The 144023-nt window shown below is 37.2% G+C and overlaps 11 protein-coding genes, 1 long non-coding RNA gene and 1 pseudogene across 18 annotated transcripts; 3 read left to right on the top strand and 10 right to left on the bottom strand.

Annotated features, from left to right (window-relative positions):
* Positions 1-14191: 14191 nt before the first annotated feature.
* On the bottom strand, positions 14192-29444 carry impg2a (interphotoreceptor matrix proteoglycan 2a). The gene is made up of 21 exons (XM_059500784.1): positions 29201-29444; positions 28901-29104; positions 26666-26832; positions 26501-26526; positions 26169-26254; positions 22823-22953; positions 22518-22682; positions 22336-22394; positions 21990-22010; positions 21215-21405; positions 21066-21124; positions 20611-20743; positions 20462-20562; positions 20059-20164; positions 18773-19809; positions 17717-17936; positions 17404-17614; positions 17045-17233; positions 16098-16299; positions 15871-15950; positions 14192-15788 (listed from the first exon to the last, which is right to left on the bottom strand). The coding sequence occupies exons 1-21, from the start codon at positions 29277-29279 to the stop codon at positions 15746-15748; spliced, it is 3510 nt and encodes a 1169-aa protein (XP_059356767.1). The 5' UTR covers positions 29280-29444; the 3' UTR covers positions 14192-15745.
* Positions 29445-31517: 2073 nt separating this feature from the next.
* Positions 31518-40900, bottom strand: senp7 (SUMO specific peptidase 7). 4 transcript variants are annotated; one of them, XM_059499859.1, is made up of 21 exons: positions 40744-40900; positions 40348-40444; positions 40142-40240; positions 39646-39719; positions 37958-38495; positions 37300-37582; positions 36942-37063; positions 36658-36732; positions 36098-36131; positions 35651-35848; positions 35278-35513; positions 34829-34965; positions 34464-34580; positions 33713-33832; positions 33496-33588; positions 33078-33248; positions 32925-32958; positions 32728-32771; positions 32275-32343; positions 31943-32093; positions 31518-31845 (listed from the first exon to the last, which is right to left on the bottom strand). In XM_059499859.1, exons 2-21 carry the CDS (start codon positions 40441-40443, stop codon positions 31666-31668), a joined length of 2871 nt encoding a protein of 956 aa, XP_059355842.1. In that variant the 5' UTR covers position 40444; positions 40744-40900; the 3' UTR covers positions 31518-31665. The 4 variants fall into 4 exon arrangements, with proteins under 4 accessions (XP_059355842.1, XP_059355841.1, XP_059355843.1 ...); XM_059499858.1 differs by having other exon boundaries at positions 32925-32965; positions 33085-33248; XM_059499860.1 differs by having other exon boundaries at positions 32925-32965; positions 33085-33248; positions 37393-37582.
* Positions 40901-42838: 1938 nt separating this feature from the next.
* LOC132094696 (uncharacterized) lies at positions 42839-44392 on the bottom strand. Its single transcript, XR_009422377.1, has 3 exons — positions 44276-44392; positions 43664-43756; positions 42839-43424 (listed from the first exon to the last, which is right to left on the bottom strand). It is a non-coding gene; the product is annotated as an uncharacterized LOC132094696 (long non-coding RNA).
* A 1265-nt stretch (positions 44393-45657) lies between these two features.
* si:dkey-100n23.5 lies at positions 45658-50186 on the bottom strand. Its single transcript, XM_059499353.1, has 13 exons — positions 49952-50186; positions 49400-49452; positions 49258-49312; positions 48987-49043; positions 48798-48858; positions 48411-48498; positions 48234-48323; positions 48103-48141; positions 47172-47250; positions 46702-46749; positions 46535-46617; positions 45938-46079; positions 45658-45845 (listed from the first exon to the last, which is right to left on the bottom strand). The coding sequence occupies exons 1-13, from the start codon at positions 50036-50038 to the stop codon at positions 45669-45671; spliced, it is 1059 nt and encodes a 352-aa protein (XP_059355336.1). The 5' UTR covers positions 50039-50186; the 3' UTR covers positions 45658-45668.
* Positions 50187-54854: 4668 nt separating this feature from the next.
* mid1ip1a (MID1 interacting protein 1a) lies at positions 54855-56075 on the bottom strand. Its single transcript, XM_059499352.1, has one exon. It carries the CDS (start codon positions 56025-56027, stop codon positions 55569-55571), a length of 459 nt encoding a protein of 152 aa, XP_059355335.1. The 5' UTR covers positions 56028-56075; the 3' UTR covers positions 54855-55568.
* Positions 56076-62054: 5979 nt separating this feature from the next.
* otc (ornithine transcarbamylase) lies at positions 62055-64060 on the bottom strand. Its single transcript, XM_059500783.1, is given in 9 exon segments — positions 62055-62154; positions 62156-62193; positions 62244-62393; positions 62634-62687; positions 62768-62890; positions 62963-63022; positions 63024-63117; positions 63208-63311; positions 64025-64060. Coding segments are annotated over 9 exon segments (759 nt in total).
* Positions 64061-64198: 138 nt separating this feature from the next.
* rpgra (retinitis pigmentosa GTPase regulator a) lies at positions 64199-73160 on the top strand. Its single transcript, XM_059499857.1, has 15 exons — positions 64199-64332; positions 64824-64949; positions 65038-65130; positions 65212-65274; positions 65512-65670; positions 65785-65934; positions 66034-66189; positions 66313-66468; positions 67015-67139; positions 67274-67528; positions 68184-68376; positions 68587-68657; positions 68782-71311; positions 71348-71414; positions 71475-73160. Exons 1-15 carry the CDS (start codon positions 64302-64304, stop codon positions 72766-72768), a joined length of 5469 nt encoding a protein of 1822 aa, XP_059355840.1. The 5' UTR covers positions 64199-64301; the 3' UTR covers positions 72769-73160.
* Positions 73161-73671: 511 nt separating this feature from the next.
* srpx (sushi-repeat containing protein X-linked) lies at positions 73672-83686 on the top strand. 2 transcript variants are annotated; one of them, XM_059499855.1, is made up of 10 exons: positions 73673-73888; positions 78273-78320; positions 78670-78861; positions 79867-80043; positions 80140-80266; positions 80485-80606; positions 81295-81474; positions 81770-81903; positions 82880-83001; positions 83231-83686. In XM_059499855.1, the coding sequence occupies exons 1-10, from the start codon at positions 73714-73716 to the stop codon at positions 83406-83408; spliced, it is 1455 nt and encodes a 484-aa protein (XP_059355838.1). In that variant the 5' UTR covers positions 73673-73713; the 3' UTR covers positions 83409-83686. The 2 variants fall into 2 exon arrangements, with proteins under 2 accessions (XP_059355839.1, XP_059355838.1); XM_059499856.1 differs by lacking the exon at positions 78273-78320 and having other exon boundaries at positions 73672-73888.
* A 6938-nt stretch (positions 83687-90624) lies between these two features.
* sytl5 (synaptotagmin-like 5) lies at positions 90625-118242 on the bottom strand. Of its 2 annotated transcripts, XM_059499853.1 has the most exons (17): positions 118044-118242; positions 110311-110673; positions 107933-108139; positions 107641-107756; positions 106753-106855; positions 106269-106371; positions 106041-106170; positions 105050-105150; positions 104756-104833; positions 100462-100527; positions 100116-100294; positions 98628-98730; positions 98394-98555; positions 98205-98313; positions 97541-97670; positions 97234-97442; positions 90625-91066 (listed from the first exon to the last, which is right to left on the bottom strand). In XM_059499853.1, the coding sequence occupies exons 2-17, from the start codon at positions 110427-110429 to the stop codon at positions 90924-90926; spliced, it is 2058 nt and encodes a 685-aa protein (XP_059355836.1). In that variant the 5' UTR covers positions 110430-110673; positions 118044-118242; the 3' UTR covers positions 90625-90923. The 2 variants fall into 2 exon arrangements, with proteins under 2 accessions (XP_059355836.1, XP_059355837.1); XM_059499854.1 differs by lacking the exon at positions 100462-100527.
* Positions 118243-124314: 6072 nt separating this feature from the next.
* On the bottom strand, positions 124315-127901 carry LOC132095093 (ankyrin repeat and SOCS box protein 11-like; annotated as a pseudogene).
* A 1381-nt stretch (positions 127902-129282) lies between these two features.
* Positions 129283-132744, bottom strand: piga (phosphatidylinositol glycan anchor biosynthesis, class A). Of its 2 annotated transcripts, XM_059499852.1 has the most exons (7): positions 132319-132744; positions 131886-132206; positions 131368-131800; positions 130895-131027; positions 130675-130807; positions 130225-130431; positions 129283-129859 (listed from the first exon to the last, which is right to left on the bottom strand). In XM_059499852.1, the coding sequence occupies exons 2-7, from the start codon at positions 132183-132185 to the stop codon at positions 129590-129592; spliced, it is 1476 nt and encodes a 491-aa protein (XP_059355835.1). In that variant the 5' UTR covers positions 132186-132206; positions 132319-132744; the 3' UTR covers positions 129283-129589. The 2 variants fall into 2 exon arrangements, with proteins under 2 accessions (XP_059355835.1, XP_059355834.1); XM_059499851.1 differs by having other exon boundaries at positions 131886-132744.
* Positions 132745-137093: 4349 nt separating this feature from the next.
* On the top strand, positions 137094-138109 carry zgc:113314 (uncharacterized protein LOC619272 homolog). Its single transcript, XM_059500782.1, has 5 exons — positions 137094-137188; positions 137346-137455; positions 137703-137750; positions 137860-137929; positions 138084-138109. The coding sequence occupies exons 1-5, from the start codon at positions 137140-137142 to the stop codon at positions 138107-138109; spliced, it is 303 nt and encodes a 100-aa protein (XP_059356765.1). The 5' UTR covers positions 137094-137139.
* A 2228-nt stretch (positions 138110-140337) lies between these two features.
* Positions 140338-143816, bottom strand: gja8a (gap junction protein alpha 8 paralog a). The gene is made up of 2 exons (XM_059499850.1): positions 143691-143816; positions 140338-143342 (listed from the first exon to the last, which is right to left on the bottom strand). Exon 2 carries the CDS (start codon positions 143327-143329, stop codon positions 141152-141154), a length of 2178 nt encoding a protein of 725 aa, XP_059355833.1. The 5' UTR covers positions 143330-143342; positions 143691-143816; the 3' UTR covers positions 140338-141151.
* Between the last annotated feature and the right edge of the window lie 207 nt (positions 143817-144023).

Here is a 144023-nt window from a genome sequence, read left to right as displayed (position 1 = left end):
ATCTTTGCAGTCAGATTGGAAATGAGCAATGAGATTTTGACACCAAATTATTTACCAAATGTAATAGTTTAAAGGGTTCATCAGATGTCCTTTTTCCACAAGTTGATATGATTCATTTGGGTCTTAATGAAAAGTCTGTATTAGAGTTTGGTTACATTTTTTTACTCTGTCAAAAACAGGTATTTTCAGAGCAAGCTGTTTGTAACATTTTCCTTTAAATGTTAATGAGCTCTGCTGACCTGCCTCTCTCTCCAATTTACTTTCGGCGCATTCATCATGAAACTTGCTAATTAGCACATTATTAGGAAAGGCGATTTGCAAAGATTAATTAAAAAACCTTACACTCACTTCTTCTGTAGGTGAAGCTGGATCACAAATGATTCTGACTTAGATAGATGCATTTAGGTAGATTGCGGGGCATTCCCTTAAAAAAAATGCAGCTCAGATGTAGGGAGTAAATGATGACTACTATGTTCATTATTACATCCAACAACAGAACACCTCGATCACTGAGGAGACATTCTTGTCTACATCTTCTCTGGCTGTGACTGATGACAGTCACTCAGGGCAGGTCTAAGGTAAGATGCCAATCCAGTCTGTGTTGAAACACTACTGTCAATCAAACTATCGTGGTAGGGGAAACAGGCATCTGAGATCGGTTCAATTTGAGAAACGGGTAAAGATTTTAGTAGATAAAAAAAACACTGTCAACAAGCATTTCAGTTCAAACCACTTATAAAAGTGTGTGTATAATCTGATGACCCCTTTAAGAATGGTCCATTGAAAAACTTATACTTACAACCCTAATAAAAGTTTAGGGTTGGTCATATTTTTAAATCCGATCAAAAACACAGTCAAACAGTAGTATTTCCAATTATTATTACATTTTAAGATAATTGCTTTGTATTTAAAAATACTTTAAAATGTAATTTAATACTGTTTTGGCTGAATGTTCAGCAGCCATTACTCCAGTCTTTAGTGTCACATCATCCTTCAGAAATCATTCTAACATGCTGATTTGTCTGTAAAGTGACACTTTTTGATTATTTAAACAATATGAAATGACTTGACAGAGAATTGTCATACTGCATATAGCACAGAAGTCTATAGGACTGCATGACAACATTTTACTATTTTACATAGTTACTACTATTTCTGTCTGTAGTGACCAAGAGTGTTTTTTTCTTCCCCATTCCTCACACTTGGAGGTGTTTCAGGATAAATAATTGAAAATTCAGCGCAGATGTTTCATTACAAAAATGCCAACTACATTACAAGCAGACACACAAATCACCAGCCTTCAGCATCAGAAGACCATGAATATGAATGATATATTTGTGAATTTTACTCTGTATATATACAGCAAAACCAGGCCAGGGACTTTCAGTCACTAAATCGTATGTGTGACAGGTCACCTGACGGATCTTTCCTCATTGTTTTCAGGACTGGCGTGTCTCTGCTGTTGGCAGTAGTCTCATGTTTAAGAGTAGTGTTTCTGAGATGTCAGGGAAACAGGGATCACCACTCTTCTTCTCTCTGTTTTCTATTTGCTCTATGTCGTTGTTTGTTTGACGTCCCTGTGTCTAAGGCAGATGTACAGCACTGCATCTTTCAGACTCTAATCGAAAGGAAGTTGCATAAAGTAAGCAGAAAGTATGGGCTCCCCTGGCAGCGGGACAAAATTCTCTGTTAATGAATCATACTGCTGATGGCAGTTTTTTTCTTGGGCACAGCGATAAAGCAGGTTTCCAAAGGTGTCTAAGAGATGGATTAATATTAGTCATCTATAAATTTCCGAGGTACTAGTTGGATCTCTGTACATGTCAAACTGCACTGCCAGTGTAAATCTGAGCTCCAGCAGGACAGGTATGACATAGTCTCAGTCTCAGATGTCACACCAACGGACCTTTGGCTAAACGTCTGATGCATATGGAACACAAAAGTGGAAACACTTCAGGGGTGTCGAAGTCGTCATCGGATTGGTTGAATTATACCGGATTTCCGGGAGACGTGTGTGTCGCATTCTTTATTGTTCCTCTTGGAAACAAGATGCTGTGGTGCCAAACCCCTCACGAAAGAAGAAAGCCGTCTTGTTTACAACTGTGACAACGAGTGCTAATCTGGATCAACTAAATGCTGGAGTTTCAAAAGTCTGTGAAATACTTAAAGTTCATGGCATAGAATCTTTAAAATACGTCCGAGAGTTTTACACACCAGTCTGTTATCGTGGAAACATTTCCACGCCTCGAAGCGTAATGCTGAACGAAACGAACTGTGATTGGTTGTTTCACATGTCGGTCAAACGGCCTCATGGGCAGGCCTTAGCCAATGAAAGCTGCCATGAATTCCAGACCTTCAGCCATCAATCTGAAGGTCTGGCTACACGAGACTAGGTATGACATTACCACATGAGACATAGATTTGGTGATTCCCTACCTGCAGATTTAGATTTTAAACTTGTCTTTGTAACCAGTCTTAATTTGTCATAAAAAAATGGTACAAATTATTATAGTGTAATCTGTTTGGTGATGCTTCATACTAGTGCTTCTATCCACTTCCATTGTCGGCCTCCTCCAGTTAGTGTAGTTGTATAAAAATAGTCTGTGATGCTATATGAAATTTCAAGTTGTTTTCCCCCCTGTACTATTTAGTGAACATGAAAGAGTTAACATGTTTTAATTATGTCATGTGATCATGGTGGAGGGTCACACGATTACGTGGGAATGGGGAAATCAGTCATCGGTTCAATGCCAGATGCTAGGGAGAGGTTGACTATATAAAGTCAATGAAATATTATTATTTAAATATGTTTAAATAATATTATAAATAAAGCTAAATGATATCTAGTATAATATGAAATATCAGGTACACATATTAGTTTAATCAATAAAGGGGTGCTTAAGTAACCTACAGTACTAATGGGGCACTGTAAAAAAATAAAAAATAAATGTTGACCTAACTCAAAAAATAAGGCACCCTATCAAACTCAACTTGTTAAGTTAACTCATAGCAACTGACAACTTAAAAACTTAAGCTCATCTAATGAATAAATGTCAGTCTACTGAGTGTTAAGAAATCTGTCAGAACAACCAAAGATTTTTCAGCATTTAGCAATGCTAATCTTTTTTGACAATCCTCTTTTTTAGAATTATGTTTTCCAAAGCTTTCTACATATCATGGGCAGTATTTGACTCTTAAAATGCAAAACATTTATGCTGATAAACAAATGTAATAAACAAGTTGCAATGAGATGCACATACCTAAGCACACGATCTATAAACCATGGTGAGGATCAACAAATTTTAAATCAATAAAAATATGAACTCTGATCCACATGACAGCTAACTGACAGTGACAACAGCAGCAGCATAAATTAAGCCAGTAAAAAGTAAAACAATGATAATATTTTATTAACAGAAAATGTTTTCAAGTTGCAATGCATGCTACAAACTTGTGCAATATTGTTCATTGTAAAATTTTTGTTCCGATGACTCAATTTGAAAAGTTGGGAGAACATTTGGATATTTTGTGAACAAATACTTGAGTATTTAAGTAAGGTAAACAAAACAACTTTTGCTAGTGACATGTTTAGTGTATTTTTGTTAGATTCACTCAAAAAAAATTTAACTGACTTCTCCTACTAGAAATTCTTTGTTCAGTCTTTTTTACATTGGTTAGTAAGACTTTTCAAAAGTTGAATTTTTTACAGTGTGGCGTGTGTAATGTTTTGGTACAGATGATTGTGTGTGCTTTGCTCCGCAGCTGTGATTGGCTCCAAGGGAGATTTGGTGTTGAACCAAATGAACTTCACGCACATGTTCCTGCAGAAGAAATTTTGGTCACAAATATAAACAGACACGCATATCAATTAACAAACAAGCAGAAAAAAGACAAAAATGTGGAAGAAATATGCTTGCATAAAACACTAAAGTAATGAGCGCTTGATGCCCTACACAAAGGACTAAATTGTCTTCAAAGTTCATTGGTGGCCCTTGACATCAGTGATCAGTGGTGTTAAATGTGCACATTTTTTATGTGTTTGTGTTTCTTCAGAGGAAGAAAAAGTGACTAAATGCAGCTGTTGGCAGGATATGTGTGTGGGGAACTGATGAATTCTACTCAGGAGGGTGATTCATTATAAACATCGCCAGAAAAGTCAAAGCACACAGAACCATTAGGATTGTATCACTGACAAATAATGTACAAATGTGCCCTGCAGCAGGACGTTTATCAGATTTATCACTTGATGCACACCAATAACAGTTAGAATCTCTTTCTGTGTCTGTGTCCAAAACTTATCTCAAACGCTTAGTATGTAAGAGTGTCTTAGATCAGGCATATTATACTTTCACATTCTGTCATGATTGTGTTTTATTTATGTTGCTTTTTTCCATTCAGATATAAAAATGCAACCAAAATAACCATTCGGAATGGGAGCTGCGCAGTGACATGATCAACAAGGGTTTCACGCCGTAACACACTATAGCCACGTTCTATGCCTGTTTTTCTCCACTACTGAACTGTCCGAAAATAAGTACATCAAAAATTAACAGTAAGCTAAGAGCACTTAAATGAACTACTTCCACTTGACTCTGAAGTATACCTTACTACTATAAGACCTCAGTCATCGGTAAATGTGACGGGGCTAACATCGTAGGTCAAAAGTCCATTTCAATATAGTGCTGTTGTCCTTTACATTTATATAAAACAATAAATACTTTACCGGTTATAAAAACAGACACCTAATCAGATAAAAAAAAAAAAAACATTAATGCCTTAAATTACATAAAATTAATTAAAGTGATGTGACACTACTTTTTCTGAAGCATGGAAAATCTTTAACTGAATCACTGGTTGTTTGAAACTTAAGTGAATGAAAATTCCCCACATCACGTGATTTCAGAAAATGAGGCTATCCACCTTATTTTTCCATAAAAGTGGACAAGGGCGTTTGTGAATTTAATGTGTCTGGCTTTCAGCGTCATCAATTACCAGTTCTTTTTAGTTGTACAAAACAGCTTGTTTTGCAGCTTGATATTTTAAACTGGTGTGTCTTTACATATTATTTTAATGTAGTATCTTAATTATGAACATACAGGGTTTTTTATTGCAAACCGTACCGTTTATTACCGTTTATGTTATTTTTCTTATTATTTCCCTACAGTGGCTAATGAACAGGAGGTCTCACACATTTATAGAAAACAGTTCATTTCCGCGTTGTAAAAAAGGTGGATTATGCCAGACTGATTAGAAAATTGGTTTTCAAACCTTTTAACATTTGGTTAAATGGGCCATTCTATAGAATTGGTTCAAACGGCTGACCCACAACCAAAGATGTGCGATAGCTAAGATGTTTTGATAGTTTTTGGTTCAATGTATATTCAAACTAATGAATCCTTAACTTTTAAATCAGTATGATCAACCTTTTGCCTTTTACAAAGAATGATTTGATTAAAAATACAACAAATCTCACAAATTACACTGTAAAGATTTTCCTCCGAAAAAAATCATAACAATAGCAAAAACAGTCAAATCTAGATAAGCAAAATCTAGTCAATAACCCTTCTAATTAAATTATTACTGTTTCAGTAGTGACAAATTTGGGGAGAGGACAAATATTCCCAAACTTTCTGAAAATACAATATGAGAATTAACTGTAGAATTACTAGAAATGTGAACCTTGGATAATATACAATTTGCATACATCAATTATTTGATAACAATTCTATAGAATAGCCCATATAGTTAATGTAGCACTTGATATTCAGTAAAACAAAGTGAACCACTGAACCAATATTTTTTACTTATCGGATCTCGGTTCAGTTTTGATTCATTTTAATACAAGGAAATAATATACTAGAAAGAAAAATAGTCGTTAATTGGCCTAGTTTGAAAAGTCCTTACTAAGAACACAAAAGTGCAACGGAAATAAAAAAAAAACGGATTGCATACATTACATATTAAATGGCATTATTGTAGGGTGACCAAACGTGCCATTTTTCCAAGACACATCCTGGCCAGGATTTCTATATTGCCTAAAATATTCAGGTTTTGGCTTTGGTTTCCTGTTTTCATACTTAATGAAGATAATGATCGTTTGCCAAGGTTTCTTTGACAGTTGCCTTCAGCTCATCTGTATTTTTTGGTCTCTTGTTTCTCATTTTCCTCTTGACAATACCCCATAGATTCTCTATGGGTTTCAGGTCTGGTGAGTTTGATGGCCAGTCAAGCACACCAACACCATGGTAATTAAACCAACTTTTGGTGCTTTTGGCAGTGTGGGCAGGTGCCAAATCCTGCTGGAAAATTAAATCAGTATCTTCATAAAGCTGGTCAGCAGAAGGAAGAATGAAGTGCTCCAAAATTTCTTGGAAAACGGGTGCAGACACACTGGTTTTGAAAAAAAAAACACAATAGACCAACACCAGCAGATCACATTGCACCCCAAATCATCACAGACTGTGGAAACTTAAAGGATGATGTGATGCAATTTCAAATTTTTCTTTCTCTTTGGAGTGTTACAAGCTCTTGGTGAATAAAGAAGATCTGTGAAGTTGCAAAGACTAAAGACTCAAATCCAAAGAGATATTCTTTATAAAAGTTATCACTCGTGCCTGGAGCTGATCCGTGCTGGTCGCTGAGGAAATATATCAACTTTGCACTCTGGATCGTGAATCGGCTTTCACCGTGGACGAAGCAGAATCCAGCCCGGGGTCGTCACATGTGGTTGCTGCAAGCACAAGGTACACTCCTTCGTAGAATCCGCCTGCCACGCCGTTCTCAAGTCTGCCCACCTCTGCTCACTCAAGCCAGCCGCGGCTCAATCTAGGCCTCCACTCACTCAAGGCCGCGGTGTGTGACGTTGTGACATTGAGAAAGCGAAACTACTTTGTTTTTGTCTTCCAAAAGAAAACACGACTAGAAATCATGTTTACATCATGTTGATAATGGGTTTTATGTTTTTGTCTTGTTGCTTCAGGCGGACAAGGCTTTGCAATATGTTAAGAGGCATAACATTTCCATCTCGCACTTGAGGCATTTGGCCAATCACAATGCGCTGGATAGCTGGTCAATCACAGCACACCTCACTTTTCAGAGAGAGAAGCCTTGTGAAAATCGACGCGTATCAGAAGGCAGGGCATAGAGGAGAAACAATAATGTACAATTATATACACATATTATATATATGTGTATATAATAGAGCTTACCGTTCCCTAGGGGGCTGCTGTGGAGGAGGCATTTGAGCGCAAGAGCCTTAAGTACACAGAGTTGGCAGCTGATGCTGAGCAACGCGGATGGAAATCCAAGGTCTGCCCAGTGGAAGTCGGCTGCAGAGGCTTCGTGGGCAAGTCAACCATCAGGCTGCTTAAGGAATTGGGAGTGCAAGGTCAAATCCTACGCCGAACCATCAAAGCCCTCTCAGGTGCAGCAGAAGAAGCAATTCGATGGCTTTGGGTGAAAAGGGGAGACTCCAACTGGGCCCCTAATATTACCTGAGGCATTGAGGGGTTGAAAGCAGAGGGGGGCACACCTGGGACGCCAGGTGCTGCCGATGAGCCCTCTGGAGGTGTCGTGGGCCTATCATTGAAACACCAGAGAAGGAGGGTGCCCACCTGATGACCCCGATGAAGCAAAAACCCCCATTCTCATCCCACTCAACCACCATCACAGTGAGGAAATTACACCGATGGATGCATCGTCACCACTCATACCTCAGGTATTAAAAATGGGATTGCTTCACCTAGTCCTAAAACATAACTGATCATCTGGATCCACCCAGTGACTGCTGTGAAGAGAGCAGCTGGCAACTAGGGAAAGACCTAGCGACAGCCTGGAAAGTCAGCTGACAGGCGGGAAAGACCCCACCGGGCCTGCCTTAGGTTAGCTCCCTGTGGTAGGAGGGACTTGGCACTATTAGTGTACAGGTCCCACCCATCTCTGGCTACAAAAAGTTCAATGAAGAAAACACCGCCAGAGTCAGCGAGAGCGGGGGAGGATGATGACTCACTGACAGATTACATGGTTATTGACCCAGGAACGAAACAGACAACGAGAATGATGATCATTAAGATACCTGAGATGACAACACCTACACCTACTCCAGGAATTGAGCTACAGAGTTGTAGATGTGGTTGGACCAAGGAAACAACCTATGCAGGCTTGAGAAGACACCAAGGCCTCAAAAAGTGCTTGCTCTCAGAGCAACAGGGAACTAGCATTGACCGGTACTTCTTACGGAGCAGGTCGAATAAGTCAAGTGAAGTTCAGCAGCAGGACCAAAACCAAAGTCTGCAGAACATCAATCCCCCTGTTCGAGAGGAAGATGAGGAGCCAAGCATAGCGGTGCCCATCCTGCCGCAGCCTGCAGCTGAGAACAAGATTCAGGGGCGAAAACCACAAGTCAAGTGGCCAAAATCCTGTGAAAGGAAAGAGTGAGAGACGATTGACACAGACATCAGTAACCTCCTGGGACAATTGAGGGGAACTGTAGTCCGGAAGTTGGAGCGTATGGGAGACCTGATTTACAACTATGGTGCAGAGCGCTTTGGGATTGTAGAAAAGAGAAAGAAAACATCACCCACCCAAACAAAGTCCAGGAGACAGCAGGAGATAGAACGGTTAGTCAAGGAGAGAAGGCAGCTGAAAAAACAATGGAGAAAAGCTCCCGAAGAGGAGAAGGAAGGAATCAACCTGCTACAGGCAGAAATTAAGAACGACTGGCAACCTTGAGGAGAGCTGAGAATCTGAGAAGGAGGCGTAAAAAGAAGGAGCAAGAAAGGTCAAACTTCTTTAAAGATCCCTATAAGTTTGCAAAAAACCTATTCACAAAGGAAAAAAATGGCAAACTTAAAACATCAAAGAAAGATCTAGAAACTTACCTCAAACAGAGTCTCACTGAAAGCCAGCATTGCGGACAGACAACTCTTCCACCCGAAATGCCACCGATACATTCCCCAGAACATCAGATGGACATCAGCCCCCCCAGGTTGAGCGAAGTGAAGAGAATTGTACAGCGGGCTAGGGCTGCATCCTCCCCTGGGCCCAATGGAGTCCCATACCGAGTTCATAAGAACACACCAGATGTATTACGCTTTCTATGGAGGCTGATGAAAGTAGTGTGGAAGAAACAAGCAATTCCAACTGCATGGAGGAGAGCAGGAGGCATCCTAATCCCGAAGGAAAAGGATTCTGTGGATATCAGCCAGTTCCGGCAAATCAGTCTCCTAAACGTCGAAGGCAAAATCTTCTTTAGTGTAGTGGCTCGCAGGCTGACAGCTTACCTGGAAAAGAACCACTTTATTGATACTATGGTGCAGAAAGCAGGGATTCCAGGCTTCTCTGGATGCTTAGAGCATTTAAACATGATATGGAATCAAATCCAAACCACCAAAAAGGATGGAAGAGATCTCCATGTTGTGTTCTTGGACCTTGCAAACGCCTTCGGATCAGTTCCTCATAATCTCCTGTGGACTGCATTCCACTATTTCAGCGTCCCGGAAGTAATCACCCGCCTTGTTAAATCTTATTTTCAAGACCTACAACTATGCCTGACAACTGATGAGTGTACCACAGCATGGCAACGAGTGGAAATAGGAATAATGGCGGGATGCACCATCTCACCTCTAGCATTCACGATGGCTATGGAGGTCATCATCCGCGCATCTCGGTGGGTAGTAGGAGGTCAGAAGCTCAAATCTGGTCTTCGTCTCCCTCCCATCAGAGCTTACATGGACGATATGACCATCCTCACCACAACCAAGGCTTGTGCTCGGCGGTTGCTGAACAAGCTACAGGAGAACATCCAGTGGGCCCGGATGGAAATAAAGCCAAGCAAGTCCAGGAGTATCTCAGTCATCAAGGGGAAGCTGTCAGAACAACGGTTCTATGTGGGCAAGGAGCCTATACCAACAGTGGCAGAGAAGCCAGTCAAGAGTCTCGGACGCTGGTACCATGCCACCCTCAAGGACACAGAGCAAGTTGACCAGCTTACGAAGGACACCATATGCGGCCTTGAGAGTATTAACCATACCAAGCTCCCTGGCAGGCTAAAGCTGTGGTGCCTTCAATTTGGGTTATTACCCAGGCTGATGTGGCCTCTTACCATCTACGAGGTCCCAATATCAATATAAGGTAGAAAAGCTGGAGAGGGTGATCAGCTCATTTGCCAAAAAGTGGCTGGGGCTCCCTAGATGCTTTACTAACATCGGACTGTATGGAAGAGGCATCTTGGAGATTCCTATTTCCAGCCTTGCAGAAGAATTCAAGTGCTCCAAAGTAAGGCTGGAAATGACACTAACAGAGTCCCGTGACCCATGTGTTTCCAGAACAGCTCCTACACTGGTGACTGGAAGGAAATGGAACCAAGCAGCTGCTACTCACCAGGCAAAGTCAGACCTCAGGCACAGAGACATCACTGGTAATGCGCAACAGGGGAGAGGAGGCCTTGGCCTGGGAGACAGTAGACCATCGTGGCAAAGGGCAGCTCCAGCTCAGCGCCGACGGCTGGTTGTTGAGGAGGTGCGTCGGCACGAGCAGGCAACAAGGTGTGTAAAGGCTATCTCACAAGCCAAGCAAGGACAATGGACAAGATGGGAGGGAGTTGAGAGGAGAAAGTTATCCTGGAGGGAGCTGATGGGCATGGAAGCATTTCACATCAGCTTCACCTTACGTGCAACGTACAACGTCCTGCCTTCTCCCTCAAACCTCAACCAATGGTATGGAGAAGACCCGACATGCCCCCTCTGTCCATCCCCTGCAAACCTTAAACACATTCTGGTTGGATGTAAGACAAGCTTGTCACAAGGCCGCTATACCTGGAGGCACAACCATGTCCTGAAATGTCTAGCAGCTACCTTGGAGTGCAGACGGTCACAGATCAATGCCCTGCCTCCTCCATCATCTCATCCCTCATATGCAAGAGAGTTCATCCGAGAAGGTACAAAGACAGCCAAAGTCCAAACAACATTGGATGTCGGCCAGCTTGGAAGGGCTCGAGACTGGAAGTTGGTGGTAGATTTGAACCAAAGACTTCACTTCCCTTCTGAGATCGCCACAACAAATCTCAGACCAGACCTTGTGCTCTGGTCCTCCTCACTTCACATTGTGTATATAATAGAGCTTACCGTTCCCTGGGAGGCTGCTGTGGAGGAGGCATTTGAGCGCAAGAGCTTTAAGTACACAGAGTTGGCAGCTGATGCTGAGCAACGCGGATGGAAATCCAAGGTCTGCCCAGTGGAAGTTGGCTGCAGAGGCTTCGTGGGCAAGTCAACCATCAGGCTGCTTAAGGAATTGGGAGTGCAAGGTCAAATCCTACGCCGAACCATCAAAGCCCTCTCAGGTACAGCAGAAGAAGCAAGTCGATGGCTTTGGGTGAAAAGGGGAGACTCCAACTGGGCCCCTAATATTACCTGAGGCATTGAGGGGTTGAAAGCAGAGGGGGGCACACCTGGGACGCCAGGTGCTGCCGATGAGCCCTCTGGAGGTGTCGTGGGCCTATCATTGAAACACCAGAGAAGGAGGGTGCCCATCTGATGACCCCAATGATGCAAAAACCCCCATTCTCATCCCACTCAACCACCATCACAGTGAGGAAATTACACCGATGGATGCATCGTCACCACTCATACCTCAGGTCTTAAAAATGGGATTGCTTCACCTAGTCCTAAAACATAACGGTATGTGGAAAATAATGTTTTTTTTAACCTTAAACAGCAAAAACACATTTCATTACACCAAATACACAAAATAATGTTATTTTTAGCAGCATCATATGAACCCTTTAACATTGGACTTCAAGCAACTTGGCCTATGAGCTTCTCCACCTTTCCTCCAGACTCTAGGACCTTGGTTTCCAAATGAAATACAAAACTTGCTCTCATCTGAAAAGAGAACTTTGGACCACTGGGCAACAGCCCAGTTCTTCTCCTTAGCTCAGGTAAGATGTCTCTGTCTCTGTGTAGCCTAGTGAACCAAACTGAAAGACCATTTTGAAGGCTCAGGAAACCTTTGCATGTGTTTTAAGTTGATTAGCTGATTGGCATGTCACCATATTCTAATTTGTTGAGATGTATTGGTGGGTTTTTGTTAAATGTGAGCCAAAATCATCACAATCAAAAGAACCAAAGACTTATTCTACTTCAGTCTGTGTGCATTGAATTTATTTAATAAACGAGTTTCACAGTTTGAGTTGAATTACTGAAATAAATAAACTTTTCCACAACATTCTAATTTATTGAGATGCACCTGTATGTGTTAGCCCAATGCAGAAATGTATTGATAAAGCACTGCAGTTTGTATACCAATGTATTGCTCTATTCTTTATCAGAACTCCAAGTAATAACAATGACAAACAGTCTCTATTCATTGATACATTTCAACACACACAACTAAATACGCATTTTGCATGCTACAGTAAGCCTCAGAGTGACAGCAACAGTTTTTAAAAGAATTACTCATCAGAATAAAAATGTCCTGATAATTTGCTCACCCTCATGTCATCCAAGATGTTCATGTCTCCCTTTCTTCAGTCACAAATAATTTTAGTAGCAACTTAAATAGCGAAACAATCGGTCATTTTCTTAAAAAAAAATAAATGTATAGACTTTTTAACCACAAATGCTAGTCTTTGAAAGGGTGTTTGGCCCCCTTGCACATTCATTTTGTAAACACTGGGTTAGTGCTTCTGCATTGATGCAGGATGATTTTGAAGTTGGAGGAGAAAATGAGTTGGGAGTTTTTCAACATGCCTTAAATGCACCCCTAACAGATTTACCCTCGCAGTGAAGAGCACAGCGTCTTCTCCACAGGAATCCGCCAAGGTGTTTGAGGGAGGAAAGGTTCAAGTTTTCCCGGGTTTGCGCACGCAACAATTGGTGTGGGCATAAATATGCTAATGTTTCATTTTGATCTCACCTTGAAACAGCTAAAGATTCGTTTTAAAAACTACTAGTTTTCATTACTCGGAGTCGATTCTTTCTTTTGAAAGACAATAACTCTATATACGTTGCACTTTTACATTTAAAACTTTGCAGGATATTTTCATTTACTTGGAGCTACGTTAAAAATCCATAATAGGGGCACTTTAAAAAACGAAATAATTTTGAGATGCAACGGTTTCGAAAAAGCTTAGTTTCTCATATCACTACTTACAAGAACTGTAGCATCGAGTGCAAACACTGCCTCATAGTCATAGCCAATGCAGCACCTAAAATAGAGCAGCATGAAGCAGATCTGTGATAACATTGCTGTCATATTTTTCTACTTATCTAAAATATGTCTTTTTGATTTTGGTCGATCTTCAAGTATTTAGAAGCTGTACTTATATAACTATTACCTACATAGAAAATAGCTGCCCGGATGCTTCCAAGATGGCCACCAAGTGAGCTTAAAGGTCTGTGATTTAAGTAACTTTTAAGTCTAATGAATCAGGGATCTTTTACTTTGAACACCAAAGATTGATGTAGGAGCACTTAAAAAAAAAAACAACGGAATCATTTCGAGATGCAGCTGCTTCGAAAAGCTTAATTTATCCTATATCACTACTTACAGGAACTGTAGCATATGGAGTGCAAACACTGCCTTGTAGTCATAGCCAATGCAGCACCTAAAATTAGAACAGCATGGGGATTTTACACCAGTCGTTTTATCATCTGTTTTTTGTGATGCATTGATCTGAGATATTAAAAACACACACACCGCTCTCTAGAGGTTAAACTGTGAAGTGTAACTGCAACAGGTTATTCAGTTTTACTTGAAATGTCGACAAAATCATTGGACCATCAGTTCTTTCACTACTGACATTGAAGAGAGAAAAACACCCCTTTCTTTGTGGCTCAGGCACTTAGCCTGGTTCTGATTGTAGTCGTTTTTCATGCTCTCTCTACTTAAAACACTAGCAAACAAATAACGGATAATTGTTTCTTTCATATGTTACACATTACCACATTCGTTTCTCATAATATCAACAAAAGGAAGTATGTGACTCTGGAGATCTTTCCATTATCATTAAATGATCAATACAACCAAACTTGAAATTCTATCATAGATCAAACACGCTCATGTCATTCCAAACCCACATGCACATATGGAGTCTGTCCTAGATTTAGGGATCTCACCATGTTGTACAACACATATTAAAGCCTTTTACATTTTTATGCTATAACTGGAAGACACAGTAGCATATCACACTTTCAGCACAGGCTGTAGTAGGTAATGCTCTGTAATCTCTGCTTTGACTAATTGAGCTCTCTATTCTCTTAAATTAGCTCTGATACATGGAAGGCCATCAGCCCAAAACACATTGTATTGCTTAGACACCTCACATTGCAATAACACACATCGGCAAACATGCAATACAAACCATACTTAACTGTCAACAATTCCTTAGTGCATGTAATAAAACTTGTAAACAAAATTCTCCTGTATAACAAAGTTTTATTTCTCACAAAAAAGCTCAAAGGCATCATTTACACAAACAATTCTGCCAAATCATTTCCTCACTTAATGACACACATTACATTTACATTTTGTCATTTAGCAGACGCTTTTATCCAAAGCAACTTACAAATGAGGACAATGGAAGCAATCAAACACAACAAAAGAGCAATGATACACAAGTGACAATGACGTAGGTAAATGATGACAGTATTTTCCGTTTTTACTGTAAGTAAACTATACCCTTTAACTGATACAATTGTAAATACAGTAAAGATGTAAAAAAAATACACACAAATGTCCATTATTGCAACAATCACTGTTGGAAGGATTTTACGTACACTCATTAAAAAGATAAATTGGAGAAATCGCAGTGCTCAATTTGGGAGCTGCAGGAATGGAAGCCCCTACTTTCAGTTAAAAGAGCCAATCACCTTTATGATAGAGGTATCGTTTTTATCCTGTGATTCAAGCTTATTTGTGACAACATTGCTGTCATATTTTTCCACTTATTTAAAATGTCTTTTTTGATTTTGGTCAATCTTCAAGTATCCAGAAGCTGTATTTGTATAACTATTACCTACTTAGAAAATAGCTGCCCGGATGCTTCCAAGATGGCCACCAAGTGAGCTTACTTGTCTTAAAAATAATTAAAATTAGCAGTCTGATTTATTTCAATACAGACGAGCATAAAATCTCTGACAAGGTAATGTACTAAGAGGGTAATACAAGATTAATGGTCTGTGATTTAAGTAACTTTCAGGATGAATACATCAGGGATATTTTTCTTTTAACATTTAAGATTGATTGTCTGAGAGACGGGCCACAGATTAGATTAGAAGGCACTAACAACACATTTCAAACAATGACAAGGATATTGTCTGTGACCAAGATCCCGTTCTATGACAGAAAATTGTCTTTAACCAAAAAAAGAAAGAAACAAAAATAGCCTTTTCTTTCTTGAATCATATTTTAAGAAGTGTCCAAATGTAGCCATTTTAATTTGTGATGGTAAAGTCTCAGAGAGGCTGAAGAAAAATTGCTCTGGAATCACTAAGATGCCATTTCCCGAAAGACAATCCAGCTTTCTGGAAGAGGAAAAAATGATGCAAATCAATACAAACACTGTATTTAGAATAATATATAATAATAATAATAAAAGTCTGAAAAGCCCTAAAGATCCGTTGATGTTTACACTAGATGCAACACTGGAGACACAAAGCATACTGTTACATTGTAACATGATGTTCTCATAACATTGTTTACTAACCTTCATTATTTTGCACTCAGCAGGCTATTGGACATTGGGCAGCTATTGACTACTGGAGGAACTTTCTCTTTGAATATCCATTGTTCTGTTAAAATAAAATAAAATTACATGAGGGGTGAAAATAAACAAAGCTATAGGTAAGGCATCTTGAAAAGACAAAAACTCACATTTGATGCTGCTTCAGAAAATCTGCAAACTGACGATCTCTTGCGTAGAGTTCAAGGATGCGGATGCGATCTTGAATATCCTATGGAATGGACAGGAAGAGAAAATCCCAGAAACATGTATTACAAACTCGCTTACACACATTTTTCACACAGAATTTTACTTGCTCACCAAAAAGTGGTGTATACAAAATTATTTTTTGTAAACATACGCATGCGCAAACCCATACCTCCTTAGTGAGTTCACTGTTTTCATAAATATGGCGTATCTCTTCACTGCTGAACTCTGTGGATGCCTCGGCACTGGCACTGCTGTGGACTGGGGGCTCGGGGTACCGCTGGTAGTAATGGCTGTAGCTTGTAGTTAAATTACTCTCAAACATGGGGTTATACTTAGTGGCCATGTCTAGAAATGGTGGACTGTCCTCTCTTCTTCATACAAGCATGGATACACACAAAAAAAGGTTGCAACAGACATTAGCCAAGTTAAGAACTCATAACATAAAGAGTCAAGGGATCAAAGATCAGCATTGTTGATGAGTTAATGAAAATCTCATAATGGAGTTAATGGAGATGGACGTTTCTTCCTAGGTCTTGCACATGCAGTAATTAAAAAGATGCAAGTAATAAATGAGTATTTAATGAAAATGTAACTGACTCCTAAGTGACAGTTCTTATAAATATTTGTTTGAACAATTATTAACATGCCAGAGCTCCTTGGTCAAAATATTTATCTATAATGTAATAATACAATAGATTTGACCCTGTTTAGTGTGTGATGCAAAATGTTAACCTTATTTATTTTTATTTGTTTTACATATTTTTATTAAACAATTTGCATGTTCTCATTCATCACTGTTACAGTTTAATGGTTATATTCTTCTTTGATTAAATTAAAATGTTTACATTATAATTTTTATTGGTTTTAGTTATATAGCATCTTTCCAGAAGCTCAAGGCTGATTTACATCACTCAAGGTCAAACTCTAATCAAGGGTTTGTGTCAGGTGATTGGCTCTGAAGGCTCGGACCTCTGAGGTAAATCTTTCATGAACTGGAGCTCCCTTACATAAGACAAAGTCCATATTAGAAAGAATATTATAATGCACAGTAAAAGTATGCGAGTTGGGATGAAACCGTGATTTACCAGATTGACTGTCATACAGTATGTGTCTTACCGTACTGGGTCCTCCATCTCATCCTTGTCATATTGGTCTCTCAGAGTTCTTGCTAGGAAAAAGATTACTCCTGACGCCACCAGAAGGAACCCGGCAACAGATGCTATGGCAATGCCAACTACGAGTGGCTCAGAAACATATTCTTCACAATGTTCTCCTCTGTACCACCAGTTTTCCCCAACACGGCATCTACAGTGCAGACAAACATACAAACAGCTACTTATTTTAAAATGAACGAATATGCCTTTCTCTAGGTAGGACAGACTTCAATGTACAGGATTTGATCTGTACTTAATTTTTTTAAATGTGCACAAATGCATTAAAAATTTCTTGAATGTCATATAATCAAATAAACAAACCTGCAGATGGCTCCTTGGCCTGGAATGACATCACATTTCCCATCATTCAAGCAGAAGTCATGTTGAAGGTCACAGATGCTTTGGCAGGGTAGTCCATCCATGCTGAAGTAACCAGCATTACACACACATTCAGCTTCACCTGACCATTGGTTCACTGTACATTCTGCAAACCCATTACATGCTTGAAACTTGCACGGGTCTGCCTGTTCCCCTAAAACAAATATACATATACCCACATAGATTAGCCACAGCATTAAAGTGACGTGTGATGAGGTAGGACCAAACAGACTAAGGTTTTCTGATGTTGCCTGACCTGATTCAACATCCAGTGAATATTTGTCAATAGCGAGGTTCATGGTCTGGTAAGCTGTGTTGCAAAAATCCTCTAGAATGAGGTAAACAGCAGTACTGACTCCACGAGGAACAGGCTTTCCAAACTTCATACGGCTGTTCACCACAATACTTCCATTCCTGAAGTTCAAGATCTCCAGGTTCTCGAAGTGACTGAGGTTTGACTGCAGATATGGCACCAGCTGAGGGACATACAATAACAATAATGACCTAATGAACTCAGAAACTTAAATGGTATATACAGTAACAGAACTCTTCAATTCCAATCCTGGAGGGCCAGTGCACTGCAGACAATATCAACGATCCCAATCTAACCCACCAGTCTATAATTTGCAAGCTATTCTGATAAGATCAAACACCTTAATAAGGTTGTTTGTTTGTGCTTGCCACAACAGGATTCGAATTGACGTGGTTCCTAACCTTGATCCTGGAGTACCCCTAAAAATTTTTAATTCACTATTATCTTACACACAGTCATTTCAGGTCTCAGAGTCTCTACTAATTAGCTGTTGCATACATTTAGGCAAGTTTGATTAGGGAAACATACAAAATGTGCAGAGCTGGGAATTCTCCCTGACCCACTGACAAATAATATAAAACATTGTAGGGGTTCTCAACTCTGGTCCTCAAGGTCCACTCCCCTGAAGAGTTTAGCTACAGCCTTGATCAACCTGAAAAGTAGACCCCGAGTGCTGGAGCTGAACTGGTGAATAATTTAATCTGGATCAGGGATGTCCATTCCTGCTTCTGGAGGGTCACCTTCAAGCAGAGTTTAGCTTGAACACATCTGCCTGTAAGTTTCCAGTGATCCTGAAGACGTTGTTTAGCTAGTTCTGGTGTATTTGTGGCTTGAGCCAAACTCTGCAGGAAGGTGGCCCTCCACTAATAGGATTGGATACTCCTGATTTGGATTGATAAGGATTGACAGGATATGTGGTTGAAGAGAAATAACAAGTTATGGTAGGATAAGAGGAGGACAAACAATAGGAGCAAATGTACTTTAGAGGAGGTACACTACCAGTTCAAGAAACCGTTGCTCCAAGGCTTTGTACTCTGCAGAGCTCCTATTAAACAGATCCTCAGAGAATATCATGTTAGTTACCCGAAGACTGAAAAACACTATCAAAGACCGCCCGGGGTTAGTTGGCAAGGCTGTGCTGGAAACTTCATCACCCTGGATGACACCAGAGATGCCACTACCCTCTTCCTCTTTGTAATGAATCACATCTAGAGATGGAGTCATGACTTCTGAATTTAAGGTATGCACCAACTCCACCTCCGCTGGGGTAATAGTGGTGATGAAGGAGAGGGGTGATTCTTTCTCAGTTGAAAAGGGAGTTGGGTAGACTGGGCTTGCTGGTTCAATGGAGACCAATATGATCTCATCCTCTGTTAGAACTTTCTCTGAATACTGTATTGCTGAAGCATCTGTAAGTACATAATCATCTTCTTGTGTCATTGTGGTACTCTCAACAGATTCTTCCTGTTCCTCTTCTTCAACCTCCTCCGATTCTTCCTTTATAATCACAGCAACTTCAGTTTCCTCATCCTTTCTCATTTCTGTTAAAACTGTTTCTTCCTCGTTGACTTCCTCTGTCCTCTCTTCTCCTACAGGTACTAAAATGTCTTCCTCAGGTTTTAGGGTAGATTCTGCCTTAGCCCCTTTGACTGGCGGCATTGTGGGCACTTCTCTACCAACTTGTAAATTTCCGTTTTCTCCAGCTTTAACAGTAATCAGTTCAGGAGTTTCCTCAGGCAAGATCTGGTCCTCTTCAGTCACTGTTGTAATTGTGGAGAATTCATAGTCCTCGATCTGTGGCTTGTCTACATCAATAAAAACTTCTTCCTCACCTTCTGTTTCTCCAGCTGACTCTTGAGCCCTAGTAAGTACAGTTACCCAATCATCTTCTGCACCAGATCCAGAGGCAGGATTAAAATCATCAATTGTCAAGCCATTGTCTTGCTTGGCATCAATAATGGGACCCACAGCTTCAATATCCACAGCAAAAGTCTGGTTGGAAGGAAACTGTGACACCAAGTCCTTGTCTTGAAAGTCTAAAAGTAGGAATAAACAAGCATCTTGAGTCTTGTGTCTTTCACCACCATGTTGGTGTCCAATCCTGGTCCTGGAGGGCCACTGTCCTGCAGAATTTGGAAACATTCCAGTGTGTCTGAATGTTGGAAACAAAAATCTGCAGGATGTTAGCCCTCCAGGAGCAGGATTGTACAACACGTGGTCTATAAGGTTGTACGATTGTACAACACATGGTCTATAAGGTATGATGACATAATGCTCTCCCATACCTTCTTCTTCTGATATTGTAGAATCCAAAAGGTCGCCAATAGTAAAGACCTCCTTCATCACCTCTCCAGGCAGCTCAGATGGTTTTTCTACTGCTAAAATATCATCCTAGACAATGATCAAAATAAACCAGTTGATTCCCAGACTTTTTTTAAGTTATGGGTAATGCTGCAAAGTTAGTCATCAATTTTACTGTTCCTATACTTCCATTTTTAGAGTTAGGGTTTTGTTGAAATTGTTAAACATTAAACATTGTTACAAAACTCACCCACATTTCTTGTTCTCTGTGTCAAGCATACTATCTCAAATTGTGCACCTTGTTGAGTATATATGTAAATATCTACAGTAGTTTGTATACTGTAGTTGGTGACACTTTACTTCCACCATGAAAGAAATTTAATTCACCTTGTGGTAACGGTCTGGAGATTCTTCTGCACGATGGGTTTCCTCTGGAGAGGTTTCCACTGACAAGAGAACATTACACAATAAAAGACTGATGATGTACAGTTGATGTACAGTAGAGTACTAGTAGCTACAAGCAGATGAAGTAGTACCATGCATAGCCTTAGTGATGTTGGGGTGGATGTCAAAAATTGTGTACTGAACAGTGGACCCTTCTGAGTAACTAAAGGTGCCCTCTACCATGTTGGATTGAAGATTGATGAAGTCCATTGTCTCACTGCTGGTCTGGAGGGACACAACATATTCCACCAATACTGCCTGTTGATTCCCAGACTTTTTTAAGTTATTGGTAATGCTTGCAAAGTTAGTCATCAATTTTACGGTTCCTATCTTTCCATTTTTAGAGTTAGGGTTTTGTTGAAATTGTTAAACATTAAACTTTGGTACAAAACTCACCCACATTTTTTATTCTCTGTGTCAAGAATGCTATCTCAAATTGTGCACCTTGTTGAGTATATATGTAAATATCTACAGTAGTTGATCTACAGTAGTTGGTATACTGTAGTTGGTGACACTTTACTGCCACCATGAAAGAAATTTAATTCACCTTGTGGTAACGGTCTGGAGATTCTTCTGCAGGATGGGTTTCCTCTGGAGAGGTTTCCACTGACAAGAGAACATTACACAATAAAAGACTGATGATGTACAGTTGATGTATAGTAGAGTACTAGTAGCTACAAGCAGATGAAGTAGTACCATGCATAGCCTCAGTGATGTTGGGGTGGATGTCAATAATTGTGTACTGAACAGTGGACCCTTCTGAGTAACTAAAGGTGCCCTCTACCATGTTGGATTGAAGATTGATGAAGTCCACTGTTTCACTGCTGATCTCTTCACTGCTTGTCTGGAGGGACACAACATATTCCACCAATACTGCCTTATCACCACTGCAGAGAGAAGGCAACAACTGCACTTACAATGTATGTCCATGGGTTTGTATTGGAAATAACTTTGCACAGAACAAATTAACATGTGACGATCACAATAGTCTCACATGATCAGTTGTAATGTTAGAGTAAATTTTTTCAAAACACTGTATATTTTAAAGTGTTTATGTCAGAATTATTAAGTGAAGTGATATTCAGCCAAGTATGGTGACCCATACTCAGAATTCATGCTCTGCATTTATCCCATCCAAAGTGCACACACACAGCAGTGAACACACACAAACCATGAACACACACCCGGAGCAGTGGGCAGCCATTTATGCTGCGGCGCAAGGGGAGCAGTTTGGGGTTCAGTGCCTTGATCAAGGGCAGCTAAGTTCTGGTATGGCCGGCCCAAGACTCGAACCCACAACCCTAGGGTTAGGAGTCAAACTCTCTAACCCCTAGGCCACAACTTCCCCATTCCCCATTTCTTGCCCTATTGACTTCCATAGTAATTGCATGACTATAAACATGATTCTTGCTTGTTTATTCTAACTCAAAGAACTAACCTGCATTCATGCACACAATCAAGTCTAATTTACCTTGAGGGATCCATCTGTGGCCTACAGGAAAGATAAAATTCATATTTTTTGCACAATTACCACTGCAGCATGTCATAGGCTAATGCTCCATATAATTGTTAAATTATTAATGAACAATGGCATGTTCCAATTTGACAATCAGGAAGTGTTTCAATTCTTGTAGATTTTATATAGTGTATCTATTATTTTATTATTTAAAATCTAAATTCTTTCTATTTAAAAAAAATTATGCTTGACGTCATTTTTAAAATGCTACTTGGTTTCGTATGTGGTAATCAAATGCAGTGATATTCATTCATTATTTAAATGCAGCTATAATAACAAAATTAAACATGCACTAACACACCTAATGTTCAATACCGATACGCTCTTGAATTCTGTCAGTTTCTTCAAAGCAGCTGAAATCTGTATGAAATGACAAACAGGCAACACAAAACCGAAATTATACAGTAATTAAGGTTGGAAGAGAAAAAATATTATACATAACATTTGTGTAAAAATTAAAGTAAGTATGTGGGTGTGTTGTACCTTTTCTGTGATCTTGTGAGTGAGTCTGCTATGCACACTGCTGGTGGAGTTGAACAGCTCTTCACTATATGGTTCTCCAGTCAATAACATAGCAAGCTCCACCCTCTGCTCAACTAGAGGACGTGAAGGCGAAGCAGCTGCTTCCTGCTCAATCTCATTAGTGATCTGCCACAGACAACAGACATAAACTTTGTTTAGCAGGTGTTCAGCATTCATAATTCGGTTATATGTATATTTTTATGCATCTTAGTTCTTCAGATTAGAACCAGACTTGACTTTACATCAGTATGAAGTCAAACACCTACCTTAGTATCCATATCCACTGTCATGACAGCAGATGGTGCTTCGGCAGTAACTTCCTTCTTGCTCTCTGAGACAACCTCATGTGGAACTGCTGTGGTCACCACCACAGTGGTCTCTGCGGCAAGCTCATCACCTACCAAGTTTTAAAGATAATTATTTGTCTCTTGTTCACTTGTGCTACTTATGACTGGTTTTATGGTCCAGGGTCAAACTTTTTATTACCTTATAAGTCCAAAAACCAAACAAACTAAATGACTAATGGATTAAAGTAAGCTGCACTTAAAATAATGAGTATTTTTAATGTTTTTGAGTGGTCATGCGCAGTTCCACCAATAGCTGGAGTCTATCTGCAATGTAATTCTGATGGGAGAAGCACACGGAAAGTTGAGTCAGCTCATGTTAGTCATATTTTTTTTAATTGCTCAGTTATTATACATAAATCTACCATATAATAATAAGATTAAATATGGAAGCGATTCACAGCTACATTGGATGTGATGTTATTTTAATCCAATTGTAGGATTGTCTTGGATTGTGCTAATCAAAATCAACAGTCTGGCATCTCTGATCTTTGACGGCAAGTTTTCAATTAACATTTTTATGTTTTGTTTTATTTTATTTCTTTTTATTGGTACTCATTCATAAAATATGAGCAAAACTAATTTTTTGTTTAAACCATTTGTAAAGCTGTTCTGATCTAAATTTTCAGATTCATGGAAGTGTTCGTATTCGCTCCCTACCCCTTTTTTTTCATGAATAAGGGAGAATATGTTGTAATGTTATTTTGAATGTGTTTTTCAGGCACTGTTATAATCTATATATTTTAGCTTTTAGATTACTTAATATTAAATTTTTGAACACACAATGATTTGTAAATAAAAAGATGTATAGTAAGAGTAAAGTAAGAATTTTCTATGTTAATATTGTTTTCAGAGCTTATTGTGAAATGAGTCATGCAATGGAAATGTAAGTATTGGATTGTTTATTTATTTTGTGAAAAGAGAGTTCTGAGCAAGTTAAATGTGTGTTAAGCTTCAGTGCTTCTTTCTTAAACTAAACGGTTTTATTGTCATATATTAACTAATGTATTAACTACTTTGAGACAGCGCTGTCATTACATTTTTAAAATACATTTATTTGAAATTTCATTCTGTTTTAACTTTTCTTTCCAAAGCACAGCAGTTTTTCATTGCCTTCCTCTCAGAGAAGAAACTTCTGATGTTTTTCAAAACAATGATGGCAAGAACCTTTTACTGTTACATTCAAAAATCCCACACACCTCCATATAGGCTATCAATTACACTTCATTCAACTCTTATCTTGCACCAGATTAGCAACCTCTGAATTTATTTCATTCTTAACTTAAACCCTTGTACATTTTGTTATATGCATGTTTTGCCATAATTGTTCATTGTGTCTAATTTCTACATAATACTTAACGACCATTATTTGTCTCTGTTAGTTGTACATGGAGCATAAGATAATGGTCCAAATTCTTTTAAGTTACATGTTCATTTGTGAGTTAAATTATTTGAAATTTAACTTGAATTGTAATCTTGCTAGTGTTTTTTTAAGACTGTGAATGTGACGTACCCCAGATTTCCATCGGATTCTGACTGTGTTGGCTGAAGACAGCCAGGAATCTCCATTTTGGATGGTTTTTACAGCTCAAGTACAGCTTTGATTTTATTATTAAACTTTGAGTCTTTCTTTACATTGGGCACAAATCTCTGAAACCAAAACTACAGTTTCTAAAAATCTGCTGATGATGAGGCTATTTGAGATTTAGAAAACCCCAAAATGTTAATTCTGTCATTTTGCTCAGCCTCAAGTCATTCCAAGCCCATAAGACTTTGGTTTGGTTTGACCTTTTGGTCTTTTTCAACACAAATCAAATAATTTTTTATTAAATCTGTGAGGTTTCTGTACTTTTGTTGACAGTCCAGGTAACCAAAAACTTAAAATATATTAAAAAGGTCATTAAGGTGTATTTAAACAAATCATATCCACTCAATTACAATCTGAAGTAATTAAAATCTTTTGGTTACCTGTACTTTCAGTGAATGAACAGAAGTCTGTAAGGTTTTCTTAAAAGTAGTCTTTAAAAGACAAAGACTAATCTTGTGGGTTTGGAATGACACAAGGGAGAGTACATTTTCAGTTTTGAATTTTGAATTGTGGTAAAATGTTTTTTTCTTCTATTCTTAGAACAATGTAATATTGTGAACTTTTTTTTTTTTTTTTTTTGCTTTGTCAATAAAATTTTCCAATAAACTGATGTTGATTGTTAGATTCAGCTCAAAGATGGTCAAACAGTCAGGATCCTTGATATACAGTAGTTGATTTTATATAGTTGCACTTGCATTGCAAATTTTTTGGGGCTTTTTGCACTTAAAAAAAAACAGGATTCAGAATTTAGAGGTGCTTGATTGACATTGTTTGGTACCCTGTACTGCCTGCAGTCAATACATTTTTTTTTTACAACAGTTTGGTTGTTGCCTTTTGTTTTTACTAAATGTTATTAGTGTAGCTTACTTGATAATTTTAAGGCAGTCGGTTTCCTAATATTTTCCAAGTAATGTGAACACTAATAATAAGTTAATACAACTAATTATTTTAAGTCAACAGTACTTAAGTATACTTTATTAACAAGTTTTCTGTACAAACCTATTTAAGTTGTGCAAACTTATAATTAACACACTACTTTTTTTTTCATTTTACAGTGTAAAGAAAATTACTATAAAAAACATAGCATAGCATAAACTTAGCCACCGTGTTAAGACTGTGTTTTATGAACTAGCTTGACCAACTAGCAGTTGCCAAGGGATAATCAGTTTTACTTTTCCAATACGAACAAGACCAATACCTTTTTATAACTGAATTTTAAAAGTTATGACCAGTCTTGAAGAAAAAAAATTAGATAACTTTTTAGGATTAGTCTAAACCCCAACCCCATAGTTTGTACCTATGCATTCAAATTTCTATTCTGCCACAACAAATGTGCATCAGTGACTCATTATGCAGCAGCTAGCTGCTAAACATCTACACCTTTTACAAATTAATGTTTTAATATTAGATAGTATAATGATTAATAATGCAACATTTATTTATATAATATTAATGGTTGTGAAAATCTTGACACAATGTAGCAAAAAAACTAAAACAAACAACAACAACAACAACAAAAAAATATGCACACTTGGCAATTAAGCTCTTTCTGATTCTGAAAATCTAAAAAATGTGGATATGTTCTTCACAGTTTTCATGATATTTGACCAAGAAGATTTTGTAAGGGTTTTATACATTTATTTAAGAAACTGTCAGCAACAATAATCATGATAGACAGACCTGGTGGCACATGGTCTTGCTCTTGGGAAGACTCCTCAGGTCTGTATAAAAAAATAAAATGAAAAGGGCAATCATGATACAAAAACCTTCAAATGTATGAGTTAGTTCTCTAATGCATAGTACATTTAATGAAAAAATAAAGAACAGGTATGAAGGATGTAAACCTGCATACTGAGTATGTAGGTGTAATACTGAGAAGAAAGAGGAAGACGAAAACAGTCTCAGTAATACTATTACAATAAATAAATGGCTAAGTGGAAGGAGGTATTTTCTGAAAGGTTTGGGTTTGGGATTGGGTTAGGTGAAAACAGGTTTTTAAAATGTTATTGCACCTTTTCAGCCCCGTCTGCCTGAGACTCTGCAATGGACCATAAAGATTCAAAAGAAAGACATCAGATACGCACATGCACCAGTCACCAATGATATTCTATTTATACCAAAACTATCAGCTAAGATAATTAGTACAACGTTAATGATACAGTTCTTATGATACATACTCTGTGGATAAATGCTAAGTGTTCTTCTGATTGGCTAAAGGCAGCGCCAATCTCCTGTATAGAGAGTCTTTCTGTCTGGCACTGGCTCATCCAGCTCTTGTATTCCTCCTGATCGGGGAGGCGATCCAAGAAGATTTTGAAAGCCTCCCAAACGATTTCCTGACATGCTGATGTAAAAACAACAACAACATCGTATTAGTACAACAAAACACATCAGAACAGTAAGTAATACAATCAGTAACAGTAACGTTCTTACTGTCTGAATAAATGAACATGTCCTTCATCTCAAAAGTTAAAGGTCAGCTACCAGCGTTACAGTACAGACAAGATCGCTCACACCCTTGATCTCCGTCATGGATATAAAGGCTTTGACCTTATTGGCCCCAATCCAATGTGTTAGCTGACTTTTAACCCCACCGTACTGCCTTCTTATTTGTTAAGGCAGAAATCACGCGTGAACTGTGAAAGATTGTCTTGAGGTCCTTCAACACTAACCCAAGACCTCAGAGTGAATCTGACTGCCAAACACTAATGAGAGCTCATCGTTACACACTCAGCTGTCAGCTGCACAGAACAGCTTGCACTAGCTGATTATTATGTAATGGAAATCTTTGTAGATTCTTGATGTTGAGGTTTTAACAAATGTAGATTTGATTCGAATCTTGTTACTTGGGTCATGATTTGGTCTGGGTTTTGGGTTTTATATATATACAGACCAAAAGTTTGGACACACCTTCTCATTCAAAGAGTTTTCTTTATTTTCATGACTATGAAAATTGTAGAGTCACACTGAAGGCATCAAGGGGTATTTGACCAAGAAGGAGAGTGATGGGGTGCTGCGCCAGATGACCTGGCCTCCACAATCACCGGACCTGAACCCAATCGAGATGGTTTAGGGGTGAGCTGGACCGCAGACAGAAGGCAAAAGGGCCAACAAGTGCTAAGCATCTCTCGGGGAACTCCTTCAAGACTGTTGGAAGACCATTTCAGGTGACTACCTCTTGAAGCTCATCAAGATAATGCCAAGAGTGTGCAAAGCAGTAATCAAAGCAAAAGGTGGCTACTTTAAAGAACCTAGAATATGACATTTTCAGTTGTTTCACACTTTTTTGTTATGTATATAATTCCATATATAATTCCACATGTGTTAATTCATAGTTTTGATGCCTTCAGTGTGAATCTACAATTTTCATAGTCATGAAAATAAAGAAAACTCTGTGAAAGAGAAGGTGTGTCCAAACTTTTGGTCTGTACTGTATATATATATATATATATATATATATATATATATATATATATATATATATATATATATATATATATATATAATATTATATTTTGGGTCTATAATGTGATCTTTTTACTATGTGCTAATGGTGATGATTATTTTAACCACAAGTCGGCACAACAAGAGAATCTGCAAGAACTAGTTTTTAATATATCTAGCAATATATACGGTATATGGTAACTTTCTGCCAGCTGTCCTTGCTCTCACCTATTAATAAAATCCTAAAATTCTTCTTCACCCATCTCCTTGAGGCACTAGTTATTTCTTGGCCAGCTTACAGCAGTGAGCCTCGTCTCATTTCTTTTAGCTATCAGAACACATTTTAAGCCAGTACTTCATTAGCTAGAATCCAGATTCACATCTTGGCTTTGAATACTTGGGTAATTGCTGTTATGCAGTATTTTTTTTTAGTTCTGTAAATTTCGAAAATTAACATGCGTTGTTGTAATGTAAGATAGAATGTCTATAAAAGGGTATATCAGACTCTCAGAAATGTTATCTGGTTGAGCTCAAGCCTTTAAACTGTATTAATTAAAGCTTGAGACACAAATAGCATGAGATAAAACAACAATTCCAGAGCTAATGACGTCTCATGTTTGTGCTGTTGTTTTCCAACCAAAAAAATGATATAACTCCTTGTAGAATGAGGTCATTTGGGGTCTATCTTCTGTTAGTAAAAGGGCAGTGTTAGTAAAATTCAGTATCCACTTAATTGTGTTTGCAAAAATTGTGTGTTAATATTATGTAATCTTTAAGAGATACTAGGGCTTTTGATTTTAGAATGTTCCAAAAAGGAAGTATACAAAAAGCTACTTTCAGAATTCACTGAATTCTGTTTAAATATTTAGTAAATTAATGTATGTACGAGCAATACTATACACAGATTATATACAATGGTATTACTATTAATACTAAAAGTATAACTAGGATTAGTACTAGTGTCTCACCTCTGAGCTGATAGTATTTCAGGTGGTTACTGACAGCTTGCTGCACGGTTTCTTGACTGCAGAGGCGTAATCCACTGGACAGAAAAACATTACGCTTATGTCTTGGCAAGAGTCCATGGTCTGCAGGCTTTTCCACAAACCTTTGAAACAATCTTTGTGAGCGCTTATCTAGATTTCCAAACATAGGAATATGGTCAACTTCCCCTGGAAAAAGAAATACAAACAAATTACTTGGTGATAACCATTAACCATCACACTCCCACTTAATACATATATACATACATACACAAAGATACACACCTGCAGAAATCTCCAGCTGGCGTATTGCAAAAATGCAGCCTAACCAACACAGCACACAGGTCCATATGAGCTTCCACATAGTGACTTCCTGTGGCTTGAAAATTAAGCTGTTGTGCGATAGCTTTACTTCGGACGATGTGTCCAAATCTTCCCACACCTGTACATACCTGTTACACAGTATCCACTGATAGTTATGTTGTTAGTATGAAATGATAGTATATTGTTGTTATAAACTGCTATCCAGGTTGTCAAAATTGAGCACAGATAACTGTTGCGATCCTCTGGCATGTAGGCAAATGGAAGGGATTTTCCTTTTTTTCCCCTTCTAATCTTGTTTAGTAATCCTGTAGATCAGCTAATCAAGAAGTAACTGTAAGATCTTGAGTTAACCAAGCGTGCAAACCAAATATACATATGCTGTAAATGAGGGGTTAAGAGAAAATAAGGAAAATAGGATTTGCTAGATATCCATAAACAAAAATAATTTGAACCCAATATACAGTTCTCAATGGAGGCATACCAACTTGACTCTTACGTAATCACTGTTCAACTGAATACTTGACCAACTGTAAGGTTAAGGACAGGTATTAATGGTTTGACCCTTAAAGTCTCCAACAACTGTAAATGAACTGGAATCAAGATGCTTTATTAAGACTGAGAACAGATAACACTACTACTTTGTACTGAAATAATGTCAAATAAACAAATGCAATAGAGCAATGAAGTACAAGGTAATAAACTGGTAAATTACATGACCAAAAGTATGCAACAAAAGTTACAATAATATGGAAGTAGTGACAGATCAGTTCTTCCATATTGTGACATACACCCAAATTAAATAAAATAAAAAAATATTTTTTTTTACCACAAGCATAATGATATGTTATTGTTACCAATGTTAGCTAAAAAATATCTGATACCTCGAAAGGATGTCTCAATGTTCAGTGGATCAAGGCCCTTGCTAGTGCCCAAATTTGCATTTTCAACAGATTCACATCTGGGAATACAACCGTATCCACTAAATTAGACCTGCAAACATGCTCCTTCTTTCCAAAACACTGACCTCTGAAGACCTGACTGGATATCACAGAAATGGGTGTGATTTTTCAGATTCAGGGTTATTTTAGGAAATTATTCATTCTAAATGAGGTTGTTGGGTTTTTTTTTTTAGATGTGGCCGTGCGTAAGTTGCATGGCTAAGACTAAGACAGGATTTTGTACCCCCTGTTGTTGTACATACTGATTTGTCACAATACAATTACCGTACATGTGGCTTAGTTTCTGTGTCCTTAGAAATTAACCACCACAGGTACAGTAAAGAAACAAGGTTTGTAAAAAATACAGCCCAGTGTACTGTGAGGAATATGCCCTATTAAGGTTTTTTTTTATTATTACAAATTTAATTGTGTTGTTTGAAGATTGGAGGGAATGCCGAAAAATGTTACAGAAAACACACTGGTAATTTTCTGCCAGGACTTTATACAATTTTTTCCCCCAGATTTTTTATTTTTACAGTTTAGCATCCTTTCATACAATTTTTTATTGTACTACCGCTACTGTTTCTGTAGTATGTATACTTTGCACTTTCCATTTTTTGTAAAACATATCTTTACCTTAGTTAGTCTGATCAAACTGTTCAATACTTGAGATTTCCAAATCACTTATCACACTGGAAATGAAAGGTGCACTCGACTCGACAAATATAGCAGAAATAGTAATAGTATGGAAGCCTGCTTTTCAAAAAACAGGCTTGTCTCAAAGGCAGGAAATTCTACCATATAGATTCCACCAGGTTTTACAGAAGTCCTCTGTACATGTATTTAAAGATTAATAAATCACAGTTTACCAGCTAGTATACACTACATTGAATAAGCAAAGAAACAAGAGCTCATCATTATACACAGACTGGAATGCTGGGATTACTGGAAGAATGTGGGTGGTCTACAAATCAGTCTAATCTCTGTCTGATTAGTGTTAAACCTATACCATCCCTGCACGCACCTGGCCTTTTAATGCTCTACTTGACCACTATTAATGAATGAGCCAATCAGAACAAGGACTCATGCCACACCCAACAGCTTATCCAATCATGTGTCCAGGCATGTGTTTCCTACATTCATTCATCACAAACCGAAGCCACTGTTAAGAGAGAGCATATAAACAGTACATATAACCATTTAAACAGGGTCTTCTTATTTTTGGTTTGAAATATCAATAATTATTTTGCCATATGACCCCTTTAAAGATAGTTTGAGCAACTAACATCAATTAAAACACAGACATACAGAAAAATGTAAGATTAAAAAGAGCACACCGGTTTATCATCATTTTATCGACATTTATTTCCTTCTAAAGCTTTTCCAACAGTGTATACAAAAGCATCAAATTAATATAAAAGGTTCAAAAACAGCTAAAATATAAATATATCTAGCATCAAATAATCGTGTGAACCTACAAGCTTAACATCACTGAATGACATTTCCATGATCTCTCCTATCTTTTAAACATTCGTGTCCCAGAGAGCCTTGCTGAAATCTGTACAGGTGTAGGATGAGGTCCCGAATCTCCTCCCGTTTACCGCGCACCTGTTGTCGTGGAAACCAGCGCTCCAATCTCAATGGCAATTCAAAGTCTACCACAGGGTCCTTAAAGATATACAAATAGCACTGCGATCAAAAAAGACTCTTACACAGATTTGAAATTTAATTGAAAATTTGGAATAAAGAATGAGTGTAATTCTACCTGTAAAAAACTTTCTGCATATTGTAGCAGATAAAGGCCACAGTCACTGCTGTTGTCCTGTAGAGGGACTGCACAGTGGAACCCTACCATGCGTTCAGCACTGAAGTCACGATAACCACCTCTTTTTGTCTGCCACTCCACCTGAAGGTATCTAAAAAACCACATCAAAAATAAATCATGTCATGGAAAGAAATTTCATTATACATATATTAGTCATAAATAAAGACTGAAATTACAGGCAAAAATATCCTGTAATATAAGATAGCAACCACAACAGCATTTAACATAAATGTGAGATTAAGTTGGAGTGTATTAAGTTCGCAAACACTCACTCGCGCAAGAGTTTGAAGATGCGTTCGTGAACTGACAACTTCAGGGAATCCATGATGAGAATGCACGGTCTAAAAAAATAAAAGGGAAAAATTATTCTCAAAACTCGTGGTTAAAAAATGTTCGTTTAATAATGTTAGTTAGTTTTAGTTCAAAAATAGTTGTTTGTCATGCAATACATTAGAGTGAAATCCTTTTCCTGAAAGCCTGCATGACTGCATAATAAAAATAAATAAATAAATAAATATATATATGAATATAAAGTAACATAATTATAGAAAATGTAAACTTTTTATATAAAAAAAAACAGAAAATATCTCAAATCCATTATAAAGTATGTATGCAGCACAAATGTTTTTATTTATTGAAAAACCTAAACTATTATCTTTTCGCGCACTAAATTCTCTACATTATGACAAAAACAAATCCGTTCATTTAAAAACACACACACATACCTTTTACACACAACAGGTCTCTTGCAGGTATTTTCCGTACAGTTCTACAGAAGGAAAAGGTTCTGCTATAACTGTTCATGTGCAAACTCTCTGTGTCCACATGACATTTTATCCAATCAAATGCAATTCAAGAAATCAAATTTTCAAATAAAGATTTCTGACTAGCAAGACCTGTTATTAAAGTTGATCTGACTTACGGGAAGATGAAGAGTCGTGCTTGACTTTATACAACTGTCATCTAGATTAAGAACAAACGTTTATCTAGAATCATCAAATGATACTTTAAAGTAGTGAGCATACATAAATTAATAGTAAAGCATTAGAATTAAAATTTCAGTCAAAACTGACACATCTTGCCTTTGTCCTCCTCACTATTGGAGATATTCTCACCATGGATCTCACCCTCAGGCTCAACCAAACCTTCACCTCCATCACCCTGCACAGAGTCTCTGCCGTCCCTCTTCACATACTGTGGCTCCTCTAACCCAGGAAAACAGATCACCACGAGGTACCAGTGAGCTCTGAAACAAACATCAGACATGATATAAGACACTTATAAACATGATATGATACAAACTGGTATTTTCAAGGTACAATGAAAGCTCAACCTTTTATAATGTCCATAGAGAGCACAAATTAGTGAATGAAATGACAAGAAAAAAAATGTAAACATCTAAATAAAAAGCAAACAGCTCTAAAAATACTGGCCCTCAAAAGTAAGAATGGCTTAGGTTTCCAAACACTATTTATAGTATAGCTCATACTCACTCTTGATTGACAGGCACAAACAGGAAGTCTTTGTCAAAGATGTCTACATGACGCGTCCATGTCCTCACACGCTGATGCCTTCTGACCTGAGCTCTGATGGACAACCAAAGTTGCAAAAACAAAAACCCATTAGTAACAATAAGCATTTTCAGAGGAAATATCAGTATCTCAAAAGGAGTATGTATGAATATTTGTGTGCCTTCTAACAAATACTCACGGTGTGCTTGTACTGTCCTCATTAGCGTTGTCTCTGCGTGTGAGCTGTTTATAGAAAAAACTGCTGAAAACATGAGATCTGTCTACAGATGCTTGCGGGGCCCTTTGCACCAGAAGATACCTAAAAAACACACATACAAAATACATATATACACATAGAAAATACTGAAAGAGGACTGTTTGAGAGTCTTGGTAGCAAAGATATCTCTAGCGTTACATTTATGCACCTAAAAACATACACTACAGTTCATAAGTTTGGGGTCTGTAAGAATTTGTCATTTTTTTCATTCTTCTTTATGCACACCAAGGCTACAATTAGCCTATTTGTAAAAAAAAGAAAAAAGAAAAAAAAAAAAAAAAAAAAAAGGAAAAAGTACTATTGCTAAATATTATTGTAATTTAAAATCATTTTTTAATTGAATGTATTTTAAAATGCAATCTATTCCTGTGATAGCAAAGCTGAATTTTCAGCAGCCATTACTCCAGTCTAAATTGTCACATAATCCTTCAGAAATCATTCTAATATGTAAAATCATTGTAAGACTTATCGACCCCAAAGATTTGAATGGAAACATATTGTTAAGAACAGTAAATGTTTAGTTGTTTCTCACATCAGAGCTTCATATAGGCAGTTCTTGATCAGAACATGTTGCAAACTGGATCAAACTTCATGCTGCTAGTCAAAACTCCCAGTTCTTCATCCCACTCATTCCCAAATAACGGTGTCTAAAAGCAATCTTTAGTTGTCTTACTTGAGGTAGAAGTCGATTATGACATCATTAAGAAACTCGCCACTGTCTAAACACTCCAGGTCTTCTGTCGTCACGGTGATGGCTCCTTTCGTGGGCGGAGGAGGGAACTGAATCAATCTAAACAGTTTAATGAAAGTCAATTAGGACTGAATTAAATGGGTCAAAACTGACAGTGACATTTATAATGTTTCAAACTATTCTGCAAGAATATTAAGCAAAACAAAACGTTTACAGTATGATTTCTCTTGAGCACCAAATCAGCATATTAGAGTGATTTCTGAAGGAACATGCAACATTAAAGACTGGAGTAAATGCAGCTTTGGTGAGCAAGAGATTCGCATCAAAAACATTAAAAGTGGTTTTACCTGCGTGCCGGAGCACAGTGTTGGTACGGTGTCCATTCTGGCCCAAGTGTAGGAGCCAAAGTAACACTGTATGAGCCCTGAGCTCTACTGTGGCAAAGCGTGTAAACTGGCTTCAAATGAACATCAGAATCCTGAGACTGGAAACACACATTCAATCCATAAAGTTGCCAAAACAATTTGTTCTTTATCTCCTAGAATCGCTATTTCTCTACCTATTACACCAAGATCAAACTAATCTGGAAAAACAGATCATTCAAAAACCACCAGACTGACATACAGAGGGCCTGAAAAGTGAAAACGGTTCTGTATTTTATATTTAACAATATGATATAATTGATATAATAATTAAAAATCAGCCTAATATTTTTTTACTAAATTACTAACATTAAAATTGAACCACGGGAAAGAAATTAATTAGCAAACATGAAAAAAAAAAGAAGCAAAGATACATTCACAGCAGATACAGCAGTGTTGGTTTGAGGATCAGTGTCAGGCGTCAAAAGCTGCAGAAGGTGTGTTTCCTGGGAGCTCTGAAGCACTTCCAGGCTTTCGGACTGTGTGAGAGGGGAGAGGGGTTCAGAGGTGCTCTGATTCTGAACCATGTCCAGTAAAGAGGCCAAGAGCGCACTCTCAACACCAGTTACAGGTTCAGCCAAACACAGCAACACACACGTACTGGCTTCAGCTGTAAACACATTAATCATAAGGAGAGAGAATATAAAAAGTAATTTCATTGCTTTCAAAAATAAAAGCAATATTAACAAATATATAACAATACATAGCAGTATTATCAGTAATCAAGAAAGCAGACAGGTAGCTGACCTGGACATGTGTCTGGCAGGATGACGGACAGTTCATTGCGTAATCTGTGTGCCTGGTCATCAGACAGCCAAAAGAGGACCAGAGAAGGGGGTGGGACCTCGTTGTCCTTAGCCAGGCCACACACACTCAGTACAGGCTCATCCCATACACTGTATTTACACACATTAGGCGTCGATATAGAAATGTTCACTGAAGAACCTAAACAAACAAAAAGGAAAAGAGCTTTAAAAATGTATAATCATATAGGTTACACACAGATATTACCGATATCTAATTATAATATAAAATGTCATATTAAAACAAACACAAATTATAATATAAATAATTTCTGGAATAATACATGTTATAGATTTATTAAACAGTTAAATAATAAACTTTAACACAAATGTATAACATTCACTTCACCAGAATGTTTCTAATAATAATTTTTTTAAAAAACATGTTTACCTCTTAATGAAAAGGTGATCTTGTCTGTAGTGACCTGAAAATTTGTATTTAAAAAATCAGTGACACAAACAGTAAATAGAGAGACTGCTAGACTGATACACTTCTTGTTGTACTTTTTCCTTATGTAAACCTCAGCTTGAATCATGATTTGAATGATTCAGACATATGTGGCACCTGGACAACAAAACCAGATATAAAAGGTCAATTTTTTTTAAATTGAGATTTATACATAATCTGAAAGCTGATTAAATAAGCTTTCCATTTATGTATATTGGAATCTGAGGGATAAAAATAAAACAATCTAAACACTGAGAAAATCACCTTTAAAGTTGTCCAAATCAAGTCTTTAGCAATTCATATTACTAATCAAAATTTTAATTTGTATATATTTTCAATGGGTAATTTACAAAATATTTTCATGGAACATGATCTTTACTTAATATCCTAATGATTTATGGCATAAAAGAAAAATCTATATGCTCTTGCAACTTGCAAGGTTTTGTGCTCCAGGGTCACATATTTGATCCCTCCAACCCACCACATCGACATAGCACCCTCACCTTCATACTCTCACAACTGGCACTAACTCCACCCATGTGAAGGGAAGACAGCTGGAGCTCTACCACAACTGAACTCTGACAATGAAAACATACAGACACACATCAGCGCCAGTGTCAGGCTGGAACAGCCCCCGTTAAACTAGATGTTTTTTTTTTTACATCAAGATAAGCTATTATGAGACACCGTAAAATCAGCTATATATACTAAATATACTATTTAGTAATTATTTAGTAAATAAAATGAATTATTGTTGTTCAGTAGATGGATCACTAAAAACTCTTACAAACTGATCTTCTATATTCATGTCTTTTGCACCCTCCAGTGGCTGGATGTTCAGGGAAGAGGCTTCCATCTCTTTACTTTCCTCTTCTTCCTGTTCTTCTTCCTCTTCACTGGACAGAACAACTAAGCAAGGCAACGATGGAATTATTCAATTCAAATAACAATCATACAAAGTTAGAAAAAATGCCTTGGTATATCTGTGTGGCATGTAAAAATCAAATAATGTTATTTATTAGTGAAATTATATTTACCAATTACACTTCCGTTCAAAAGTTTTTAAAAATGTTTTTTAAAATGAAGTCTTTTATGCTCACTAGGGCTGTATTTATATGATCAAAAAATACTGAATAATCACTTACTAGGCTCAGATGGGGAGAGCTTAGAGGACTCTGTGTTGTAGCTCCGCCCCTCTGCTGTCCCAGAGGCGGGGTCTGAGTTGGGAACACGTTCACCTGAAATGCTGTCCATACGAAATCTTTTAATTTCCGCATCAAACCCGACTGAGAGGCATAACACACTTTCTCTCGTTCCATCCAATTCCTGCACCACCTCTCCATTCCTGAGCCAGTGATTTTCCATATCTTCTGAAGCATATTTTGGCCTTTCTTGTGTTTCTCTCCTTTCTTTCTTATTGGGAAGGTGCTATAGAATCAAATGTAGATTAAAAAATGATGATCTACAATAAAAACTAATAATATTTGAATCCTAAACAAATGTACCAAAGAGATGTTCCACATCATACTGTATAGTTTGCTTTGATATACCAATAAATGGTTTAATAATGCATTTAATTTGTTTTTAAAATGTATTTTATTCCTGTGATGGTAAAGGTGAATTCACAGTATCGTTACTCCACTCTACAGTGTGACATGAGCCTTCAGAAATCATTTTAACATACTGATTGGTGCTCAGTTATCAAAGTTGAAAACAGTTGTGCTGCTTAATATTTTTGTGGAAACCATCTGTGATACACTTTTTCAGGATTGTTAGATTTTTGCCAAGGTGTACAGATCTTACCTCGCTACCTGATGTTTCTTCCCTCAGATTACCCCGGCTTGCTAACGATGAAGAGGGGCTGTGTAAAGATTCACATCCAGAGGATGGTGCTTCCTCATGCTGCAGAGAACCTTCAAGAAGTAATACTTCGGTCTCTTCAAAAGTAGATGGTTTGGTCTGTTCAGGCAGCTGTGGCGAGTCACTTTCTCTGGTTGAACAGGAGTTACCTGATACTTCAGATGACTCTAATAGTTTCAGTGAGGAGTTCAGTTGTTTGGATTTCGGATTTTGGATTTCTTCGTGTGGACATGATTCATTTTCAGTGGATGACTCATTCTGATTATGGGATGGTGAAGTGGCTTTTGGTCCAGTTGAGTCAGTTTCTCCTCTTTCTGTTAGACTGGTACTCCTCTTGTCTTTGAGTGCAGCTGTCAAGGTCTGATCACTCTGCCTTTTGCTCTCTGATTGGTTTGTCTTTTGGCAAATCTGCCCACATCTCAGCAATCTCTGCCCGATCTCTGTCTGAAGGACATCTTCTAAAACCACCTTGACCTGGCGCCTATAGGAAATAAGTATATACACAAATAAAATATGTCACATAAAAATCAACTAGACTAATGCAAAGAATAACAAACACTGTAGCTCCTTAAACATACTTACTTTACTTGCGGATCCATAACTACTAGGCAGACAGTTTAAACACATTTAGGACATTCTGCGCAGCTGTTTATTGACTTATCTGGTTAACTAATGGCACAGCAACCATTTGAAGTACTAGCAGCGTGGGCATGGAATGAGACGGGTCAACATGCACAGATGGTGCATGAATGATAAGCAAAAGGGTTTAGAGAGGGAGTGTAGATGTGAGCTATATCATGCAAAACAGGATTCCCCTCTGCTATTTTGAAATAAAAGTCTGATATAAACTATACAAATATATATTCTAATGATTAGAAGGCAAACACTCTCCCTAGTTCACACAGGTTGTTTAATGAAACTAAGCAGGAAAAAGTCTGAAAATTACAAGCATAACACATCAAAACCTAATCAGTATTCAGCAACTTTATTACTTTAGCCAGCAACCTCTTTGCTAAAACTGACTTGACTTTAACTGTAAGTGAACATCAGGGAAAATAATACAAAAACTGCCTAAAGGAGCATACACAAATCATGTATGATTAATACTTGACTAAATAAAATCTCAAATACATTCAGATGATTATTTTTTAAATACATCAGTAAAACACATCTCTGAATAAAATCTATGTCTATTTATGTTAAAAAACAGTACATTCCAATAAAAAATGTTTAAGAGTCATTGTAGATTTCGTATGGTATCCTAAAAACTACTGTCTTGAAACACTGCAATCATGTTGAAGTATGTAATGTGCGCGATGCATCATTTCCTTTGTCAGGAAACAGGTGGTGGATTATCAAGAATGTAAAATAATTCAGTTAGAACCCTCTGAAATCTGCATTTTTTTCCAAATACGGTACATGCCATGTTGAGTGTCTTCACATAAAATATCACATATGCAAGTCTGCTGGCCGACATCTGCGTAATTCAAAACTACATATTTCATGTAATGCAAGGCACAGCAAACAATATTGTACGTGTTTATACAACCACTTAACCTAATGTTTCCTATAAGTGATGAAGAACAGGCTTCGCCTTCAGAATCTGATGGATAATGTAGTTAGCATGTTACCTTTTGATTTCCTGCCGTATGGTATGCTCTTGATCACTTGATGTACCATTTGAGGCCAGCTGTGTCCAGTGGATCTAACAGTACAGAAGAATACAAAGCCAATAAGAAACTATCAAAACATCAAGAGAGCACAGCTGTCAAACAGTTCACTAGATCATTAAAAAATAATAATAATAATCTAAAACCAGATAAACAAACATTCTATGTTAATATGCCAAATGAATTCAGTGCCTGGTGGTGACTGTATTGTTAGGCTAATAAACTATACAATTCGGTTAAAGAATGGTTTATTCTAATCACTATTATTAATTAATTAAACACTAGTGTATTTTATCATATTGATATATGCACTTTGTTTTATAAAAGCAATAAGGCACGTAAAAACTATAATTATAATTATAGTGGTTTAATTGAAAAGAAATGCAGTTCTTAACTAGAACGTAAAAATAATTTTTCAACAAATGCACAAACGATATGTTCATCATATCATAGACACCTTGGAGTGGCTCTTATTCCGATCTTTTGACATCTCTGTATCCACACGCATATCCTCAGCTGTGGATACTATCCTGGGGATCTTAAGAGGACTTTCGGCCTGGGACACATTAAAAGAGGTTATTTCACTCTTTTGGATTTAAGTAAAAACAGTGAAACACAGTAAACACTATATAATGTGTGATTACATGTCATGCATTGACATACCTGACAGCTGTCACGTTTGATCTCAGGTGAGAGGGTCAGAGCTCTCCTCCGGTCCAGGGAAAAATTACAGGACTTACGGGTTTTGTCATGTGGCATCCTGCAAACAGATGTTTGAAATCCCAAATAAAGCAATGAAAATAAACAAAGACAGGACAGGATCAAAACCGAAATATAGCAGTGTAACCAGTCCTAAAATAGCTAAATAAGATGCATTATATCATTAGATGATTTTCACTAATAGCCTGAATCAAAATATCAGGTATATTATCTGCCAATGCACTGAAACAATCAACATTAGCACACATGCACATTAAAAGTGCTCCTAACTGACCTGTGGCTAAATACAATGTCCTGTTATACCTTCATATGGTTTCAGTTTTTATATATTATACCGACTTTTTAAGTCCCGGAGTTAGTTTAAACCGTGGAACATGGCAAATGAAGATAATTCAGCTGAGGAACAGAAAACGAGCACATGAATATTGGGATTATATTCCTCGATTAAAAACTTCCGCCACTCGCAGGAAGTCGCACGCTCTTCTTCGATGTGAAAAAAAGCAAGATCTTGCAAGGTAGTGTGCGCCATCTAGCGTCATGAAGAATATGCTAAGTCTATGATATAAACTAGCGTAAAGTGGTGAGGTAATACAATGTATGTCCAAAACTAAGTGGACACCACATCAGTACCTGGTTTTTAAAACATTTATTAATAGCAGTATAGCAGTGGAGATTTGGTCCCATTCAGACATAAGATCATTAGTGAAGTCAGACACTGACAGTCAGAAATCCAATTCATTCCAAAAGCTTTAAACAGGTGTCAGGTCTGGCTTTTGTTCTGGTTTACATTTCCACAGTCAGTAGAGGGGCATAAGTCATGCTAACACTCAAACTGATGTATAATACATAACAATATAAACTATAAAATGCAATATCTTTTCGCTTGATTTCATTCCTGCTTTATGAATCTTATAAAGGTAGGGTGGACAGATCTAACAGCGTTACAAAAATAAAGCCAACTTTCAAACAACCTTTTTTGCAGGTCACAGCTCTTGGGGATATATATAAAAGTGAAGGTCTGTCTCAACAGGTAAGAGTAGACTACTTTCGATAAAAGGTCCAACATATTATTAGAAATAATTTTTAATTTAAGTTTAACTCACCTGTCGAAAGGAAACACCACAAGTTAAAACACATATATTTCATCAGATTTCTCCATCTTGTAAAAACACTACCAATGTTTACCCTTGTTTTACCTCTCTGTGTATTTTGCCAAGTCTTCAAATTTTGGCTTGCACGTCTGTAATGAGATCTAAACTTCTTTTTCCAAACCGTTGGCTAAAGATCCTCTAAACATCATTCATTTATTTCTTTCCTCTACTTTACTTTTTTTTACCCACTGTCACTATTGTTGTGAATTACTTTGTAGAGTGTGTTGTCAAACTGAGTGTGGGTTCTAAGGTTAGAAAACGAGTATGTTCGCTTTCCCCACTTACATTTCCTTCCAATACTGAGAACTGAACCCATGCCTTTTTGGTAAGTCTGTCTGTGTCTGTAACCATTACCCAAGACTGAGGAGGTGCCAAACCTCAGTGGCTCCTGGGCACTGAAGCAAATGGCTGCCCACTGCTGTGCCCTCACAGTGTGTGTGCTCACTTGTGTGTGTGTGTCTGTGTGTGTGCACTTGGATGGCATAAATGCAGAGCACAAATTCCTAATATGAGTCACCACACTTGGCCTACATGTCATGTTGTCACTTAAAAAAAATAATAATGTCACACAGTGCCAGAAACTGGTTAAGATTATGTTTAAGTTAAAACTCGCATGCTTATTTCACGCTTATTATTTGCAATCCTGTAAAGATATTTTGCATCACATGTGGACCCAGTAGATTATTATTATTATTTAATATATGTGTATATATATATATATATATTGCACGAATGTGCTTTCTTTATGCTAGGGCCTAAATTAAATCTTTCATTTGATGTTTTGATGCACCATATATAAAAAGTATAATGGTATATATAACATATAAAGCACTGCCACCAGAATTTAAAGAGACTTTCAACTTGTATAATAAAAAATGTTTCTGGAATAAATTGCCTTCCCTGCCTTTAATACTGAAAATTGGCAACAAAATAATTTGTAATGTTTCCTTTATCTGTGATGATCACTATGAGTATTAATGAGTATTACTGAGTATTAATTTAAATCCCACTTTAATTTCTGAATTAATTTATTGGGATGAAATACATGATAAAAAGATACATATATATATATACATTTTTTAAAGAAACATGTTAAGTAAATCATTTAGAGTTCATCTCTAACCTAGTGGAGGAATTATGTCATTGTGATTTTGTCATCATTAAAATACAGCTATGTGTTTATCTAATTAAAGAATATAGCTTCCTAGAATGGACAGTACAAATATACCAGAGATTACAAAACAAAGCTAATTTAATGAGTTTTTTAGAAAAAAAAACAAGAGAACAATGACTGGACCATTTTATTAGCTGTTTTTATCATTACAAAAATTACATAATCTTATAAAGAGCGGCAGATGTTATTGTTACTGACAGCGATATGTCTTCAATCAGTGTACAGTCAGTTATAAATACAAAAGCTGCAGGTAAACATCAGATCTGAACCGCCCCTGAGTCAGAGGTTGATGAACAGACCTTCACAAACTACAGCTCATGGGAAACAGAAAAAGAGACAAAGAGAGAGAGAGGAGCAGCAAGTGTTGGCACCTAAGAACAAAACGTCACTCAGAGCAAAACTGGACTGATGTCAGATCTTTATTACAATCTGCCTTCCCATTTTAAAACCTCTACTTAAAAGACCAGCTTAGCTGGCCTTGTTGAAACACTAGCATCCAAAACACAACACACGCTGGTGTCCAGCAATGCAGTTTTTTCAGCCTCCATTGTGCCCAGATTTGCTTCTGCGTGACCTTTAACCTCAGGAACCACATTTCTCCATAGATGTCTCTGTAGATGCAGATGACCCTGCAGCACCCTCAGGCTCTGGAGCGGCCATTAATGCTGCGTCTGATGCATAGCGCTCCTTTTTACCTAGAAACACAAACACGTCAGGCGACTTCAATATGACATTGATTTGACCACACCATTCACTCTAATGTACTTCTGTACTCTGCCTCACTCAAGACAGGCTACAGAGTAATAAAACACTTTCACCCTATGTTCTTTTCTGTATGTTTCTGTATGTTTCTGGGTTTTCTGTGTGTGTGTGTGTGTGTGTGTGTGTGTGCGTGTGTGTGAAAGAGAGAAAGAGATAAGCGAGTATACCTCACCTTTAGCCAGACTACATGGTGTGAGCACAGGTTGTTCTGCTTGCTCTCCCTCTTTGAGGGCAGCGCGGATCTTGCGCACCACGTAGACGCTGGCTGTAGGGAAATGTTACAAATTAAACATCATACAAATACACAAAACAAAATTCACTATGGTGATCCTATAAGGCACAGTTCTTTCAGAAAAATAAAATGCTTTAGAAAATTCTTAATTAAAACCTCATTATTTTTTTTTTACAAAATGCAGTGTGGTAATACCATAGTACAGTGCTCATATCAGATGTTTGGACTTTTAACTTAACCATGGTAATAATGAATTATCATTGTATTATCAAAAAAGGTCAAATCTTGTCGTTCATTTCAGTTCATTAAAAATACACAGTTGACATAGCCTACAGCTGAAATATAATATACATATGCATTACTACAATGTTTAACGAACATTATTTTGTACATAATGAATATACATTCATGTACACGAATTATAAACGAAACGAGCAGGGATAAGAGCGTAGTATTTTTATATTTAATATATTATAGGTGTTTCGTAAACAGAAACTGAAAGGTTCGAAGCTTTTGTTCTATTGTTAAAGGCTTTAAAGAACTGCGTCTTACCTTTTATCAGAAGTCACACCATCGTGTACAGTTTCTACTTTCCGTTTCGTAGAAATAAATTTGCCTTGAAACACAAGCGTCTTGTACAAGCTATGAACGTTATGTTGTTGTTCCGGTGTTCTGACAAATAATGCTACCTATCAGATTATGCTACCAACACTGTATTTATCATACTGTAAGGGTAGGTTTAGGGTTGGGGTAGGTGTACATGTTAATAAAGCCTCACACCTTATTAATATCATGCATGAAGCAAAATCTGATAGGTAACACTTTTCGCTATCGAATTATGCTACCATTGGTTTTAATGGGAGGTAGCATTTTTCGACAAGGCAGCACAAATCGACAGAACACCGGCAGCGCCCTGTCTCTTCCAGTAGTAGTTTCACCAGCTGCTGTTATGAAAATGTTACGTAAGGGTTACTGTAGCATTTCTCATCAGTTTTACAACGTACTTCTCATTGATTGGCTCCTTTGCCACTTTTGATGAGTTGTTCACCAATCGCTATGAACGCGCTCAGATGACGACATACAACACGGCCAATCAGAAAAACACAGCATAAAAATCAGATCTCCTTTTGTTTATAATAATTATCTCCTTTAATTTATATTAAACACTTTAAATAATATTTATTTCATTTCTTTCTTTTTTTTAACTACATAGAGCTATAGAGAGATGGAAAAATTATAAACTTCTGACAAGAATATACAGTGTATGTTCATTCACTGGCTTTCATAAGACTAAGTTACACAAACAGACACCAATTTAAAGTTTATATAACTGATTTATTCTGTTTAACGTTTTATAACCTTCATTAAGCGGTTCATGGGAAACATGCCAGGGCTTTCTCATGAATCATCCTGACTTAAGTGCTAAGAGACTCGATATCTAGACTAATTTAACTTAATTAACTGAAGTTAATAAGAGTGCCAGCTCTTTCTACTAGACAAAAGAAAAACAAACACAAAATACATCGTATTAGATTTGTATTTTAAATTTGCTGAATCTGCAAACGATACAAAAATATAATGTACATTTCCATAAATAAAATAGTAAAACATGCACAAATGTTTTCGAAGTATATGTCTGAAATAATCAGCTGAATGAAATAGAAAAGGCTGTCTTTAATTCCATTATATACAACAAACATTATTTTGAGGCGGTAAACAGCTTGATTGAAAGATTTTCCACATTAATACAGTAGAACAAATCTTGTGCTATCATTTATCATTAATGGCAAATGAAAACATACTATCAACCATTTTCTTTTTTGTTCTCCAACTATAATAATACATGCTATAATTAAACTGTCCACAGGAAAGCTGCAACACTGAAACACTGATAGAAATTCTTTAAAGGCAAAAAAATGTAAAAATGTGCACACACACACACTTCCTAAACATTCTCCCAGGGTCCCCTATCTTTTAAGATCATGTCCGGGCTGTAAAATAGGACATTGTTGTCCTCATCATCGGAATCGGAGTGTGTACTAAGGTCATGTGTGTATCTTACATTTGCAGCATGGTACTCTCCAATCATTGTGCTATCACACAGTCGAGACTGGATAGCCATCTGAAGAAAAATGTTACATGTACAAGAGCTTGAAATCAAACAGAATGCTAAGGTGATTAACCACAGCTGAGAACAGTGAGCATGAACTGTACCTTTATTCCTGTTGTACTCAACTGACTCCAGGTGTCCTTACCGAAGACAAGAGCATTTGCAAGTCCATGCAAGGGAGCACTGAGCACGTGCAATAATGTCAGAGAAAACACAGGATCCTCTGGGTAAGCAGCATTATGAAGTCTGCAGAAACACACATACAGATCAGACACACATGCACAGAGATGCACCCAAAGGTGTGAGGCTTGTGAGCCAAAAAAAATAAAAATCCCCATTCAATATGACTACACCAAAAACCAAATAAATAAACAATAATTGTATTTTATTATAAAATTATGACAATTTAAACAATACAGAAATGTTATTAATGCAATAAGTATTTAATAATGGTATTTTACATAACATTTCATTTACAATCCTAATATTTATCGTGGTCTTAATTTCTACGCTTTCCATTGTTAAACTACAAAACATCTATTTTGGTGTAAAACTGCTGAGATGCTCCTCTTATGCTGATTGATTTACTCTCGATTACACATTTAAGAGTTCAGGTAACAACATAAAACAAAAAAGTAAATCTGTATTTATCTGTATCTGTATTTACATCCATGTAAGATGTGGTGAGAAAATACAGTTACCGATTTATGAGAGGGAAGATAGAGACGAGCAGATAGACAGAGGGATACCACTTTAACGGTCTGATCTCTTCAGATAGAGAGATCTGCAGGAAGAAGTCATAATACATAAATGTATGAACCAGTAGATGGCAGCATTTGCACGTACGCAAATAAATATACACACATACCTTCCTCCTCTCTCTTTCTGGGTTGAAGGTGCCTAACCAGGAACGCATCTGAAATAAATACAGAAATTTTAGACATGCATTTATACTCCTAATCCATGGATCATTATGTTTTGTATGACCGATCGGCGCTGCTCCGGCACAAATCCAATCATCTCTTTCGTGATATTTTAATGTACACTGCTGAGTGTACCACAATAAGACCTGTGTAGAGTACACAGATGTCTGCACGTACGTAAGGGGATTCATTGCGTCAGCACGTGTCAGAATCTGCCAGACGTGCAAAATGTTCTGGAATGTGGAATGTCACTTTCAGCAAAACTGTGGTAAGTCAGCATTACCAGAAAACAGGAAGGAGATAAAGCTCTTCATTTACAATTAATTTTAATTACACACCTATTTTAGACCGCAATTTGCCATGAAATCAAATTTAGGAAGTAGAAAGACCATGTTTCGAAATCACATTCACTCACCCTCTCGTTGGCCACACAGATGATTCGAGCATAACAGCAGGTCATGAGGATAATCAGGCTAAACAGAGGAATGTACCATCTGCAAATAAACAATACTTTACACCTCAAACAAGAAAATACACAGAGGCCTCAAAACGTATTTGGACACTTGATAGTGTGCTTGTACTATCCCTTCTGTTAAATGCTGACCTTGCTACAGTGTATTTATACAGTTAATTAATGAACAATATTAGTTACTAATATTAGTACTTACTATATGGTTAGGGTTAGGATTTCTTCCAGCTAATTATGCATTATAATAGTAAGTACATGTAACGTGTAACAAGGACACCTTAAAATAAAGTGTTACCTAAAATAAACACCTAGGGATGCAACAATATTAAAACTCTCGAGAACTGACTGAATACAATTATTTTCATTTTAAAGCCACTACTGATAAAAGGACAATCAATAATTTAATATATAATGTATTAATTATATCATCATTATCTTATATTTGTAATAATTAAAAAGTAGAGTATGAAAAACGTAAATGTAAAATACAATTAAATATTTAATATCGATCGATACTGATCAATTAAATACTGGCTGATACAGTACAGATATCTTGTGCACTCATGTAAATATTATGTAGCATTCATGCATTTTAGGTGTCCAAATATACTTGATGCCAGTGTGAACAATCCTTAACACAGCATAACTGGACATAAGTAAAAGTGAAAAACACTGTTATAAACTCCAGCATGCAAAATAACCTGTCAGAAAGAATGGGAACGGAAATTCCTGAAATTCAAAGAGCATGAGCTACGTGAGCCTCTGAAAAATGATGCAGCTCATAACATAGTTTCATTCGTCCAAAACAAATTCATTCCTAGCAACAACATGCATTTCTGCGAACCCTCACAGGCATGCTGAACATTAAAAAACTTACATGCCAAACCTCCACCCGACATGCTTATCTGTGATCCAACTGCAGGAAAACAATGAGACAGAAAAGACTGATGATGAATGTAAGTGATATGATTGCAATTAAGAATCTATCAAAAGTCAAAAGCCACTCACCACCAGGCTCCAGAGGGACCGTAGTACCCAGCCATCAGGGGGAGGGTGGACATGAGCAGAGGAACCCCCCACGCCACCAAATGATAAGGTCTGAGAAACACATGCAGATATTAGGAACACTCTATCTGTATGTATACACAACTAAAAGTGTTTATTTGTGTGTGTGTAGTGACTCACATTTCATAACGTTCAGTTCTGATTTCTCTCACCAGGTTCAGGTACAGATTAAATGTAATAAGACAAACCCACATCAGTGCGGTCCAGTCTGAAACAAACAATGAAAGCTATAATAACTATTGCAACAGCATTTTATTATGAGAGTGTCAACACAGGACGTTGTGCTCCTAATTTGATGCACTAAAGTTACTTACTTTCCATTTAAATGACTTTATTCAGAAATATCATACTGCATGTGTTTTTTTGTGTTGTGAATTTGATGTATTCGAATGTCTTCTGCTAGTTACATCAAAGGCAAAAATAAATCCTCTTACTATCCCATCTCAGAACTGATTATCTGTTAGTTCACATATGAACACATATCTTTAAATCAGTTGCCAAATTTACCAAAATATGTGAGCCACCAGGCTTGGAAATTACACAGAGATCCCTCTAGATGAGACTCTCCCTGCAGATGAGAAGAAAGCAACAGGTGCGATGAAATAAAGTTATTAAAAAGAGAGAAAATATTTAACTTTATAACATCTCTAAATTCTCCAAGTCTGTTTTTCACACACAGGAATCAGTGCAACTCACCATAACATAAGCAACACTGTCAAAAGCTGCAGCTACTGTCAGACTGAATATCATTTTCTGAAGGGCAAAGGAAAAAAAGACATACAAAATGCAAATAAAAAAGTTTCAATATTACTTCAAATAATTCATAATAATCAAAAATATGACTGATTATGAAAATTACTGGTTAGAATTATGGATGCAAGTATTAATTTATTTAAAAAAAAAAAAAAACGAACCAAACAAACAAACAAAAAACAAATGAACATTTGAACCATAACACATACTGTACCTGAGCCAAAGAGTTATATCGGCGGAGCAGCCATATTGCAAACAGCATGAAAAGGCTACACAAAAGGGAATTTTAATAAAGTTAAGAATGCTTAAAAGCCACTTTAAAAATAAGAAGAAACGTGTAATTTGATTTGACTAACCATGCCACTAGTGAAAATGTCCCTGTGGCTCTTTTCACCTTAAGAATCACATCCTGTGAATTAATACACATACATAAATCTAATTAAAACTAAAAAAGAATAGGAAATCAAGGAGAAATAGGATTCCAAGAAGACAATAGTTTTTTTTTCAATAACTCTTTTAAGTAACGTTAGCATAAATACCTCGTTTATTTATTCATTTATTTTTTTTTCCTAACAGTACCCACATTTACACTTTAAGACCCTCTCCGACTTTTCATCAAAGCAATGCAGTCAGTCAGGTGTTTCCTTGCTCCTCGTGTGCTGTGCCCCTCACAGATCAATAAATGATTCATTTCCTGTTGAACTTACGAATTTCCCACAAAAACGTTTAAATGTTTAACTCAAATTAAGCTGTCATAAATCCCTCCACACTATCTTACTTCCATGTCTTTCTTTCGGAAAAAGTATTAGTGAACATCATCATGGCTGGAAAGAATGATGTCATGTTGTGATTAGCATGAGGGCTAACAAGTTAGCATTTACAGTAGTTTTTAAAACGTTTATACTTACGCATCGATAGTCGTCGGGTACAGCGTTGAAGAAAGGACAACGGGAGCTGCTAGTGTTGCTAACCTCGAGTGGATGTTCATCGCCCATGATTATTACTTCTTTTTACTGACTAATATTTTGATGTGGAGTACACACATCATGAGAACCATGAGAACAACACAGCCACATTGACACGTAAGGAGTGCGCAGAGGGACAAAAACACGGCGAGACGAAACGCGGTGACGTTTACCCTTCACCATCACAGCCAATATTCTTCTTCTTCTTCTTTGTTTCGTTTGCATTTGCATTTCGGGTGCATTACCGCAACCTACTATGTTGGAGTGTGGGCCAGAGTTTTCCTTCCCTTGAATTAAAAATAAATACAGCTAATAATAGTAATAATACTAAAAATATTTCCTGCCCCTAAATTCTATTTATCAATCCAGTTTCTCTCAAATAACAGAATAACTTCCCTACTTCAATATCAAAAACATTTTTTAAATTTAATTCTTCCTGATCAAACTTTCTACTTTCCTCCCTTAATACTTCCCGCTCACAATAGAATTTTTGACAGTGAAGAATTACATGCTCGACTGACTCCTCTATTTGGCAGTGTTCACAAACTCCTGAAGGGTGCTTATTTATTAAGCGCAAAGTTTTATTAAGCCTAGTATGTCCTACCCTTAGCCTTGTCAAAATTTTATCCTCTTTATTGTTTCTTCTGGCTATCCTTCCTGTACCCACATTTTGCTGTAATATATAGAGATGTCGCCCTGTGTTTCCTGTATCCCAACTGTTCTGCCACTACTTAATGATGTTTCGTTTAATTATTCCTTTTGCTTCAGACTTACTGAGTGGAACGCACAAGACCTCCTCCTGCATCAGTGCCTGTTTTGCTAATGTATCTACATCTTCATTTCCTTTAATCCCTCTGTGTGCTGGAATCCACATAAATGTTACCTACATGTTCATATTTTTAATTCTGTACAATATTTCATAGATCTCATTTACTATATCTTGTCTGCTGTTAGATGTAATTGACTGCAGTGACATTAATGCAGAGCATGAATCAGTACATATAATAACTTTTTTAATTTGTAATTCTTCTACCTTCTCTAATGCTATTAAAATTGCCAACATCTCAACTGTATACACTGATAGATGATCTGAAGTCCTTCTCTTACCAGAAACATGTCATGTAGGAATACTAAAACCAAAACCTGCTTTCCCTGTATTAGGATCCTTTGATCCATATGTATATATTTGAACATATGTTTGATATAGTGTTTGTATTCTATCTTCCACCATTACTGCTATATTTCCAAATCCCTTTTGACCCTGCATTTTTTTCAGGAAATATAAATCTACTTACACTGGAGGAAACAACCAAGGTGGTGTCACTGATAATGGCACTGTCGGGATATATCCACCTTGATTTAATGTCATGTCTCCAGCTATTTTTTCACATCTCCATGCAAAGCATCCCCGTTTAGCTCTTTCACTCTCCCAACATGGGAGAAGTATCTTAGTTGTAGGATGTCGATCCCCAGAATGCCCTTGTAAATTTATCCAGTAGTGCATCATTAGCTGCTTACGTCTAATGTGCAACGGCATTTCCCCCATCTCAACCTGAAAAGCAGCCACAGGAGTTGTTTTCATAGCCCCACAGCATAGTCTGAGAGCTTGAGCTTGCACCACATCCAACTTCTTTAATGACGTTTTTACTGCCGATCCATAAGCAATGCACCCGTAATCTAATACTGATCTTATCAATGCTATATACACATTTTTACTAGCAGGCCTACTTGCCTGACCCTGTTAAGCATCTCATCACATTTAGTATCTTTTTACACTTGGTATTTAGCCTTCTGATATGTTCATTGCATGTTAACTTATCATCAAACCACATACCCAAAAACCTAAAAACTTTCACTTTATCTATTTCTTGCCCATACATCTTTACCTGAGCTTCAACCCCTCTCTTTCTAGTGAAAAATACTGTCTTGGTTTTTCCAATTGCAAACTTAAATCCCCTTACAATTGACCATCTCTCCACCACATTAATTGCCTCTTGTATTTTACCTTTAATATGATTATTGTTCCTTCCCCTTTTCCATAAGGCTCCATCATCAGCAAACAGTGACTGTCCGATATCCCCCTGTACTTGTGAAAAAACATCATTAATCATTATGGAAAAGAGTATAGGGCTAATAACACTGCCCTGAGGAGTACCATTCTCTACCATGTATCTTCTTGAAACAGCTGTCCCAATTCTTACTTGTATACTTCTCTCATCCAAGAATCCCTTAATCCAATTATATGTCCTCCTATTCCTATCATTTTTAATTTTATCATTACTCCTTCCTTCCAAACCATATCGTAGGCTTTTTCTACATCAAAGAACACTGCCATTACAGATTCTTTATTAACTTGAGCTTTCCTGATCTCTGTTTCCAAACACATAACAGGATCCATTGTTCCTCTACCCCTCCTAAGTCCACTCTGATGAGGTGATAAAATTCCTCTACTTTCCATATAAAAAGATAATCTATCTGTAATAATCCTTTACATTATCTTTCCTACATGTGATGTAAGTGCTATTGGTCTATAATTCATTGGGCTTGACAAATCTTTCCCTGGTTTCCTGATAGGAATAATTACTGCTTCTTTCCACCCAGCTGGCAATTTCCCTAAATCCCATACTTTATTATAAAACCCCATCTTTGTAGATGCTAAAACACCTAAATGTTCTATCATTACATAGCAGATATCATCTTTACCCGGATATGTTAATCCAGATCTTTTTATTGCCCTTCTCATTTCTTCCATTGTAATTGGTGTATCCATTATACTGTTACTATCCTCCCTTCTTTCAAGTAAATCTCCATATGCTAATCTTGTCATTGTCCTTCCTCTCTTGCCCTCCTCCGTTAAGTTATCGGAACTATGAATAAGAGTAAATGCCTTTGCTATCATCTCTGCCTTCTCCTGGTCAGACACTGCTGCTTCCTCCCCCATCTTTAATATTGGATACTTCCATTCCCTTCGAATTCCTCGCATACTCTTAATCATGTTCCACACATCTCCAACAGGTGTTGCTCTACCAATTTTGTTACAGAAAGTCTGCCAACTTGCTTTTTTGCTTTTCGTATAATTTTCCTAACCTTTGCTTGTGTTTCTTTATATTTTATCAAATTTTGAAAATTATGTGTTTTTCTTAATAATCTGAGTTTCCACCCGATTCATTCCCACACTCCTCTGTCCACCAGGGAACTGCCTTTCTTTTCATTTTCATTTTGCTTTTAGATATCGATTCTTTAGCAACTTGTAGTATTGTTGTTCTAATATTTTTATCAATCTCCTCATTTAGATCTATTTTGTCCATTTCTATTTCACACATATATTTAAATCTTTCCCATTTGCACTACTAAATATCCATTTCCCCATTAATTCCCTTTGATCCTTATTTATTTCCAATAAAACACTACACCATACTGGAAAATGATCACTACCTACCAATGATTCTTCAGATAGATCCCACTCACATATTCCCGCTAAATTCCTAGAAACTAAAGTTAAATCTAATGCTGAGATGTTCCCTGTATGTACATCTATTCTAGTCCCTCTCCCATCATTTAAACACACCATGTTTCTCTATTCTAACAATTCTTCTATAACCTCACCATTTACATCTGTTTTTACTCCTCCCCATAATGTACTATGTGCATTAAAGTCACCACATACCACCACCTTATTACCATCCAGCCCTACTATTTGTGTAATCTGCCCCAACTCTAATTTCCTACATGGATTATAATAATTTATAATTACACACTCTCCCTCATTTGTCCATATCACTACACTAACATATTCTTGTTCTTTCCCCCCTACACTCATTCTCTGAATGAAATATCATTTCCAATAAATGTAGCACATCCTCCCCCTACTCCAACCCCCCTATCACACGTTACAGAGGCATATCCATCTAACCTGAATTCTAAATTTGGTCTCAACCAAGTTTCCTGTACACAAAAAATAATGCCTGGTTTATTGACCGCACCCATTGCCAATATTTTTGAAGACGGAACGTTATTATCTCTACAGACTAAGCTGTGGTTTATACAGTGAGATCATGATAAAATAATATCGACACTTTGTATTTATTTCAATGTAATATGGTAAGAGACATGAAGGTGGGGTGATTCATCGTCAGATTCATCCAAAGAACATGCTGTGACAGTTCACGCCTTTTGTCAAAATGTTTATTTAGGTTTAGGTCCAAGAAAGAAGTATCCTGGTATCCTAGAAGGCATTGTGCAATAATCATGTCTATTGTTTACATAAATATATATATTAATGAAAATATTATTTAGATTTTTCAAATGATTGTGTTTTGGAAATACATTCTGAACACTTTTATTCACACGCCTAAATTTGGAGACTCCAATGGACTGGCATCTTTCACAGATTAGAATCCCATATTTTATGAAACCAATTTATCTTGCAGGCCTATTTGTTAAAATATTAGTTTCTTCTCATGTCTGCTCACAAGGGCACAAGTGTATTAGTTATAGGCCTAATCTTTGTGTGTGTGTATATATATATATATATATATATATATATATCTGTTTCTTTATCTCACTTAACATTATCTTTATCTCACTTAACACACTAAATAGGAAAAAAATGGATAATAATGGATAAATGGGAATTGAATAGATTACAGAATGTTAGATTAAAGTTGATTAGAACTGATCATTATTTCATGGCATATGTCTAATCCATCCGCAGTCTCAGAAATTAAAGTTATTTAAATTATGTACTTTTAGTAAGGAATGAAGAATTTGTGTGTGGCTTATTTGTAAAACAGGAACAGGATGTGTGTAAGCATGATCACGAATCACAAAACAACCACACATGAGATGTTTTCAAATTACAAAAGTTTATTTTGTAGTAAAAAACAATTCAGTACATAATACAGCAAATGTTATTAACAATCATACTGGCCTTTAGGCACAATTTCACATAGAATCTCATGGAGCTCTTCATGACACACACACAGTGATTCTCAGAGCCTCCACATCATTGACTCACAGGATAATTCAGGAATAGTTTCAGGTCATTAGCAGGGAACATTCCCAATGATTTTCTACATGGTTTCTGCATCATCAATAGGATTTCTCACTATACAAACTATCGGTTTTTCAAGTCATCCGTCCTCTGGAACACACAGCAACTTCATAGGACAACAACCTTCCTCTCAAAATAATGAAAAAGAATGGAAAAATAAAAACTTTCAATTATACATAACACATAAATAGATTTAAATATCAAGATAATGCATGGCAACCAGCCATTTGAACGTAGAATTCGTTTTTAAAAAAAGGGGGAAACTGTCAGTGCAAATAAAATGCCATAAGACAGGAAGATGATCTTATAATAAGTCAGTGATCAACACCAAAACCAATAGGCCTACTACAACAAACTCACTTTCCCCTCTCGGTTTGCATGCATTTTAACTTTTGACAGTTTAACTTCTGTTTGGTCAGTCCCTTTGGTAGCTCTTCCACAAAGGCAAAATACATCCTATTAGAATAGACTAGAATACTTCATCATCTCCCAATATCACGATGCAGTTCACTGTCCCCAGCCAGAGATGCCAATCTCCTGCTTGTATCGGTTGGTCAGGTTGTTGGCTTGGCTCGTCAGTTTGGACAGCACCCCATGCAAGCCCTTCAGATGGTACTGCAGGAGCTGCTCCAGGTCCATGCCGCTCTCCGGCTCTGTGCGCACTGGCTCCGACGCTGTCGTGTCTTTCTTGCGCCTCTGCTCCTCTGCGCGCATGACGCCCCACTCGACGTTGTTCCGGATGGACTTGAGCTGGCTGTAATAGCTGTACATGTCGGCCTCAGCATCCCGCAGGTAGCTACCCGGGTCGTTGGTTAGCTTCTGTTCCTCTTTCTCTTGGTCCAGCGGCACATCTCTCAGCAGACTCGGCACCATGACCGTCTGATCCATGTTGTTGACGGCGCCGATGAAGCGGTTCATTGCCGTGAACAAAGCGTTCTTCTGGCTGAGGGGCTCGGACATCTGCATTTTGCTGGTTTATGATGATTTATTCGAGAGTAGTATAGTTGTCTCTCGTGCGCTTAGTTGTTTATGAAGGTCTGCATTCCTTACGTTTATTTATACCTGACAGTCTTTGCTCCTGGGCGTCACCGAAACCTGTTGGTCCGGTCTGGGATGTCAGATCGGCCAAAACCAGATTCCAGCGGCAAGGCACAAACCTCCGCACGGCCCATGGACACACAGGGTGCGGCACGAAAGTGCCTTGATCGGTGGATTGCATAATAATTTATATTATATAGAAAAAAAACATGAAAACGTGAAAAGCACCAGACACTACATTATTTATAAACTTCATAAACTTTATTTATTTTGAAATAATTTTCACACAGGAAGAAAAATAATAGCTACTGCTTATAGGCCTAGATGTGTTATGGCTATGTAAATGAAGTGTACGTCAAAAGGCTAGCATTATTATTGAGGGTTAAAAGGGTAAATTATTTTGACGAGTAAATAACATGTAGTTAACAAAATCTAATCTTTAAATGTTTTGCCGATTAGTAACATTGAGGCCAAAAGTTACATGCTTGAGTTATGAATAGGCCTATTAATGTTTAAAGTATTTTTCAAGACACAGAAGCAAAATATGAATGAACCCAACAGGAAAGACAAATGAGATATGAGATTATATCTCTGTTGTTTCGTCTAGGTGACAGTGAGATAAAATAGAGATGTAAAAAATTGTTTTCCTGAATTTTCCTGACCAAAGCTGAGCTGTACCAAAAAACCTCATACGTTTTACATTTTTATGCTCTTTCTCTGTCAAAGATTGCTAAATATGTTTAATAAGAAACATCTTAAAGCTGATACTTAAAGTTTCCTAAAAAAAAGAAGAAATTTCCTCTTGAAAATCTGTGTATACATTTTTATGAAATCAGTGGTCTGAGGGCCAATTGGTCTGCCAATTTGTTCCTTAAAACGGGTTTTAGGGGCATGTTTCTCTCCTCACTTCTATGGATTTATGTTTTTTGCTAAAATGTTTAAAAATGCTTATGTAAAATGCTCTGAAACTGTCCCTTCTGGCTTGTTGAATTAACCTGAATGCCCAGAAGGGGATTTGGTTTGTTGTCCAATTCTACAAATTAACACAACAGGCCAATAATAAGTATTCAGATGCAAATTTCCAAAAATTAGGACCCCAAGTGCAAGAGGCCCCTCCCCTCGAATGCAGATGAGCCAATGGCAGTCTAGTATCAGTTACTCGGAGAGCGAAACTCGGACATCTGTAGGTTTCAGCGCCATAGAGAAACATGCTCACCATGATTTTGCCAAGTAAGACCTGTTCCTGGATCAACATCTTTTTATGATCCTGCATCAACATTACTGTCCAGAGATACATACTTAACCCAATCCCTACCCCAAACCTAACCATACCCATAATTTATTCCTAAAATCAGAGGGAAATGATAGATGATTAACAAGGGTGTAGAAGCACAGAATCCTGATTGTAAGCCTTAAACTGGCATTTCCTAAGTTATTCCTTAATGGTGAAATCACGCTCACCAAGAAACATTGGAAGATCCAAAGCTTGCATCGGTTTGATGGTGTTTATGCTACGAAAACGGAAAAATTATGTGCCTTAGGGTACTTGTAACACTGATTCCAGGTATCATGAGAGGATAGGCAATATAATTTATTTTATAACATTTCTTAAACCCAAACAAAACCGAGCAAAATGTCCTTCAACCCCAATCCCAATGAAGAAAAAAAACAAAATTTTTTGGTTGTCATACTTTCATACTTTTCATCTGCTCAAGCAGAACGTTAATGTCATCTTGTGTTTCAGCAAGGTATCTCTGGCTCAAACCAGCTAAAGTTAAGGAGACTCACTGCTATTACAAACCTAAATAGCGAACTGTTCTCGCATCATATACAGTGTAGATCAAACACACATAAACTAAGGTCTACATTTCAGTGCCTCTCCATATTAAACTAGTTAAACATATATTAATTTAATCGTACCCTGCGGTACATGAACAATTAATCCGGGATGTTTTCATCCACGATTGTGACGACCGAGACCTCTCCAGGTTGCATTGTGATCTGTAAACCTTCGCGTCAAGTTACCCACCATATGTATTTTATAATATTTTATATGTCCCTCCATGGAATATTTAATTCCCACTTGAATGGTGGCCCTTCTGTGCCCAAAATTGTGCAAACACATCATGGGACAAAGTTTTCACCTGTTTGAATACAGTCTATGATTTTCACACATGTCATTGTGAGACAGTGATCAGCTCCGTTTGTTTGTCCGAGGGAGCAACAGTAACTAAGGTCAATTATCTAGTGTTAATAAAAAAATTACAATGTTTTATTTCTTATTTGTCTTTTTAATCTTGAAGTCATGTCTGAAACCCAATTCAGTATTTACAAAAATTAAAACAGTTGAGGAGGGTCAAACAATGTTTAGATGAGATAAGATCACAGCAAGGTTTCAGTTTAAATAATTGTAAGTTACATACCAAGTCATAGAATTGGAAGCTGAAACACCTTTGCAATGACGAGAATGTCTCGGATGATTTAGAAACCTGTTTTTCTGCTCTGAAACGCAACTAATTTCCACCCTTGTTCTAGACTCTTCTCTGTCTTACCCTGAGAATCACTTGTTCTCTTTTACCATTCAAGTATACACATTGCAGAAGTGATTTCTTAGTACAATAACATTGTCTCTTTTTCTTGCGGTGTGCCTTCACCTAATTCAGTTGTTGATAGTTTCACTCACAGTCATGGGCGTCAGTTTGGTTTGAAATGTGGTGGGGACAGAGACGCATTCAGAAGTGCATTTTCAGAAGTGGTGGGTACAATGATGCATTTTTTTTTTCTCTTTCGCGCAGGTCATGTTTTGAAAGACGTCCTGTATCTTATTAATGTAAATAAATAAAAATGTATACAAAAATGTGATGATGTCCGACTCGTTTTATGAAGAAGAAAGCCGTACAAAGCATTAGACATATGATATATGACCCACTAATCTGCTTCATATCATCATATAAGTACCATGTTGACAATATGACATGGCCATGACGTGGTTTAATGTACCTAAACAATGATTACCAAATTTCTCTTTCATGTTGCTTTGTTATAACCACTGAAAACGGGGGAAAAAATCTAACCCAAAATCGGGCCTCGCTCTACATTATCCCGCTTATTACATGGCTACCCACCAAATAAATCAATAATTTGACACAAAATATTGATTTAAAAAAGAGTTTATTGATTTAAACACGATTGTATACAGTATTGCTTCCGCTAAAGAAAATAGTTCCGTCTCTACGATTAGAATCCTGCCGCGTCCATACCAACGCTCTGTTTTTCATGGCAACGGTGTTATTATCAAGAAATAACAGACTTCATTCTACAGTGGAATTCAACCAAGCCATGTAATAATTTGATTTAATTCCCAGTACAATTTACCATATCTACACACAACACAACTTAAGCACTACAAATTTTATCAAGATTGAAAAAGCAAAAATACGTGTAGCACATGAACACTATTGACTATCACACCATGATCTGACTGCTCTCAATTCACAACAACATGCATCCATCCAATCTACATCAGGCATTTTGACTAAAACTTGATCCATTCCTCATCATCATCATCACAACTATTTCAGAATTCAGCAATAGATTCAAGCAATAATTAAACAAGATACTGACTACTCAACAATCATCTCCCCCAACACTTGCTGTATGAACGCAAACCGTAACTAGCTAATTAAGTTGGTGGCTAAGGAAGTCTAACGTAACATTAATTGCAAGAGAAGAATTAAAACAGCCGATCCCTTGTGTGCAAATGCACAAGACCTAGCCATAATACCAGCAAATCTTAATAAACATAAGTTATCGCGTCTTACCTTTGTGTCAATGGTCTGCAGACCCTTGCTGTGTGTACAACAACATCCATTTGTTCTACAAGTTATCACTTTGATATGTTATAGTCCATGGCACTAGGATGCAACCTTGTGATATTGTATGAAGGCTAAATGACTTGCTCGTCTATGATACATTCGCCAGAAATTCTGGCCAATCCCAGCAAAGACTAGGTAGCCTCGTTCCCGCTCGTTCACTGTCCATTCCAAACTGTCAACTCATTTGAAAAACATTCTTTAAAAAAAAGAAGCGCGATAGTCATATAGACGGTTTCATCGGGCGCACGCGCCTGGACCTAAGTTAACTTCCGGTCTGTGTTGTGTATATCGGTCTGGCTGCAGTGCCTTCTACAAACGCGGTTAAAGTCAAGGCGATGAGTAGACTGAGGGCTCAGGTGGTTGTGCTGCGGGATGTGTTTCCCATACATTTATTTATTTTTGGAAACTCACCACAATTTTAAAACTGATCGATTTTCAAAAAGGCTTCGCTGAATAAACATGAGTAACGTTATGTACTGCACGTTTAATAATAATAATCCCTTACATTTATATGTTTAAATATCAAAACGAGGCACAGGTGTTTTTTATATCGCTGTATTTCTGAAGGAAGACTTGCATGTTATATGCCTGATAAAGCAGCGTGTGTGAGCGTACTTTGTTTACAGCTGTTACTGGGGAAACCTCCATTTCTCGCGCTTTATGTCTATGCTTTAAAACATCTCCTATTGGCAAAGAATGGATTTGCATTCTCATTAAGTCCGCCTGATCCATGCAGCAAACATATTTTGTTTGTTATCAAAAAATATCTACTCTAGAGGGACTTGGCTGATGTTATTGATTCTATTTGGAAGTCTACCGGAAGTTAAGTTAGGTCCGCAAAAGCGCGCATGCGCAGTAACGTTTGTTTATGTTGTTGCCGTTGAAACCGTCTATAGAGAAAATAATAACAGTGACACGATGACTCCCCCTCCCCCAACCTAGAACGTATCCCAATGTTACAGTTGTTGCAGTTTTAATGAACAGAAAAGCGTGTAGCCAGCGCAGCAGCAGAACTCGAGGTTTAAAAAAAAAAAAAAAAGTGGTGGGTACAAAATGACTCATGACGAAATCTGGGGGGGACACGTCCCCCCTGTCCCCCCCGAAATCGACGCCTATGCTCACAGTCTAAAAACTTCCCAGCCTAAACATCCTTTGACTGTAATGTACATCAGTTTGATCTCACACTGATCTGATACTGCTTACAAGGCAGCAGTCAAGACCGTGAAAGGTCACAGTGATACAAAAAAATGGAGAATTGCTGACCCCACATTCATGCTAACATACATGCATATCTTATTATGAAATGATCAGTAGCCTAGCCATAACATGAAATACCATAGTGGCTTTAAATGCATGCCCATGCCCACACATAACCACCTATTTACTTTAAATCATGTTGCACTACTGGACTATTTTTGCCTTGCAGAGTTAGACATGCAAGGGATGACCTAAAAGAGTGCATCTGTTATGTAAAATGTTTCTAAGCAGTTTAAGGTGACATATATGCCATAATTACAAATAAACCTAAAAAGACACTTAGTCTTATAGAGACTGAATTTGAGCGATTGTTTTTCACTCAGTGCATTTTGCGAACCCTTTATGTTGTTAAAAAAAAGTTAATTCCAGTGTCCATCCAACCATTTGTAATTTAAAGAAATCTGAATGTACAAAATGTGATAAACACATACTAGTATTTCTCACAATGTCACAGCACCCTCTATAGGTCTTAAAGGTATTTGCGTCACTGAAATTCAATATTTTTATTTTGTAAAAAGTATTTTTCACAGATTAAATAAAATGATTTTATCATTTAAAACAATTCTTTATTTCTAAATTTCCTCTTTCTTTTTTAAAACCTCCATTGGCCAAGAGTGGCAAATATTATAATTTACAATTATAGATGCCAGACAGATGACAGTATTCTGTTTTTAGTTCTTTTTTCCCACATAATTCTTTTTTTAATTTGAGTTTGGGAATTTGTTGCATATAGTCTGTCAGGATGCACACTATCAAATCCGGGGGGAAAAAACATACTAATTATTCAAACTATTACCTTTATACATAAAGGCATTAACAATACTCAAATTTTTACATACAATTTACCATGATGGTCCACAGCCTCTGTGAACACAAGGGAACGTGGTGAGTAGAAAACTTCATCCTCTATGATGACGGTGATGGTGCAAAAATGTCCAGTCTGGTGCCGCCACACTTCCTGTCTGTTAACCAATTCACAGAAACAGTAAAACTACCTTAATGGAAAATAGACTAGATTAGGCCAGAAGAAGTTAATGGACATTTTTATTCTCTTCTTCTCTTCCACCTCCTCTTGACTCATGCTCACCCAAGTGTCAGTAACCACACTACTGTCCCGTGCTGCCTCCATTGGATCCATCAGGAATTACAACTTTGTACCAAACTACAGCATGGAAATCACAATTAGGGATACTGTAATTGCTTACTGTGAATGAGCTAGGGATAATAAAAAACATCATACAATATCAAGATTTATTGTGTTTTTGAAGAGAATTATTAAAGACAAATAATCATTTCACATACTCAGTCAAATGCATGGTAAACAAATCAAACATTATAAAAAGATGCTTAATTATATTGTAGATCTTATGAGTAAAGCTGATAATGACTCCTCAGTCTATACCTGCTTAGACAGAAGCTGAGCCTCTTGAGGGACGTTAGCATCTGGCTCATAACCCTAAAGACAAAAGGTTTATTTAAAAAAAAAGGGGGAATTGTTCTATATGCATTTATAAAACAGATCTGAAGAAGGTGGACCTTGGGTGTGGCCACTTTTAGATTGACACCTAGTTTAGCCAATGACAACATAAAAGAGTGGAGAACATTGTTTCCATCACTTATCCAAGCCAAAGTGAGGCCTTTTAATGAGCCATAGTGCTCCTGTAAGAGTTAAAAAGAACATGTGAGTGTATGTACTTGAGTGAATGTGTGTATGTATCAGTGAGTGAATACCTGAAGTGTCAATAGGTTATCCAGAACCTGTAAAGGGTGGTATAGGTCAGATAGGTAATTTAATGATAGGTATAGAAGCGTCTATATCCAGATGCTCCACAGATGAGTGACTATACACCCGAGCCAACACAATATCTGCCAAACCAGAGAGCGCCCTGCCATACAAACACACTCACATTTCAGACCATGTTAAGGCCTCAGTGAATTTTTTCTACGTGGTGTTTACAATGTGTGTGAATTCAGACCTAGCCATTTCTGTGGTGCTCTCGTTGACTCCTAGATGAATATCCTGGGGTGTGACAAAACATGGATGGCCACCCAACAGAGAAAACCATAGAGAGAAAGAGAGCTTGAGAGAGACACTGTCTATGTGTCAAATCTTTTGTTCAGTACACATTTCCCACTCTGTGGACATTAAATACTAATGATACTGTTGGAAAATTACTTGAGCATAAAAAAACAACTTGAATGCCCATTATAAAAATAAGTCAATAAAATAAGATTTTAAACAACATTTTTAAATTCTTATAAAAGCAGATTGTATGAATTCATAAATTGAAAGAGAAGTGTATTTATATAAGCACAGAGATTACTTAAAATGGTTAAAAACTCAAATGGGTAAAAATAAAAAAATAAAAAAGAGTCTAAAGAAAACAGCCAAATACTCTTTTATCAAGTTTTTAAGCTTAACGGATCAGCTTGTAACTTTCATTACATCCATGACTATGTAATCATTCCATTCTCTAAGCATAATGCAATGTAATAATTAATATTATAAATGAAAATTATTATACAATGTCACTCAAAAATTTTAGACACCAGCTAAATTTCCCACTCACCTTAAATTCCTGCTTTGGCAACATTTAGCAAATTTAAATATGTTCTGTTTTTGGAAGCAAACGTTTTACTGACATGCACGGCCTATACATACAGTGCTCAAAGTGGCACAGCCAAATCAAATAATTTCCACGAGCTCCCTGCCATGCAACATTGGGGGCGTGGCTAACGGGATGAAAAGGGGTGGGACAAGGAACTGTGCGTGGTGAGTGACAGCTCTCGTACTCTTTTTATCCCAGCTGCTTCCACAGTTCCTGCCATTGTATGAACCCCACCTCTCTCTACACCTTCATTGAAATATTCCATTAATATAATATTTTATTTATTTTCTTCATTAATCAATTAACTGCAAAGTTACAACAAAGAACAAACCCTGTTTAGGTTTCTCTTTCTTTTTTTCAATTGCCAGGGTAACGTTTACTTCCGGTTTAGCTGTAACTCTTCAGCAGGGAACAGCTTAAAGTCCAGGAATGTCATCTGCACAACAAGGGGGTAGGAGGTGATGACAGGAGAAACAGACACAGAAATACCAGGTAAACTAAGCCTATCTATCTATCTATCTATCTATCTATCTATCTATCTATCTATCTATCTATCTATCTATCTATCTATCTATCTATCTATCTATCTATCTATCTATCTATCTATCTATCTATCTATCTATCTATCTATCTATCTATCTATCTATCTATCTGTCTGTCTGTCTGTCTGTCTGTCTGTCTATCTGTCTATCTGTCTGTCTGTCTGTCTATCTGTCGGTCTGTATATCTGTCGGTCTGTATATCTGTATATCTATGTAGGTGCGTGTATTTTACAAGCACAGGCTTGTAAGACTCCCTGTATGTGACACCATAATCATGTCTTTGAGCTCCTGGAGCATTACCCACACACAGGCTATTCTGGGAAGCTGGAAGCTTTCTAAGGATTTAAACGGACCATCTTGCTGAGCGTGTGGAGGTTTGCTCTTTGCTCCATGTGAACAAATGTTACTGATGCTGTCCTGAACTTATATGTTTTATTTCAGAAACAGGTGCTGTATTCACCTTTGGAAAGAGTAAAATAGCAAACAATGTACCCAGCAGGTTATGGCTAAAGAATGATATACCTGTGCACATCTCATGTGGACAGTCACACTCTGCCTTTGTAACAGGTTGAAATCTATTCACCTTGTAATTTTTGTAACTGTAGCTATATTTTGTAAAAAAAAAAAAAAAATCTTTTTAATTATCTATTTTCAGAGCAGGGCCGTTTGTTTGTGTTTGGAAATAATAACAGAGGTCAGCTCGGTCTTCGAACCAAAGGACCGGTGAATAAACCAACCTGTGTTAAAGGTGAGACATAGACATGCATGTGTGCTATTTTATAAAATTCCCACTCGGTTATCTTATTCAACTTTTTATTTGTCTACCCAGTTCTTAAAGGGGAGAAAGCTCAGTTTGTTGCCTGCGGGACTGATCACACACTCGTAAGCACCTGTATGTAAAGCCTTTTATTCAGAAGCAAACTGGAGTACAAAACTTTTTGTAACATTATGAATGACTTTACTGTCACTTTTAATAAATTTAATGAGTTATTGCTGAATGAAATTATTAATTTCTAAAATAAAAAGTCTTATTAACCCTTAGCTATTATCTTTTGAATAATAGCAGTTTATCACAGAATTGTGAGGAAGATGAATTAGGTAAGTGAATATATCTGTTGGATTTCTCCAGCGCAAGGGGAAATTTTTGCAGCTGGAGGAAACAGTGATGGACAGCTGGGATTGGGCCACTGTAATGACAGCGTTTCTTTCCAGCGGCTCCACCCCTTTTGTGACTATGTTCCAATCAAATTGCTCTCTGCAGGTGGCCACACCTCTGCTGCACTTACAGGTCACAATGACATGCAACTGATTTTTTTCTATACTACATATAAACCCACTATTACATGTGCATTGATAATTGATATGTATTTAAATAATAAATCTGTTAATTTATTATTTTTAGAAGATGGCAGGCTGTTTCTGTGGGGTGATAACTCTGTTGGTCAGCTTGGTTTGGGGAATGAAAGTCATGCCTTATTGCCTAAAGAGCTGAAGCTGGGACAGTCCCTTCAGTGGGTCTCATGTGGATATAGACACTCAGCTCTGGTCACAGGTGAGCGCTTGTCAGTCACCACTATTCACAAACATGCTGTTATTTATTTTTGAGGAAGCACCTGGCAAAATTAATTGTGAACAATTTGGTATGTTTCAGAGAATGGGGATGTTTTCACTTTCGGGGAGAGTGCAGATGGACGACTGGGTCTTTCTGCTCATCAGCTGGCCAACCACAGTGACCCTCAGCGAGTGGAATCTCTGCACGGGGTTCTGCAGGTGGCCTGTGGAGGCAAGCACACGCTAGCACTTACAGGTGATGGAAATATACACAAAAGTGTCCTAAAAACATCTGGACACTTCAACTGCATGAATTTCAATCCATTACATACATTTTATTATCCCCTAGATAACAAAATTTCAACTCTCTTTCCCGTAGAGAATGAGTTATATTCTTTTGGCCGTGGGGAGTTTGGGCAGCTGGGGTTGGGGACACTTATGTTTTTAGCAGACACACCTGTTGCTGTTGGCCACTTCAGGAAAGGCAGGGTCACTCATGTCACATGTGGTGAAAACCACAGTGCACTAATAACAGGTAAATACACTGTTAAATTAAAGCTATCAGAGGATTAAAATAATTAACTGTGATTATTTAAATCTTTTTTTGTTGTTGTTGTTGTTTGTTAAAGTGATGAACCTATAGTATTTACTTAAATTTGCATCAAAAAATTTGTAAATTTGTAATTGTAAAATGTGGTGCATTCAGTTTTTAATAAGTGGTATGTGGTAAACGGTTTGCAAATAAATTAAGCATAGTGCTTGTTCTGGCAGGTCACTTGAGTCAAGCTTGTATCGAATGACTCTCAACTGATCCACAATACCAATCATGACATTCCTATATAAGCTCTATTCAGTATTATTCAGCCGCTGTATTGCTTTCTCAGGAGCAAATTACCCTTCTCCATCCCCAGCTCCTACTTTTGTCACCTTTCCTCCGTTTGTAGTTATTTTCATAAACATTCCATTATTTTAGTTAACATATAACAGTTAAAAAAATGAACATATAGTTTATGTAGGTTATATACACATTTGTGGATTATATAGTATATAAATGCACGCATTTTCTGTTTTTTTGCTTAAGACAGTGGTCTTCTCTACACATTTGGAGATGGCCGTCATGGGAAGTTGGGCCTTGGAGATGAGAACTTCACCAATCAGTTCAGTCCAACTGTATGCCAAAGGTTCTTTGATTACTCTGTCGTGACTGTAAGTTCTCGGATACTTCCTTATCATGCTCATGTTTTCCTATGTATGTTGAACTAAGAAAATAACACATGAAACTGTGTAGTTTTGTAGTTACTAATTTCTTTGTTTATAATATATGTGCATTTGTGCTGTAGGTGGCATGTGGTTCCAGTCACATGCTGGTGTTCGCACGGCCACGGCAACAGGAAAGTGAAGAAGTTTGTTTAGAGGATGAAGATGTTACCTACTCTTACCTGGACAGGTGTTACACCTCAATGTTACAGGGGCAACCTTTAGAGCATATTCCAGAGCCAGCACCTGCTCTGGTCTCACAACCCACCTTTCTCCCCTCATCTCTTCCAACATCTCACCGCTGGAGCCTATCGACACGTGCCAGACGAAGACATAGGGTAAGAAACGGACCACATGAGTTAAACAAGTTAGGTATTAGACATCTTGTGTTCTATATAGGTTATATGGCCATCTATGCACTGCAAAATGGAGATGAATAAGGGCCTTTCTTTAGCTTTGGGCATGAAATAGGTTGATTTTTTTTACTAAAAATAATAGATCTCTACACTTTCTCTTTGTTATATGAGGGTCACATTAAAACTGGCTTGGAAACGTATTTCTTTGAATCCATCATAAAAATTGATTTTTATAAATTATATTATTGTATAAGTTTGATAATTTTAAAATCTAAACAAAGAGTGAAATAACATAAATGTAATATTTTATTGTGTGAAAATAATGTGTACATATAGTAAAGTCAATATATATATAATATATAGATATAAAGTTGAAAATAAAGTTATTTTAATTTAGTTAGTGTATTACTTTACCAAGGAGCATGATGAAATATGGAACTTGGGATGTGTAATGAATACAAAGAAACATCAAGGTAAATACAAAACACTTTTATGTGTCATTTAAGTCAAACTTTATATTTATATTATTAAATTATATGTGCAAAAGTTTGAAAGTATTATATAATAGTATGTGACATTCTGAATAGAAAATACACTAATGAGAGTGTAAAAATGTGTTTTGTGTGTGGTGTTTCAGGAGAGCTCATCTGCACAGTTTGGCGCAGAATTTAGCAATCTTCCTCCTCCCACAACTGGCTTTACTGCACTAGCCCTGACAGGCAACATCTTACAACCCAGATCTCCGACAGACACTCCTAAATGCTTCAAAACTGAAGCCTTTGTGGAATCTGCTTCTACATCAATCACACCGCCTGCCAGGACAACACCACGTAAATATTTTCTTTTTTCCAAATTTTTATGTTCCCCCAAGACCTCTCTTTATCCATTTATAAGCTGTCCATGATTAATTAATCACTTTGATTAACATAGCAATTACATAGCAATTAGCTATGTATTCCCTAAATATAGCTGTACATGACCTAAACACCAGTAAAAACATGATTGTCAGTAATGACCAGCTGTCTTTCTTGTGAATACAGTCACACAGATCACAAAAAATGAAAAGGACTTCCATAGTGTTGGAACATCTGAAAACAGCATATCGGACAAGGTGCACAAAAGCTGTGTCACTGGGCTCAAGATGACAAAATTAATTTTTGAAAACTATTTATAATATGTATAATTAAGTTTAATGTATATTGTATAATTAAAGGGCGTGATGTTTGATTTGACAGACACATGAAGAGAATAAGCATTCTGGGATGGTGGAGAATATACCTCAACAGGTTCCACCCACCAAAGAACAGGCTGGTTCTGTTTCCCATTCATCAGTGACAGAATCTCCTCTATCATGCAGCTTAAAAAACAAGAAGCCCAGGTCCGGAGATCCAAAGAACCCTCCCATGGAGGAGGAACATTCGTCTGTTCTAGCATCAAGAAGCAAAATGCAATCCAAAACATACAACAAAACTATCCAGAGTACAAAAAATGTTGTAGAGGTCAGATTATCTTCAGATAGAATGTCAGCTAAGGAAAACGAGGGAAGCAGTGAAACATGTAGTACTTATATTGATCCAAGGGACAAAACTTCAAATGCAGACAAATATAGTAAAGTTAAAAACCCAGATTCCAGAGGTCAAGAGGTCACTGCTCTTGCTGAGATGGAGAAGACCAAATCAAGTCCAATTGAAATTCAAAAGACTTTCTCCAGAAGTTCTCCAGTTCAGGAAGTTGAACAAGTTAGAACAATGCCCATAAAAGTTCAAGAGGTGAAATCTCTCAAAATCAAAGAGATGGGTATTCCAGTAGGATCAACAAAAAGGGTCAAGACCCCAGTCAAGGATCAAAACGTTCCCTCCGGCTCCACAGAGGTTAGCAAAGTTGAATCAACACCTCAGGCAGATTCTGAAAGAGACATCAAGCCATCCCTTGGAAATACTCAAGAGCTCAGATCAACACTGATCAACACTCAGGAACAGGGAAACTCAACACTAGTCAGGATTCCAGCTAAAATGCAAAGCACCTCAAAAAAAGAAAAAAAAAAGAATGATGTTTACACAGAAGAAAGCCCAAGTGAACCAAAGAAGGTTACACCAAAGAAAGCAAAAAATAAGAGATCAAATATGAAAAGAGCCCCGATGTCAGAAACAGCACCCAAAACACCCAGTCCTCTATCAGTTTCTATACCCACACGAATATCTAAAGGAAAAAAGGGAAAACCTGTGGAGTCTAAGAACTCAAGCTTGCAGCTTAAACATGCAATGCAAGCACAAGAAAAAGTAGAAATCAAAAGGGAAGATGATAGTAAAATACCTCAAAACTCTGATGTATCATTTCCCCCAATAAAGAATCAAAAATCAGGAGGAACTGCAGAAAAAAGCCAGTCGGCTTCCAACTTGCAGTCTGATCAAAAAAATAGTCAGTCACCCACTTATAACGTGCTTACTGAACAGAAACATGAATTTCCATCTATTAAAAGCTTAGTTCCAGAAAGAGGCAACTCATTTTCCAGTTTATGGTCCAATAACCAATCAGCAACCAATAAATATTCTCCCACCAAAGAAACCGAATCTTTATCTGGTAAATTGTTATGTCCATCAAGTGCATCACCTCAACACAAGCAGTCACCACTAAAAGAATATAAATTTGCCAGAAAAACAGTTGAACCTAAAGGGCCAGACAGGATGCCACAGGCTGAGCAGGGCATTATGGGTAGTGTAGTTTCATCACTACCAGCCATGGCTACAGCAAGTGCTGCACCACTACTGATAAAAGCAGCTGAAGTTCTTTCTGAAACCCAACCAGAACCAAGTATTGAGATGTCCTCACATGCATCAGTGTCCAAGGAAACATCAGGAAGCAATATCCTGCTAGAACAGGAAGTGGACAGCACAGTTCAAGATGTATCAGCAATTATGGAAAGGGAAGACTGCATAATCAGACAGCAGAGTGCACAAGATCAAAATGAGCTAGTTTCAAATGAAAATGAAATGTGGGTGAGTGGTGATGGAAAAATAGAGGAAGAAGAACAAGAGAAGTATGGTGAGACAGAAAGAGAGGAAGAGGGAGGTGAAGAAGAGAGTCTCGCTGAGGAACAAGATGAACTTGAGGAGGTTGGGCAGGAAGAGGAGGATGATGCTGTTGAAGATGAAGAAGAAAGAGAGAGTAAGAATTATGAAGATAGAGGAGAGAGTGGTCAACAGGGAGAGGAGGAAAATGAAGAGGAGGGAAGTGAGGTAGCCACAGAGGAAGAGGATGACAACAATAGTGGACAGAGCAGCACGAGTGAAGGAGAGATGAGTAAAGGGGAAGAAAGTGGAGATGAGACTGAAAGAGAAGAAGGAGAGCAGCGTGAGGGACAACAGAAAGAGGAGAGTGAGGAAGGAGAAACTGATGAAAAGGAGGAAGAAGATGAAGAGAGTGGTGCTGAAGAAAAGGAAGAGGAGAGGGAGAGCTGGGATGAGGGGAGTGAGAGAGAGGTGGAAGACGAGGAGAAAACAGATGCAGAGGAGGAGCAGGAAGGAGAGAGCAGTAATGAGGAGAAAATAGATGAACAATCTGAAAGCGACAATGAACAAAAGAATGAGAGTTCAGATGAAAAGGAAGGAGAGAGTGAAGAAAAGAATGAGATTGAGAGTGAGGAAGAGGAGGAAGAGAATGAGACAGTGAAAGGAGAGGGAAGACAGGAAGAAAAGGGGGAAGAAGGGAACGAAGAAGAGGATGAGGTAGGAAATGAAGATGAGGAGGAAAATCAAGAAGAAGAGAGTGATCACAAAGAGGAGGAGGAAGAAGAGAGAAGAGATCAGGCAAAAGAAGAGGAAGAAGAGAATAACCAAGAGGAAGATGGTGAAGAAGACAAGGAAGAGGAGTGGGATGAAGAGGAAAATAATGAAGAACCGAAAGATCAAGATGGGGTCACAAACAAGAGTGAAGAAGAGGAGAGAGTGAGAGAAAAACAAGAGCGACAGAACGAGGTGGAAGCTGAAGATGAGGAAAAAATGTCACAGATGGAGACAGATGGAGATGAAGATGGAGAAAAACGAGAAGGGAAAGAACAGCTTGAGGAAGAGGACGGAGAAAAAGAAGAGGACAAAAAAGAAGGGGAAATGTATACAGGTGAAGAAAGGTTTAGAGAAGAAGAGAATCTAGACACTTTAGAGACACAGGACACTGAAGATGATGAGACAGACAAACTGAATGAAATGGAGGAAGAAAATAATGAGAAAGAAGCAGAAGAGGAAGAAACAGACCAGAAGGAAAATAATAAAACAACAGAGAGAAGTCAAAGGAAACAGAGAGAAACTAATGAGGAAGAAGAGGAGGGAGGTGAAGAAGTAGAAGAAGAGGAGGAGGAAGAAAAAGAACAGGAAAATAATATAAAAACAAAGAAAAACAGGAGGAAACAGAGTGAATCTAGTGAAGTGGAAGAAGAACGGGAAGAAGAGAGTGAGGAAGAGGAAGCAGAATCTGAGCAGGAAGAAAATAATATAAAAACAGAGGAAAACAGGAGGAAACAGAGTGAATCTAGTGAAGAAGAAGAAGAAGAAGAAAGTGAAGAAGAGGAGGAAGAATCTGAGCAGGAAGAAAATATAAAAACAGAGAAAAACAGGAGGAAACAGAGAGAATCTAGTGAAGAGGAAGAAGAAGAACAGGAAGAAGAGAGTGAGGAGGAGGAGGAGGAGATAGAAAAGAATATAAAATCAGAAAGTAGTGAAGAGGAAGAAGAACAGAGTGAAGGTGATGAAGAGGAAGAGAATGAAGAAGAAACAGAGCTTAAAGAAAATAATAACAAAAAAGATAAACGTGGAAGTTATGAGGAAGAAGAAGAGGGTGAGGAAGAGGAGGAGGAAGAAACAGAGCAGAAAGAGGAAAATTTAAAAACTGAGAAAAATGAGAGGAAACAAAGAGAAACTAGTGAAGAGGAAGAAGAACAGGAAGAAGAGACTGAGGAAGAGGAGGAGGAAGGGGAAGAAAAAGAAGGTAATGAGGAAGAAGAAGGTGAGGAAGAAGAAGAGCAAGAGGAAGAAAAGACCAAAAAAGTACCAAAGCAGAGAGCCAAACCAGATGCGTTACCTTCACGCAGACAGACGAGTGCACAGAGAGACAGACAGAAGACTAGACAAAGACATCAACAGGATGTTAAAGGGAAGAAGCAAACAGCTGGTGCTCAGGACCCTCAGTTCTGGAACAATGTCCTGCCACAGTATCTAAACCTTAAATGATCCCAAAGTGTGCAGTGCACTACAAACACAGACACCACCCTGAACATCTGACTGTATATGGAGAGTTCACAGGCCTTGACCTTTGAAAAGTGTTGTGGATCAGTTCTTTAAACAGGGAAACACAAAATGTGTTTGATGGATGTTGGAGAAATGAACGTATTATGGTTTGAATTCTGATTTAGTATGACATACATCCCTTAAAGGGCTGGTTGTTACTCACGTCTTTATGAGGATTCTTGAATATCAAGTGCCTTGACTGAAATGATTCCAATCATATTCAATTATATATTGTCATAGTGTTATATGAATGTTAATTTTCAAGCACAAATGTGTGAAGTATTTATTTCTGTGTACACAAAGTAAAATAAACCACTGCTTTGGTGAATTTTTTTTATGTTAAAGTTCTATTGACATTCCTTTTCCAAGACCTGGTCTGTTATTAACAGCATACCAGACTTACTGTAAATGATTACTGCAATTTAAAAGTGCAAGAGAACAGTCACGCACCTTCTTATTATGATTAAACTCTAAAGTTGCTCTCAAGAGCTGTTGCTAAAAGAAAAAAAAGTGTGTTGGTTTCTTTAGTGAAGAAATTACTGTATGAAGTACAATGTTCTCTCACTCTGAATTTTGAGGTGATAGATGTACACAAAGCTCTTACGTGAAATAAACCTACTACACACTTCCTTAATCTCAAATTCTAAAGAAATCCTGTTGGAATTTCTATCTAAATTTGAACCAAAAATCTCCTACAAGAAAAATTGTGAATTGATCTCCAATAATAAATAATGAATAATAAAAAGGAAATTTAGCGGTGACTTAAGTTTCCCACTTTTAGCCTACTTTTTGGTCTCGCTGTAATAAACACTCATAACAGTGCCATACACAGTCAATCCATGTAGAGCCAGCTGTCCACGCGCCGCTCTGTGCGCACGCTCGCGCTGGATGAAGAGCTCTCGTATTTCTGGAGAGGAGGCGGGATCGGGCTTGTGCTCTCGATTCTCGCCTAGGAATGCACCCGAGGTGTCCCAGCAGCTCCTGGACTTCCTAAAGATGGACACCTGGATGTGTGTGTACATGATAGTGGGACTTCAGCTGTCCGGGTGTTTCGCGTATGACGGTAAGAGAGCCATTCAAACGGTTCCTGTGGAGTCCCGCGCTGTGGGATTTGATAAGTCAAAATGTGTTTGTAGAGCAAGACTGATTAAATTAATCCAGAGCTAAGCAAACATCAGAAAGAATAAAGTGTTTGTGCGTCTATGAGTTTCCCTATGCTGTTTCTGCAAGCCTTCCTGTATTAGGCACAGTATATTACAACAGAGCTCAGAGTGTTTACGTGGACGCTTTTGGGCTGTTTGGGGGGAAAGAAGGGGGTAAATTCCCTAAATCCGGGGAAAATACACTGAACTCTTTCATATGAAAAGGCACTGAAATTTGTCACCACTAGGACACTGTGCTCCTGGATGATCTGCTCAATACTGATGAGTCTGACCACAGCTTTTGAATGCATCGTCTTTAAGAGTCTGTGATTATTGACATAAATAATGTAACGTCTTCTGGAAGTGAGTCAAAAAAGCACTGGGATGACTGTCAGAATTTGCAATATTTCCAAAGAAGCAGACATGTTCAGTCTTATAGCTATTATGTACTATATACAGTAGCCTATATAATAGCTATATATACTATAGCTATTATTTCTCATTCATTGAGAGTATATATTTGAATAATTTAGATAACTTTAATATTTAATACCATGCACATTTAAAATTTACAGTTTATTAATTATCCTCTCATTTAGATAATTTTGACTTTTAATAGCTTACATATTAACATATTAACAGTTTCCTCACTATCCTTTAAGTTAGCAAGATAGAGACTGTACATATAATATTTTTTACATGCCTACTTAAGAGAATTATATTTTTTATTGATTGTGTTTGTAAGTCTTTTGGAGGCCAAGTCAAATCTTGCATCTCAAATAAATTGCTTAAGTCTCGTGTCAACAGAATAAAATATCAATCATCAAAATTTGAAACAGTGACATTGGATATGCATTACAGAAATTCTGCATGCAAAATCTGGATCAACTAGTACTAAATCATCAGGAATGCATTATTATGCTGGTGTTGTGCTGTCCCTCAGGCTTTGACACACTGCTACATAGCTATGTCTGCCTCTGCCAGAAGGATTTTTAATTTATCATCTTCAGTTAGCATGGGGTCTGGATTAGATTTTTGGAAATATGACTCTGATGTTTTGATATTTTTCACATTTTAAGGGGAAAACATCTTTTTGTGTTCAGAGCTGCAGACTATGTCCACATTTCCATTGCCAGATATGGTTGCTTGATGCCTAATGTGTATGCAGAACTCATGCCACATATTCAGCTAAATCATAAGAGCAAAATCTTAAAATCAACATGTAGGGGTTTGAAGCATTTTAATCTGGTTTATGTTTGTATCATGCTGGTTGGCTGAGGGCTCGTTTTGGGGTATTTTGTGTATATTAGTAAGAACAAAAAGTACACAGTGCTTCCAAAAAACATTGGTTATATTTCAGCAGAAACAGGATAAATCCCTTTAAACTTTTGGTTTCTCTGTCCAAGATTTTTTTGTTTTTGTTTAGAGAATTAATTAAAAAAGCAAAGAGCCTTGCTTGGGCTCGCTAAGACATGTGAATTTCCTGTGCTGCTGCAAACACAATTCAAGAAGCTGCAGAGATGCATGTGTTGTGGTGGTATAACCAATTGCTAAATTAACAGTTCATCTTCATTTCAAGGACTGTTAGAGTTCAGGACTGGAAATGTAATTCAGTATAATGTTGACTGTGTGAGGTTGTGGCTCATGTCATTGGGTTTAGATTGTGGTTGTGGTCCAGATGTCAATTGTAAATGCACTGGAGGTCCAATTAACAAGTATTGTCAGACTCGCATATTGGATTTATTTGCATGTGTAAAGTTAGTAAAATAAATTACGTTTTACAACGTTTCGGTGAATTGCCTCAAATCCTGTACATTGTTTATTCACAAAGACTGGGTGGCTATTTGTGTTTGTGTATATTATGGCCTTGTGAACACAAACACAGATTTATGCTGGCTAAAACATGAACCCGTTACAAAATTAAGACAGTCCTGACATGAAAACCAATATCAGTGTGTTTTTTATGTGCTTTTATGTAGTTGTAAAATACCCACATACTCCAAAATGAATTTTTCAATCTGTCTGAACTAATTGTTTTGACTAATGTGATAAATCAGCTCTAATTTACAAGAATCTTTTAAGTGAGCTAGCTTGTTGCGTATGAGAGAAAAAAGATCATAAGTTTAGAAATGGACCCTGTTGTTGTTTCTTTATTTAAACATTGATGTAAAAAAATAGTTTCAAAATAGAGAAAGAAAGTTCATCAAGACAAACTTTGATCTGGATCTTTGCTAAGGAACTGTTTGCTGATGATTGATAGGCCATTGTGCAGTGGTTGATATGAACATAATTAGTCTGTGCCTGATGTCAGACTGTAGAATGAGGTGAACTAACTTCCACACACATATGAGTCTGGGACTGTTGCAGACACTGAACAGAGGGAGCCTGAGGGATCTTACTTTCTGATGACGTCCATCCAAGAATGAGCCGTGTTTAAGCTAAACATTGCAGAAGTTGTGAAATCTTTTGTGATCCTCAGGACTGGGGTAAAACAGAAGGTGCAGCAGAAGCTATATGGTTTAGTTACCATAAAGTTTTCTTAAGTGAAAACTCCCTTTTTATATCTGTGTGTGTGTGTGTGTGTGTGTGTGTGTGTGTGTGTGTGTGTGTGTGTGTGTGTGTGTGTGTGTGTGTGTGTGAGAGAGAGAGAGAGAGAGAGAGAGAAATAGAAACTGAGCCAAGTCAGTTGAGTATTCTGGGTTACACAACATTATGCTGAGCTTAACAGAATGGAACAGGAAAACTCATCTGCCAAATGGAGCAAACACACACACCTACACACATGATCCCTGTGGAGTGTTTTCCATGATAGAAGTTGGAAAACTTTGGTCTTGTCATGATTCGCCTCTAGTTCTGCATTAACATTGTGTGTACGTGTATGTGTGTGTGTGTGTGTGTGTGTGTGTGTGCCTGTGTGTGTGTACTGCTGAGTCTCTTGTGTTCTTGTTAATGCATCATAGGGAGCTTTGATCTAACTTGCTGTGTGATCTGCCATCCACACACTTACACATACACACACACACACACACACACACACACAAAAGACAAAAAACAGAACTAGAGGGAATAAAAAAGCGAATCAGCATCAATGTATATGCACTGAATGCAGGCTCTTGTTTTTTGTGTTTGATCCCAGTCTAAGAGGGCGATCTGTGGGTAATGGAGTTTTCCATGTTTTTTTTTAAGCTGGCCTTGTTTTAAGTTTCTGGATCACTTACTTTCAGATTGCAGTAAGTACAAGACACAAGAATTAGATGGAATAGAACACCGAAACCTATTTCTGTTGGAGAACATTCATGTTTTTTTCTTTTTCTGCAACATGATTGATGGAAGTTGAAATTACACGTTGACTGTTGTAAAAGAGCTTCTGTCATGACATTCAAAGTAAATAAGCATTGTAAAATTAGCAGCTACTAGTCTGGCCTCTGAATGAAGCCATGCCAAAATCTATTCCATCTAGTCCTTCTGTGCAAAGCATGATATCCTAATATAGTGTTATATGTTATTTTATTTGGCTGCCATTTTCACTGCATCGCCATGTGACACACTGTAATTCAATACATTACCTGCAGGGGTCATTGTTGAATTTCATGTCATGAAATGCAACAAACCCAGATTTCAGATGTTAGCCATATAAACCTCAGAGTAAATATATATATATATATAATAATAATACAAATATAATTGCAAGAAAGTTAGAAAAAATAAAATATAAACATTTATAAAGTTAAAATGGTCACACTGCTAAAAGATAACGTTTAAAAAGAGAAGATATAAAGTTTCAAAAGAAACACAAATAGGGGTCGGTAAGATTAAAGGAAATATTTTAATATATAAAATAAATATTTTTAAATATCACTGAAAAAAAATCTTAATGTTGTAACTTTTCATTGCAATTTAAATGAACTCTTTTCTATTTAAAATGTCATTTATTCCTGGGACGGAAAGCTGAAATTTCAGCAGCCATTACTCTGGTCTTCAGTGTCACGTGATCCTTCACAAATCATTCTAATACGTTGATTTGCTGCTCAAGAAACATTTTGTCATTATTATCAGTTCTGAAAACAGTTCTCTTGAACAGACTTTTGAACGGTGTATACAATTACACATTTTTATTCTGAGGTTTCCATATGTTAGCAAACTGAACTCAAAAATACAACAAGATATTACAACAAAAACCAAACGGTGGTTTGCTTTGTTCTAATACATCCACTCACAGTACAAATGATTCTAGCTGAGCTGAATCTGATATTCTGCGGTAATGCCAACTCTTTCTTGCTTTTACTGTCCTAAACTGTTTTGCAGGCTCTGGATACTGGCCATACACTGACGATGAAGATGTGCGATACACAGGTGAACACGTGCAAGGACATACTTCATTAAATGCACATATTGATCTCAAAAACCCATTACACTGAACTTAAACCCATCTTCTCTCAGTAAAGCACTCTTACCAAATCATCATAACACATGAGCGCTGCTGTCAGAACACATACATTCACAACACAGCGGACACATCTCTGACTGCCTGCTTAGGCCTCAGGCCTCTGATTGCTTCCTCTGCTACTGTGGCTGTGCTTCTTTATCTGTGTTCATGTTTCTCCATGCATGTCTGGATCATCAAGGTAAGTTTTGGTATGACTCGGTGTCTTTCTTCAGTGTTTTTGCATATACGTGTGTGATAACATGTGTCTTTTTCTAGGTGTTCCATGGTGTGCTCCAGTGAAAGTCAAACATGGTCACGTCAGCTGCCAGACACCACGCGGAGAACGTTATAACAATGTTCTGGGAACTCGCTGCAAGATCCGCTGTAAGACAGGCTACGAGATGCACGGCAGCAGCGAGATCCTCTGTATGGCCAGCAAACAGTGGTCAGGAAACTACGCTTGCAGAGGTCTGATGTTGACAATCACACATAAGATCATATTGCACATGAATGCTGACTCACTTCAGCAATTAAGATGAATTAGTGCATATTCAATTCTATATTTTATTGCAGTTATTTTGCAGACATTACATATTCACACATTTTTTGTTGTTTTTATTTACTTTTTATTGTTTGTTCATATACACTTCCAGTTAAAAGTCTGAGCTTGGTAACATATTTAAATGTAAAAAAAAAAAAAAAGCTTAAGCTCACCGAGGCTGTATTTAATGGATTAATATACTGTAAAACAGTAATATTGTGAATTTACAATAATTTCATTTAAAATTTTTATTAATATATTTTCAAATGTAATTTATTCTTTTGATGGCAAAAACTAATTTTCAGCAGCCATTACTCCAGTTTTCAGTGTCACAAGATCCTTCAGAAATCATTCTAATATGCTGATTTGGTGATCAAGAAACATTTCTAACTATTGTTGCATAATATTATTGATGAATAGAAAGTTCAAATGAACACAATTATTTGACATTTGACTTTACTCTCACTGTTGATCAGTTTAATGCTTTTTTGTTGAAAAAAAAAAAAACCTAAATAAATAAATAAAAAGAATAAAATACATAAAAAGACCCCAAACCTTCGAACAGAAGTTTTATTTTTTATTAAGAGTTCTAGTTATTGGTAAACTTAAAATTGTTTTTCAATTTGCTTTATTATATACATTTTTATTATTGATTATTTTGATTAGCAAATTGCAGTTTCATTAATTTGTTTAGCCATGTGCGGAAAGTTTGATAGCTTTATTAATTTTTATCATTTTACTGATCCTCAAATTATTATTAAGGGTCACAGTTGGATCCTCATACCTGAAGGCATCTCAAGACACAACTCGGCACTACTCACAGCCAGCCACATGTTGATCAGCAGCTGTATGACACATGGTTTGATCTGGATTGTCAGTAGTGATTGTCCATGGATAATCCATTTTCACCAGGGCATGAATTATGTTTACAGAGGTCCGCTGCCCTAAACTGGCCATGCCATCTAACGGAGGTTATAAGTGTTCAGATGGATCGTACTTCAATTCCCGCTGCCAGTTTTTCTGCTCACCAGGGTACACGCTTCGGGGAGACAACAGTGCCACCTGCCAAAGCAGCAGAACCTGGAGCGGCGGCAACAGTGTGTGTGTGGGTGGGTAAAATGGTCATTGAGAACTCATTATTCTTTATTTACAGATATGAATCCATGACATAGTATTAGGGCATGAAAATGTATTTTGTGTTTCAGATGTGGATCCCCCAGTTATTAAGTGTCCTAATATAAAGGAGAAGACTGCTGAACCAGGAAAGCTCACTGCCAAAGTGACTTGGGACACACCAGAGGGCAAAGACGCGGCAGACGGCATCCTGACAGAGTCAGTGTAGCAGTTTAATCCTCAGCATATATAAAAGTAACCATGGCAATGGGCAAATTCAGTTCAAATTCTTGTTTTTATGCTAAAACATTTGACTGCTCAATGCCACATTTGAGAATTTAGTCATTTCTAACTGAATTCACATTTAAATCTAATCAATCAAATCAATTTAATCCAGATTGTTGTTGTGAGAAAGAGACTGTTTATTTGTGTTGTAGTGTTATACTGAAAGGAAAGCCGTCAGGCTCACACTTTCCAGAAGGGAATCATAAATTATCATACACTGTGTTTGACCGTGCTGAGAACAAGGCGACCTGCAGGTTCAATGTTCGAGTGAGAGGTGAGTTCTTTTGAAACTGTAGCTTTCTAAGTTACCAGTTACTCATATTTTAGGAAGTTAAAATACAGCCAAGCAGTTCTTTAAATGTGCTTAGCTAAACTATGAGCATCTAAGAAATGTTAGTTACAAAACCTCTGAAGCTTTTTAAATGCAGCAGCAGCAACATCTATTTAAATATACAGTACTGTTCAAATATTTGTGGTCGGTAAGATTTGTTCATGCTTTTGAAAGAAATCTCTTATGCTCATTTATATTTCACTTGCTTTGAGTTGAACGGTAATGTTTTGAAAAATTACACTTTAAAATAACTCTTCTTATTTTAAAATATTTGAAAATGTGATAAATTAATTTCAAGATTCTTGGAAGAATAGACAGTTCAAGAGAGCATAATTTGTTTAAAAATGGAAATCTTTGTAGCATTATAAATATATTATAAATATATTTACTGTTGCTGTAATGTGTTAATTTTATGCATCCTTGCTAAATTAATGTAAAGTTCAAAATTTTGAGCAATAGTGTAGCTATCAGAGTATATAATATAGGCAACTGAGAAAGCTAAATCGTTTTGAGAATAGGTAAACTACTCTCACATTACTGAAAAATGTCATTGGTTTATTTAGTTGCAGAACATTGCATAATACACTGCATTACATTGACACACAACGTGTGTGTTGTGTGCATGTTGCAGTGCGTCGCTGTACTCCTCTCTCTGTCCCTGACAATGGCTGGATGAAATGTGACAGTTCTGGTGATAATTATGGTGCCACGTGTGAATTCCGCTGTCTGGGCGGATACGAGCTCAGGGGCAGCGCTGCCAGAGTCTGCCAGTTTAACATGGAGTGGTCTGGCCTGGAGACTTCCTGTGCTTGTACGGAAAAACACATTAACACCTCACAAACACCTGCAATCAGCTTAGAAGAATTCCTTGCATTATACATTATACCTCTTTATATGTAAGATTACATAGCACTCCTCAAAGAATTATGCTGCTGATTCAGGTCAAATATTCAAATGTAATATTGAAGGCAGATTGTTAGAATAAACGATGGCAGAATTTTCATGACAGAATTATTAAACCTCAGAATTCATGTAAAATCCATGATCTTGCTCTTCCTGTCCTGCACTCTGATGAATAACATCGTAATCATTTGTTTTATTAAAAGCCATGAATATTAATGTTGGTGTGCGATCTGCTGCTGCATTACTGGACCAGTTCTATGAGAAACGCCGCATTCTGATCATCTCTGCCCCCTCAGCTGCCAATCACTACTACAGATTCCAGATGACTAATTTACAGGTATCTGCCTTTTTATTCTCTATATATTATTTGTGTGTGTGTATATATATATATATATATATAAAATTACATATAAATGTATTTGTGTGTAAGTTATTGACAATTTTGATCAATCTTACAATCATTTGTACAATTAAGAAATAAAAATAACAATATATATTTTTTTTAAATGAAATGTACAATTTGTTTATAATTTAAATGTGAAATATATTTAGTAAATATATAATATTAACTTGTACAAATTATGGTAAGTCAAACTGAAACTATGTGCAAGTGCACTGGGGACAAAAGCTGCTTTAAAAACAAAGGATGTTCCCACCAAATGTTGATTTAATTTAGTTAATGGAAGTTAAGAAAACAACAAGTACCTAAATTTTACACAAGTACCTAAAACTTTTAACAGTACTGTAGCTTTGCAGGTAGATTTCTTAAAGCATCTTGGAGATGTTGCCACAGTTCTTCTGGACTGAGTCTGTCTCAGTTTGTTCTGTTTCTTCAAGTTATTCCAGACAGACTTAATGATGATCAGATAGATCTCTGTGTGGAGCACTGGCTGTTGTCAAGACAAAATTCTCACTGGATTATTACAATTAATGGCAAAATGTATGTTTGGAAATGTAAACTGATATTTCCTACTGAGCTACAACAGAAAAAGATCCACTTTTTAGCCGGTGAAAATACTAGTGTTCAAATAATTTTGGCCAGCACTGTAATATTAAGATGATTATATTTTAATATAGAGATGATTGTAAGATTCATCTGTTATATAAATAGAGAGAGAAAGAGAGAGAGAGAGAGATTAATGATGTTACAATACTTTGTAAGATCATACATATAAGCAACTAAATTGGAATGTTCTGTGTGTGTGTGTGTGTGTGTGTGTGTGTGTGTGTGTGTGTGTGTGTGTGTGTGTGTGTGTGTGTGTGTGTGTGTGTGTGTGTGTGTGTGTGTGTGTGTGTGTGTGTGTGTGGTTCAGCATGCCCAGTGTGGTCTGGACTTGAGACATGTGACCGTGATTGAGTTGGTGGGCATTTATCCAGCTCAGATCGGCCGCATCAGACACAGACTCATTCCTCCAGGACTGGCTCTACAACTCAGGTACTTCATTACTATATTTCAGTCACTTACAGTCCTTAGCTGACACGGGGCCTGGTGCGAGCTAGGGAGAGGGGCCCCACCTTAAAGCATGGGGCCTGGTGCAACCACACCAGATACCTCAAGGACAGCGCTGATAATACTTACAATGATATACAACACTACTTTGTATATCAACTTGTAGTGCTTTCATCCCAATAGTAAACAGTGTGTTTTGTTTGTTTTGGGACAGGTTGCTGCTGCAGCTGTCTCAAAACTCATTTAACTTGGTGCTTCTGGACAAACAGGGAGTGGATAAGCAGCGCTACACTTTCCCCATCACAGCAGCAGAGATCTTTACCACCATTGACACGTTTCCCCTCCGCACTGAGGAGGCCATTCTACAGAAAGAGGCTGGACAGAGCTGCTAGATGTATATACAGTACACACATCTGTTTCTACTGGTTATAAAGCTACCAAACTACAAGAGAGAGTCTGTATTGAGCTGCTACATCTTATCACATACTGAAAACATACATACATGGACACACATCTCTAAATATGAGTCTCTGTTGTTGATCTTTTTTATATTGCTCTACTCTATTTTATTTGTCTGGTGTTTCTATTTATGTCAGAGTAGACAGTCAACTTTTCTTAAGAAATACTGTCAAAGCAATATTAATGCAATAAAGACCTGTTTGATGATTGACATTTGAGAGCATGGGACTCAGCTTTCTTAAAATGCCAGTCATGTTTATCTTGGTTTCCTGGTTTGTTACATAATCATGTTCAAATTGAATCGAGTACAACAGAGATATAATTAATATCTTTTCAATTTATTATGTGTGGAATGACATTAAATGTCACAGTGGTAAAAAAGGCTAACATTATTAAAAGTATTTTGGTTTAAGGGTTTCATTAAAATTTCTTATAAGAATTATATATTAAGCATATTTTTTATTTATTAATTATATTTTTATTTAATATTAATTAGGTTTTAATTTGACTTTGGTATAAACTAGTTGTTTAAATGTGCTATATAAATAAACTGATCTTAGCCTTAAAAAGTCAGTGGAAGCTATTTTGTTGCCATGTGAAAAACTCTTGTAGACCACTGTGGACAATACATTTGTTACAGTATTTATTCATCTTTGTTAATGGAAAATTAATCAAAGTACTACTGTTTATTGTTAGTTCATGTAAGCTCAGGTCCATTAATTAATAATAGCAGATACAACTTCGGATTTCATTAATGTACAAAATTAGTAGCCTAAATGTTGAAATGAATATGAACTGAGATCAATAAATGCTTTACAAGTTCATGTTAACTAACATAGTTAAGGAATGTTAGCAAATAGAACATTATTACAAAGTGTCACTATAGTTTTTTTAAAGCATTAGAAGCACAAATTCCTTATATATATATATATATATATATATATATATATATATATATATATATATATATATATATATATACATACGTGTGTGTGTGTGTGTGTGTGTGTGTGTGTGTGTGTGTGTGTGTGTGTGTGTGTGTGTGTGACCCTGGACCACAAATCCATTCTTAAATCGCTGGGGTATATATTTTTAGCAATAGCCCAAAAAAAAGAAAAATGCAGTATGGGTTAAAATTATCGATTTTTCTTTTATGCCAAAAATCATAAGGATATTAAGTAAAGATCATTTTGTACCATAAATATATCAAAACGTAATTTTTGATTAGTGATATGCATAGCAAAAAATTCACTTGGACAACAAGCGATTTTTTCAATATTATGATTTTTTTGCACAAAAAGTTGTATCTCAGCCAAATATTGTCCAATCCTAATAAATAAAATAAATACATTTCGAAAAATTTACACTTAAGCGTGGATTTGTGGTCCAGGGTTCACATACATATATATATATATATATATATATATATAGGTCCTTCTCAAAAAATTAGCATATTGTGATAAAGTTCATTATTTTCCATAATGTAATGATAAAAATTAAACTTTCATATATTTTAGATTCATTGCACACCAACTGGTATTTCTGGTCTTTTATTGTTTTAATACTGATGATTTTGGCATACAGCTCATGAAAACCCAAAATTCCTATCTCAAAAAAATTAGCATATCATGAAAAGGTTCTCTAAACGAGCTATTAACCTAATCATCTGAATCAACTAATTAACTCTAAACACCTGCAAAAGATTCCTGAGGCTTTTAAAAACTCCCAGCCTGGTTCATTACTCAAAACAGCAATCATGGTTAAGACTGCCGACCTGACTGCTGTCCAGAAGACCATCATTGACACCCTCAAGTGAGAGGGTAAGACACAGAAAGAAATTTCTGAACGAATAGGCTGTTCCCAGAGTGCTGTATCAAGGCACCTCAGTGGGAAGTCTGTGGGAAGGAAAAAGTGTGTCAAAAAACGCTGCACAACAAGAAGAGATGAAGATTTCATTTTTCAGCACAACCTGGCACCTGCTCACAGTGCCAAAACCACTGGTAAATGGTTTACTGACCATGGTATTACTGTGCTCAATTGGCCTGCCAACTCTCCTGACCTGAACCCCATAGAGAATATGTGGGATATTGTGAAGAGAAAGTTGAGAGACGCACGACCCAACACTCTGGATGAGCTTAAGGCCGCTATCGAAGCATTCTGGGCCTCCATAACACCTCAGCAGTGCCACAGGCTGATTGCCTCCATGCCACGCCGCATTGAAGCAGTCATTTCTGCAAAAGGATTCCCGACCAAGTATTGAGTGCATAACTGAACATAATTATTTGAAGGTTGACTTTTTTTGTATTAAAAACCCTACTTTTATTGGTCGGATGAAATATGCTAATTTTTTGAGATAGGAATTTTGGGGTTTCATGAGCTGTATGCCAAAATCATCCGTATTAAAACAATAAAAAACCTGAATTATTTCAGTTGGTGTGCAATGAATCTAAAATATATGAAAGTTTAATTTTTATCATTACATTATGGAAAATAATGAACTTTATCACAATATGCTAATTTTTTGAGAAGGACCTGTGTATATATATATACATATATATATATATATACATATATATATACATATATATATATATATATATATAATTTTTTTTTTTTTTTTTTTTTTTTTTTATATCTTTATTTATACAGTCATGGCCAAAAGTTTTGTCAGTGACATAAATTTAGTGTTTTGCAAAGGTTGTTGCTTAAGCTGTTGTGGTGTTCATTCACACTGTTCCTAGATTATTGTGTAGAGTGATTCGTTTTTTTTTTTTTTTTTTTTATCCTGATACAAAATGACCAGCTAAGATTAACTGACTAATCATATCAGCAGCACATGTGGAAGTGTGAATGAGTACTAGTCAGGTGAAATCATTGTCATAATAAGTAGACTGTAAGAGCAGACTGATTGCTATAAAAGGAGGGAAGAAGCGTTTCCAATCATTGTGTTCTTGTTAGCAATGGTTACCTTCAAAGAAACATGCAGCCATCATCGCTTTGCCTCAGTTTGGCCTCACATGCAAGGAAACTGCTACAAAGTATATTGAACCTGAAAGAACCATGTACTGGATCAAGAGCTTCGGGGAGAGAGGTTCAACTGCAGTGAAGAAGTCTTCAGGACGTCCCAGAGTGTCCAGCGTCTCCTCCTGAGGACTCAGCTACAGAATCGTGTCTCCAGCAGTGCAGAGCTTGCTCAAGAACGGCAGCAGGTCAGTGTGAGAGCATCTGTACGCACAGTGAGACCAAGGCTTTTGGACAATGGCCTGGTGTCAAGAAGGGCAGCAAAGAAGCCACTTCTCTCTAAGAAAAACATCAAGGACAGACTGAAATTCTGCAGGAAGTACAAGGATTGGACAGCAGAAGAATGGTTCAAACTTATTTTCTCTGAAGCTCCCTTCCAACTGTTTGGGACATCTGGAAAATCAATAGTTTGGAGAAGAAAAGGTGAATGCTAGTCCTTTGTCGTGCCAACAGTGAAACATCCTGAGACCATCCATGTGTGGGGTTGCTTTTCAATCAAGGGAGTGGGCTCTCTCATAATTCTGCCCAAAAACACTGCCAGGCATAAAGAATGGTATCAAAACATCCTGCAAGAGTGACTTCTTCCAACGATCCATAAGTGATTTGGTGATCCGTGCATTTTCCAGCATGATGGAGCACCATGTCGCAAAGCAAGAGTGAGATCATTACTTTGAAATCTTGGTTCTGTGGCTAGACAACTCCCCAAATCTCAATCCCATAGAGAACCTGTGGTCAGTCCTCGGAAGGCGAGTGGACAAGCAAAAGCCCACAAATTGTGGCCCAGAAGCTAATTGCAGACATTATGAAGAACAAGGGTATATATATATATATATATATATATATATATATATATATATATATATATATATATATATATATATATATATATATATATATAAAATAAAAACCCTTTGAAACTTTTATGCTTGTTTTTCAGTATACCATAGAAATGTGGAAAAATAATCTACTAATACTGAAGCAGCAGACTTTGCAAAATACAAAATGTCACTGCCAAAACTTTTGAGTAAAGAGAGCAATGTATATAAAGAGACCTTTTGTCACAAAGTTAAAGGGGAAGATTTTTTAGATTAAAAACGAAATCTAATTAGATTTCTGAAGGATCATGTGATAATCAAGATTGGAGTAATAACTTGGAGTTATCGTTAAAAATTGTAATCGTTAAAAAAAAAAGTTATTTTAAACTGAAATATTTCACATTATTTTTACTGCATTTTTTATCAAATAAATGCAGCTGTAGCATTTGGACCAATCAGACACACAACTATTTGTTATATTTAACAAATATCTAATGCCCCCTCATCTAACAAAAGGGTCTATGGACACTTCCCCCAAAATGCAACTCAAAAAAGGCAGAACAGGCCTCTGGTTACCATTGTAACAAAGGAATGTAGAGTTTTCACTCTGAATTCACTTTGAAACAGACAAATGTACCCTTGTACTATACAGTCCATCCTAATTATATCTATATCCTTCTAGATATAACCACTTTAGAAATAGGGACATGTACCCAATTCTCCTCATCTCATTATTTTTCCTCTTAAAGTGTTTCACTTATGTATTGATACAAACTCTTTTAAATTAACATTTTAGAATTGCATATTATTGTTAACAGAGGTCACAGGTATGCCATGTTTGGTATCTTTCAGCTACATTTTTAATGGTCTAAATGTTCATTTATATATATTGGTACCTATGGAAGGTTATTTGTGCTACCAGGATCATTAATCGTTTCTTCATCAACATCCAATGAAAGACCATATGTGAAACGTGCGTGGGGACAAAAGGTTGTAAAACTTCCTTACAAAAGGTACCATTCCTCATTGGCTCACTCAAATCTTGAGGGTGTGACAACGTCACCCTACAGTATATAGATCACTGATCACCAGATCAGGGTGTTCTTTTAGATTCGGGAATTCCAGGAGAAGATGCTGAGCTGAGAGCTTTAAAAACCACCCCAGGCTTTCAGCCTTGACTTTCCATTCATCAAGATCCTCTGATTTGTACTGGTCTTTCTCATCAACTCACTTCAGCCAACTGGAGCCCCAAAGTGCATCAGGACTCTTTTTCAAACAGGCGAGACGTGCAAGTATCAAACTTAGTCTTATTAATTGATAAATTAAGTATTATATGCATCATGCAAAGGTGTGTTTGAACTAAGGAACTGATGTTTCCTTCAGTCTGTAGATCTGCTGAATATCAAATTGTACCATAGCTTCATGCCCTTATTTCTTTTCTCTTTACTGCTTAAGCTTTAACCCCTTTTTCCTATGCCCACTGTATGCGTGTGTATGTTGGACTAGTTTTAAGTGTTCATGTAGATAATAAAGTCTTATTTGTATCACACTTGAGGTTGTTCATTGTTTGCTCATAACTGAAGTCCCTAATCACGCAGATTTTAGCTACATGCTTCGAGTAGTATTGAACAGTAAAAACGGATTTTCCTTAACCAGGAAATCAACGCGACAGACAGTTGACACTGATAGGTCAAGTAAATATTTACAGCGGATCTAAATATTTATAATTACTCATAACTATGATTGATTATTAATATTTCCCCCTTGAGCTGATTCGCTACACAACCATGGTGAGCAGAAGACATCTTTCAAATAATAATTATATATATATATATATATATATATAAACATATCTATGTTTGTGTTTATGTAGAAAGAGAGAGAAATATGGGAAACTGCAAATAATAAAGACGAGGGAAAAAAGAAATGAATCGGCAACAGTCGTTTAATAATAGTTTATTCTCTTTCTGAAGATAAAGTACAGAACAATCCTAAACACTGTCTCCCTGATGAGAGAGAGGAAACGGCACACATACATCAAACATGCTGTGAATCAAACAGCTTCAGACAATATTAGACATGATAACACTTGGATGTCAAGCAGTGAGCTATATACATGCCACAAAATCTCTCTATTTATTTAACAGTTGTCTATAAGTTGTCTATTCACTTGACTGATGCTAACAAAAGTATTAGGTATAATGGGGGTGCACACATTATTCATGGAGACCTCACAGTGACATGACGGCTCTATAGGATCAACTGAGGAATTTCTATTAAACTCACCTCAAAACTCAATATAGGGCTCTAGGCATTGTGCTTATGCAATATATGTGTGATCCTTTTCTGTATTACAATCTCTTTTTTTCTATTTCTATTCTCTTTTCAGCTCTCTCTATATATATATAGATAGTTTTAGTCTTAGGTTTTTTTGTGTGTGTGTGTGAGTGTTTCTGCGTTTTTGGTTATATTATATAGCTTTGTTTCCCCTTTGGAGTGGGGTGTGATAGATCAGTGGAAGATGAAATAATCTAATATTTGCATGCTGAATTGTGACTAGTCTCATTGAAATGTAATTTTCCTATTTGGGTTAACAACTATCATTTTACCAAAAACATTGGAATTTCTTGGAGGAACTGTAAATCTAGTTCAACTTATTGAATCACATGACCTCAGATATTCTTTTTTTTTACACCACAATTCATTAAAAGTGAAATTTAAGCTATGAAATGTAAGTCCGCATCAGTCTCTCTTTAATCAAATTTATGTGCATGTGACAGATCTGACACGATTATCATAACATCTTTTATGCATGTCTATATAAATGTGCTCATAGAAATGACTGATCACATCCAGTACATTGTTCTCATGTGTGCAAGTGTTATTTGCAGGTGCTATCTGTGCAAATTGGATATATATTTTTTTTATTTTTTGTGTGTGTTTGGAGGAAGTGCTTTGTGCTTTGTTCTTACAGGACAAATGTAAGCTTTGCTGATCATGTTCTCTGTGCTCTTTTGAAATAGTCTTCATGTGCTATTCACAGTTCTGGCCAGTGAGCATTTGTTTGTCAGAGCTAAATGAAGACAGGTCAGTGAAGGACAGTGTACACCTGCCCGAAAAGTAGTTACATGTAGCTTTAAAATTAACCATCCAATTAGAACATTTCTTCAATAAGCCTGATATCAACATCTTTTGAAGCACAGACTTTTGAAGGGTGCTCAATACAGGTACTGGACTAAAATAAATGTAAAAGCAGCTTTAAACTTTATGCCTGTGCTTAGATTAAAATTTCAATCTATTTAAATGTATGACTTTGTATGATTTCTTTTTAACTTTTTTGTGCTCTAACAACATGCAGTACTGCACTGACATAAAAGATGCATGTAGACATAATATCGGAGTTTCTTTCCTTTGAAATCTGAAATGCCAATCTGTCTCAGTCAAGATGGATCTTATTACCAGGTGTAAATAGGACCTTCATGGCGCATATGTGTGTACATGTAATTATCTTGAGAATTTAGAGTGCGTATGAGTACTGCCAAAGAACATAAAGAGCACTTTAAAGTGTCTAGAGGTGACCGGATGTGATGAGGAAAACACTCCCTTTTTTCTCTATGTCTTCCTCTTGGCCATGCTGGACCGCAGCATCAGGGTGCACTCTTGCGGGACCTCAGGGTTGTCAATCATGCGTTGCCATAGCCGCTGCTCTTCCCCGTAGGCATCATTCCAATCTACTTCCTTCCCATAACTCAGACCTGCAGGTGACAAACAGATCAGTTAACTGCTCTGTATGCATGATCAACACGAGAAGAAAATCTTAGTCATGCTGCTTATATGTCAGACCCTCACAGAGGGAAAAATGTCAAACATTAGTTTAAAGAAATTAAATCGACTTGTTGCTAGCTAGGACTGTGTGTGTGTGTTCGGCTGTAATTCACATCAAAGAGCTCATTCAGTGTATCGCAGAGAAATATTCCAAATGAAAATCGCTGTCATTAGCTTATTTTGAAAAAACAAAACGCATATAAACATTGGTTTTACAACTATTCTCCTTAAAACATTTTAGGAAATAGATGACATGGAGATGTGTGGATGAATAGAAGAATGAATGAATAAACAAATGAATAAACTAGTTACGTTTTTAGTGTTTTTGAAAGAAGTCTCTTATGCTCACAAAGACTGTGTTTATTTGATTAAAATACAGTAAAACAGTAATTATGAAATATTGTTACCATTTAAAATAACTGTTTGCTATTTGAATATGGTTTAAAAAGTACATTTATTCCTGTGATGCAAGGCTAATTTTTCAGCAGCATTTACTCCAGTCTTCAGTGTCACATGATCCTTCAGAAATCATTTTAATATCCTGATTTGACATTTTTTTAATATCATCATATTATCAATTTATTTATAAGGAAAACACACATTAATCAAAATGTCTGTCATTTCAACTGCAGTCCTTCAGCAAGATGTTTCAAAGCCCTTTAAAATATCGAGAACAATAAACTAATAAAAGCAAGTTTTCAATGTTGAAAAAAGTTGTGCTGCTTAATATTTTTATGGAAAGTTCAAAATAACAGCATTTATTTGAATTAGAAATATTGAAATATTTAGAATTATAAAAAGAAGTCAATATACAATATAAACATTTGCAACACGAATAAAGGTAAAGTTGCAAAAATAGTTTCATTAAATATCATCATATTATCAATTTATTTATAAGGAAAACACATTAATCAAAATGTCTGTCATTTCCAACTGCAGTCCTTCAGCAAGATGTTTCAAAGCCCTTTAAAATATCGAGAACAATAAACTAATAAAAGCAAGATTTCAATGTTGAAAAAAGTTGTGCTGCTTAATATTTTTATGGAAAGTTCAAAATAACAGCATTTATTTGAATTAGAAATATTATATTAAATAATATTGAAATATTTATAATTATAAAAAGAAGTCAATATACAATATAAACATTTGCAACACGAATTAAGGTAAAGTTGCAAAAATAGTTTCATTAAATGGTCAGAAAGCGTGGAAATTAGTCTGGTAAACTGATTTTAATGTAAGAAACCTGAAGTACCATTTATGATTATAAATATGGCAAACGTGTAGAATTTGGTCTCTAATACTTGATCATCAAAGAGAAAAAGAATGATCTGATCATGAGTGAGTGAAGACATGAATAAAACATATTTGTAACAGTAAATTAATACAAAATGTGTTGCACAAAGTAGCGCTTCATGCATCATTGATGATTGATTAAGGAGACGTTTGGAAAGAACATTACAGTGGATATTGTATTCAAGAACATTTTGGGACTTAATGATTATCTTAATTTGAGTCAGAGAATTGAAAAAAACAATCATGACTGTTATTCCTGAGAGAACCTGAGAACTTTGTGTAACTGAATTTAAACGCTCTCCTCCCATAAATTTTGCATCTGAAAAAATGCTTAAATAACTGTATCCATGCCTTTTCATCTCAAATGTTTCAAGAAAAAAACCTGAAAACATTGAGAAATAAATGAGCTGAAGTTCAGTAAAATTCAAATAAATTAAAGCAATATATAAATATTTAAAAAAAAAAAAGAATAAAACTGAACAAAAGGATAAAATAAATTTACTAAAATTAAAATGAAACACGAAAAGGCTTTCATCTATAATATTATTGCAATTTAATATTGGTGAACAGTGGATGTGTGGAAAAACACAGAAAATTACATTGATTCAGCAGTGAAAATGCCGCCGAAGAAGTTAAGTGATGTGGCTGAGGAAATCGATGACATTAAAGTCACGTTGGACTTCCTCAAAACACAGCTCACGGAGGTAAAGGAGCAACAGATCCGTATTTTGGATTTGGTGAAGGAGGTCCAGTCTCTTCGCATCCAGAACGCGGAGAAAGACATGAAAATAGTGCAGCTGGAGAATCGGGTTGCAGACCTCGAACAAAATTCGAGGATGAACGACATCATAATAACCGGGTTCACGGTGAAACCCCGATCGTATGCTCGCGCGGTGGACGTAAACATCAGAGATCCAGCAGCTGAGATTGATACCAGCTCGACAGAGCAACAAGTGGCGAGCTTTTTACAATCAAAAGGAATTGATCTGGATTGCAATAATGTTGAGGCTTGCCATGTGTTGCCGAGGAGGAAAGCCAGCGATAAATCTACTGTCATCATGAGATTTGCAAACAGAAAACACAAGATTGCGATTTTGAAGGAAGGAAAAAAGCTCAAAGGAACAAACGTTTATATCAATGAGCACCTCACAAAGCACAATGCAGATATCGCAAAGAAAGCCAGGTACCTGAGAAAAATGAAGAAAATACAACATACATGGACTGCCAACTGTAAAGTGTTTATAAAACTAAATGGAAGCCCAGAAGATGCGAAGGTATTGGTGGTGAGGGGTTTGGAAGAGCTGACTGAGTATGAGTAAACAAGGTTGTCAGGCTACTGGAATACGAGGTAAGCTGACTGACATACATACTCAAATAAGACACTCATCTGAAGCAGAAGATACAACCAGTCTGGAGTTGCAAATATTTGAACATACTGATTACATAAGTTTTGATATGGAATATGATATTGATCCGGACAAGAACTTTTTTACTTGTGCCAATAAAAACTGTGGCTACTATACAGATGAAATGCACAATCAAATTAATAAAGATGGCAGACTCTCCGTTATACATATAAACAGTAGAAGTCTCTATGCAAACTTTGAAAATATTAAGAACTATTTGCATGGTTTGGCACAACCATTTAGTATAATTGCTTTATCTGAAACATGGATGCATAAGGAGAAAAAAGAAAATTTTGAGTTGGATGGATATGATTTTGTACACATGGACCGAAAACATGGAGCAGGAGGAGGTGTTGCATTATTTGTGGACACTAACTTGAGATTTAGTGTTGTGGAGGATATGAGTCTCATTGTTGAAAATATATTTGAATGTTTAACAATTGAGTTACATAGAGAACATAGGAAGAATGTGATTCTAAGTTGTATTTATAGAAAACCAGGCTCATGTGTTGAAAAATTTAGTGAATATATGGAGGAAATGTATATCAAAAAAGCTAGTAAAACAATCATTGTTTGTGGAGACTTCAACATAGATATGCTCAATCCAAATAAGCATAAATTGATAGAAAATTTCATTAGCACAATCTATAGCTTGAATTTGTACCCTAAAATCACTAGACCTACGAGGATAACGACCCATAGCGCTACACTAATTGATAATATTCTAACAAATGAAATCTTTAATGATGCAATAAGTGGAATATTAATAAGTGACATCAGTGATCATTTGCCCGTATTTACAGTGTTTGATAGCGATTGTAAGCCTCATCAGGAACCACTAAGTAAATTCAAAAGATTAAGATCAGAAGAGTCCTTGAATGTTTTTAAGAATGATTTATTTGTACAAAATTGGGACGGTGTATATGACAAGAGCAATGTACATGATGCCTATGATGAGTTTATGAGAATATTTAAACAACTATATGACAAAAATTGTCCATTGAAGAAAATATGTACAATTTCAAATAAAAAAGGTCATCCCTGGATTACAAAGGGATTGAAAAATGCAATCAAAAAGAAGAACTTGCTTTATAAGGAGTTTTTTAAACAAAGAACCAAAGAGGCGGAAAATAAGTACAAGAAATATAAAAATAAATTGACTAATATCTTGAGGAAAACTAAGAAAGATTATTACAATAAATTAATAGAAACTAAGAAATCTGATGTGAGGGAAATGTGGAAAATATTGAATAAAGTAATAAAAAAATCTTCTGGCCAGTTAAGTTATCCTAAATATTTTAATATGGGAGACAAAGACAATTATAATATGATAGAGGTGGCAAATACTTTCAATACATTTTTTGTCAATATTGGGAAAGAGCTGGCAGAGAATATTCCTGACCCCAGAAATGATCAATATGGTTATTGCTCTATTGAAAGAAATGTAAATTCAATGTTCCTTTCTCCGGTGGAGGAAAGTGAGATAATTCAAATTGTTTCAAAATGTAAGAATAAAACTTCAAATGATTGTAACAATGTTGATATGACGGTGGTGAGAAATGTTATTGATGCCATTTCAAAACCTCTTACCTATATTTATAACTCATCATTTCAATCTGGCACATTCCCTAATCAAATGAAAACAGCAAAGGTCATTCCACTCTATAAATCAGGAGACAAACATCAATTTACAAACTATAGACCGGTTTCTCTGCTTCCACAATTTTCAAAAATTCTGGAAAAACTTTTTATCACTCGTCTTGACAACTTTTTGGAAAAAAATTATATATTTAATGAATGTCAGTATGGATTTAGAGCAAAAAGGGCAACATCACTTGCATTGTTAGATTTTATAGAAGAAATATCAAGTTCAGTAGATAACAAAATGCATACTATTGGAATATTTGTTGATTTACAGAAGGCGTTTGATACCATCAATCATGAAATTTTGTTAGGAAAATTAGAGCGATATGGGATCCGAGGAAAGGTATTAAACTGGATAAGAAGTTATTTGACTCAGCGAAAGCAGTTTGTGAAGCTGGGAGATTATTTTTCTGAATGCTTGGAAATTTCTTGTGGAGTCCCACAGGGGGCAGTGTTAGGCCCGATATTGTTTCTTATTTACATCAATGATTTATGCCAAGTGTCAGATGTATTGAAATTAGTGTTGTTTGCTGATGACACTAATATTTTTTGTTCAGGCAGTGATCTACAGTTGCTAGTGCAGGAGACAAATAAGGAATTAGAGAAGATTAAATTATGGTTTGATACAAACAAATTATCACTAAATTTAAAGAAAACAAAATTAATGATGTTTGGTAATGGTCGAAATAATTTGCAAATTGAAATTAAGATGGATGGAGTGGTCATTGAAAAGGTTAATGAAATAAAATTTTTAGGAGTTATCATTGACAATAAAGCGAACTGGAAACCACACATTAGTTATGTTAGGAGTAAGGTTTCAAGGAGTATAGCAATAATTGGCAGAGCAAGACCAGTTTTAAATCAGAAGTCTTTACGTATGCTTTATTGTTCATTAGTTTTGCCATACTTTACTTATTGTGTAGAAATGTGGGGAAATAATTATACAACAACAGTTCAGCCACTTGTCATTTTACAGAAGAGAGCTTTAAGGATCATTCACGGGGCGGGTTATAGGGAACATACTAATATATTTTTTATGGAGTCCAAATTACTAAAATTTAAAGATTTGGTGGATTTACAGACTGTGCAAATTCTATATAGGGCAAAGTGTAATGATTTACCTCAAAATGTACAAAAGTTATTTACTTGGAGAGAAGGAGGGTATGTGTTGAGAGGAAAACTAAATTTCATATTACCAATGGTACACAGTAGGAAGAAAAGTTTTTGTGTTTCCATACAAGGGGTGAAACTGTGGAATAACCTAAATGAGAAGCTTAAGAAATGTCCAAATATAAAACAATTCAGGAAAAGATTTAAAGAAATGATTTTTGAACGTTATAAAAATGAAGGAAATTGAGTTGGTTAAGCCAGAATGTCTGTTGCTAACATTTTGTATAAATGTATGAAGATTTATGTGTTTGTGTTTTGTAAAAAAAAAAAAAACTAATGTATTAAGAGTTTGAAAGAGGGGTGGGAATTAACAAGTGTTAAACTTCAGCCCACTCCTTTTTCAAGCAGCGGTGAATTTTATTTGTTGGATCATCAGTGTTTTTTCAATTATTGTTTTATGTTGTACATACTGTACACTTTTTCACTGTATGCTTGAAAATAAAAAATAAAATAAAATAAAATAAAATAAAATAAAATATTGTTTTCTGTTGGTTCCTATACACAATTTTGTATGCAGAAAATGCAAAGCTTCAAATTCATTCTCTGGACTAAACTGAAAAAGGCTGAGCTAAAGAAAGACTCACCTGTCCCTGCCCCGAGCCGCACACCTCCCAGGAAGGCGTTACTGGCGAAGGGCTCTCTGTCCCACACTGTCAGCTCCAGACACACGCTGTCCAGATCGCTGTCCTGCAGGCCGCAGTATGTGAAAGTGTGATTCCAGCGTGGGTTTACGGTGCGCTTCACCACAGCGGTCTTGTGCTTCGTGCTTTTCTTGTCATCAGGCAGCAGGTATCTGGTGTGCAAGAAGAAAAGCGTTGTGAGAGTGAGTTTGTGAAGTATAAAAAGGAGGAGTTTACAAAGTGTACTACATATGAAAAAAAATGAACTCACCCTTTAACAAACGGGTCAGAGGACCCTCCTTTGACTGCTGTCAGGTTTTTTGCCTCCTTAACCAGCAGCTCCACCATTCCTCCTTTAGGAAGAGTGATGGTCTTCTTTCCTTTCAGAAATCCTTTTTTCACTAAGAAACAAAAGTGAGCTTGATTTAACACTAGTAATGTATACAGACAGCTTGTAGGAAAATTCAATCTCATGTTGTTGTGAAAAAGATTAGATATTAGATAAAGATATAGATATTATTAGATATCCTAGCATGGATAGATTAAATGTTTCTAAATTTACATTATGCATTTTTTAATTATCATTTACATTAATTGGTTGCTTTTATATTTGATAAGTTTACTGTATAAATATTCAAATTTTTTCTACTATAACACAATTTTTATAATGATTTATTAACTGCAAAAACAAAGACATTTTCAATAAATAATTAATACATTATTTTTAATTATTATAACAAATTATTCTTCCATCTAATAGTTTACAAACCTAACTGTAAGCTATTTATGACTGATAGGTAACATCATGATTATAAACCACACCATAAATAAACAAGTGCCATATTAATATTCAGTAATGCGCTGTCAAAAAGTCATATGTTTTGACAACAATGAAAAGGTGGAGAAATAATATCATTTCTAATTTTAAATCATACCTTGCACTTGGTCCAGAGGCAGGGAGACATTTCTCTCTGCAGGAATGTACTTCAAAACCACAGTCACTTCTCCTTTGTAGTGCATCACTGAGTCCACATAAGACTCATTCTGACACAAACACACACATTTCAGCATCAGACTTCTTTCTCTCACACTGTTTCTGTTTGTGTGTGTTGAGCTCAGCTCACCCTGGGCTGCAGAGCGAACCACTCCTCTATCTGCGTGTCAAACTGCCAGGAGTCAAAGGTCAGCTCCGTCTCCCCCAGGAAGCTGTTGTGTCCAAAACGATCATGATGCCAGACAGAAACCTGCAGTGTGCGCGTCTCCAGCTGAGAGTGACTGACCACGTACTATCCAGAGAGATAAGAGCCTTTATATCGACATCTCATCAACCTTGTAAGGCAGGCATGAACGACTCTTACCCTCAGGTTTTCATTGAACACTGGGTTAGTGGTGCTGCTTTTGATGCTGGTTTTCCTTTTGCTTTGACGGGACTTGTCTGGCAGGAGATACGTTTTAACATAGCTGCAAACACACACACAATACCAAAATGTCAGCCTCTGACATCTTTATATCGATATTTTAAATGGATACAACAAATAAACAACTTTATACAAGTTATGTAATGAACCTAGAGCAGTCAAGGACTACAATAATTCAATGTCAGCAATTACTGATTAATCTTATAGTTACTGAGTTAAATCATTTGGTTCCTTTTTAATGACAGAAAACAAAAAGTGTTTGTGAACAACTAATTTTGTGCTTAATGCACTTTAATTGTGTGGAAGTAGTGCTGAAGTCCAACTAAATATATACAAGTATACTTCTGATACATTTTAAATATCTTGCTTTTAAAGCCTGATAATATTCAAAAATCATACAATCCTCATCACAATCCTTTACATTTTGTGTGTCGGTTTATTTAGATGAGAATATGAATGGATACTGGACTGAGGTGCATTTATGTACCATTTAAAACAACTTTAATAGTACTAAAGTAGAAAAAGGCTTCTGGAGGACACTGATAAAATGAAAATGAAAGGAGTACAAATACCGTATGTTTTATTCACCCAAAAATAAACATAAAAATGACAAATATTAGTGAAATTTAAGTCATTAAATTACCAATAATTATCCTGAAAATTAATTATGTTTTCCATTTCCACACTTCAATAAAATAATAATAATAATAAAAAAACGAATGAAAATTTAAAATGCTACTTTGGCCACTATTTGAAATAAAATACCTTTAAATTGATATACTAAAATTACTAAAAATAAAATAGAAAAGAAAAGTAAAGCTAAATAGAATTAAAAAAAAACTATTAACAATGACAAAAGCACATAGCTAAGTTACTAAAACTTATAATTTAAATGAAAATAAAAGCAAAGTGCTTTTTGAGGAATGGACTACAATTTTAAATTATTAAATTACCAACAATTATCCTCAGCTATTAATTTTTTTTAATTAATTGAAATAAAATAATATATAATTATTTGATTAAAAAAACCTTGAAAATTAGAACTGCTACCTTGGCCACTAACTGAAATAAAATGTCTAAGTTAATGTTCTAAAATTAAAACCAAAAGAAAAAAAGAAGAATACATAAAGCTAAATAAAATAAATAAAGCACATAACTAAATTACTAAAATTAAAATTATGAAAATAAAAGCTCATCCATTATAATAATAAATATATAAATATAATACTAAAATAACACTATTTGTGGGTAAATAACAATAGAATTGACATTTTTGGGAGAACGATCCCTTTAAATGAATTACTAAAATAATTAATTGAGATAAATCTAATGTTAATATATTGGCATCGCAAATAAATGCAATACAGAGATGCTCTGCCAGGGCTCAAAGTGAAGTCTATAGCGGTGTGTGTGTGTGTGTGGCCTTACGCATCCGTGCGCTGTCTCCTCTCATCCCCGGTTGCTAGGCAGCGGCACTCGCGGACGAGCACGTTGAGTGCCCCTGTTTTATAGCTGTAAGAGATGTTGAGCAGGATCTCCCCGGAAACCCGCACGTTGCCATAGTCCCCCGTCTCACTGTACACGCTCATCAAACTGTTGATGCTGGTCTGGAGAGCACACATAAGCAGAGTCTTTGGGGTGCATCTTTCACATGCTTGTGTTTGAGTGCATGCCTGACTCTTCAGTCGTACAGAAGGGCAAGAGAGAGAATCTGAAGCCAACAGAGCAACAGACACACACACATCTGCACTCAAACACACACCCAACCACTCACAGTGTCAGCATCTGAGTCAGGTACATTAAGGAAACCCCACTTTCTCTCCGAGGCAGGTGTAGAAGACTAGAATAAGACATGAGAGAGAAGATTGGATAGCAGGAAAAAAACAAAGAGCAGAACAGTAGAATAAGGAAAACATTGATAATATGACAGGAAACAGATTGCTGGAGTCAGGAAAGAGCTTTTTTCACATTTGATTATTTGTAGATGTCACAGTCCAAAAATGAACACTGTGTCGTATTTACTCACCCTTATGTAATTTCAAACCCATCTGACCTTTTTTCTTCCATAAAGGGAGTGTTTTAGCAAAACATTCATACGGCTCTTTTCTAGTGATGCACTGATATTTAGAACTGAAAATATTCAAACAGCGAAAAATTATTTCAAACAGTGGTGTTTAATTAGCACTTCTCAGAAGATGTGTTTTAACCATTCGTCTATTCGATGCACACAACACGGATAAGCTACAAAAGAAAAGGGTGTTTTCAAATTTGTTCAGCTGAAATGAGGCCACTCATCTGTTGAATAAATTTGATATGGTTCAATTTACAGCATACAGACATAGAGTTCAGTTACTCAAGCTGAATTACTCAAACATTGTCTTCAGTTTTCATTTTTCAACTAAATGAAGATGTTAATTTCTATTTCATTGTTACGTAAAAAAAAAATAAAAAAATAAAAACCATTACGCATCACTACTCCATTCCATATAGTAGCATCGAATGGTAACTGGAACTGAACGCCTCCAAAAATGACAAAAAAAATACCATAAGCAGTCCATAGGTCTTTTGAAGCCATACAATAGATGCCAATTCTGGCACAATATATCTTTACAGCGCACATTCGAATTTACATAAAGATATGATAGCAATGGTACAGAGCAAGACTTTCAACAAGTAATAGCCTAGTTAAAAAGTAATATATTTAAAACACATTCATTTCATACCAAGTATAGTTCAAATCAATTAACATATGTACTGACATATCGCATCTGTGTATCATTCCTTCATTCGTTTTTTTTGATGCAGCCTAATATTGAACGTAAAAAATAAAAAAAACAGCCCCTTAATTAATTCATTTGTTTCAGAATAAATATTTTAAACACTAAGACAAAATGGAAAAAATAATAAATTGGCTTGGGTATATATAGGCCTATAAAGTTCAAAACGTGCAAGAGCTGTCATTCTGACTGCCAACCGGAGACCAAAATATATTAAATAGCCTTCCCTTAGCGTTTTATAATGTAGGAAAGTCTTGTGTTTTATTAAAATTGATTATAATTGATATCTCAAAAGGATATGCGCTTGCACAGAGGACTGCAATGCAAGATTTTCATAAAATAAAATCTCGTAATAACATTTTCGTAATAACTTGCCATTTCGGTTTGTTTCACGCCACAGTATACCTTTAGAACACTTGGAATATAAAAAAGAAAAAAATTATCTGCCATTAAATTGGCAAAGGCGAGCAGGACATTTTTTGCGTGTTTTGAGAAAAAAAAATAATAAGCCTTTAGAACAACATTCTAGTTCACACAGTTAAAAAAAATGTGATGGGTTAAATCATAGACTGTATGAAAACATGGATGTAGTTTCCGTGACATCAAGACGTCAAGAGCATTTTTGAAGCTCAGTGCGTCACCGCGCATCACTCCCAGATATTTGAAAATGGGCAAAGAGGAGGGAGCTGGTTCCTGAAACCACGCCCACCTACCTCGACAGTGGTGACAGCAGCGGCAATACACCTGTCACTCAAATTGCCACGCCCTTAATTATGCAGAATTTTAAGACTTAATATAATTTAAATGGATGAGTTATAAAAAACATTCACCCCCTCACAGATGCCATGAAGGGCAAAATTAGCTATATAGACCACTTTTTGTACCAGGATGTTAACATTTCTTTCTGCTGCAAAGCTGGGCATTTTAACATGAGGAGTCTATGGGACTGACTCCCTTTTGGATCAAGCCTCTAGCGGAGAGTCGATGAATTGCAGTTTTAGTCACTTAAGTGTTGGTTTCACAAGAGAGACCGGAAGGTTGCTGCTTGGGTTAAATAAACTCAATAAGCAGACAGACGCGAGTATAGTCAAGCACAGACCAGTATTGAAGTGCACAGGAAATAAGCAGTAGTCATAATTAAAGCAGTTTGAATTAATATTAAATACTGATTGATATTTACTTGGATTTTTTCCCCATCGAAGGGAACTACTTAAGTCAATTAATAGTCGTATGGTAAAATGTATATTTTTATTTGTGTAGCGTTACGCTACTACAAAATGTCATGCCTTTGAAAAATAAAAAGAACAAAGAATGCGCTGCTTTAGCGTGTCTTGGTCTCCTTGATCATCTTTGGTGCATACCGCAAACACGAACCACAGCGAATACTTGTCTTTTAAAAGTCTTCATTTAGATTATTTGATGTTAAATGCATCATATAAATCACTTTGGAATAAATCACAGCATGTATCATGATAAAAAGTGACTTTACAGTCTTTAAAATACACTAGGCTATAGCAAATTATTCTGTGGACCCCCTATCACTTTAGGAACAGCTGGTCTCCACAGAGTTGTGTCAAGTTATTCATTAGTCTGTTTGTGTTAAAAATTACGAAATGTATAGTTGCAATAAATGCGTACAACTACAGCAGCTGAAGACTATTATTCTGCTGCGTGATACTGCAGAAGAACTGATCTGCTGATGGCACAGTTTGATCTTCAGCTGAACAATCAGCAGAAAGGTGCATTTAATTCCCACCCACGTGTAGAAATTTAATATTCAAGTGGTTTATTCATTTTCTATCCTTGAACATAAAACAAAATTTAAGCGGAATTCAAATTTTTTGTTTGTTGGAAAAATATATATATATAGAAAAAATGGAGAAGGAACCCTTTTCTCATTTTTATACTTTCTATATTAAATTAAAAAAAATGACTGAACAAATGATACACGGACTATGTCGCTCCAGACTTACTGATTTAAAAATTATACTATTTGTGTACAATGCACATTTCTTAATACAGTATTAAGCCTAGAGTGTTATATTGTCTCTATTGATAAGGATTGTATGATTTTTTATTTATTTATAAAATCAGTCTTTAAATACAAGATATTTAAAGTGTACCTAAAGTATACTTGCAATAGTTCCACTTTAACACAATCAAATAAAGGCCTACTTCAGTGTATCTTTAGTTGGACTTCAGTGCTACTTCTGCACAATTCAAGTGCATTAAGAACAAAATTTGACTTGAGGTATACCAGTTTCGTATACTAAAAGTACAATTGCAGGGTATTTTTATTAAGTACATAAATTTAGCATGAAATAAATGTATTTAAAATACATTTTAGAATATTTATTTTTCACTAGGGAAATATTGCATAATATCTTTCAGTTCATTGAAATGTATTTTATTTGGAATACATCGCAAGAGTTGTTTGGATCACATCACATTTACATTTACTGTGCTTTGTCATTATGTGGATCTTGCCCACCCCAGTCACCATTCACTTTCACTGTATGTCAAAGAGCTGCATTAACATTCTTCAAAACTTCATCTTTTGTGTTCAACAAAAGAACGCCATGTAGGTTTCGAATGACATGAGGGTGAGTAAATTATGGCAGAATATTTATTCCGTGAAAATACGACTTTGTAGTTGCTAGTTGTTTTGCTTTTTTCTTGTGTTCCCTCTTCATTCTGCACCCTTCACATCTGACTCATCTAGCTATTAGAGACTGCGTGAGCTACGAGTTATGTCAGCTGTTTTGAAAGAGACCACTTGTCTTCTTGTTTGCCTGAATTATCTCTCTTTGTTGTATCTTAATGAACCACCTGCACCAGTGTGTGTGGCCAAGAACAGAGAAATATGATGATGCACTTTAAGTAGTTCATGTGTGTTTTGTGTGTTTATGAGATTGGGTGATAAAAATTCATGTGTGGGTCTGCCAGGTGAGTCAACAAATTAAGCGATCTCATGTAACTGGATATTTTACCAGAAGGAGGAAATGCTAATATCCACAAGGCATGAGCTGGAACAAGTTTTAAAGCATATGGTGTACATTAACATCAGAAAAAGGAGGTAAAGATTTGGATTTCAGGTTCTCCTGCCATAAGGCACACAAATAAGTCTAAACAGAGTACACACAAGCATAACACAGAAAGAGGAATGAGTAGGCTATATATGTTGTTTCAGTCAGACATCTGCACAAAGCCAGCAATCACAAATTGCAGCAAAGCACCTGTGATTATAGTGTTTGTGTGTGTGTGTGTGTGTTTCTGTGCAAATCATTATACCATTGATTGCGCGCTGCAGACGCTCCGGTTGGTTTTATAGTGTGCTGATAACACTGCATCAATGTCCTCATCCGAGTCCTAAAGCACAAACACTTCCTTTAGCAAATATTACATTGAAAACAGCACTGATTTCCTTTACACCATCACTTCACTCTGTGATATGAAGTCAGAAAAAAATCTCATTACAGAAGGGTGTCTCTTATTTTAACTCCTTGTCTGGAAATCATATCCTGCACACAAGGAAAAAATGATTCCAAGTGAGAAGTGGTTTAAGAGACTGTGTCTGAAAGCTACCACATCGTTCAGGCCTGGGACTGAGTGACATCGACTAATCAGAGGGTCTTCACTGAGCCCCTCACCGGGATTACTGAGGTCCAACTCAGAGCGACTGCGATCTGTGAAGAGAGGAAGATGCCGTGATTAACCACATTTCTGCCTATTTTATATTTTATACTACTTCTAAAGACACACAGTGATGTCCAAAATACTGAGACCTGTATCGAAAAAGTACAATATGTTTTTTATTCATTTTCTTTACTTATAAAGGTTTATTTTTACTTTATTTTAAAGATGTTCTTTGAAAGAATAGGGATCTTACTATATTGAAAAACTTGGATAAATGAGGCAGCCTAATTAGTGTGAAAAAGTGTTATCACAAGACCTGTAGAAGTCATGTAAATTAATAAAATAGTGTAACTCCACAGGTATTTTTATAAATATACATTGATCTAGTTATGACAGGCTCTAAAATATTTTATCTTGTGGGAGTTAAAAAAGATATTGTCCAGTAAATCACAAACAACTCAAAATATAATGGGGTCTTTAAATATTGTTGTGGACAATGGGAGGATGTAAGAGTCAAGATGGTTGAGAATCACTGTTGTAAAAATTATTATTTTGTTACTGTTTACTTTAAGTGCACTTTAAGTGCACTACTGTACTTTAAGTGCAAAATTTTAATAGAGCAATAGCGCAGAATCTTAAATAGTTCTACACATACATATTTCTCTATTTTTTACTTTCTTTTTTAAAGTATAGGTTAAAAATTCAAAGATTTTTTTTGTTGTTTACTTCTAAATATACTGTATTTCTATTTAGCATGATGTATCTGTTTATTCCCATGTTTAAATCAGATTGGGAAGCACACATTTTCAGTGTGGCCTCAGACTTTTTCAAGTTTTTAATATTACAGTGAACTGATGTAAGGACAGTTTTAAGGGCAAATGTCATTACTAGTGTCACTGGCAGGAACAGTATAAATGTAGAGTTGTTGCCATGGTGATACCTGATGAGAGGGAGGCTCTGGATACGGCAATAGAGGGTGTGCTAGAATCCATTTGTCTCCGCCCATCTGCCATCTTTTCAGTAACGCTGTCACTGCTTTGTATACTAGACACGCTCTCTGCCCCATCCGGCTGAATAAACACATGCACACACACAGACACTAAACACTGCTTTCCTGTCATGCATGCAAATCTGTATACAGGAATGCAATTGTGCGATCATGTGTTACCCTGTTTCTTGTCTCCATCTGAGTCTGTGTTTTCACCATTTGTGCTCTCATGTTATTGGGTACTGTTGGTAACCCTGATGATTCCACTGCAACCGCTCTCTTCCTAAAACACAGACAGCCTTAATGTGCAGACACATGCTGGCACAGAATGAAATGCTAGCTTACTGCCTACCATTTTTACAAATTAATATGTGAAACAGTATGCAACAGGATTAATTTCTAGCAGCTGGAGGCTCTATTGTTCTCACTAATCATACAGCATGTTCAAAATCATGGATTTTATTACTCTTGGCTCATTTGTCATATTGTAAATGGTTGAGTGCATTGCATTATGGGATACAGCGTTTACAGTGTTACATTTAAGCAAATGTTCCAGGCATAAGAAGAAAGCATAAAACACAAATACTATTAACTGCAAGAACCGTATCACAGTAAGTGATTTCAAGCATAGCCAACTGAATGGACTATAAATGATGCCCCTCACCCTTTCCTGTTCTTCCCTGTGCTTTTCTGGGATTGGGGTGTAGCTGATCTCTCAGGCTGTGGCGTGGACGATCTCTCCATCTCTGATGATCTGTGAGCCGAGCCTCCATATTCATAAACAAATACAGATATTCATAATAAAACAATAAGCATATCAAAGCAATTTAAGCTAAAAAAAAAAAAAAACAATCAATTCAATTTCACTTTTACTGTGGGAGTTTCATCTAAAAATTGTCAAAAAATACTGAGAAACGAAATAGAGAAAACAATATTATGGTTAAAAATATCTTGATGGATTTGTTTATAAAAACATGCAGCTTTTCACTTCTAAAGGTGCTAAGTGGAGAACTAGTCATTTAGGAGTACATGTGGATTATTGTGATGCTTTTATCATCTGTTCGGACACTCATTTTGATGGCACCCGTTCACTGCAAGGGATACATTGGTGAGAATTAGATGTAATACTTAATTTCTCCAAATCTGTTTTAATAGAGAAATAAACTCAACAAAGCAAAGCTCTTGGATAGCCTGAGGGTGAGTAAATCACATCATTGGAGAAACACTAATTAATCAATCAATGATTTCAATATTCCAAAATATTTTTTCTATTATTTTTATAAAATATTATTCACTATAAATGACCATTAATCAATGCAAAACCTGATCAGAATTCTGCTTTTTATAGTCAAAGCTGCTGTCAAACTGGTCATGCAAAAATAATATTAATATATTTTTGTATATACTGAAAAATATAACTATTCTGATTAAAATAATTAAAAAGAGCCTGGAGAGGAATATTTTCCATTATGTCAGGGCTGACAGTGTATGGCAACATTTACAGGCACTGTTTGATGGATGTCTGTGTTGACACAAACTGATTTGGTCTCACCTGGAGGACTACTGAGGATGGACTGTTTGACTACATCACTGCTGGTAATGCTGACTCGTTGGAATCTCTTGGATCTCTCTTCCAGAAACCATTCTCCTGTAACCACCTTCAGCTCCCTAAATCAGCCAGTCACACACAGACAACACTGTGTAAGGACCAATTATAGAAGTGCCAATCACAGCCTAATTGGTTCACCTATTAAAGAGCCTATGAACTGTTGACAATTTCATGGTGTCTACTATCTATTTACCATTACAGACCAGAGTGTGGAAGGATGTTGTGTGTGACTCACGCAGTCTTCGCACACACAGTGCATCTGCAGTTGCTGTCTAAAGGTGTAGCAGTGCAGAAGTTGCAGACGCGCCGATGACAGTTAGTGCACACATTACCCCTCTGCAAGATGAGACCCAGAGCACGAAGACATACAGCACACTCACGCTGATCCGCTGAACTACGCCGCCCGGCTCGCTTCAGTTCTAGAAGCTCATTTTTCAGTTTCCTGTAGAGGCACACCTGGCATCACTATTGGGGAGTAACTAAATGTATTCACCCTATAAATTAACTACAGCAGGTCTGCTGCTTTGAACACAGTTCATCCATTTCAAAAAGACATTTTCAACGCCACATAGCGATTTTTATGTCTCTTTCACTGACATACAGTATGTAGTCCAGGAAAGTGGTTCATTCTAGTGAACTGGCTCATTCGGATGCCTTGTAAATTTCTAAAAGAAGAGTCATGGATTTGAGTCACTACATTTTAACCTGAATATTTCGTTATTAGTATCTATAATATTTAGTGAAATCAGTTACAGTCTTGGCCAAAAGTTTAGAGAATTACATAAATATTGGAAATTGGAAAAGTTGCTGCTTAAGTTTTTAAAAAAGCAATTTGCATATACTCCAGAATGTTATGAAGAGTGATCAGATGAATTGCATAGTCCTTCTTTGCCATGAAAATTAACTTAATCTCAAAAAAACCTTTCCACTGCATTTCATTGCTGTCATTAAAGGACCTGCTGAGATCCTTTCAGTAATCGTCTTGTTAACTCAGGTGAGAATGTTGACGAGCACAAGGCTGGAGATCATTATGTCAGGCTGATTGGGTTAGAATGGCAGACTTGACGTGTTAAAAGGAGGGTGATGCTTGAAATCATTGTTCTTCCATTGTTAACCATGGTGACCTGCAAAGAAACGCGTGCAGCCATCATTGCGTGGCATAAAAATGGCTTCACAGGCAAGGATATTGTGGCTACTAAGATTGCACCTAAATCAACAATTTATTGGATGATCAACAACTTCAAGGAGAGAGGTTCAATTCTTGTAAAGAAGGCTTCAGGGTGTCCAAGAAAGTCCAGCAAGCGCCAGGATCGTCTCCTAAAGAGGATTCAGCTGCGGGATCGGAGTGCCACCAGTGCAGAGCTTGCTCAGGAATGGCAGCAGGCAGGTGTGAGCGCATCTGCACGCACAGTGAGGCGAAGACTTTTGGAAGATGGCCTGGTGTCAAGAAGGGCAGCAAAGAAGCCACTTCTCTCCAAAAAAACATCTGGGACAGATTGATCTTCTGCAGAAAGTATAGTGAATGGACTGCTGAGGACTGGGGCAAAGTCATATTCTCCGATGAAGCCCCTTTCCGATTGTTTGGGGCATCTGGAAAAAGGCTTGTCCGGAGAAGAAAAGGTGAGCTCTACCATCAGTCCTGTGTCAGGCCAACAGTAAAGCATCCTGACACCATTCATGTGTGGGGTTGCTTCTCATCCAAGGGAGTGGGCTCACTCACAATTCTGCCCAAAAACACAGCCATGAATAAAGAATGGTACCAAAACACCCTCCAACAGCAACTTCTTCCAACAATCCAACAACAGTTTGGTGAAGAACAATGCATTTTCCAGCACGATGGAGCACTGTGCCATAAGGCAAAAGTGATAACTAAGTGGCTCAGGGACCAGAATGTTGAAATTTTGGGTCCATGGTCTGGAAACTCCCCAGATCTTAATCCCATTGAGAACTTGTGGTCAATCCTCAAGAGGCGGGTGGACAAACAAAAACCCACTAATTCTGACAAACTCCAAGAAGTGATTATGAAAGAATGGGTTGCTATCAGTCAGGATTTGGCCCAGAAGTTGATTGAGAGCATGCACAGTCGAATTGGAGAGGTCCTGAAAAAGAAGGGCCAAAACTGCAAATACTGACTCTTTGCATAAATGTCATGTAATTGTGGATAAAAGCCTTTGAAACGTATGAAGTGCTTGTAATTATATTTCAGTACATCACAGAAACAACTGAAACAAAGATCTAAAAGCAGTTTAGCAGCAAACTTTTTGAAAACTAATATTTATGTAATTCTCAAAACTTGTGGCCACGACTGTATATAAATTACTTATGGTACTCTTCAAGTTTTTTGTGTTTTTGTTATATTTACTATAATTTCTTTAAAAATTTGATGCACCCTAATTGATTTTTTTCATAAACAATTCATTCATTCATAAACCCTAATTTCTTGCAATTATATATTATTCGATGTATCTAGCTACTTTTTTTGCACAGTAGCTACTTTTGCAAAAGTTTGTGTGTGTGTGTGTGTGTGTGTGTATGTGTATATATATATATAATGCGTAGACATTTAAAGAAAATGACTGCTTGTGATGAAATGATGTGCACTGAAGACGCTACCTGATGCGTTTCTCCTCTCGCTTGCGGAGTTTCTCATCTTTCTGGAGAACACTGAGGATCATCTGCCTTTCGTGCTCCAGGAGGAAGGACAGATTAAGAGAATCGGTTGTCTTCGCCATGACTATTTAAAGAACTGCTCACAGAGCTCCAGGAAGACTCAGCCAATCAAACTGGCCACAAACCACTAACAATTATGCTTCATGAATGCAGCTGGAATCCTCAGTCAGAATGAAGGATTGCTTCAGTTTATCTTCACATCCCCAAAAAGGTCATCTGCCCGGATCTTCAGACAATAACATTCATCTCTTGACAAATGTGATCCTATTGGTCAGTGCATTGATAACCTTTTCACCTGCTGAATGCCTGCAAGCATAACATCCATATAAAAACCATCAGTGATCAATCAGGGTATTTTAGGTCTCATACTTATTGTATAACTAGTGAATTCTGATTCACCTTATGACCTAGTTGAAGTCAAAAGAGTTAAATAAATATTAGGAAAAATTATGCTCCCGAGTCCCAGTAGAAAAAAAGGTTAGATTAAAACCAAAGGGTCAGAGCGAGATGGTCGAAAATGATCATTAAAACCTATTACTACTCTTTTAATTCAAAAAATAAAATAAAAATCCTTTTACTAGCAATTAGCAAATAACTTCAGAGGGGAAAAAATATTCAAACCTTTAAAACCATAATTAATATCTAAATGAGATCACATATTTGTATACAAATCCAAAATTATAAGAATAATTCAGAGGCAAAATTAAGCACTTTTTATGTGGTTCAGTATTACAAACTGTGTTATGGATTTTGATGATCTTTATTATCTGCTTTGTGAATAGACTGACAGTCCAGATGTCTTTATGAAAGCCCAGCCAAACCCATGCGGCTACAAGTCACCATTTAGGTTTTTATCTAAAGTGACAATACATTAATTGCAGTGGCAGTCTGCCAGCGGCAATCTGGTGTGAAGTGGCTCGCTCGAGAGCACAAGAGTGAGAGAACAGGACAGTAATCACCGTACATCAGTCATACTTGGGACTGAACGTATAACCTTTTAATTAATAGCACACACTTTCCACAAATAAGGTAGATAACAGAGCTTGAAGTCTAGTAAATAATGAAACTGTATAGTTTAATAAAATAAAAATACATGAATGGGTATTATTCTGTTCAGTAAATTAAAGAAATTCTTCCTTACAAGTTCAGTTATAAGAATTGAAATGATTCAGCATAGCAAATGCATAAGAAGACATATTACATTCTCTTCATGCAATGCTATTTGTTTTTTCTTTTTTTGTAATTTGATAAAATCCAGAAGAAACGTCATGCTATAAAATGGCTACCTGAAAAATGTCCATGTGAAATTAGTGTTTTTAATTTAAACAAGATAATTATCAATTTGTTTAGTTATATTAATATGATAATTACAAACTATTACAAACCAATTTAAATATTTGTTTATTTCAACTTTTAACTAGTGTATGTCAGTAAGAACATACATAGGTTTAGCTGATACCATTACAATTAATAATGTATATTACATTATTATAATATTATTAGGATTATTAGAATATTGTTAACAGTCATTATTATTGTTATAAAATTAACTTACGTATGTCATTATTTTGATATTCCCATAAGATTTAAAGGGGTTCTATTAAGCTTTTTCACTTTTTGAATTTTATTCAGTGTGTAGTGTGTAAGGTTAGCCATAAAAAAAGATTTACAAATCTCAAAGTCCACTCCAAAGGGAGATATTTTTATTATTTTTTTAAAATACCTTTTTAGCACTACAACGAATGGCTCACTTGGACTACAGCATTGTATCCCAGGTTTTGTGATGTCACAAATAATAATTAGAATTGTTGGGGGGTGGGGAGGGGCGAGGTCATGGGTGAGTGCATCAGACAAGACGACAACGACGACGACGAAGAAGAAGTGTTGCTGTAGAGGCAATACTGAAACACCGTCTAAGCTGTTCGCCAATCACATCGCACTGGGATAGCTAACCAATCACATCACATTTTGTTTTTCAGAAGCTGGGCCTTCGTCAAGGCCGGAACTAATTGAGCCATTTGTGCCAGGCTGGGGAGAAAGTTATTGTAATAATGTAAATTATGTGAAAAATAATTTGTTTTTTGAACCATTTGTTTTTTGAGCCTGAGAGCATGTTCAAGTACACCCCAAAAACAATCAAGAGCATAATAGGACCCCTTTAAATAGGTGAATACAGTCAAGACAATCAAAAACATTGAATTGATTGAGTTAAAAAGGTTCCATCCTATGTTGATTTTATGATAAACATAAAAGTTTGTATATCATATCTAGTGGTTCTTTCCCTAAAGAACATTTCACAATTATTGCTTTAAAGAAACATCATGAGACACTAATTTGTATTCTTAGAAAGTGCCAGCTCTGATCTATAACAATTTCATTCATGTTCAGTTGTCTTTGCTGGAAGCCCCATCAAGACTGAAGCATTGTACTGGCTTGGATCTGTGGACAACTTTAATTTCCTTTTTGAAGCACTGATTTATGGGTCATATCCAACACCCAGCACTGTCTGTGTGCATGGTCTGGGTTAATATGTAGCAGTAACTGCATATATGTCATCTTATCTTTGTTCCAGGTTTCTTCGAAATCAGTAGTGAGTGACAAATGGGGAAGACAGAAAATATGCAGTCCAGTGAGTGTGTGGGCATGACTTGCTTTCCAATATTCTGTTGTCTGTCTGTCTGACATAGTCTGATACACCATGTCTGACAGGCCAGCCCACATAATCAGAACCATCAAAAGCTGTTTTTCACACCCATCATTTACACTTAGAAATGTGCCTGCCATCGGTGAAAACCACACATATGTACATCTGTGTCATATACAGGTGACAAATTATTTGTAATGTCACAGCACAGAAATTGCTTTAAGCTGAACTGCACACGTGTATGTTTGTGCCTTTGTGTAACTGAGGTTCTTGCTCCATTAAGTGTCTGACTCACCAGGAAGATGTGGAGCAAAATTAATTTAAATTTCTCATGCGAGAACTGTTTACAGGGACACACAAACACGCACACACACAAACTCCATGATCTTTGAAAGTGCAACTTCAGTTTCTCTGCTGAGGAAAAGGACAGCATGGGCCAGAAATGTCTAGCAACACCAATTTAAAAAATCCCCTCTCCCTCTTACTGCTATCATTGTCAGGCAGTTGTTAGTAAGTGTTTGAGTTTGAATATTTTTGAGTCTGAAGGTTGGTGTGAAAACCCAAGAGCAAGATGTAAACTGCTGAGCTGCTTTAATAAAAAAAATTACAGGGTTACAAAAGGTGCGGTAACTCACTGGATCCCACCCTAAGTACACACATTAGTGTACACAAAGCCCTGTATAAACATACACCAACACAGTCCTCGTGTTGTTCAACAATATACAGTACCATTCAAAAGTCTGGGGCCAGTATGACATTTGATGTATAAAATAAGTCTCACCACGGCTGCAATTATTTGATCAAAAATACAGTAAAAACAAAAATTATTGTAAAGTATTAAAAAAGGGTTATCTATTTGAATATATTTAAAAAATATGTACAGACTTCATCAGACTTCATTTTTTCTAGTGAGGAGTCGAGCTGGCTGACATGAAGAGTGAGGTGAGACAGACAAGATGATGGCGGATGATTTAGTTTCGAAAACAAAATGCAAAAGTACCTGTTTGGCAATATTTTGGATTTTGAAAAGCTTGTTGATTTTGAATTTCTGATATTGAAAGCTTTTTAAACATGTGTTTCTTATTTAATTAGTTCCACAGTGTTTGCTGATTTTTACTTTATTTAAACTTTGTGTAATTTATTAATTTTATTTGCCATCAAGGTGTATGCTGTGCCTCCATGCTTTCTAATTTGTTTTGCTAATAAACGTTCAACGTTTTTTATTTATTTGGTTATTATACGTTTACTTATTTCCAGTTTTGTATACCTATTTAAACTTTATGTAAGTTGTTTGTTATTTTATATTAGGCATAGCCTGCCCTATAGCATGGTGTATTTTTTTTTGTTTTGTTAATAAAAGTTATATATTGGCTAAAGTGAGTTTGATGTTGTATTTTGTTGTTGCATTCAAGCACTTACAACGAATTGCCGCTAATTTGAAAGTGAAAGAAAAATGCGCATGGTGCTTTTAAGCTATTTAAAAGAGAAGCGAGGAAAAGTGAGAAAATTCAAACTAACAACTGCTTTATGCCGAATTGCCACTATTTGAAAGTGAAAGTAAAATGCACAAGCCACTTTTACAAGCTATTTAAAAGTGAAGGAAAGCAGGGAAAAGAGGGAATGCCCACCCCCAAGGTGATACTGCTATTAGCAGTGTTGTCATATGTTGATTAACTGGTGGGAAAATTTCCTCACCATCATAACCCTAGTCTTCAGTGGCACATGATTCTGCAGAAATTCTTCTAATATGATTATTTGCTGCTCAAGAAAGATTTCTTATCATTATCAATGGTGAACATGTTTTGCTGCATAATATTTTTGTGGAAGCAATAATAAATATTTCAGTAATGAATATAAAATTAACAAGGACAACATTTAAATAAATATAGCCTATTTTAAATAGATTATAGACTTTAACTAAAATGTTAATGTAATTTAATGCATCCTTGCTGAATAATTTTTTTTTTAAATCTTACTGACTTCAAACTTTGAACAGCAGTGTACTTTAAATGAATAGTTTTTCTCATCATTTACTCACCCTCATGTTTTTACAAACCTTCATTGGTTTCCTTCATCCATGGAACACAAAAAGAGATATTTAGATAAATGGTAACACTGCACTTTTTCAATGAAAATGATTAACTATCTGCCTCCTTTTGTGACCAGTCATAAGGATTTGAAATAAAATGCTCTTCGATTCAAATTCAAAAAGACACAACAACACCAATTTCAGCATGTTTTAATCGTGACTCTTCACATTCCTGATTTTTCCCTCTGGGAAATTAAGACACTGTGATGATGCCATCCGATCATCCCAACATGATATGAAAGCAACATTTAAGATGACAAGCATGCTGCAAGAACCATGGGAAATGTAGTCCAGTGCATAAATCTCAAGAGAGCAAGTCAACAAGCTGCCAGTCCAGCTCTCAGCTCAGTAATTACTCCTCTAATGATGGAGACACATTCACTAACAACACCTGGCTTAATAGAGATTAGACTCATACATGTTGTATGCCTTTCAAACAGACTTTATTAGCATAATAAAAAAGGGACAAAAAGCTATGAAATGCAGATTAGCAAGAAAAAACTGGGTCTTGGGTAGTAAGTATAGTAGTGGTCGACCGATAAGAGATTTTGAGTATTAAATGACAAATATCAAAATCTATAGATAGCAGGGTGGAAAACAGTCAATATAAAGCCAATGTACATGTTTATTATATTTTAAGTCAGACATTACATTATATTACACAGACTAACACCAAGAGAAGCAACTTTTTAATCACAAAATGAACATTGTCTATTTCAAAGTCATCGTATATGGCAAATATATGGTTCACAAACATGGATGTAAAGGGCAGATATAAATCAAATGATGTTGCTAGAGTCCCTCCAGACACATTCAGACCAATTACGAAGTATAACATGCACTAATGGACTAACGACATGCAATTTAATGTATTGTTGTCATCCTCTCCAGCTGTGCCCCTTTGAATCTTTAATGCATGCATCTTATTTAAACACACATACACACTAATCAATATCAATTGTCAATTATGGAGAGTATGATTGTGATTGTTAAAATGGACATCAGTAGAATGATCTGTGCAGTTAATCATATGGTAGAGCACTTTATATGTACTACTGCTGTCTGAACATGACAGATTTTGGTCCCTCTGTGATGTCAGTTAAACTTTCCAACCCACATTCTCTTTCAGGACCAGTGCACATTAAAATTACAAAAAGGCCTTAAAATTTTCATGAGCTTGCTTTCAGTCTTGAATTGAAATGAAATTGATTTAGTTCTTACAGTCCAGCTGCCACTAATTTTTCCTGTCTGTATAGTTAATAGTCAGTGTTTCTATTTTCCTATTTATGTATATGATACATTTTCTTTGTGTATCAGTATCAGGCACCCGGTTACAAATATTATGGACACTTAGTGATTTTATGGGAGTAAAATTCCATGTTCAAAGGGTCAATTTTGTTTTATGCATTTTTTTTTTTTTTACTTTGTGGTTTAAATACTTCTAATATTAATATCTGCATTATTTTACTTATATTATAACTCCATGTATTAATGTATTATAAAAATGTAAAATTAAAAATTCTCCAGTTACAGAAATAAATTAGAATAAAATATAAAAAATAGCAACAATGTTAAAAACTAAATTAAAATATAAACTTTAAAAATTTTTACAAAATATATATAAATTGAAAAAATTAATATAATGATACAGCTCTATACTCATATTGTATGTTCACAATTGTCGCATTAGTGTCTACTTCTTGTGTTAGAATGAACATCTGATACTTTCATTAAACATAAATAACTGTCTGGAGCTATGAAAGAGTATGAACAAGTGAGCAATACAATGCACCCCTGTCCAGTCAAACTGATATGCTGTTCCTCCAGCTGCCTCTGATCTTGATTATGTCTCACTCAGGTATAAATGGCTAATGCTTCAGAAAACAGAAGTGATTTACTATGTTGTTGCCCATAAAACACAAAAGATGACACATCACATCTTAAACAGTTACCTATAAGCATGTGACAAGAGGTTAAAATGCCAAGAGGTGATTTTTCCCTGTCACTGTGTGTTTCACCACTCAAATCCGTGTGTATAACTTCCAACAGCACTCTTCGACCCATGTGAGTGGTCACAGAGTTTAATCTGTAGGCTAGTAGGACATCTGTTTCATTCATGATGTCACATAATAGCTCTGGATACTAAATCATACTAAAAGATAAACACAGCACACACCAGGCAATCACATGTAATCAGGTTAAAGAACATCTCGTGGACGACAAAAATCATCACTGTACAAAGGTGATTTAGCTCCTGTCCCATATGTTAGTTATCCTCATACCTATATAATTGCAAAACAGGCTTGATTTCTTAATGTTTCCTTACTAAATTAGGTAGCCTAATTCAATTAAATTAAATTTGTAAATTATATGATACAAAAAAAAATCTCAGTATCCTCATATTCACTCAATAGCATTCAAGTGAACACAACAGAATCAAAATGAGACAAGATTAATATTATTAATATTAATAGAGATATTAATATTCACTGAGTAAAAAGTGGGACAACTAGCCTCACATATCACATAATATGTACAATAAACACCTCGGATCGAACCGTGGCGACACTTTTAAACTTTCGCAAAAATTGCCTATACAAAGATATGAAAACGACTTCAGGCTCACGTTACCTCGATGAACAGAAAAACGCTCTGCTGCATTGCACCTGTTCAAACACCTGGTGAGACGACATTATAGGTAATGCCACAAACAGCGTTAAAACAGGCTTCCTTGTCAGGGAATATCCTCTGACATTGACTTTGGTGGGGTTTAGACTGTTTTAAGATTATGTAACCGATAGAAGAATATAAAGAAGAAACAGACAGTTGAAGAGGAGACAGAATGGGAGCACTGAAGTTCCTGCGTCCATATCAGCGTAAATCCACGTTTATTCCCTCAAGCAGCATACATGAAGCACACCGAGATATAAACTGATGTCCTACCTGCCGCAGCGCTCGCTCGTCAGTATCCCGTGAACTGCAGTCCTGTTACATGGTCAAGAGCAGCTCTGTAGCGGCGTGTTCACTGCAGCCCGAGCTCCGCGCGCGAGGCAACCCCCCCCCCCCCACGCTCTCACCGCTGGAGATGATCATGGCGTGGGCGGAGTTTGCGCTCCCACGGATTCCCCGTGACCGAGTACACACACACACACACTGTCTTCTACGCGTCTGCATCGCAAGTGTGCCATAATCTCTCTCTGCGACTGGAGAGGGAATATCCTCAGCATAGGCGCCGATTTATGTTTTTCTCCGTGGGTGCTCAAGGGCGCACGCAATTTAAAAAATAAAAAAAATAGACTAGGCTATTCAAAAAATATTGCATTTCAGAACCTTAGGCTAATGGACAGCGGCCGATACAAACACACACAACAGCGTCACTTCTCAAAAATACAAACAGGATTGGAGATGAAAAGTTTAACTGACACGTAACCGCTAATGCGTTCCGCTTCTTGGGAAATTAATGTTTTGTAAATATTGATTAAAAAACTATTGCGAAAGTACAGCGTTTCCATTAACCGATTGTTGCGACTAAAATAATGAGTTTCTGGGAATGTCTACCTCATTTATGTTTCGAGGTTTCTTTTGATAGTGGCATGGCTTTTCTTTGAGGTTTCGAATCCATTATTCATATAGGCTAAAAAAATATTTTTTTATTTTATGTATTTAACAAAGAACTCATATTCTGTCCAAAAGTAGGCTACTTTTGTGTCCATTAGTTTTTCCTCTTTTAAACCGTATATAGGCCTATACTTGAGCAGAAAAATGTTCCCATTTAAACCCTGTTACGAACTTTAAGGAGTCTAGGGAATGTACCGTAACATTTACATATTAACGTACTGCTGGGTATGAAATGAGGTGGAAGAACATGACAGACAAAACTTTGAAAGAGAAAAAATACTGGGGTGCGTTCTCCGAAACTACCTTAACGCTACGTCGTTCTTAAGTTGTACCTTAAGAAGTACCTTATCGTTAATACGTGGTTTCCGAAACCTTCTTAGTTAAGTATACCTTCTGTAAGTCATGCGTTCGTAAGGTTGGTCTGGAGCGCTCTTAGCTATACCTTATCGCTGCTTACGGTTCATACCGCTAGTGGCCAGCACTACGCAAAAAGATTTTTTACATCGCAGTTTAATTACACATAGAAAATTTTATATGAACTTTTAATATAAAATCTGATTTAGAATTAAAATTACATTTTTACTTTACTTTAAAATTATACACATAAAATACTTAAGTTGTTATAGCCTACACCCAGTGTATGGAAGTGTTTTCATTAATAAAGTTTCCATACACTAATGGTTGTTAGCTTTTTTAATTACTATCCTAAGGCACATCAGCTGGCGAACCATTTGACAGAAAAGGCTTAGGAGTCTATATAAAGAAAGATGAGTTTACACAAACATACTTGTTTTAAATCAAAGACGGCGGCGTCCGCGGAGCCAGTTAGTGTATGTCAACTACTTTATAAGAGAACATTTTAGTCCACTGACTACCATGTCAGAAGAGACCATTGTAAAAAAAATTTGCCTGCCACGGGAGCAAATTCTGCAGCTCTTGCATCTTGTTGGCCCAGATTTGTCAAGACAAACCCGACGGAGCTACCCCCTCAGCCCCGAAATTCAGCTGCTGGCGGCTCTTCGTTTTTATGCTGTGGGGAGTTTTCTGGAGGTTGTTGGGGATGGATATGGGCTGAGTAAGACCTCAGTGTGGCTGGGCGATCTCTTTTTGCGGACTTTTTTCCCCGACATAGTGAATGTCGGTATGTCTCTCATGTTTGCGCTTTTATTGAGGAAATCATCCAATTACACAAATGAGCGATTTACGCCAATAATGTGATACGGCTGGTGGATAATCAGCATACGTTGTGGAGAACATTAACACACTTATGGCCGTGAGGGTTTGGGATTGTACACTTGCTAAATTATAAACACATACTCATATTTATTTCTGCATGTACGTATTTCAATAAGCCCCGATAAATGCAGTTTGTACTATTTCTAAAACGCTTCTTTATAAAGAACATTGTTTTCTCAATACTTTACCTATACCGCTGTGAAGGAAAGAGCGCACAATCGATCATCGAGGCGTCGATATCAACCTATTCAGCGCCTCCACCATGGACAGCAACTGCTAAGGTCGAACTTAAGAAGGTTTACCTTAAGCTACATCCTAAGGTATAGTTCGGAGAACACACGTAGCAAAGGTATACCTGTAGTTAAGGTGTACCTTTTGAGTATTTGTAGCGCGCTAAGAGACAACGTTATCGGAGAACGCACCCCTGGACGTTTATTCACAAAAAGCCAAAGCCACTAGATCCAGTAAAATAACAATAATAATGTGCGCTATGTACAAGGTGAAAATGTAAACAAACAAACAATCAAATGGGAAAAGAACGAAAGCGGCGCCAAAGGAAAGAACAAAATATAAGAAAACAATCCTTAATCTAAACCTAATCTAACCAAAGCAAAATGTAGAAAATAAACCGAAATCTTCAGTGCATCCGGCACCTTAACTAAACTGTCTAACAAAAACAGAAATACAATGTGTGGCGCTCACTTCTTACCTAGTGTGTCTATACAATATGTACAGTGTATATCGCGATATACTGACCTGCGTTCTCTTCCCTCTGTACTACCAGCTGTTACTCAAGGTCTCATAGCGAACGAATAACTCTAGTCTGATTAATGATTAGTGATTACGGAAAGCAGTAAATGATTACGTACTCGCACGGCACTGTATAGTGGGGGATGTGACGTTTTCAGAAACGCTGTGATTGGTGGATAGGATATGGAACATGCATGCGACTGGTTATGTCACTGTCACTGACAACAACATAACCAATCACAGTGTGGCAGACGCTTCATAGCGCCAACTGCAATGTTTAATTTTAAATAAATGTAGCCTACTGGCAGTCTGGCACTGGCACACGTGGGTGCTCATTTTCCGTGGGTGCTCGAGCCCCGGAGCACCCACGGTATCGGTGCCTATGATCCTCAGCATATTTGTCAGCATATGTTGAGTCAGTCAGATAGACAGATAGATGGATACACAGACAGACAGACAGATAGATAGATAGACAGACAGATATCTTAATGTAACTTAATGTTCATTATTATTCTTATTTTTTATTTAATGTATGCTAGCCTATAGTTTTACTAACCTCTGTTTTCATTTGTTGTTTTGTATTGACGCTATATTGCATAAAAAACTAGCATACAAAGCACTTCCATCCATCCATCCATCTTCTTCCGCTTATTCGGGGCCGGGTCCCGGGGGAAGCAGTCTAAGCAGAGAACCCCAGACTTCCCTCTCCCTAGACACTTCCTCCAGCTCTTCTGGGGGGACACCGAGGCGTTCCCAGGCCAGCCGGGAGACATAGTCTCTCCAGCGTGTCCTAGGTCTTCCCCGGGGTCTCCTCCCAGTGGGACGCGCCCGGAACACCTTCCCGGGAAGGCATCCAGGAGGCATCCGGAACAGATGCCCGAGCCACCTCAGCTGACCCCTCTCGATGTGGAGGAGCAGCGGCTCTACTCTGAGCTCTTCCCGGGTGACTGAGCTTCTCACCCTATCTCTAAGGGATCGCCCAGCCACCCTGCGGAGAAAGCTCATTACGGCCGCCTGTATCCGGGATCTTGTCCTTTCGGTCATGACCCAAAGCTCATGACCATAGGTGAGAGTAGGAACGTAGATTGACCGGTAAATCGAGAGCTTCGCCTTGCGGCTCAGTTCTTTCTTCACCACGACAGACCGGTACATCGACCGCATTTCTGCAGAAGCTGCACCGATCTGTCTGTCAATCTCCCGTTCCATCCTTCCCTCACTCGTGAACAAGACCCCAAGATACTTAAACTCCTCCACTTGAGGCAGGAACTCTCCACCAACCTGAAGTGGGCAAGCCACCCTTTTCCGACTGAGGACCATGGCCTCGGATTTGGAGGTGCTGATTCTCATCCCAGCCGCTTCACACTCGGCTGCAAACCGTCCCAGTGCATGCTGAAGGTCCTGGCTTGATGACGCCAACACGACAACATCATCCGCAAAGAGCAGAGACGAAATTGTGTTGTCACCAAACCTGACCCCCTCCGGCCCCTGGCTGCGCCTAGAAATTCTGTCCATAAAAATCATGAACACAACCGGTGACAAAGGGCAGCCCTGCCGTAGTCCAACACGCAACGGGAACAAGTCTGACTTACTGCTGGCAATACGAACCAAGCTCCTGCTCCGGTCGTACAGGGACCGGATAGCCCTTAGCAAAGGGCCCCGGACCCCATACTCCCGGAGCACCCTCCACAGGCCGCCGCGAGGGACACAATCGAATGCCTTCTCCAAATCCACAAAGCACATGTGGACTGGTTTGGCAAACTCCCATGAACCCTCCAGCACCCTGTAGAGGGTATAGAGCTGGTCCAGTGTTCCACGGCCTGGACGAAAACCACACTGTTCCTCCTGAATCCGAGGTTCTACTATCGGCCGGATTCTTCTCTCCAGTACCCTGGCATAGAATTTCCCAGGGAGGCTGAGAAGTGTGAAACTTGAGGTACTCAGGGCGGATCTCATCCACCCCCGGTGCCTTGCCACCGAGGAGTTTCTTGACTACCTCGGTGACTTCAGCTTGGGTGATGGACGAGTCCACATCTGAGCCCTCAGCCTCTGCTTCCTCAATGGAAGACGTGACAGCGGGATTAAGGAGATCCTCGAAGTATTCCTTCCACCGTCCAACGACATCCCCAGTTGAGGTCAACAGCTCCCCACCTCTACTGTAAACAGCGTTGGTAGGGCACTGCTTCCCTCTCCTGAGGCGCCGGACGGTTTGCCAGAATCTCTTCGAGGCCGACCGATAGTCCTTCTCCATGGCCTCACCGAACTCCTCCCAGGCCCGAGTTTTTGCCTCCACAACCACCCGGGCTGCAGTCCGCTTGGCCTGCCGGTACCTGTCAGCTGCCTCAGGAGTCCCACAAGCCAACCAGGCCCAATAGGACTCCTTCTTCAGCTTGACGGCATCCCTTACTTCCGGTGTCCACCACCGGGTTCGGGGATTGCCGCCTCGACAGGCACCGGAGACCTTACGGCCACAGCTCCGAGCGGCCGCTTCGACAATGGAGGTGGAGAACATGGTCCACTCGGACTCAATATCTCCAGCCTCCCTCGGGATCCGGTCGAAGCTCTGCCGGAGGTGGGAGTTGAAGATCTCTCTGACAGGAGGATCGGCCAAACGTTCCCAGCAGACCCTCACAGAACGTTTGGGTCTGCCGAGTCTGTCCAGCTTCCTCCCCCGCCATCGGATCCAACTCACCACCAGGTGGTGATCAGTTGACAGCTCCGCCCCTCTCTTCACCCGAGTGTCCAAGACATACGGCTGGAGGGCGGATGAAACGACCACAAAGTCGATCATCGACCTACGGCCTAGGGTATCCTGGTGCCACGTGTACTGATGGACACCCTTATGCTTGAACATGGTGTTCGTTATGGACAAGCTGTAACTAGCACAGAAGTCCAATAACTGAACACCACTCGGGTTCAGATTAGGGGGGCCGTTCCTCAATACAAAGCACTTATAAACTGAAAATAGCAAGAATCTTAAAGCCATTTATGGAGTGTGATTTGTCATAATCTGTCCCATAAAATTACAAAAAAAAATTATAAAGTATGTTACAAAGGTGCCATCTGCTGTTTAGTTCAGGTAATGCTCGTTTACAGAGTTAAAAAAAATACATTTAGTAGTCAATTTAGTCTTCAGTCTGTCTGAGTTAGTAGGCATAATGAATGTTCATGTGGGCACGTATACGTGTGTGTGTGTGTGTGTGTGTGTGTGTGTGTGTGTGTGTGTGTGTGTGTGTGTCGCCCTGATATTCCCTTCGTTATGGGGATCAAATGTCCCCACAATTACAGTAATACCAGTAAATGTTGACCTTGTGGGGAGAGAATTGAGGAAAGGGAGGAAAAAGTTTTAGTTTTTTGTTTTTGGGGGGGGGGGGGGGGGGGGGGTTGTCTGAAATAACAAAACTTTCTATTTTAGATCTCATTTTTTATTATATATAACATATACACTCATACGTATTTATTTAAAAAAAAATCTAAAATACAAAGTGGGAAAATCTAAAACAAAACACTTTATTTTAGACTAATATATATATATATATATATATATATATATATACTTTTTTATCTAAAGTTTTTTATGATGAGTAGGTTTAGAGGTAGGGATAGGGTAAGGGGATAGAAAATAAAGTTTGTACAATATAAAAATATATGATGTTTGTGTGTTGTTTGTTTATTTGTATGGATATAGTCATGCATTAATTTCAACAAATTAAGTCTTTGAATGTATACAAATATTTATTACAAAACAAAAAAGGATACATTTGTACAAAAGAAAAAAAAGATTATTTACAGGTAAAAATGTGTACAAAATATATATATATATAAAAAAAAGGATTACTATGTGAACCATGTTTTGACAGGGAATGTTTATGTGTGATTTAATGATAAAGAAGATAATTGTGCAGGAGATGTGGTAAGCAAAGCATCTTGGTTTTGTTTAGTCCTTTTTGTCCCAGGGAACGTCGAATACACCATCTGGACAGCTGAGACAGGGAGCACGGACCTGCAGAACCAAGCCAAAATCAGTATTGCTGCACACAGGTGCACACTGAGTTTTCATGTGATATCCTATATTTTCATGTACCTGTAGTCTGCAAGAGATGTTTGATGCTCTGATCTGCTGCCAACTCCAGAGCTTTCTTTCCTTCAGAGTTCCTTGAGGTCCAATCAGCCCCATGCTCTAACAGTAGCTCCACCTCTTTTGCCCCGCCCACCCTGGTTGCAGCATGTAAAGGTGTGTCAAGACCCCGCCCACAATGTACATCAGCACCTGGAGGAAGGCAAGAAGCCGTGTTAAAATTTCCACCCAAATTTTTATTACCGTATTGAAACAAGCTTATTCTCATTGGCAGTTTTTGTATTATTAACTAAAACCTTGAGAGCTTTGATAATATCCCTCCTATTTTGCTGCTACTGCTGCTTTTTAATAATCTATTTAATAATTTAACTTTTTATATGCATACTTTTATATACTTTTATGTACATCTAGCAAATGTTCTAAAAAACATAAAATTACTAAAACTAAAATGTACACTGAAAAAGTTCTGCAAAATAAAAGCTAATAAAAATATGAATAAATGCCGGAACAGTATATTAAAAATTATGATGATGAGGATGTGTGTGTGTGTGTGTGTGTGGGTTTATTTAATCTAGTTACAGCTAAAACAGAGAAAACATGATCTCTATAGGATATTTTTTTAATTATACTACAGAATGTAATGAACCTTTGAGAACACGCCAAATTAAACACTATTACTGTAAAATGCATTACCAAAACAAAATTTATATTTCTGTAATGATCGTAATGGCCCTAAATAAAACGTATTACCCTATTAAGAGGTGTGTGCGTGTGTGTGTGTGCTCTTGTTTTTGTGACATATCAGGACAGAACTCTGTATAATGACATGACACAGGTATTACAAGGAGAGGGTGACTTATGAGGACATAACCCATGACCCCATTTTTCAAAAGGCTTATAAATCATACAGAATTAGTTTTTTGAGAAAGTAAAAATGCACAAAGTTTCCTGTGAGGGTTGGGGTTAGGTGTAGGGTAGGGCGATAGAATATACAGTTTGTACAGTATAAAAACCATTACGCCTATGGGATGTCCCCACTTTTCACAAAAAACAAATGTGTGTGTGTGTGTGTGTGTGTGTGTGTGTGAGAGAGAGATTCTGACCTGAGATCAGCAGGCTCTGTACACATTCTGTTGCCTTGGATTGACATGCACAGTACAGTGCTGTTCCTATGCTGGGAACCTCCATGTCCACATTCACACCATGAGACAGCAGCAGTTCAACACATGCTGTGTGACCTGAAACAGATACATAACGTCTGGTTTACTGATATCCCAATGTTTCAGTGCATTGCAAATTCACACAAATCATCACACATACCTCTCTTTGCTGCTTCATGGAGAGGTGAGCTCTGCAGATGAGCTGGATGGTGGACAGAACTGTAGATCAGAATGAGGCTGACGAGGGCGGGGTTTCCACTAAAGCATGCACTGAAGAGAGGAGTGGCTCCATCAAGAGAGACAGCATTGGCCTGAATGCATATATAGCCATTAATGCATGTTTATGCAGAAACAATGAGCAAAATAAAGGCTGTAAATAAAGGGAAAGGTATATACATACATCAGCACCATGTTCCAGGAGTAGTTTAGCACAGGTGAAATGGCCTCCAACACATGCTTCATGCAGTGGTGTGATTCCATCTAATGTTAAGGACTGATTTTTTTTATAGTGTAATGATACATATTTAAGTGTCCAGATATTTTTGTGAACTACTGTATTCAGCCTGAAAAATGTTATGGCAGTGTTTCTTCCATCAGTACCTGAGAAAGTAGTCTTCGTAATGGCAGCAATCTTCCTTGTAAAGCAGCATCATGTAGAGGTGTTCTGTCATCCCAGGAATCTAATAAAGCAGAGACATGGACATTTGTAAATGAGGTTTGTGCCATATATACTTTTGTTGTTTCTAATTAAATTAATAATAATGTATATACAGCACTGATCTATAATAGAGACATATATAGATCTGTGATATACATAAAAAAAACAATCTCTACTCCTAAAAGAACACTTCACCCCAAAATGAAATTAGTTAATGTCATTATATAATCAAATGCCATTGACTTCCTTAGTATTTTTTCTTCCATACTATAGAAGTCAAAGATGACCATCAACTGTTTGGTTATCAACATTCTTCAAAATATCTTCTTTTGTGTGGAACATTAGAAAATTGAACACATTTGGAACAATTTGTTTCAAAGTTAATGATGACAAAATGTTAATTTGGGGGTGAACTGTCCCTTTAAGAACACATCAAAAAGGATATTATTATAATAGCATTTTTCATTGTTATTTCTTATGCATCTGTTATGATTATTTTTGATGATTTTTGTAAATCATTTTAATATAAGGCACTTTGAATTATCATTGTGTATAAAATGTGCTGCATAAACAAACTTTGTCTGTTTATTAGGGATTCTTATCTTTTAATGATTATAGGTAAGGTTAAGGATTTTTCCATGAGTATTAGTATGTTATTGATTTATTTTAAGTTTTTGCTATTGTTATATAGTAAAGTATAGTTAATTGGTGGGCTAGGGGGACTGGAATAGGAAAATGTCCCAGGGCAAAATTGTAAATTTTAAGCCAATGGTTCGTGAATGTTTTAAGCATGTGCATAGCCCACTGAGTCACAACTCTGACCTCAATAAGAGGTCAAATGAACAAACATCCGGAGACTGTTTCATCCCCAAAGTATAACCAATAAACCTACATACAATCCAATCTTTTAGAATAAATGTATCCTTTAAAAGCATTTAAAGCTAAGCCAGGGCAAAGGCAAGATAAACAGGCTTATCTAGACCATTATTTCCTTTTTCTGTTTTCAGTGAGTATAATAACTGAATTGTATGGACTTGGCAATACTATCATATAACATCTTTCTCAAGGTCCAGTGGTGACAGTTCAGGGGATATCACAACAAAAAATGTAATGAAGAAAAACGAGACCTTGGTCCTTAAATCTGACTACTAAAAATATTCAGGAAGAGGGAGAACAACAGAGGAAAACTTACCTGCCATTAGTGTATTAAACACATGTCCTCAATACAACTGAAACCTGTGATCCCATGGCTTACTCCAGACATTCACTTCAGCATGAACCACAGCCATCTATAAACTTCACAAGAAGACACCTCAGAGACCTCGCAGGAAGAGAACAATTCAGATAATGTAGCACAGAGAAACTCTTCAGAGTTTATATGGCCTTCAGAGAAACAAACCCCCCCTTGGCAAGAATGCACCTCCCACTGTTATCAGTATGTGCTTGCACCCCCGTCTCCTTAAACTTGAGAGGTGAGAACCCCCCCGCATAAACACATCCCCTCAAAATGAGTCAAAAACATACAAAACCCCTTTAACCAGAAACAAAGTCAAGACAATTTATATTAATGCATTTAACAGACAATTTTATCCAAAGCAACTTACAGTGTATTCAGGCCAACGATTTTTACCTGTGTTCCCTGGGAATCGAACCCACAACCTTTTGCACTGTTAACACAATGCTCTACCACTGAGCCACTATGAATTCATCTTATTTTTAACTGCAAACTTTGATCTACAACCTCAAAAACAGATATGATTTTGCATACACAGCAAGGCAAAATAGCTAAAACTTAACAAAAGACAATGAGCCACGAACCTAAGCCAATATAACTGCAAATGTAATGGTGATATCTGCCACTCCAGCAAAACATGATTTGCATGCAGTGTTATGCAGGAACAGGACCGTCCAAGCTGGATAGGGAGGCTATTGAATGTGCATGTGTGTGAAAGCAGTCAGAACGGGTGATAAGTGTGTGTTAACGACTCCTGGTATAGCCTTTAATGGGTGAGGTGTGTATTATCTGTCCTGTTCAGGTGTTAGCATAAGATTCCTGTTATCTACAACAAAAACAACTACTTTACCATAATGCACCAAACTTATACTCATCAGTTGCACTTTTCAAGTAGAATTTTACATAGATTTTAGGCTTCGCATGCCCAAAATCCCAATAGCACCCACAAATGCATTCATATCAACATAAAAAAACAAAAAGGAATGTATACTCACGGTAAGAAAGTTTATTGTACATTGTGTCAACAAAAATAATTCAAGTAGTATTTCAGGTAGTATGAACTTTTGTGCATTATAATCATTTTCAAAAAACTCTCAGTGAAGGTCTATATAATTTAGTTGCAAAGAAAGCAGGAATGAAATGTACAGCACCCAAAATCAAGTGTGTTGTAAGTGAACTGCAAAATCTGCCAATAAAAAGAAGCAATTTCAGTAAGAACAAGTATAAAGAGAAACAAGCACTTTCACATCCAAAAAATTAAGATATGATGCATCTTACATTTCACACCTCCACTAGAGCACATAAAACTCTGTTTGGCATTAAAACTTTTAGTTCAGCTCATTTATATCAGTTTAAGTCACATCTATACCATACAGATGTGCTGTTAGAAGAAAAATGTAAAGGTGATACAGGAAAAGCTGGCACTGTTTGTCATTTATCTTAAATCTACATGTTAAAACATATTTGTGAAACAATTTCATCAGGTTTAGACTATTTTCTGATGGGGGTTCGGTTAAAGGCAGCTTTTCAGCATGCAAAAGCAGGTGCTGGACAATAGGAGTGCCTGAAGATAGCTTTTAAAAGCTTCTTCTTCACCTGAGGTCGTTGTTTTATACATGAATGTAAACAGTAGTCAGCACATGTTTTGATGTACCATAGTACACTATGACGTACCGGTACAACAGGTTTAGTTTAGTTCATTACTTACATCCTTACCCTTCTAAATAAAGTCCATCATGAGACTAATGTGAGGACATGTTAAATTATTAATCCGGACACAGCTGAGTGTAGTGTTTTACTTTTCTTCTTACTAAGCTGCTGTCCCATTTGGCTGTGGGGACCTGATGAGTCTACAGCAACATCAATCACATGATCTGGGCGGAGCCACTGCAGGAGAAGCAGGAAGAGGAAGCTAATAACAGCAAAAAAGGAGAAAATCGAGCCCGCCACAGCACCACACTGAGACCACAGGCTGTGCAGTCGCTCAGAAAAAGGCAAAACGGGCTCCCTGCACACCCGATTATACACCTGAAACACACAGAGAGAGTGGGCTCATTGTACAATTATTCTAATAACATTTGATAATAAAATACCTTTCAAAAGCTTGGGGTCAGTAAGATTAAGTTATTTTAAAAGAAATATATACTTTTATCAGTAAGGATGCATTACATTGATCAAAGGTGACCGTAAAGTAATTTATAATGTTGCAAAAGATTCCCTTTTCAAATAAATGTTGTTGTTTTTTTTCTATTCATCTCTATTCATTAAAAGATTCATGAAAAAAAACTGAATCAGGTTCCAGTTTCAGCCTTGATGAGCATTAAAAGACTTTACCAATTGTTTTTTAAAGTTACCCAACAAATGTGCATCCAACAAATAATTAAAAAACTCGCCTTTTCTGTGCGCTCGGCAACGTTTCTCCAAGTGTACAGTGTTCGGACCTTGCGGTGGATGGTGGCAGGAGACGCCACATTTCCTGTGCGTATTCTCACAATAACAGTTTCCAAGCCATCACAAAGGGAACGGACTGATGGTTCACACAGAGTCACCAACTCATCAGGGAGGACTTCAGGTATTCCTCCAACATGGGTGCTCACCACCTGTACACACACAGAGCAGTGGTTATTTAGATTTGATCACTGATGAACATTCAAAAATCTGGCTATTTAGATATTTTCAATTAAAGAAACTTGAAGCATGGAAACCAGCAGGGTTGCATGATTCATCAAACGCAATTAATCGCATGTACATAATGTCACACAATATTATTTTGCACAACTTGCAGTCAACATGATATGTCATTAGCAACCCATTTTACATATTAATAGAAAAACCCCACATACCTGCAGCCCACAGCTGGCTCCTTCCACTATGGCCATACAGAAGGCCTCGGTGAGAGAAGTGTTCAGAAAGATATGACCCTGAACAAGAACATCCCTCACATCTTTATGATCCAGAGCTCCCAGCAGACGGACTCTTTATACACATAACAATAAGGGAGAGTAAAGAAATTACAAAAACTCATATCTAGAGATCATTTCTCATGCCCACTGACTTTCATACCGGTCATGAAGTTGATATTTTTCTCGAACCTCTTCCAGTATGATTCTTTTGGGTCCCTCTCCACCAATCAGAAAGTAGAGATCTGGATGCTTTCCACATAGTTCAGGAATGATTCCACTTAGTAAATCAATCCCTGCGAAACAACCAGCCAACAAATCACAGGGTCAATGAGATGAAAGATAAGATAAGAAAACCTTAAGTAGCTTGATATTAGCTATGTTTTTTTGTTTTGTTACTTTTTTGAAAAGACCCCCCCCCCCCCAAAAAAAAACTGATTTTATTTTTAATTTGATTTACTCTTACATGTATTCAAGGCGTATTCGCTTATTTATATAGATTTATTTTTGCTACTTCACAATAAATTTTTCGAATCGTTAAATTAACTTTTCTTAGCATTACCCCCAAACAGAACTAGCATATATCAATACATTATTCTGTAGCGCAAATAAAAACCAAAACCATCCTCAAGCTACCTTTCCTGTAAACCAGTCGACTGATGACCACAATTGTAACCTTGCTGTTGTCACGGCGACAGGGGTCAGGGGTGAAGTCAGTGGGGTCGACAGCATTAGGGATGACAGAGACGATCTCGGGGTCAAGAGCGGCTCGCAGTACAGTGTTCTCTTTACTAGTGTACGACACACACACAATATGATTGGTGTCACAGAGAGAGACAGTCAGCAGCTTATTGGTCAGTACAGAGCTCAGGTCCGCAAATCCAAAAAGAGAGTGATCTGTGAATACGGTGTTGAGTCCCATAGTCTTGGCGTGGAACAAAGCATCATGGGCCATCGCAGAAAAGGAGCTGTGAGCGTGCACGATTGTGATGCGTTCACGCACAAACACACACCGGAGCAACGGCAAACTGTGAAAGCAGGTGGTCGCTGTGGACTGATTATACATGACCTTAAAAGAAAAAGACATGGGGATGTGAGTGGCAAGTGTGATATGTATGAGACTTTAAACTAATGTAGTATACTGTAAAACACACCTGCAGTGGCAGATAATACACCTTCAGTCCACTGGTCAAGTAGCGAATCCCACGACGGTCTCCATATGCATGAGTTGCGATAACGACCTTATGGCCCTTCTCTATGAGGCACTGTGAGAGCTGGTAGATGTGACTCTCCACACCACCCATGTTTGGGTAGAAGAAGTCTGACACCATACATATCCTGTGCTTTATGCCCAGCTCATGATCAGTGTGCCGCAGTGTGCTGCTGGAGGAGTGAGTGTCCAGAGATGAAAGGGTTTTAGGGGCATGAGTGTGACCTCTCTTCCTGTGGACCATGGTGATGTGAAGTCCTCAGTGCTCTGTCATTCAAAAGTAGAGATGCACCTCAGCACAAGCCAGACACACTGTATATAGACTGCAGTGTATTATGGCTGAAAACTTTACTATACAACACTGTAACTACACTCACCATTACTGATTATGGTGATGTGACAAAAGAGATTTGATTCAATAGACGAAGACTTAATAGACAAGCGGATGAATTAAAGAATCTTGAGTTTTACTAATTTAACACACTCTTCGTACATAAGCACTACGTGTCATTTACATGAATGACACTAAAATACAAAAACAACTGTCAGTCAGTCGCTAGCTGTTAACATATGAGACTGAATCCTCAACGAATGAACAAACACTGTTGAAAATGTGCGCTGGAACTACATCTTTAGCACATCTTAAATCCAATGTTAATTCGTGTCATGTTCTGCCATCATAGAAATTAAAAATAGCATTTTTCTGGAATAAAACACATGCAAAACAGCAGTTCATCACATCCACTTCCGTGGTTTAGGGAGTTTTTTCTTCATGGGGTAAAATAATTCAATGCGACGGTAAGTGCTTCCCTCTACAGGACACCGTTACCTTGACAAAGATCTAAAAGTTTGATTCCTGACTGTCATAATAATAATAAATACTTTAAGGTAAGTACTTTAAGCCATAGTCTCATAAATAATATTTTTTGCTTTGTCGAACAATTTAATCTTGGTTTCTTCCATAACCGGCAATCTCACTAAATCCTCAAAGCTCAACTGCAGCTTTCATAATCAGGGTATATAAATGTAAATGAACAATACAGAGTTCAAGAATCAATACAATATCTTTTCCTTTTGTTCTTGAAGCCGATGTAATTTTGGATCCAAACACAGTAAACATTGCAACGTCTCCGGGTGGGCGGGGCTTAGCTGGAGGCAGAAAGAGGCGCGGACGCGCAATGTTGACAAGCGTAAGCTAGCACGTTTTAGGAGGGATTTATTAGACATGGATGCAGAAGAAGGTTCGGAACTGTCCAAATATGTACAGTCCATAGACTGTAAAAAAAGGTGGACGACGCCCCTTCGCTCTCTTCCATTGATGAGAACTGAAGCCGCCAGAGTCCCGATATGGCGCTGACATATTGAACTTGAGTCTGCGCAGTAGCGATCTCGGGACCAGACATGCGCAGTATTGAGCAGGAAGTAAAGCCGTGAAAATCAACGCTCCGCCCTCACTCTCGCAGAATGCACTCATGGAGAGTGGATTCTGCACACTTTTTAAAAAATTGATTGCAGTACGACAAAAGGCTTGTTAAAATAAAGTAAATACAATCTCCACAGTCCTCCGAAGATCCCGAAAAGAATGTCCGTTGGTGCTTCAGTGACTACTTCGCTCGAGAACCTGTCAATCAGAGCTGTCAATCATGACGTTACACCACCGCATCACGTAACTAACTAAAAAACAACTTATTTTTGAAACAGACACTTGAACTTACATCAGCGTGATAAAAGCTACAGCAAATGAAAGAAACCACCTTTGGAAAAACGATATTTGAAGTGTAATTTAATTGTTTAGTTTGTCTCACGTCCCGTTGAAAAACATGGGGAGGCGGGACTTATGACCTATACTAGGACCAGCCACCGGGGGGCGATCGAGACGTTTTGGCTTCACTTTTTAGGGCTTGTGCGGCACGCTTGGTACAGTCACTGACTCTGCGGGACCGTGACAGCTAATTTTGTAAATTAACTCTCGCGAAGGGAAGCAGGCTACCTGACCCGTATGCCATACGGCCATATTAATAACTTTTGGGTGGTTTGGGGAATTTTGTCAAGGCTTATTTTCTAATGTAACCTATCGCTGGGCTAACTATGATTAGCAAAGTGTATTATTTTAAGAGACCAACTTTGATGGCTTTGACTGAACCAGACACTAAACTGGACCTGCCAACACCCTCTAAAATAGGAGTTAATCTGGACATAGAAGAGGGCCACATCTCTTTCTATGATTCAAAGAGAGGAAGACATACCTACACCTTTAACATAGATTTTAAAGAGACGGTAATTATTTACCCAGGGTTTGGCTCTGTTGAGACAGACAGAGTGTTATAATTTCATAGTAAAATATGTGGTAAAACACATTTCACTTACTTCTACTTAATCCTAAACATTAAGGTTTATACTAAACATTTTACAATAAGTATTTTGCTTATTTTATTGAGTTTTAATGAGAAGTCAAAATGTTACAATAGAAGTTAAGATCGTGTTTGTACAGATTTTTATGTATAGAACTGTTACATATACATACATATATATATATATATATATATATATATATGTGTGTGTGTATTAAGATTTTCTAGTGACTCCTTTGTTATTCTTCAAAATAACATTTTGTAATTTAAATATATTTACTAATGTAAAAAAAAAAACTTGTAATTTGAGGCTACTTTTTCATAAGCCATTATTCAAATGCAGTACTTTCCAAATTCTTTCTAAATTAATTTTACTGTTGTGTTATTGTTCTATTTGTTCACTAAATCAGTTACAACAGATTATCTTTACTTGTGATATATAAAGCAATAAATACATACAGCATTACAAGAAATATATTGTAATCCCTAGTCTGCCCTACAAGGAAGTAGAAATATGATATAATAGCCTATTATTTACTCTAAATAAAGTTCCGGGTAAATTCACTGAAATTACCCGGAACAATTGTACCAGGAACTTTTACCAGGAAATTATTTTCCTCCCTGACCTGTTGTGTGTTTCCACGTCTGTGCTCTCGTAGTCATGAATCATTAGTCATTTGACTTACATTTCATTCTGAGTAGTTTCCTTTAGCACACAAGAAGCTGAGAAAAATAATACCTGCAAAAATGTATTACATGTTAAATAAAATGGCAGCAATTTGGGAAAAATTATTTTATGAACCTTGTGGCTTGTAGTAAAATTCCAGATCCACTCATTCGATTCATGTAACAGTAAAGTCTGTCTCAGTTCACTCAATGTTGTATTTACACTTAATGCTTCACAGGAAAATTCTGGTGCTGACCACCAAAGAGACCAATCATTTGTGCTTCTGAAATTATTATCTTTTTCTATATAGTGTAGTAGTTAGCTTTCTCTGGGGCCGCTCATCAAGCATGAAAAACACAGGTTTTATTTAAATTCTGAATATATAATCTTATAGCCTACAGCATGCAAAGAGTACTCCCTTTAAATTTATATAGTGGTTCATCAGCCCTTTATGAAAAATGTAAAAACAAGGACCGTGACGTCGCCTGGAGCCAGGTGGCCGGGCCTCCCCTCATGGGGCCCGGCCGGGCTTAGCCCGAAAAAGCAACATGGGGCCGACCTCCCGTGGACCCATCATCTGCGGGAGGAATCATAAGGGGCTGGTGCATTGTGGATCGGGGATCGGTCGAAGGCAGGGGCCCCGACGACCTGATCTCTGGACATGGAAACTGGCCTTAGGGACGTGAAATGTCACCTCACTGGCGGGGAAGGAGCCTGAGCTTGTGCAGGAGGCTCACCTCCATGCACAGCTTGGGCCCTGGAACCACCCCCCTTGAGAGAGGATGGATCTACTACTCTGGAGGGCTGGTGTGGGGTTGCTCATAGCTCCCCAGCTAAGTCGCCATGTGTTGGAGTTTACCCCAGTGAACGAAAGGGTCACTTCCATGTGCCTGCGGGTCGGGGATAGGCCTCTCACTGTCATTTGTGCTTATGGGCCAAATGGCAGTGTAGAGTACCCGGCCTTCCTGGGGTCTCTGGGAGGGGTGCTGGAAAGTGCTCCGACCAGGGACTCCGTCGTTCTACTGGGGGACTTCAATGCTCACGTGGGCAGCAACAGTGATACCTGGAGGGGTGTGATTGGGAGGAATGGCCCCCCCTGATCTGAACCCAAGTGGTGTTCTGTTATTGGACTTCTGTGCAAGTCACAGTTTGTCCATATTGCTCGTGGCACCAGGACACCAGGTAGGAGGTCAATGATTGACTTTGTGCTCGTTTCTCCTGACTTCCGGCAGTATGTCTTGGACACTCAGGTAAAGAGAGGGGCCGAGCTGTCAACTGATCACCACCTGGTGGTGAGTTGGATCCGATGGAGGGGGAGGAAGCTGGACAGACCTGGTGGACCCCATAGCGACCCCTAGAGGTTGCAGGTCGAAGTTCCCTTGAAAGGGAACCGCCCTTAACACGCCTATCAGGAACAACGTCATGCAACCCCATCATTTCACCACAAAAAGAAATTATCAAACAACTAATAAAAAATAAATCACTTGAAAAGCGGCCGTTTGTTTGCATGCTTTGTTAAATATTTAAATCCAAATGTTTTACTATAATAAGGTGATGCATCATAATTAATTAATTTATCAGGATTGAAAATTAGTCACAGAAATAAAGCGTTATGAACATAGCCTGCTAATTCAGTCGAGTCTGTTTCTGTTTATTTGTAGTCACATTATACATCACATTTAGAAAGAATTATAATTTCTATATTTTTATAAAAGCTCCCGAACAAAAAACATTATATTTTAGGACATATGCTACGCGGAGCTAAACTCTCGAGACGAGACTTATGACATAAAATATGTTACTAAATAAATACACGATTGTGATAGAGAATAAGAAGCTGACGTCTGATTTCTTCAAGCGGTCGCATTTACCATGTTTACTATGGTAATAGCGTGCATAGTCTATAGCATCGCTTATAAATATTTCTGCCTTGCATGGTGATCATAATCCACATCGGATCAAGTTATTTCAGACACTCGCTGCTGACTCAAAGTCTAGTAACGTTTTTAATGCTGTGATATCAGCTGCGCTATTATGACAGGTTCTTGGAAATAATGTGATTCCAGTTAAAGCCCACAATTAAGAGGAAGTACAGAAGCGCCACCCACTATATATTGTAACAACAACTGTTCGGTTCTCAAGCGCTCGTCTGTCTGAAATAGCCTACGATATAAGAACATATGGGGATTTTGAAGTGTATTCGGAACCAACATGATTCGCCAAGGAAGGGTACGTCAATGAATATACAGATAATGACCTCCTATGTGGTAATGGAAACATGTAGCCTATTCATTTAAAGTCAACTATGACCGGTCATTCATTTGGCTTAACTTTCTTATTCAATACGCAGATATACATGCTAATATGATACTTTTTACTTTTAAAGGACGAGATGTCATGTCCACATGGAAAACTAAAACTAGTTGTGAGACTGTTAAAATAGAATATTATCGTATGTCTGAACCGTTCATAAAGCCTGAGTTGTCTACTACAATGGTAAGTTTTCATCATGAAACATCTACGTCTATTGGTATTTTCTGAATGTGTGCATAGTGTTTTTTCTTTATGTAAAAACATGAACAGACTTGGAGGGCTGTAACTTTTCCAGTTTATTTTAACCCAATTTTATCTATATGCCCTGAAGATGGTCGTTTGACCAAAAGCTTGGTGTTTAAATTTGCTTTAAGGATTCAAGTGTGCAGACAGTTTATCTTTTGAGATTTAACCCAATTTTATCTAACAGGTAAACCGGTTAAGGAATACATTAGGATCAAAGGAGACATTTCTACAGGTATACTTACACTGATTTACTAATTAAATCAGCCTATACATTCATTACGCTTGGTTTTGAATGACAGTTATAGCTACATGCATGTGTCTATGTCTTTGTATCCACACAGAAGCAAAACACCTTGGGCATTTTCAACATTATAAAAGACCTAGCAACACAGTTAAACAGTCACAGCAAAGGTAGATTAGGCTCTGCATTGTTTCTGCTGATAAGATTTCATTCCTATAGAAAATAATCTGGACAGCTAAATTATGAGGAACTGAGCGATTATCTTTGTCATCCTTCTTGTCTAGACAGTGAATGAATAACTCCTTCTGCTATTTGATATTTCAGGTTTCTGGAAAGCCCCAATCTTTTAAGATGGTTGATGACTTGAGTTTAGACGAATGTAAATGTTTTATTTTCAGGTGGTCTAAAGAGCTGAAATGTTTGAGGTCAAAATACAAGAACAACATTGGCAAGGTAAAGAGTTACTCGAGATCTCATGTAAAAAAATATATATATTAATTAATTATTTGTATTTATTTATTTTCATAGAATTTCAAATGTTTTGGAATTTATGATTTGTGTGTTAAGGTCATGGATATGTTTATTTATATGTAAAATTAAACAAAATGACCAAAGGAGCCTCTGTAATTAGTCCCTTTGGTTTATTTTAGCTAATTTTTCCTGATAAAAATTGAATGCATTCAAAACCACAACTAGTGTATCAGCCTCTTTCCAATTGCAGAAAAGTTATTACAGGTACAAGAAAAAGATGAGTTGTAAAGTACTTAACATTTAAAAAAAATGGTTTCTCATCAGATTTCCACTGTTGAGAAATTCAGGAGTCTGGAAGCTTTGAACATCAAAACGCATCAAGATCAGAGCCTGAAAAATGCTCTAAAAGATTTTCAGTGGCTAATTCATATTTTGCAGTCACTTCCAAAGGTCAGTGATAAGAAAAAAGCTACATTACTTGATCATAAATTTTAATCCTGTGCATATGAAAGCATATTTGACTGTCTTTCACATTTCTTTCTTTTCATTTAGTCCTCAGTGTGTCAAGAAGGACACGCTGGAGTAGAACTGTTGAATCTTTACAGACGATGGAAAAAAGGGCAGCTGATCAACATGATTCCAATTATGGACTTCATCATGAAGACATTACTTAAGGAAAAGGTATCATACTGAGATCTCGTTTCTACAGACACATTCATATATCAGAAACATGAAAAGTAAAATATGCAGAAAACCTTTATAATGGTCAAAATGAGGGCGAGAGAATTTGTTTCAGAGCATGTAATTTAAAAATCAAGAGACATAGAGACTGAATCAAGAGGCCCTTCCTATAAGATCTGACTGCTGTTTGAAAACCACTTCAGCTGTTTTCATGTAAAACTTACTCTAACCCAACTGGAATGGCAAACTTTAAACATATTGTGCATGGTATATTCATGTTTTCTACACTGGAAATCCAACCATTTAGTGACATAGATGATCTAACTTCTCTTTATGTTTTTATTTTTATTTTAAGGATTTAATTTTGATACAGAAGCGTCAACAAAAAGGTTAGGCATTTATTTTACGTATGTGTTACTTTCACACTTGATTGTGTCTGTGGTCCCCTTTATAAGAGCAAGAAACTGAGCATTTACAAGAAATGGCGAGATTAAATTCTTCCTTCATATAGAAAGAGAAACATTTTGCAGTAGAAGATTATTTTTTAGTTACAGTATATTTTCTTTTTGTTTCTAGGATGACAATCATCATTTGAATGGCATCTTTTGAAAGGCTTAATTATCAAATCCTCATCTTGGCATCACCATACCACCAATATGACAGCTCTCAAGACATCATTACCTGCAGGCAGAAAAGAAAACATTAAAAGTGTTAAAGACGTGTGACTGACGATATCAGAGGGGATGTAAATGATTGCTGTTTTACTTATATTATATTAAACACCTTTAAATCAAGGCAGAGTGGCAAACTCATTCTTATGAATCTTACATTTCTTTGAATTAATTTCTTTGAACACATTTAAATATGTTATGTATGTGGATATTTTATGTAAATAAATACACGGTGTTATAATTTTTATGCTGGTCATGGAGGCATGAACAGAAGATATCTTGTGAACAGAAACAAAGATGAACAGACACTCTGTAGAAACTGTTTTTGTAAATGTATGACTGATCCTACTTGTGTCAAGGTTGCAAAATATGTGTTGGAAGAAGTTGCAAACACCCACAATGTCACACTGATACTAAACAAAAATATCTTCACACATTTCATTGGTTTGAAGAAGGGCTGTTTGGGGTCTTCACACATCCGTCCCTGACCTTGCACTTTAATTCTGGTTGTTGTTATTTAGGTTTATGACCACTAGAGGGCATACATGTTATTTTTGTCCAATTCCAGTAAGCAACATGCAATTTTATTACACTTAAAAAAAAAAAAATCATTGTTGATGTCAGATAGCGTTGTTGTTCATGGGCAGGTTGAAAACGTATTTGAATACAAACAGCACAACTGGTCATCACTCGGTGTGGTATCTTTATTCAGGGTCTTCAAAAAAAAAAAAAAAATCTGGGTATTTCACTTACACACATCATAAAACCCCCTTTTTTGTTGTACAGTTCATATAAATATTAGTCCTGCTACCTGTAATCAAACCCTACAACTTCTCAAACTTCTCAATTACAATATTCTGTATTTTTAATAAACTTTGTATCAGAAGTCCAGATGTTACTGAAAAGGAATGTAAATGTTGTAAACAAATTGATTGTAGATTTATAAACGATAACACAATGATTATGGCCCAGGATAATCATAAAACAATAACAGGCAAATGTATAGATAAACATAAATTGTCAAAGCAATAGACAGTTTTTTCAGAATGTCACTCTGTGATTATCTTGCATGGGATTTATAGTATAAGAAATTTAATAAATAAAGAAAAGGTCTTTTTGAAAAGCAAGACAAAAAAAAAAATCAAGTTATGCTTGAAAGTATGTCCCTAGTAATGTTCCCTGTGATAAATAAGCTACCACTTTTAGTAGAAGATTGTAATTTGTTATTGCCATAATTTCTACAAATCATTCATTGTTTTTGTGTTCTTGTACCTTTGCCTTTCTTTTTAGATGAACTTGTGTGTAAAACACACACACACACACACAAACACAAACTTGTGTCCAGAACTCCTAGGTGGTTACAAGAAATTCATAATATTTTTTTCTCATACAGTATTAATGGGCCATTATACATGAAGTATATACATTCCATAAGGGGGATGATCATACTTGGGGCATTTCATGACTTGTTGAAAACCCCAAGAAAACATGCTTGTCCAATGATTCACCTGATAATGTGGCACTTGGGAATTTGGGGATTTTTTAGTTACGTTTCTGCTTGTAGTTCAGTCATATTGTTAGATCATCTGACCTGGCTCTGCTGCTACCTTTGCTGAGACGACTTAATGATCTTGTTTCCTCTGTTTTCTCTAGTTCCAGAGGTGCAGGTGATACATCCATCATCTCCTCTGTGGCCTCCATGCCCATCATTACTTCAGAACACTCCTCCTTCTCTAGGCCTCCAGTTTCCATAGAATTCTCTTTTTTCCCTGACCCATCACACTCCCTAGAGACTTGGACCTGTTCTGGATCCTCTATCTTCAAGGAGACCTCCTCCTTTGCCAAAGTTTCCACCTGTTCAGTGTCAGCAGCAAGTCCTACAGCTTTATCTAGAACCTCCTCACCTTTACTGACTGCAGCATCAAAAGGTCTAACTTCATTCAGATTTTCTAAAACTTCATTCTTGCCTGTTTGTAGTACATCTTCTAGAGCACGGCTTCTTCCTGCATCCACTAGACCCTCTAGAGTTTCACCCTTTCCTATATCTACTACTTCATCTGAAGGTTTGTCCACTTCTGAGTCTACAACATCCTGTTGAACTTCATCCCCTTCCATATCTTCTACACCCCCCTTAGCTTTGACCTTTCCCATATCCACTTCATCCCCAATGGGCTCTATGTCAGGTAAATTTGACCCTGCTACCTCCCCTAAAGCCTCAGGCTCTTGCTCCCCCTCGGATATTTTAGACATGTCCAGATCACCAGTAATCGCCTCTTCCAAAATGTCTTCATTAACAAAAGGCTCAATTTCACATAGTTCCCTCTCTTGGTCAGACACCTCAACTGCTGTCGCTTCCTCAAGCACATCAGGTAAACTCCCTTCTTTCCTCAACTCTTGGACCTTAAAGGTGTTATGATCTTTTTCCCCAATTTCTTGTAAGTTTTCCTTTTCTTCTTCTGCTCCTGAAAGTCTTTCTTCCTGTGTTGGCTCAGGATCTATTAAGCTACTTTCCATCGCTGACTTTTCCTCAGTTACATCTCTACAGGCCAGTTCTCCTAGATCTATATCCAAACTCTCTTCAAGTGATATTAAATATGTTTCCTCCACACTTTCCCCTTCTGAATGCTCTTCCAGTACTTCTGGGAAAGCTGTTGGAGATTTTAAGCTGTCTACCTCATCTCCTTCCCGAAGTGGTTCTTCTGGTGGAAGCTCTGGTAGTGTCCCTGTGACCTGAATGAAGGAGGGTTGAGTCTCATCGCATATTATTGTCTCCTCTACAGGTGGCGCTGTTGACATAACCGCCTCCTGACTCCTTTTCTGCTCCTTTTCCAGCTGAGGCGAGAAGAACTGGCCCTCTTCCATACCAACCTCAGCTAGTGGATATATGTGCGCCACCTCGTCTTTCTTCTCCTCTTCAAGGCGCCTGTAACCCTTAGATTTTTGGACAGGGGTGGTCAGAAGGAATGGTAAGCTCCTCTCAGGTGGTCCAAGAGGCTCCAACTGCGCTGGAGCTGGTCGGTGGAATACAAATCGGATCTTCTTCAAGGCGAGGTGACTGATCTCCACAAAGTTAAGGAACAGTGAAACACAAGCAACTGCTAGCATAAAAATTATAAAGATGGTCTTCTCAGTGGGTCGGGAGACGTAGCAGTCCACTGTGTTGGGGCATGGCCAACGACTGCACTGGTACAGCGGCAGGATGCGGAACCCGTAGAGGAAGTACTGTCCAACCACGAAGCCTACTTCAAAAAGAGCTTTGAAGATGATATGGCATATGTACGTGAAAAGCAGAGTGCCCTCGAGTCTGAACTTTTTGCTACCCTTCGTGCTGGCATCCTTGGTGGTGCGAACACTTCCCTGATCTGCAAGTGGAAGATGCTCCTCGCCTACTTGCTGTTGGTGGCTAACCTCAGCTTCTTCACGTTCCTTTCGCTTTTCCTCCATGTGGATGTAATGGACAGCATGGCCGACGTATACAAGTGAAGGTGTGGATACAAAAATGATTTGTAACACCCATAGACGGATGTGGGAGATTGGAAAGGCCTCGTCATAACACACATTCTCGCAACCTGGCTGCTGAGTGTTACATACGTAATCAGACTGCTCGTCTCCCCAGACAAACTCTGCTGCCGTGCCGAGAATTAAAATGCGGAAAATGAACAGAACTGTGAGCCAAACACGGCCAATCACAGTGGAGTGTTCGTTTACTTCTTCCAAAATATTACCCAAGAAGCTCCAGTCTCCCATGGTTGTGTATTAGCTGTGTACAAGAAAGACAAATGGGAATTAGGGAGAAACAAGGTGGTCCAAGAGTGTTTTACTTGCATGATAAACTGATATATCATACGCTTGCGGTTTTGTTTTGTTTTTTATATATACAAAGATTTAATAATAAAATGATTGATATGATTTTTTTATTAATTAATAAGTAAAATTCTTGATAAACAAAACTAGACTGAGCAGACCATTTTCAAACAGGACCATGAAACAACTGTAAGACTTTGCCAAAACACATCACCAACAGGCTCACATTCAACAATTTAGGCCTGGAAAAAAAAAGCTGTTGCATTAAATGAAGAGGTAAAGTTAACTGAGCCTAAATAGTCACCTTTGCACAGTGGTGGGTCCAGTGCTGTCCAGTTCAGTCCGTTGCTCCTGTGGCCTGTGGGGCAAACTGAAATCCTGTCCCCCAGTCACCCAGACTCAGTCCTCATCCTTGTCGCACCACTGAGCAGATGAGAGTGAATGGGCTATGATGGCTGCTTTTCATGCCTGCTATAGAGTCTAAGCTGCTAACCAGATGCCCTTTATGCACCAGACCACGAGTGTTGATGCAGAAGACAATAGGATCAACATACCCACAGCCAGAGGGGCCAGAGGGACAGGACACCATCCACAAGCCTGTCCCAAATGTACACATTTAAAAAAAAATGAAATAAAA

Source organism: Carassius carassius, chromosome 19 (assembly GCF_963082965.1).
Source record: "Carassius carassius chromosome 19, fCarCar2.1, whole genome shotgun sequence".
NCBI lineage: Eukaryota > Metazoa > Chordata > Actinopteri > Cypriniformes > Cyprinidae > Carassius > Carassius carassius.
Note: the sequence above shows the minus strand (reverse complement) of the source record. Positions and strands in the feature narration are given on the sequence as shown.

Bases quoted from the DNA above. Each gene is read 5' to 3' on its own strand.
- impg2a (XM_059500784.1), bottom strand. From the start codon at position 29,279: ATGTGGAAGCTCATATGGACCTGTGTGCTGTGTTGGTTAGGCTGCATT. The intron at 22,011-22,335 runs GTGTGTTAGTGC...TCTTTCCTGTAG, and splicing joins GTATCGGTATTGAACATTAG to GCCACAGATGGATCCCTCAA. The intron at 16,300-17,044 runs GTAAGACACATA...GCTTGTATGAAG, and splicing joins GAGATGGAGGACCCAGTACG to AAGAGAGGACAGTCCACCAT.
- senp7 (XM_059499859.1), bottom strand. From the start codon at position 40,443: ATGCCACATGACAAAACCCGTAAGTCCTGTAATTTTTCCCTGGACCGG. The intron at 34,966-35,277 runs GTATCTTTGCTT...GTGTGTTTCCAG, and splicing joins CTGCTGTATCTGCTGTGAAT to TCTCAGGATTCTGATGTTCA. The intron at 32,094-32,274 runs GTGAGTGTTTGC...GTGGTTTTTTAG, and splicing joins ATCTTCAAACTCTTGCGCGA to ATACCTTCAGGTGGAGTGGC.
- si:dkey-100n23.5 (XM_059499353.1), bottom strand. From the start codon at position 50,038: ATGGGCGATGAACATCCACTCGAGGTTAGCAACACTAGCAGCTCCCGT. The intron at 48,499-48,797 runs GTAAATTTGGCA...TGTTTGTTTCAG, and splicing joins CTGGTGGCTCACATATTTTG to ACTGGACCGCACTGATGTGG. The intron at 45,846-45,937 runs GTACAGTTCATG...ATTTTTCTTCAG, and splicing joins TGAGTACAACAGGAATAAAG to ATGGCTATCCAGTCTCGACT.
- mid1ip1a (XM_059499352.1), bottom strand. From the start codon at position 56,027: ATGCAGATGTCCGAGCCCCTCAGCCAGAAGAACGCTTTGTTCACGGCA.
- rpgra (XM_059499857.1), top strand. From the start codon at position 64,302: ATGACAGGAGAAACAGACACAGAAATACCAG. The intron at 64,950-65,037 runs GTTGAAATCTAT...ATCTATTTTCAG, and splicing joins ACACTCTGCCTTTGTAACAG to AGCAGGGCCGTTTGTTTGTG. The intron at 68,658-68,781 runs GTGCACAAAAGC...TTGATTTGACAG, and splicing joins AAAACAGCATATCGGACAAG to ACACATGAAGAGAATAAGCA.
- srpx (XM_059499855.1), top strand. From the start codon at position 73,714: ATGAAGAGCTCTCGTATTTCTGGAGAGGAGGCGGGATCGGGCTTGTGC. The intron at 78,862-79,866 runs GTCTGATGTTGA...TTATGTTTACAG, and splicing joins AGGAAACTACGCTTGCAGAG to AGGTCCGCTGCCCTAAACTG. The intron at 81,904-82,879 runs GTATCTGCCTTT...TGTGTGGTTCAG, and splicing joins TCCAGATGACTAATTTACAG to CATGCCCAGTGTGGTCTGGA.
- sytl5 (XM_059499853.1), bottom strand. From the start codon at position 110,429: ATGGCGAAGACAACCGATTCTCTTAATCTGTCCTTCCTCCTGGAGCAC. The intron at 105,151-106,040 runs GTATCACCATGG...CTCTCTTCACAG, and splicing joins CAGAGCCTCCCTCTCATCAG to ATCGCAGTCGCTCTGAGTTG. The intron at 98,314-98,393 runs GTGAGCTGAGCT...TGTTTGTGTCAG, and splicing joins GGTTCGCTCTGCAGCCCAGG to AATGAGTCTTATGTGGACTC.
- piga (XM_059499851.1), bottom strand. From the start codon at position 132,185: ATGGTCCACAGGAAGAGAGGTCACACTCATGCCCCTAAAACCCTTTCA. The intron at 131,801-131,885 runs GTGTGTTTTACA...TTTTCTTTTAAG, and splicing joins TGTATTATCTGCCACTGCAG to GTCATGTATAATCAGTCCAC. The intron at 129,860-130,224 runs GCGAGTTTTTTA...TGTGTGTTTCAG, and splicing joins TTGCCGAGCGCACAGAAAAG to GTGTATAATCGGGTGTGCAG.
- zgc:113314 (XM_059500782.1), top strand. From the start codon at position 137,140: ATGGGGATTTTGAAGTGTATTCGGAACCAACATGATTCGCCAAGGAAG. The intron at 137,189-137,345 runs GTACGTCAATGA...TTACTTTTAAAG, and splicing joins ACATGATTCGCCAAGGAAGG to GACGAGATGTCATGTCCACA. The intron at 137,456-137,702 runs GTAAGTTTTCAT...TTTATCTAACAG, and splicing joins CTGAGTTGTCTACTACAATG to GTAAACCGGTTAAGGAATAC.
- gja8a (XM_059499850.1), bottom strand. From the start codon at position 143,329: ATGGGAGACTGGAGCTTCTTGGGTAATATTTTGGAAGAAGTAAACGAA.